Genomic DNA, 137,112 nt, shown 5'->3' with positions numbered 1-137,112 from the left:
AGCATCTGGAAGAGTCCAGGCTGAACATAGACAGGGCCATGAGAGGAAGGGGCGGGAGGATCAGGAGAGAAGCCAAGAACCAAGAGGCCAAGACAGTGAGTTTTCAGAATGGGTTTAGAGTGCATGGGGGGGGCGGGGGTGCTGAGAGGAGCCAGGACTCTGCAGGTACTTGCAACAGCTGAAAAATCCTGGCAGGTAGCATCGGCTTTGATCTGTTAATAGGCACCACAATTAGCCATTTGTCCTGAGTTTCTTTGGGACCTAACAACAAATCTTTGCATTTTTAGAGTAGACAATATTTCTTAGATGTGGCAACAAAAAGCATAAGCAACAACAGAAAAAAATAGATAAGTTGGATATAGAAATATTTTTGTGATGTACCATCAAAAAATGAAAAATGGGAAAATGTTTGTAATATTAGCTGATAAAGGGGTTGCATTTAGAATATATAAAATATTATAATTCAACAATGAAAAGAACCTGAAGACAGAAAAAAAATCTGAATGGATTTTCTCCAAGGAAAATAGGCAAATTCTCAATGGGCACATGAAAAGATTCTCATCTTTAACCAAGGGGGGAAAATAAATCATAAGGGTCTACTATTATTGCACGCCACTAGGAAGGTGCGTCAGTTCTTTTGTATCATTGTGGCAAAACAACTAACAGAAACAACTTTCCTTCCATTCATGGTTCCAGAGGAAGCATGGTTGAATAACTTATGTCATAGTGAACAGAAAAGAGGGTTTAAGAAGGGTCCCTGGGAAGACATAGCCCAAGGACACTTCCCTAAGTGATCTACTTCCTGCAACTAGGCCCCACCTCCTTCTGTAACTACCTCCCCCAAATGCCACCATATTCTGAAACTCTCCCTGGGTTAACTCAATGATTAGTTTAGTGCCCTCGTGATATAACGTCTCTGGAAATGCTCACCGATAAGATGGATTGCACTAATCCCTTAGGCTTGTCTTAATCCAATCAAGTGGACAATTGAAAGTAAACATCCCAGATGCCTGTGATAAGAGAAAGGACCAAAGAGTGTGCAGAATTCAAGCCACCACACTTTGCTGGGGTGTGTTAAAGAGTTTAGCACACTGTCTTGAAAAATACTCTTAATAGGTTAAACACAGAGTTACCATGTGACCCACAACTTCACACCGAGGGACACATTTAAAGGTACTGAAGACATGGGACCACAAAACACTAGTTCATTGATGTCCAAAGTAATGTTTTCCTAACAGCTACAAGGTAGACACAATCCAACATGTATCAGTTGATGAGCTGACTAACACAATGTTATACACCCAGACAGTGGACTATTTAGCAGTACAAATGGGTGATATTCCAGTGCCTCTTACAACACAGATAAACCATGAATAAATACAAAGTGACAGGAGCCAAACACAAAAGGCTGTAAATTCTATGATTCAATTTATTTGACATGTCTAGAATAGATCGATCTTTAGAGACAGAAAATAGCAACTTTCCTACAGCTAGGGAATTCAAGGAAAGATAATGAATGATTGCTAATGGACTCAGGTCTTGTTGGGTTGATAAAAATACTTTTAAAACTGATTGTGGTGATAGTTGCATAACTCTGTAAATGTACTAAAAAAGCATGTTTTATATACTTTAAATGAGGGAATCGTGTACTATGTGAATCACATCTCAATAAGACTGAAATATATGTTGTATATAGTTCTCTGTACATTTGTTTTTATATATTATATCACGATATATATTTATTGGTACATTTTTATGATGATATGCATATATGTGTATATCTTTCAGGACTGGGTCTTTTCCTCCTCTTCTCTTAGCTGATAAGTAACTATTGATTACTACTTGAAATTTGATAGTATATCTATTTTTTTCTCTCCATTCCTCCTCCTTCTCTTTCTTTGAGACAGGGTCTTGCCTGTATTATTTGCTAGCCTGGAACTCACTATATAGCCCAGGCTAGCCTTCAACTTTCCATAAGTCTCCTGACTAACTGCATATCACAGTGCTAGAATTAGAATCATGTCCTATCAAACCCAGCTATCTAATGGGTTTTATTTAGAAACACAAATTATTTAATGTGTCTTGAGAAATATGAACTATATAACTTCTCTCATTGATGAGAAGCATATAAAGATGGATGCAAAGAGATTTTACTTGGAGTTAGGAAGACTGGTGTTTAAAGAACTGGTACTGATCAATCCATACATTAAAACTATCATTTGGGTAAAAAATACACATACTACACATCACCTGCAGAATACAGAAGCTTTAGCAATACAATAGTCTGTGGTTGACCAGGGGCGCAGTGACTGCCCAGTGTCAAGAGCATCATACTGCCTATCACTTATCTAGGGCAAACTGTACTAAGAACTGGAAGCAGTTCCCACCTACCACACATCCCTTTGTTGTGGATAAAAAGACACTTCCTTCAGCATCCCAGTGGAGCATTCCTGCAGTAATAGTCTTGTGCTCTAGACAGAAGAATTTACACCTGGACACAAGTAGAGTGAGCAAGTAGTGAAGGTTTATTCCAAGTAGTCAAGTAAGCAAAAGCTAAGTCATCCACCGAGTAAAAAGGTCAGGTCAAGTCAAGACAGTGGCTTGGTCTGCCTCTAGTGTCTAGTCTTACAAGGCTTGCTCTACCATTTCTCTTCCTGTTGACTACCTTCAGGCCACTAGGGTGGTCTTCTTCCTGGAGTAGGCACAGGCTTTCTCAGAAAATGTCCTTACACTCAATTCAGTCTGTGACAACTAGATACATTAGACGCAAGAACATGTATACATGTGTAATCGTCCATAAAGTTGAGAAGTTTACTGGGGAAAGGGCAACTATACCTCAAAGGTGCTCTTGGGGGGGAGGGGCTTCATAGGAGTCGGCCAGAGCCTACCCAACCTGGTTTGTTATTTTTCCTAGAGCCTTGCCCCACCTCCTAACTGGTCACTGTGGCTATCTTCACAACCAGCTACTCGCCTTTTTATTTATCTTCTTTGACATTCCTGATGTTTTAATCCTGATTTTTTTTTTTTTTTAGCCTTAGCAACTTCTACAACACTGTAAAATTTTAAGCTAAATCATCATAAGTTGGGGGTGTCAAGAAGACATTAAATTTGACATGAGCTACATGGAGTGAGAAGCTTGTCAGAGAGCTATCTATAAAAGGATTCCCAAGTGAGAGTGATGGTTGAGCCTGGAGGCTATGATGTATGGAGTAACACATCTGTATCACAATGTGAGACGTTCTCAGTTTGACCCAAGAGCTTCATGTTGATACAATGATTCTGCAGGCCAGGAGGTACAATGTAAGAAGCAAGAAGAGGGCACTGCATTGTGGGGGACAACAAGATTGATTAAAATGGTAAGAGAGCTAAGAGAATCCCAGGGGAAGTGAAGGGTAGAAGAAAAGGAAGCAAGAGTTCCAAGCAGCAGATGTGAGGGAGTGAGGTGGGAGAGAAGGAAGCTGTGCCAGACGCTTGTAACAGAGCTGGACCTCATGATCAAAGCACTACACACCCCTAAATCTGCTTCGTTGGAGCTTCTAGACATTGAGGCAGCATTTAGGGTGTTTTGTTGTTTGTTTGTTTGTTTTTACTAAATCGATTATTCCCAGAAAAAGAAGCAGTATTTATTGCTACCTTTAAACAGTGGAGAAACTGGGTACAGTGACACACCCCTGCAATTCCACAACTAGGGAGGTAGAGGCAGGAGGATTGTGCATGGGGAGCCTGGGTCTGCATAGTGAAAGCCTGTCAAAGAAAACTAAACCTAGGATACAGGCAGAGAGCACAGACCTGCACTGCACACCCCACTTCTCAGGTATGCATCTGACTCTCAGTCACCTGAACTTACCCTAGTCAAATCCAGGCCTTTCTGTACTTCACTGTAGTATTTTATAATGAAATCAATGAATTCAGGTAAAAAACACTAAATGCTGAATTTCATAAACACAATGTCTTTTAAGTATGTCATATATTTTTACCATACTTACACCCCTAGATCTGCCCTTTCTCCCTCCCTCTTCTTCCCTCCCTCCTTGTACTTTATTGCTAGTCTGCTTGTAATTTATTGGCCAAAAACAAAACAAAACAAAAATTGAAAATTCCTGAAAGTTTATTAGAGACTTTAGATTAAGTATAACAGAAAAAAAAAGCACAAAAGGATTACATGTTTCTTTTCCAAGACAGGGTTTCTCTGTGTAGCCCTGGTTGTCCTAAAATTCACTCAGTAGACCAGGCTAGCCTCAAACTCAGAGCTCTGCCTGCTTCTACCTCCCAAGAGCTGGATCTAAAGATGTGAGCCACCATGCCTTGTTCACCTTTTGATTTTATAATATCATTTTTTAACATTATTTGCTTCACTCATAACTCTAACCTCTTACTTCTAAAGCCACACATAAGAATACATAGCAATTGGAAAGTAACATGTATTGTTTGTTGTATATGTTATATATGTTTTAGCTAGGGTTCCTGTTGCTGTGAAGAGACACCATGACCATGGCAACTCTTATAAAGGAAAATGTTTAACTGGGGCTGGCTTACAGTTTCAGAGGTTTAATCTGTTATACTCATGGTGAGAAGCAAGGCAGCATGCAGGCAGACATGGTGCTGAAGGAGTTGAGAGTTTTACATCTTGATATGCAGGCTACAGGAAGTAGTCTGTCTCACTGGATGTGGCTTAAGCATACATGAGACCTCAAATCCTGCCTCCACAGTGACATACTTCCTCCAACAAGGCCACATCTCCTAATAATGCCATTTCCTTTGGGGGCCATTTTCTTTCAAACTACCACACTTAACTAAGAAAATGAATTGTCTTACAAAGAAGGTTAAAATGATCACAAACAACAGTGACAATCCTAAGTAGGCAATAATTTCCTTAACTATGTTCAACACATGAGTTCTGAAGCATGACAGAAACAAGCAATTAATTTGAAGCATAGTTCTCACAATAAGACTTAGGTGAGTAACTCATAGAAACCACCAGAGAACTCTCTAGTGGGAGGAGTGACACTGGAGTAGATCCAGGTGAGAGAGTTCTTGGCCTCGTTTCCCATGAGTCTGCTTGGGTAGGTGTAGGATCAGGCTATAAAGATCATTTTCTTTCTGGGACACACTGATCTAAGGTGGTTTCAATGACCCTTGCCCACAGCAGCCATTAGATAGCCATAATTATTTCCTTTGTGGCCTTTGACTCTTAAGCCTGGGTACTAAGCTAGTTTATTATTTGCCTGGAATCTACCCTTGTATTTTGATAATCACAATAATATAGAGAAGCCCTGTGGTGAGTGTAGACTTCATTCTCATGCTTCATTTATTCCATGTGTCCTTGGAAGTGGTTTTTCTAACCTCTTATCATGTCCTGCCCAATTTTGCCTCCTAATCTCAGCTCCACTGTCCCCATCCCAGCATGGGCTACCATGTTCTTTCATTCTCTCAGCTGGGTGCTCCTAGAAAACCTAACCAGTCTTATGTCTTACTAATTGCACTGGTGCCTTCATACTATTAGTTTTCTACACAGTTGTGGGGAAGGGGATAAGAGGAACAGAGAGAAGGACAGCAGAGTGATAGGACAGACCTGCAAATGTGGCAACAGACACAGTTAGAATCTCAGCACTCTGAAACTGAACCCACATGATCGTTCGTTTGAGGCTAGCACTGGTTCCACAGCAAGATGTTGACTACTCTAGGATTTTGCTCAAAGCCTGCCTAAAGTTCCCTATCATGCTTGGAATAAAACCCTTGGTCTCTTGGCCTCCAGGGTGTGCCTTCTGCCTACCCCTCCAGGCTCTTCTTGTTCTCACAACTCTGGTCTTTCCTAGTGGGAGAAATGTACATTCTGTCTCCCTATACTTACTTAACTCAGCTTCATCCTTTGTGATCTGGCTTCATTCTACCCCAGTATATTAGATTCCTGATAGAGCTTCTTAGAACATACTACCCTTTCTCTTAAGGGCATTTATTCAATTTGTCATTACATAATTACTCATCAATAGTTTCATATCTAAACCAAGTGTCTTGGTTAGGATTTCTATTGCTGTGACAAAATGCCATGACCAAAAGAAACTTGGGGAGGAAAGAGTTTATTTCATCTATAGCTGATAGTCCAGGGAAGTCAGGGCAGGAATTCAAGGCAGGAACCTGGAGTGAGGGGTGTTGCTTATTTTCACTTGCTTCTCAGGGCTTGCTCAGCCTGCTCTTACAGCATTCAGGACTAACAGTCCAGGGGTGACACTGTCCACAGTCATCTGGGCCCTCCCAAAACAATCATCAATCAAGAACATTCACAAGTCAGTATGGTGGGGACATTTTCTCAGTGAGGTTTCCTCTTCTCAAATGACTCTAACTTGTGTCAAGTTGACATAAAAACTAGCCAGTACACCAGGCCATGAACTCTACATGACTTTTTTGTATGACACTATTTAGCAACACTTCCAGCTCATGTCAATTCAGTGGAAGAACCATGCATGATCTTGTTTATCATTGTGGATTTAAGTCCTAGAAGATGCCTAGTGTACAAGGGGATAAATAAACATCTATGGTGGTTCTACTTCAAATGCCATAGCCAGACTTGAGATTTTTGAAGACTTTCCTGATTCTAGTCTATTCATCTTCCAAACCATAATAGTCACTACTGCCATGACAGTCTTTCAGATATGAACACCTTCTCTGAACACAGCTGGCACTGTGTTCTAAATTCTGTCCCTTTGAATAATCAAGGCAGATTACTGAGAGTGTACTGAGCACCAGCACTTTGTGAATACTGCATATAAACAACAGTGCTCACTCCTTACTTGTTCCATGAGAGGAGACAAGGATTTAGTGAGATTAATAATGCACTAGGACTGTAGGGCTTGTAGGAGATAGGCCCAGGGTGCTTGTTAGCTTTTGATACTGAACCCAGGTAAATTAACTTACAGAGAGGAAAAGTTGGTTTCACTTTGCAGTTCTGCAGATCTCAGCCCACGGTTTTGTTACCATGGTGAAATCATGACGGAAGCTGAAGGTGGGAAAAGCTACTCAGTGAACACCCAAGATAGGACACTTTAGACAAGAAATGGAAAGAGCATGCCTGGTAATTCAAGGGCCTCCCAGTAGGCTGTATCACTTCCCCCATAATGCTACAGATTAGGGGCCTTTGGGGAATGTGTACTATAAACTATAGCAATATATAATGACATATTTTATTAGTTTGAATTATGTTTGCTTGTGCATGTCAGGAAAGCCCAAAATACAGCAATAATGATGTAAGTAAATGACATATCATTCATGGTCTCTCTCACTTTTAAGACCAGAAAACAGTGCCTGGAGTTAGGTACCTGGTCATTGGGGACAAAACATACATAATTTTCTTCCTTACTTTGTAACTTCCACCAGGTAGGTCCAAGATGCCTACCTGGACTCCAATAATTCTCACCGGGTCAGCCATGGCCATACCACTTTGTAAAACTCCCGTGTTGGCTAAACAATGACAATTCCTGAAACTAAAGCAACTTGTTTTTCTAGATTGTCGCCCTCCTGCCCTACTGATCCCCTGTAATAGCTGGCCACCTGAGATGTTTATCAGCCACCTGACATTCTCACCTATCACTTCCCTAACCACACTTAGCAATGGCCAAGCACAGGCTCAGAAGGGAAAATTTTAGTTGCTTTCCCACATCCACCTTTCTTCACTCAAACTGCACCAAACAGTAAGTGGTTCCAGAACTGGAATGTTCTTCTGCAGACCTTCCCCTGACTTAAGCCTGTGAGGCCATGAACAGTTTGTCCCTTTGTCCTACCTTCTCACTGACCTTACAGTTCCTGCTTCACTGACAGGAGGGAAAGGTGTAAGGAAAGGCATGTCTCCATGCTATAAAGCTACTTTAGAGAAGTCACAGCTGATCTGCTTATAGCTCACTGTCAGGGACACTGTCACATGATTCCACCTCACCTCCAAAGAGGGTGGGAAATGTAGTCTGTTTTGTTTTGTTTTAAATTTTTGTTGATGATTCCTTTTTATTTTTAATGTGCATTGGTATTTTGCTTGCATGTATGTATGTTTGAAGGTGTTGGATCCCCTGGAACTGGAGTTATAGACAGTTTGAGCTGCCATGTGGTTCCTGGGAATTGAACCTGGGTCCTCCAGAAGAGCAGCTAGTGTTCTTAGTCTCTGAGCCATCTCTCCAGCCTTAAGTCTGTGTTTTTGTCAGCTATGAGCCCAATGATTGATTCTTTCTTTCTTTCTTTCTTTCTTTCTTTCTTTCTTTCTTTCTTTCTTTCTTTCTCTTTCTTCCTATCTATCTATCTATCTATCTATCTATCTATCTACCTACCTACCTACCTACCTACCTACCTATCTATTTTTGAGACAGGGTTTCATAGCCCAAGGTTTTCGTTTTGTTTTGTTTTGTATGTTGGTGAAAATAATCAGTATTCGTTAACCCCTCATCAAACCTCTATTACTGTACATTGGACTTCTCTGCCAAGTGTAGAAACCTGACTTTCAAAACTATTTACAGCTCAGCTACATCCTACATAACCTCCCAGTTGCTCAGCCCTGGTTACATTTACCCTTTGCCACACTGGGGCCTTTATCTCTCTCTCTCTCTCTCTCTCTCTCTCTCTCTCTCTCTCTCTCTCTCTCTCTCAGAAAAATCAAGATCATCCCTTCTCCTCCACAGAGGCTCCTTTGACTGTTACAGTTAGCTTCTTCCTTGAAATCCAGCTGTAGGCCAGACCTGGTGAACACACCTTTAATCCAGCTGCAAACTCCAGACAGCCCCAGACAGGGACATTTCACTAACTCTCTGTTAGCTTTCTTCCCCACTGGAATGGAAGAAGTGAAATCTAGACACACAGCAAAAACCTACTAAGTGCTCACTGGCCACTGTGTAACGCAGACCTGCCTCTCCTACTGCTCGTCCATCTGTTTGTTCAGAAGACTCTGTCAACACAAGTTAGTTCACACTGTGGGGTCTCTCCACTCCCTCTCTTATGAAAATACATTCATCTAACAATATTTATGGAGTGCTTGTTACAAGCTCCACAAAGAGGCTTCCTCTAGGTTAGCTATCCACCTCCTACTTGGCTCCAGTTTGTGAACTGACAACCTTAGGCACACTAGGATCACTTGGGAATCTTATTAAACTGCAGGTTCTGGCCCAGTACAGCCAGAAGTTCTACATTTCCAAGCTCCCCAGGTGACTCCATGAAAGAAGACAAAAGTAGCAATGCCACAATCACCCAACTTCAGTCACAGGAAGTCATTTCTAGAAACCAAAGCTACCAGCCTGTCCTTGACCCTCAGAATCCGAACCTCTGGAATGAGGTACCAGAATTAGGGCTTAAACGGTGTTCCCAGATATCCACATAAATACAAAGTCCGAGTTTTGAAAGAACCACAGGTGATTCCTATAATATGATATGTCTAAGAACCAGACATGGGGTACTTGAATTTTGGGAGAACCTTGTAATAGAAGATAGAGAAACTGAAACTATCAACACTTGATACAGGAACCTAAACTATAATAATCTAACCAGAATGGTTCTAAGCTTTAAAAATTCTTTGCTTGGGGCTGCAAAAGGCTCAGGGGTTAAGAGTGTCCACTGCTCATTTGGTACTCAGCATCCACAATGGGTGACTCACAACCACATGCAATTCCAGCTCCAGGGAATCTTCTGGCCTCTGGGGGCATAACACACACACACACACACACACACACACACACACACACACACACACACAAACTTAAAAAATAAGTGCCTGGTGTGGTGATATATTCTAGCACCCAGGAAGCAGAGGCAAGTGAATCTCTGAGTTGAGGCCAGCCTGGTCTACATAGTGAGGTATTTTTCTCAACAAACAAACAAATAAATCTTTAAAAAAAAACAACCCTCATACTTGAACTTGATACTTTTAACATCTCTCTTTTACCCAGGTCTTTAATTCTTAGCATTTAAAATAGGCGCTAACCCAGGGCCCCCCAATTCTAATTGGTGGCTTCTCAAGCTTTTTGGGCTGCCAATGACCCATTTAAATTATTTAGATCTCTACTTTAGTTGGCGCTTTGAAGAGGAAGTTTAAGAGAAATAAAGTATTTGAAAGTATGTTTCCTAAACTATTTCCAGAATATATTTCAAGAGCAAACCATTTTATAGAATTATCTGTCTTTACCTTTCTTCTTTTCACAGTAAACACCTACCAATCTTGTAGCACGAATCTTAAAAGTTCTTATCAATAAAAACAAACCTGATGCCAGGTATTGGGGTGAATGCTGGAAGATCAGAGAAGCAGAACAAGCCACAGCCACCACACCTTGCCAGTTTCTCAGCTGATCCTATTTCCTCAGACTGGAAACTGAACTGTGCTGCTAAAAACCTAAAAGCTTAACCAGCTTCTAGTTCCTCGTCCTCATGCCTTAAATACCTTTCTGCTTTCTGACATCACTTTCTGGGATTAAAGTTTTGCCATGCCTGGTTGTTTCCAGTGTGGCTTTAAACTCACAGAGATCCAGATGGATATCTGCCTCTGGAATGCTAGGATTAAAGGCCTGTGTGCCACTATTTTCTGGCCTCTATAACTAGTGACTGTTCTGTTCTCTGACCCCTGATAAGTTTATTATGGCGCACAATATTTTGGGGAACACAATATCACCACACAATCTGGGGAGGTGCTATTAGCATCCAACACAATTGTATGTGTGCGAATGAGATTTGCTGTCTGCAAAGCTCTGGAGAAATGCAATGTGACTTGATGTTCATGGTAACAGCAGCTCAACAGGCACAGTCCCTAGCATGATAAACTCACAGAGTTAAACAGAGTTCAGGCCGGACAAGAAAGAGTTCTGCCTACTGATGAGAACCTCAGAAGAATCCATAGTACACTACAGAAGGCTTGGATAGGAGGGAAATGTAACCCAGACAGGGACAAGTAATAGCTCCAGAGGAGACATTCAACACTACTATCAGCCCCAAGTTGCTTGTTAGCAGTGGGTGTATCAGATCATCAGACAGCAGATGCAGTGTGGGTGAGGGGAGGAGTATAGAGAGAGGCTGGACCTCTATAACCTGGCTAAGGAACTGCACAAACACCCCAGGAGTCAGGTGGTCATGTGCTGGATAGTTTATGTCAACTTGACACAAGCTGGGGTTATCAGAGAAGAGGGAACCTAAACTAAGAAAATGCCTCCATAAGATCTGACTGTAAGGTATTTTCTTAATTAGCGATTGATGGGCCCAGCCCATTATGGATGGTGCCATCCTTGGGCCGGTTGTCCTGGGTTATATAAGAAAGCAGGCTGACAGAGGGATCAAGGACACCACAAGAAAACCTACAGAATCAAGTAACCTGGGCTCATAGGGGCTCACAGAGACTGAACGGACAACCAGGGAGCCTGCATGGGACTGACCTAGGCACTCTGCATATGTTACAGTTGTGTAGCTTGGTCTTCTTGTGGGACGCCTAACAGTGGGAACAGGGCCTCTCTCTGACTCTTTTACTGGCTTTTGGGACCCTACTCCTCAAACTGGGTCTCCTTGCCCAGCCTTAATACATGGGGAGGTGCTTAGTCTTCCTGTAATTTGATATGCCATGTTTTGTTGATAGTCATGGGAGACCTGCCCTTTCCTAAACAGAAATGGTGGAGGAATGGATTAGCGGGTGGGAACACAGTGGAGATGGGAGGACAGGGAATGGGAGGAAAGGAGGGAGGCGAAACTGCGGCCAGGATACAAATAAAATAGAAAGAAAGCAGACTGAGCAAGTCATGAGGGACAAATCAGAATGCAGCACCCTACCATCACTACCACCATGGCCTCTGTATCAGCTCCTGCCTCCAGGTTCCTTTGATGAATGAATTCCTGCCTCACTGCTTTTCATGATGAACTGTGAGCTTTTGATATGGAACTATGAATGAAATAAACCCTTTGCTCCCCAAGTTGCTTTTAGTCATGGTGTCTCATGCCAGCAATAGTCACCCTAACTAAGACAGGCCATATGAAGTCAACATTACCTGGATTTGGAACTTTCAATGCTAAAACTGTAAAAGGCAAGAGTAAAGTAGGATGTGTCGGTCACTTTAAGACCATATGGTCCAATTTTGATACATTCTGTGATCTAGTCCCTAGCTGCTCCACACCTGAATTCCCCATTCATAAGTGGAGTTATTATATAAACCAGGTATGGTAGCAGAGACTTTTCACCCTAGTAGTAGAGAGGCGGAGGCGGGAAGATCATGTGTTCCAGACCAGCTGGGCATAGTGGCAAATGCCTTTAATCCTAGCATTCAGTGGGCAGAGGTAGGTGTGTGAGTTCCAGGCCAGCACGGGTTACATAGGGAGACCCTGTACCCACCGCCAAACTGAAACTACTCCATGTGTGCCTTTAGTTTAGAATTTATTTCTGTCCTTAAATATTACCAAATCCCAACAACTGAATACCAGAATAAAAGTGGTCCAGGATATTTATTCATTCATTCATTCATTCATTCATTCATTTATTTATTTACTTTTGTGATAAACTTGGAGACATAGGATTAACTAAAAATAAAGGGCTCCAGAAGCTGGAGTTCGTCTATGCTAGGATTTGCTGCTGTGAGAGGAAACTTGAGATGTAACATTTTGGGGTCTTGGAGGGGGGGTTGAAGTAAGGGGAATAAGGAAGGCATAAATTAGTTCAAATCCAGTCAAGGAACTATTTATAGAAAGAAGTCTGCTTTGCAAACTTCTGTGGCCAGAGTTCAGGGACATTGCCAAGTTGGAATTTAGGTGACTCTGAGCAAACTCAAGAGAGCCCAGGAATTTGACAAGAGTCAGCTTTCCCAGGGACTAGAGAGACGGGACTAGAGGTGGCTTTAAGTAGGAAGACAGAGTAGGATAGAAGAGAGAATGACCAGATGGACCAAAGCACTGTAGATAGAGAGGCCAGATGTGGGAAAGAAAAGGCAAAAAAGTAACAGGACCATGAGCCAAGATGGAGACTATGTGGAGGAGGACGCACACCGGCAAAGGAGCTGGAGAGGAAGGAGAGAACTGAGCAGGGAGCAAACTGAGAAGAAGTATAAAATGGCACATATGTTTTAAAATGCCTTAAGAAACCCAGTGTTCTGTATGCCAACTTAAAGTTTTTAATGAAAAAAAGTGAATTTTCTGGCTAGGCCCAAAAGATGGCTCAGAGGGCAAGGGTGCATGCCTCCTTCAAACCCAACTGACTCCTCTAGATGTCCTCTGACCTACACATACACATAAGATAAATACATAAAAGATAAGTGGAGACCATATGAGGGAGCTGAGCCAGATGTGGTGGAATGTATTGGTGAAATGATTAAGGCCACTCCACATAGTTAAAAGGGAGGTTTATTTTGTGGGGTAACTTACAAATGAAGGGGTAGGTTGCAGGGTCTGGCAAAGGTATAGATAGCGCAGTCCGGCGGTGTTCTCTGGAGAACTCTGCTTGGTCTATCTCCAGTGTCCAGGGTCCCAGAACCAAGAGAGAGACCTCTTGATCCTCGGTCTTCCGCTCCCTCCTCTGCCCCGCCTTGTGGGTGTGACCAATACCGAAGCCTCAATGGGGGTTGGAACTTCCAGGCCAATGCTGGGATGGCTACCCACTACAGGAATGCACTTGTAACCCCCAGTACTGGGGAAGCAAAGGCAGAAAGACTGTCGCACGTTAGAGGCAGTCTGGGCTACACAGTGAATTCTCAGTCAGTTGAGCTTATATAGTAAAATCCTGCCTTACAAAATCCAAAACAAGGATGGGGAAACTGGAATCTGTAGTATGAGTGCAGAGCTGTGAAGCTATGTGTCCTGGTTGGCTTTTTGTCAACTTGAATAAGCTAGACTTACCTGGGAAGAGGATGCTCAGTTGAGAAAAACGCCTCCATCCAGATTGCCTATAGGCAAGTCTATGGGAGCATTTTCCTGATTATTGATTGATGGGAAGGCAGCCCACTGTGTGTGGTGCTACGCCTAGGCATGTGGTCCTGGGTGCTATAACAAAACAGCTGAGAAAGCCAGTAAGGATCATTCCTTCCTGGTCTCTGTTTCAGTTCCTGCCTCTAGGTTCCTGCCTTGGGTTCCTGCAATGACTTCCCTTCATGAAATCCATTCCTTCCCCAAGTTGTTTTTGGCCATTGTCTTAGGGTTTCTATTGCTCTGAAGAGTCACCGTGACCATGGCAACTCTTATAAAGGAAAACATTTCACTAGGGCTGGCTTACAGTTTCCGAGGTTTAGTCTGTTATCATCATGGCAAGAAGCATGGCGGAGTGCAGGCAGACATGATGCTGGAGAAGGACCTGAGAGTTCTGGATCTGCAGACAGCAGCAGGAGACTGAGACACACTAGGCCTAGCTTGAGCATATAAGACCTCAAAGCCTGCCTCCATAGTGACATACTTCCTCCAGCAAGGCCACGCCAACTCCAACAAGGCCACACCTCCTAACAGTGCCGCTCCCCATAGACCAATCATCCAAACACATGAGTCTATGGGGGCCATTCCTGTCCAAACCACCACAGCCATGGTGTTTTTCACAGCAACAGACACCCTAACTCAGACATTGTGCACTTGGAATGTAGGATTACAGGTGACAAGTTTATTGTAGCTGTAAGCTACAAGAAACCTGCAGAGGGAATGTGTGAAGAAGCGACGGACCAAGGGAAAACTATGCTACTTCATAACTGTAATTTTGCTACTGTTATGGATCATAATGTAAATATCTGATACGGGACCTCTGTGGGGGTCATGACCCACAGGCTGAGAACCACTGCCATACAAACTACTGAAGTATCTGGGAAAACAACAGCAAAAGGACAACAGTGAAAGAGGCAGGTGCTCTGGAATCCTCACAGAGGAGCTTAAGTGGTAAGCACCCACCCAGGCTTTTCCAATGTCCTCAGCAGAGTGAGAAAAGCTCAGACCCACAGGAGGAGGCAGTGAACTCTGAGGGAGGCAGCCTGTGGAGATGGTGCTGTGACTTCTTAGCTGGACCACGAGGGTCAGAGCCAGAGGCCAGCAGGAAAAAAGAATGAGAAGAGACAAGGCTGGGGCTAGAGAGATGAACAAGGGTAAAGTGTTCGCTGTGCAAACATAAGCGCTCACATAAACAGCTGGGTGTGGGGGGACACACAAGTTAGGGTGGAGACAGGTGTATCCCTGTGCTCATCTGCCAGCTAAAAGAAATACATCTTGCTATCACTCTCTGGTCTCCATAAGTGCCCATGCTGGTAAACATACTCATATACATTCATACTACATACACACAGACACACAGACACAGACGCGCGCGCACACACACACACACACACACACACACACACACACAAGTGTGAGTGAGAGAAAGAGAGGGTGTTCCTGCCAGCAGTCCCCAGAGAAGCACTGCAGCTTGTGGTCAGGAGCACAGCCATGGAGGCAGGGAACTGAGAGTTCCTCCACTTGCTAAGTGACCTAGGGTCCATTGCTTAATCTCCCCATTTGTAAAATGTGGGTAACAATAAACCTCACAAAGTTGTTATGAGGATCAGAAGAGTGGATGCAGGGTGTAGTGCTATACACTCACTACCTAGTGAACAGAAATAGATAACCAAGGAAACAAACAGTGAAAGAATGAGAGCCAGTGAAAAGGCTCAGTGGATACAGATGCTTACTAGGCAAGCCTGAGCTTAATCCCTGGAACCCTCAAGGTGGAAGGAAAGAACCAACTCCACAAAACTGTCCTCTGACCTCTACTATGCACTGTGGCCTCCAGGCCCTCACCCCATCATGTATACAACAGTAAATAAAATGTATGGAAAGAAGGAATACATACACAGCACTGAGATGTGACTAGGGACACGTGCTGAGTATGCTCAGTCAGTGCTGGGGTGATTAGGATTAGTAAACACATTGTTCTTTTGATTCTGGCCTCAGGAAGATACAATTTTAAATCTGCATTTGTCTTATTCACAGGAATACTATGTGATTTTTGTGGGTTCTGGAGGAGAAAGATCTTGCTGAAATTTTTTTTCTAGAGCATCTATCTTACCTGCTGTAGCCCCTAAGAAGCCACAGGAGAACGGGCTGCTGCTTTGGGATTGTAGGAGGCCTTTAAAAAATGTTAATGCTGTAGGAATAGGGAACACGTTCACAACCAGAAGCCATGTGTTGATATACCTCAGTAGGCAGGACAGAGAGGGTGTGGCTGGGAAAATGCAACCCTGGGCAGAAGATTCTAATTTAGGGTGCTGTCTTGGTGGGTCTGTTGTCTTACGTGGAGTCTCCAGGGCCCTCGAGATGGTTTAAGCCTGAGAAGAAGAGGGGAACCAGATGGACAGGAGAGGAGCCCAGAGAAGACAGCCTTGTTATGTCATATTGTTTAGAGACAACCCTGTGAAGACTAGGTGCTGAAATGTTGCAGCCAAGACTTGAGGGTCTGCCCCACCTTGTCTAGAGGACTTTAAAATGATGACCCAATAGGTTTTATGTAAAATGACTGTGGATAACTTTCCGTCCAGTCTGAGATTGAAGCTGACAGTAATCGGAATGTCAGATTCTCTGGGGCGGCCGACTTCTAGGTTGCCGCCGTTTCCTAGCAATGCAGGGCCTGTGCCAAGTCATTGCACAGGCACAAAACTGCTGGTGGGTTTCCCCCGAGAGGAAATAGTTCATTGGAGCCTCACTGCAGAAACCAGCACAGGTAGGTAAAATGTTTTTATAATTGCCACTAGGAAAAAGAGAGAGTCCAGGGGGACTCTTCTGCCCAAGGGACCCTCTCTAGTTATAACCTAATTTGTTGTGCGTATGTGGATCGTGTGGGTGGAGTTTATCCTGCTGAGGTAGTAGGTTAAATTGTTTTCAAACTGTGTGGAGACTCTAAGAGATGGAAGTTATTGCACTTTCCCACCATGCTCTGTGGTTCAAATGTGAGGTTTTGAGACAGAAACTGACACCTGTCACTGTATGGTGGGGTCTGTTTCCTCTTTTCCCTATTGGGGTTGTACATGAAGCCTCTGCAGTTCTGGAATTGAGGTTTGTGTTTTGATAAGGACAGATCTATGGTGGAAGTGGAAGCTAGTTGTCACTGAAGAAGCTTCTACAGCCATTCTGGTCTGTGATCATTCTGGAGTTTATGTTCATTTGCATGTGGTAGAGCAGTACAAATGAAAACCTCAGCAAGTTACCCATAGCGGTAAAAAGTGGCAAGGCAAGAGAGTTTTCTGGCAAGAAGAAGGTATTATATGCAAGGTGAAAAAGACGAATCCAATATGCATAACTAAAATGAACTTTGAAATACAAGAACTAGGTATAAACACCATTTGAAATGGTTTCCTGAAGGAGTCAAACCAAACGCTATTTTTCATACTTTATAGGGGTTTGTCTTAACTGAATGTGATTCTGTGGTCAGAAAGCTAAAAATAAGCCCCTTCCATACATCCTTGGCATATTTGTACCTGCAGCATGGTGTGTTGCATGGTTTGCTGAATTTCAAGAGACGTTTAAGGGCAGGCTAAGGGTATAGCTAGAACCGTAAAGTGCCTGCTTAGCTGGCTTGAGGCCCTGGGTTCAAACCCAGCAACTCCCCTCACTAAAAAACAAACAAACAAACAAACAAACAAACAAACAAATCATCCTGAGTTTGAAAGCTAGTTAACAGAAATGTCTGAAATGAGCAAGGAGATTGGGGGGCTTCTGGGTCCTTTGCATGAGGAGCTAGCAAAATGACAATTTCTGCAGTGTAAAGAATAGGATGACATCGCTCAACAAGCACCCAAAAAATGCATACCCTAAACTCAATTCCTGCTTCCTCAGAATGCAAATAGACCTAGGGCCTTTAAATAGACAACTGTTTTGAAATGCAGCCATTAGTGTGGGCAACAATCCAATCAGACTGGTTATCTCACAAGAAGTTTGGCTGGGTGTGGTGGTGCATGCCTCTAATCTCAGCATTTGGAAGGAGGGTAGTCTGGGCCAAATCATGAGTTGAAGGCTGGCCTGCTGGGTTACCTATGGAGACCTTGTCTCTTAACAGTGTCAAACAACAGTAACAGAAGAGATCTGGACAGAGCTAGAGAGAGGAAGTAGATCCATGCCCAGAGAGATGACTGTGTGAGACTGGGTAAGAGGGTGATATCTGTAAGGCAAGGAGGTAGGTCAGAAGAAGCTACACATGTCCACACACTATGATCTTTGGCTTTAGCCTCCAGGAGTTGATGAAAACTAGTGTCTGTTATTTAGGCAGCAGTCTGGCATTTTGTGCGGCCACCATTGTGGACTAATACAGACAGAACAGATGTCATCCAATAATGACCTGCAATTAAAAGGATCTAGAAAAGACTGTGATCATCTCAGGGTACTTCTAAGATTCAGGTTTCTTAAAGTCATTCTTAAACTATCAACTCAGAATCTCCTGTAATAGGTTTTTTGTTTGGTTGGTTAGTTGGTTTTTGAGGCAGGGTCTCTCTCTGTATCTACATAGCCTTGGCTGTCTTGGAACTCACTACATAGTCCAGGCCGGCCTCTAACTCACAGAGATCCACCTGCCTCTGCCTCTGCTTTCTAGGATTAGAGGTGTGCTCCACCATGCCCAACATTCCTATAATACTTTGGAAAATGTATTTTCCAAAATATTATAGGAATTCCCAGGATCTAGTGTTACAGTGTTCTATGTATCTGGGTTCTTATTGTGGTGAAATGTCCCAAATGATGCTTTTGAAAACCAAAGCTTGAGCTCCACTGCTTGGCTCTCAAGCACTAATTATCTCAAGTGCTAGAGTAGACAGTCTTCAGGCAGATGTTCTACCATCTAGGAAACAGATGTAAATCTTACTGTTAGTTATCCATGTCAGTGGGTACCACAGCATGTGGGAAAGCTGAATGGGGTGGAACAAATGGAATCCTTGAAGGAATTTACATTTGATTCTGGAAATATGATCCTCACCTATCTTCCTTAAGGATACAATGGCACAATTTGAACAGTCATCTTCAATACATGTGATTACACTTTTCTCTTTAGGTTTATATTTAAAGGTCCAATATCTTGGTGCCTAAATAGACAATGGGAGAACAGGAATTGAATCAGCATATCTAACTTTTCTATTGCTAGTCAGTTCTTTTTTTTCCTTGTTCCTCCTCCTCCTCCTCCTCCTCCTCTTCTTCCTTCTTCTTTTTTGTTATATTTCAAGACAGAGTTTCTCTGTGTAGCCCTGGTTGTTCTGGAACTCACTCTGTAGACCAGGCTGGCCTCTGCCTTTAAAGTGCTGGGATTAAAAGTGTGTGCCACCAACAACAGGCTGTTGTGCTTTAATCATACCCTGGGCCTTGAAAATGCAAGTGAGCTACATCCCTAGCATGCCTTGTACTATAAAATATATTTGTGAAATAGATAAATGAAAATAATAGCTATAAAGCTTAAACATACATGGAAAGGATAAATATTCCACATGGGTTCTGTGCAGAATATGAATTAAAAAAAATATTTCCTTGTGGCATAAGGCAACTTTTCTTACTTTTGTTTCTGGATCAAAGAGGGAGAGAGAAGAGAAGGAGGGTTGATGAAGCATGAACTTTTTTTTTTTTTTTTGGCTTTGTTTTTTTAGGACAAGGTCTGACTCTGTCACCCTGGCTGGCACAGGACTCCTGCTTCTGCTGTAGCCTCGATAGTACCAGGATTATAGATGTGTACCACACTGGGCTTGTACACTGTCAAAGTAGGCAAAGTAAGTGATACTCCTTCAACAATGGCAGTGCCTTAGAGACATTCAAAAACTGCCATTCTAGCTGGGCATTGTGGTTCAAACCTATACTCCCAACACTGGGGACACTGAGGCACGAAGACTGTTATGTGCTGTTGGAGGCCAGCCTGAGCTATGTTATGAGCTCCAGATCAGCCTGGACACAGGAAGTAATGTCTGGTCTTAGGAAGAAACAAACTGCTGCCCTATTCACAAGGCTTTATTTATTTATAGACAGGGCCTCACTCTGTAACTTATAGTATCCCAGAACTTGTGTAGGAACCCATTCTGTATCCCAGGCTAGCCTCCAGCTCACAGTAAACCTGCCTCTGCTCCTCAAGTGCTGAAATTACAGACATGAGCTGCCACACCCAACAGGAGACACAGGGTCTGTAAGAACTCTTGGTTTTGGTGGTTTGTTTTGTTTTAAAACAGAACTTTAGGCATGACATCTGTTTGTTTTCCTTATGGTGTCCAGCCTTTAAGCCCAACTCAGCTAATATCCTAGTAGTCACCAGGCCTGGTTAGGTGTTCCTATGGCCATTGTATTCAGTATCAGGCACATGGCTAATTGTTTTTTCTTCCTAGATTAACCCATTTTAGTGTCTCTGTGGGTTCTCACTGGGTCCTGTCCCCCAGAGAAAGTGTGTGTGTGTGTGTGTGTGTGTGTGTGTGTGTGTGTGTGTGTGTGTGTGTGTGTGTTTAGCGGGACTGAAAATCTTGTCATTCAGGTTCCAGGTGCTTTCCAGAAACAAGAATTCTGGCACTTAGAAGAATTGATTTAAAAACGCTAGACCGTAATACCTTGGGGAGGATCCGAAGAAAAGCCCTGAGCGCAAGCGGGCTTCTTTAGGAATGAAAAGGAGAAAGCGTGCCAGCCTGGGCAGCCAAGGAGCCTCAACAATGCAGCGAGGTCCTTTCGGCTGAAAGGGGTCCAAGCGGGCCCGGTGCGCGTGGAGGGCCGGCCTTCTCTCCAGACCGTTCCGTGCAGCGTTCAGCCCCCGACTCGGGGCTCTGCGAGGTCCGGGCCTAGGCCGGGCGGCCCGGGGGGTCCGTGGAGCGGGCGGCGCCGCGCCTTCGTTAGAGGGCGCTCAGGGGCGCCGCCGCTTCCTCCCGCCACCCCTCCCGCCAGCCGGGAGCCCTGGGGACCGAGTCTGCACGCCGCCCGGGACCCGGAGCGGGGAGGGCCGCGCCGCCGCCGCCTCCTTCCGCTGGCCATGCATTCTTCCGGCTCCCGCAGCCCGGGCCCGGCCCCGGCCTGCCCGAGGTAACCTGGGGCGCGGCGGGCCGGGCCCGGGAGGCGCTGGGGGCGGGGAAGGGTGCCGTTGGTCGCGTGGCCTGCGAAGGAGGCGGCGGCGTCCCCAGGGCCGAGGGCGCGGTAGGCCCCGGGGAGGAGGCGGGGGCGCCGGGGCATCGCCCGCCTCCCCGGGACCCGCCCCGGTGACAGGTCCGGCCTCTGAGTCCCCACCGCGCCTCTGTCCGCAGGCAGCCGCGAGGGGACTAGGGCGCCCGCGCGCCCGCTCGCGCCGCGCCTCGGGCCGCCTGGGCCGCCGCAGCCGCGTCCATGACCGCGACCCCCGGGCCGGGGACTCCCGCCGCCGCCGCCGCCGCCGCCGCCGGCCCTCGGCCCTGTCGCCGCTCGCCGCCCGCGCCCATTGAGGTGAGCTCGCTCGCTCGCTCGCTGGAGAGAATCGGCTGAGGGGAGCGGGCTGGGGGAGCGGGCTGGGGGGACCGGGCTGGGTAGACCTGGCTGAGGGGAGCCCGCTGCGGCGACCCCGAGGCCGCCCCCCTCCTCACCTGGGGAAACCGCTGCCTGCGCCTCGGCTGGGCGCCGCGGGCTCCGCGTCCCTCGCCCCTCGCTGGGCTTCCCCGTCTGGGTCCCGCTCCCCTCCCCCGCCCGCGGGCTTCCTCTCACCTTCATCCTCCGTCCTGGGCCCCTCTCCTTTCCTTTGCCCCTTCGAGCCCAGGGAAAGCAAACCCCCGCTGCTGCGGGCCAGCCCTTGGGGAGCCCGGGAAAGGCACGGCCGGGCGTGCGGGGCCGGCGGTGGCGGGACCCCGTGCTCCGTCCCGCAGCTCCGGGTCACCGAGACACCGAGGCTGTCTGGCGGAAGCCGGCGACCCACCGCAGAGGGACGCGGTGCTGCCGCCGGGTAGCGGGACAGCTTCATCGTTGGCTAAATATACTCGGCCGTGGCCCATGCCCCGCGGAACAGCTCCCTTGACCTTGTGCGGCTCCTCCCTCCTCTCCGTCCCGCTCGCTCTGTCCCCCCTCTGGAATTTGACCTCGAGATCGCCGAGTGTCGCACCGGGAGAGCTTAGACCCTCGCGTTTTCTCCTCTTTCTGTGCGGCTGACTGCTTTAAAGGTGTTGCATCCATTTTCCTTTTGAAATGATTTTTCCTTTCATCCCCAGAAAGACAGGACCGACGCCAATGTGAGAATGGCCGTGACCGTGGAAGAAGCTCCGTGGCTGGGCTGGATGGTAGCGAAAGCCCTGATGAGATTTGCCTTCATGGTCGCCAACAACCTGGTTGCTATCCCATCCTACATCTGCTATGTAATTATACTGCAGCCCCTCCGAGTGCTGGACAGTAAGCGCTTCTGGTATATCGAGGGACTCATGTACAAATGGCTTTTAGGAATGGTGGCTTCTTGGGGATGGTATGCAGGATACACAGGTAAGAGCACTTTAATGCATTTGAACCAATTTGCAATGCCTAAGTCAGGAGCCATGATTGAGTATATATTATGCTTTGGGTTGAGAATGCTTTGGCTATTGGGAAAAAAGTCTTTGTTGGATTTCTCATCAGAACCTCAGCCAAGAAGCCTGATGTTATCAGAAATATAATTTTATAATTAAATATTGTTGATAGATTCCTTAAATAATGTATTTTTAATGTGTTTGACATCGGCTTATTAAAAATGCTTTGCAAAAGCTATCATAGAGGAATAGGAATGCATTATGTAGGACTTTAAGTGCTTAGAAAGTGAACATGTAAGATAGGGTCCATAAACATTGAAATTTAGAAAAGCCATGGAGCCATTTTTCTGCTAAGACAGTTTAGTAAGTTTTTTTCATGCAACGTGATACTGCACTGTGTTAATGTTTTAAGCCAAGCCCCCTCATGTCTGTTAAGTATATTTCTTTTGTTTTCTAGAATTTATATTTTATCTCATAAATCTGACATTATTAAAAATTTTTAAATTGTTATGTGTCTTAATTTTCCCTGGGTGTCTTTAAATGAATTTCTATTTTTGCCTTTAAACTGCATTTGGGGAGAAGGAGTAATCCATGCTGAAGTGGAGTACTAATGAGAAGTGGTGTTCATTTTCTGCTGTGAACATTACCTATTTTGAGAGCTTCCATTTCTGCCTAAGTGCTGTCTCCTTTTCTCCCCTTTGATTGTTTCTTTCCTTGACTCTTGCTTCTTTAAGATTAAAATAATGCATAAAGAGGTGAGGCTCCTAGCACTTGTGACACGTGGAAACTTTTCCATAGAAATAGAAAACTGGTGGCCAGGTGCCTTGGCAGCTTGGCTGCATAGTTCATAGCTAAGAAGAGCAGAGGGTGCTGTAAGGGTCGAGAAGCGAGACAGTTCTCCATTTTAATTTCCCTCTTGCCTGCACAGCCTGTGTCTGCCGATTTTATCCATACACCAGAAAGACTGATGGCTCACAGGGGGCTGGCAGACTTCTGCTGTGTGAGAAAATGTTCTCTGTAGGCCCAGATGAAGGCTTTCCCCTTCCATCACTGATAATCCATTATTCTGTGAGCCCATGGGATAGTAATATGCACTGCTTCTTTGTAATGAGCTGTTGAGATGCCAGTGCTTTTTTGGGGTACAGTGGTGAGCACCTCATCCTTTTCAGTGCCTGGTAGCAATAGCAGTGGTAGAAAGAGGAGGCTCCTGCCTGTGATGCCGAATTTCATCTTCATTGCCTTGCTGTCTTAAGAATGGCTTGGCTTAATGTAGTTGACTTTCCCCAGTATGCTATGTAATAACTGGTGGATTTATTCTTTGCACAGCATATTTAAGTTTGCTTGTTTTAAATCAGCTTATAGGCTTTCAGAAACAGCTATTTTTATACTTAAAAACAATGAAATAACTGCAGTACTTGTATGTAATACATATTTATGGGTGTCAGCTTGATGAAGAAATTAGTCATTGACCTTGAGGTCATGAAAAACCTAGTAAGTACTGCTTCCTGAAGTTGATCACCTACGGTCGCAGCTTGGTAGTAGGGTCCTTTTTTTTGTTTTTCTTGAGACAAGATTTTTGTGTGTGTATCTGGGCCACCCCTAAACTCACACTGTAACCCAGACTGGCACTGAACTCAGATCAGAGCATTTCTCCTGCCTCAGCTTCCCAAATGCTGAGATTTCTGTGCCTGCCTCCGGGTGTTTTTAAGCAAAGATTCTTGGGGCATCTTCTTTACTGACTACAGATCTATGAGGGTTTTTGTGTCCAGCTCAATGGTCATGGTGTGAGCTCTGTATTTCAGTGTCTCTCAAACATTCGCTCTTCTTCAGGCTACTGAATGTTGGCAATTTGATTAGTTTTCATCAATTTTAGTTTGCATATTTTCATTGAATTTTTTTTTTTATGAGCAGAACACTTGATTATGCAAAGTCTGGTCACAGTCGGATCATAACAGAACAGTTAAGAAGTCAAACAGAGTAGGAATGACTTTTGTCGAAAGCCTGAGTAAAGTCACAAGAGGCTAACCTACATAGAAGTTCATGAGCTCCTTTCTTTGCATTATGTATCTCATTCCTTTCCTTTCTATCAAGAGGACAGTAGGCATTTTGTTTTCCTTTCTCTGTAAGTTTTACAGATGGAAAATTGAACAGTGAACAGTATCAAAGGAATTCTCAGAAGATCTGCTCAGTAGCTTGGTATTAGAATACTTGCACAAATTTCTGGTACCACAGACAGACAAACAAGGTTCCTTGTTAGTGTAAAGGAAGATTTATTGAAACTCCATGAAGAGGCAAACATCACAAAAATGGATCCTTCAAACATACGTGATTCTTGCCCCATAAGCCCATGAACCTTTCTTTGTTTTTTCCTTGGAGATCTTTGATAGTGCCCCTGCTCATCACTCCTGTGTCGGTTGACACCTGACTCGTCACAGCAGTCATTCCTACACTGTTTGCTGTCCTGGCTGTCCTGTTAGGATCATACCAGCAAGTCTAGTGTGCTTGTTTCAGAATAAAAACTGCCAACGTTTTGTTGAAAATCCACTTAAGAGGAATTTTTAAATATCAGTTAGAAAGGTGAAAAGTGAACACTGGTTTCGAATGACAAATTTTCAAATTGTGGTATTTCAGTGTAAGGCATGATGACTGCTCAGCTGAGGACTATGGTGATCCTTTAACCTACCCTGATCTATATGGTAGCAACTAGCTGCGTGTGAATTAGTTAAAACAACATAAAATTGAAATTCAGTTTGGTCACACCTACATGTCAGCACGCAGTACTAGGTGGCTTAGGGGCTCCTGAACTAACAAGTACAAACAGATTACAGAACAGTCTGTCATCATAGAAAATTCACTGGACAGAGCCAATAAATAGTCCTTATGGTTTCTTTCTTCTTCTTAGGAAAATTGTATTTTCATTTTTATCAGGAGAACATTTTTCTTTCTTTTTTTAAAATTTTTATTTTATAATTATTTAATTTTACATATCAGCCACAGATTCCCCTGTCCTCCCTCTTCCCACCTGAGAACATCTTTTTCTTGATCTAACAAATTTCTGGGCTGGGGATACAGCTTAGTGATAGAATATTTGCTGCATATGTAAATAAATGAACAGGTTCCTTTGGGATATACGGGAAGATTTATTAAAGTTCTGTGAAGAGGCGAACAAAATGAATCCTTCAAACACACCTTTGATTCTTGGATGAGGAATGGTAAGACCCATAAGCCCAGAACCATTTTTTTGTTATTGTTGATTGTTTTTTGAGACAGGGTGTCATTATGTTGATATGTAATCTTGGAACTCAATATAGCCAGGCTGTCCTTGAACTCATGGTGATCCTCCAGCTTCAACCTCTCACATGCAAGCTGGATTACAAGCATAAGCCACCATGCTTGGCTTCCCAGAATTTTGTGTTTAGTTTTTGTTTTCTCAAAGATGAAGAAGTATCTATAGACACAAAAGATAGAAAGGAGATTTTCTGGTCTGTCTTCCTTTTCTGACTTTGTCTTGTCAGATGAACACATTTCTTGAAAGGACCCCAAAGACCATGGGGTTTGTGCAGGCTCACTTGGTAATAGGGAGTGGTGAAATTGTAGCCACTAGCTCTTCAGAGGCAAATGATGGACAGACATTTCATACTGGGACAAGCTTTATACTGTTTGCCCTAATACTGTGAAGGCAGTCTGAAAACTACTAGTTTAGCCAGTGATCCACTTCTGTATGCATTACTTGGACCTGTAAGTCAGCCTGTCTCTCCTCCAATTTAAGTGAAGACTGGCAAATTTCAGAGAGAGCATATATATAAAACAAAATGTGCTTATTTAAGGTAGTTTTAACTTTCATTCACTTATTTTGGTAAACTCACCATTATTCAAACACATTTAATTAAAGTCTCAGTACACTAAACAGTTTAAAGATATTCATTGTAAGTGGAAGCTCCAGAATTTCTACAAAGGACTGAGAGTCTGGGCCAGAGTCTGGCTGGCAGGAGCTTGGGGGCTTGCTGCCGAGCTGGCTTTGCTTAGCAAATGCTGTTTTCCTTAGATAGATATTTACCTGTGTTGGCTTCAGGGAAAACTGATGCCGATTAGGCAGACTGTTTCCTCCTGAGCCCAGGCTTCAGTGGCTCTATATGTTCAACATTGTGGGTTATTTGACTATTTGGTAGTGTATGTCTGCTGAGCTGTGCTGAAGAATGTGTGGGATATTTTGTTGTTATTTAATTTACTTTTATTCTTTACTGTAAGTGAAGGTAGTATCTGAAAAGTATTATTTTGATGGTAATGCAGCTTGGAACTCTTGAGTCAGTGATAATGATCCATCTTACTTCACTAGTGAGTATGCTTGCCTGTGACCTACAAGATCTTCTTTATAATTCTAGAGCCTGATTGATTGCCTGATGTTTGTAGGGTGCTTGGTATGTGTGTTTATATGTATATTTGAGATAGAGTCTCATGTTCCAGGCTAGCCCGATTCACTGTGTAGGTGAGGCTGGCTTTAAACTTCTGATTATACTGTTTCTACCTTCCAACTGCTGGGATTATAGATTTATGCCACTCCATGATGTCTGGTTTGTTGTTGTTATTGTTGTTGTTTTTCAGGAGATGGAAGCTAGGGCCACATACATGCGGTTTGAAGCCCTGTACCCTAGAGTCCAGCTTTCTCTTTCTTCTTGAGTAACCTCTTTCCTTTTTTTTTTTCTTTAAGAAAAAAAATTTCATTCACTGATTGCCTTCCTGATATAAAGGTGGATGCAGGCTACAAAATATGAACTCCAAGCCAGATCATATGAAATTAGTATTTTTCATTTAATGAGTTTGTTTACTTTTAAAAAGTGTCTTGCTATGTAGCTTTGGCTGGCCTGGAACTCACCATGTAGATCTGCCTGACTCTGCTAACCAAGTGTTTGGCATTGAAGGTGTGTGAGCTTGTACCTGTGTGTGGGAACAGGTGCCCTGGAAGTATTTAGATGCATAAGACATAATTGGTGACTTTAAGGAACTCTCAGCAGCACCGGTAGGGAGACAGTGAGACAGTGTACCAAAGAGGACATGGACTGAATGGTGCTCTCTAGTGGAGATGTTCTGCTGCCTGATGAATGGCAGAGGTAGCAGGCGGTGAGAGGGACTGATTTCCTGGTTTGGGGGCTTTCCACTGGCCCATTAGGGAAATCTTTCTCTGTAAGGTTACCCTCTAATTCCGTCATTAGCACTTACAATAAATGTAAATATCTGAATAATCTGTGAGTTTGAAGTTTGTTATCTTTGTGAACCATAAGCTGAGTAGTTCTTTGCACTTCCGTTTACTGAGTGTGCCGTTTTATTTCATCACTTCACTGTTGACGTCATTTCATACTTAGAGCAGTTGTACTGGCCGATTATTACCCCTTGCCTTTTGTTACTGATGTTGAAATCGAAATAAAGGTTTTGCAGGTACTTCCCCTTAAGCGTTAACTGAATTGATGTTTGCCACAGTTTATTTTTGCATTCAAAGAGCCGAAGTTGATCTTCAGGTCCTGTTCCTGGAGGGTTTCTTGGATTACTCTCCTCTGTGCCCTTGGATTCAGAGGTGTGAGCCCTCGGACTGAAGTCTAACATCTGAAAGCAAAGTCACAACTGGATTTCTGTAAAAAGCAAAAATATTGCTACTTTATAATGTATTGGAAATTTATAAAATCACACTTCCTCTATGTTTTATGCTTTCATATATATATATATATATATACATATATATATATATATATGTATATATATATGTATATATATATATATATATATATATATGTATATGAGAAACTTGGGTCTTTAATTGTGTTGCCTGTTCTTTGATTTTTGTTGCTGTTCAGATATTTAAGAAGCTTTGTATTTTTATCTTGCTTCTTTATATCATATTCTTAGTTCTCTATTTAATAACCCTGATGAAGAAAGGTAAAATTCTTTTTAATCCTCCTTTCTTCCCTTTCCCCATCTCCCATCACTCGATTTCAGTCATTTCCCCCTAAATCTCATTTATATATATGTAAATATTTAAAAAAAACAAAAACAATAAACTGAACTCTTTTTTTTTTTTTTTTTTTTTGAGACAGGGTTTCTCTGTGTAGCTTTGTGCCTATCCTGGAACTCACTCTGTAGCCCAGGCTGGCCTCGAACTCACAAAGATCCGCCTGCCTCTGCCTCCCGAGTGCTGGGATTAAAGGCGTGTGCCACCACCTGGCTAAACTGAACTCTTAGCTTCTTCTGGCTGCAGGCATTTCCATTAGGTTGTGATAAACCTGTTATTTCTCAATGAGGGGTCATGGGAACAAAATGAGGATATTTTCTTATAACATTTCCAGAACTTCCTTTATGTTGCTTTACTCTTAAAGGACAGCTCTACCTGGTTGTAAAATTCCTGGCTTACAGTTTGACATGGTATCTTGTACAAATGTTATACAAATGCCTTCTGCCATTAAATGGTACTGCAGAGATGTTGGACACTAACTTGAATTTTCTCTCATTATTAGTGATGTGTTCTTTACAAGAATATATTGCTGTAGTTGCTGAACTCTGTTTTTCCTAATACAAGTGTGGTCTTTATAGATCCCCCCCCCCCCCCCCCCCCGAGACAGTGTCTCACTGTGTAGCTCTGGCTGGCCTCAAACTCACTCTGTAGACCAGACTGGCCTCAAACTCACTGAGATCCATCTGCCTCTGCCTCTCAAGTGCTGGGATTAAAGGCATGTGCCACTATATCCAGCTAGAGTAAAAATTTATTTCAAATTTATATCTTTAAATGTTTATTGCATTTCATTGTTTCGGTTTTCTGTAAGCTCTCTTTGTATGTCTTATATTAATTTTTTTCTATTCATTATCTTTAATTTTTTATTATATTTGTGTGTGCATACATGTGTGTACCCTAGTGTATGAGCAGAGGTCAGAAAACAGTCTGAAGGAGTTGGTTCTCTCCTTTACTACATGGGTCCTAGGGATCAAACTCAGACTGTCAGTCTTGGTAACAAGTGTCTTTACCCATTGTGCCATTTTCCAAGTCCTTTTCCTCTAATTCTTTTTCTTGTTGTTATTATTTGAGACAGAGTTTATGTGTATACTGTATATGGATCTGAGAATGACCTTGAACTCCTGATCCTCACAAGTGCTGAGATTATAGGTGTGTTCCACATCACAGTCAACTTTCCCCTTTGATTTGACTTCTTTTGTTTATTTCTATCTCTAATGTCTGCTTTCTGCAATGTCTTTTCTTTGTTCTCCTTTATATATTTCTTCATTTCTATGATTTAAAATTTTTTCTATGTCTTCCTTGAATTCTGCCAGCCCATATTTTCCTTATTCTTGTAATCTGGACATTCTCCCTTGTGTTCTTGGGGTGTTTTGTTTTGTTTTGTTTTGTTTTTTGTTGGATTGTTTTTCTGTAGTCCTATTCATAGTAGTAGTTTATTTAATTGATTTTTGCAAATTTATGCAAGAATATTTAGTTACAAGTTTTACTTTCTCCATTATAATTATCCTGATGAATGTTCTTTGATAGTTCTATTTTGTTGCTCATTTCTGTAGTATAACTCAGTGCTATGACAGGTACTTTTTTATTCCTTATAATGTAATTGCTTGGATTTTCTGGAGTTGCTATTGCAGAAGGTTTGGATGAGGCTGGATAGATTTCTAGATTTCTTCTTCATGTTGCACATACAGCACCTGGATGTGTTTGTCTGTACTGCCATACGGCTTATTTCTTTCTAAGTCAGATTGAGTCTGGGAAGCCTTACATGGCAAATTTTGGACTTCACACTCATTCCCTTGCAGCTGTGGCTGGATTGACACGGCCCTTGCAGAACAGAGTCAACCCCCTTCCTTGGAAAGTGTATTGCTGCTGTTGCTTTCTTTCATACATATTACATTCATTGGTGTTTTGCCTGCGTATATACTGGAGTTACAGATAGGTGTGAACTGCTATGTGGGTGTTGAGAATTGAACCCAGGTCTTCTGGAAAAGCAGCCAGTGCCCTTAACCACTGAACCATCTCTCCAGCTTGCTACTGTAGTAAGAGTTGTGATCAGTTTTCAAGCTATGTGTCATATCACCAGATGTCATATTCAATAGGTCTTTGAAGTGTTTGAAGATTAGCTATCTATATGAAATATATCTTTGTATACCTAGAAAACCTAAGTAACATGACTATAAGTTTGACTACATAGATGACTATTAATCTATATTCTTAATTAATTCATAATTAATCCATATATTTTTTTTTTTTGAGCTGAGGATTGAACCCAGGGCCTTGTGCTTGGTAGGCAAGCGCTCTACCACTGAGCTAAATCCCCAACCCTAATCTGTATTTCTTAATTATACATTACATTTTTAAATGAGCTATATAAGCACAATACCCCAAAGAAGAGTAGAAACATACATAGACCATAACAGAAATAACTTAAATTGTATTAATAAATTAAAATCCATACCAATGTAAAATATTTTGAGATTAATGGTTGTTTTTGGATTAAAGTTAGATTCAATAATCTACCCCCCCCCATTGTTTCTATATCAGCCTGTATTATCTGCAGGAGCCTTTCTGAAATACTGGGAGGTATCCCATGCCTGGTTCTGGGATTTTTGTTTAATAATGAGTGGTTTCTAGAAGCAGTATTATCTACCCATGCAGAATACCATTTTTATAAATTAGTTTATAAAGTAGTGGCTTTCCATACAGCTCTAAAAATACATTGTTAGTTCTTTCTCTTTCTGTTTGTTTGCTTGCTTGATTTTGTTTTTAAGCAGGGTCTCACTATGTATCTCTGGCTAGCCTGAAACATGCTATGTAGACCAGGCTTACCTCAAAGTCATGACGACCTTCCTGCCTCTGTCTCCCAGTTTAAAGTTCTGGGATTCAAGGTGTGTGCTGCCACGATGGGCCTCCTTGGTGTTTTTTGTTTAGTTTAGTTTTGTTATTGAGGTAGAGTCTTGCTTTATATATTCCTTGGTTGGCCTGTTACTTGGTATATAGCCCAGATAGCCTCAAACCTGAAGCAGTCCCCCTGCCTCAGATTCCTCAGTGCTAGGATCATAGGCTAGCATGTCTATTTCATACTTTAAAATATGAAGAACAAACAAGTCTGGTGATTTGCTTCTCATTTTAAATCATAATAATTAAAAATTATACTATGTCAGGAAGTGGTTGGAGAGATGGTTCAGTGTAAGAGCATGTAGTGTTCTTGCAAAGGACTGGAGTTGAGTTCCCAGCATCCTTTGCAGCTACAACTGTCTTAAACTCCAGTTGTCAGGAGGTCCAGCACTCTCTTCTGGCCTCTGTGGGCACAAGGAATGTATGCAGTGTGCATACATACATGAAGGTAAACACTTATATACCTGAAATAAAAATAATAAACATTTTTTAAAAAAATGGATTAGGGCTAGTCAGGTAGTTTGGTGGATAAAAGCAGTTCCATTCCAAACCTGATAACCTCAGTTTACTCCTTGGAACCCATGGTGGAGGGGCCTGACTCCTACAAGTTCTCTCTCATCCTGTGCATGTGCTGTAGCATGTGTGCACGCACACCTTTCCCAACAACGGCAGTTAAAAAAATTGATAACTACAAGGTTAGGTTATATTTCCCGTCAAGGTTTAGTAGATTTGATAAGGTTTTGTTATAAAATACTTTCCCAAACTTTAAAAACTTCATTAACCACTAAAAATCTGATGAAGGGGCCTGGGGAAATGATTCAGTGGGAAAAGTATTTCCCACACAAGCAAGGACATGGATGCAGAGGATCCCCTGAATGATCTAGTTAGTTAACCACATTAGCCAAAAGGTGAGCTTGGGCCTCAGTGAGAGATCCTGCCTCAATATATAAGGAAGAACATGGTCAAGGAAGCCTTGGGCTACACATGTGCATGTGTACCCACATACAGGTGTTCACACATGTGCAAACATACATATATCTCACACACATGCAAAAAAAAAAACTCTTTTGAATCATGCATGTATTAGCATGCTATTAGAAGTTTGCTATTGCTGTAAGTAGAAGCTTGTGTTATTTGATAGTTAGGGGACAAAATATTTGTAATTAAAATACATCAAGATGTTTCTAGAAGGGTAATATTCAGGAGGTGAAGACAGGAGAGTTATGAATTTGAGACAAGACTGGGCTATGTAGTGAGACCCTCTCACAAAACAAGGTATTTCTGACTCCAAAGACAAAATATACATCAAGTGTAGTGTTGGTGTTAAACATATATAAATATTGTAAATTAGAGTATAACTCACATGCCATAAAATTCACCATTTTAAGGGTACAATTCGGTGGTGTGGTGGTGTGAATGAGAACGGCCCCATCGGCCCATGTGTTTGAATGTTTGGTCCAGCTGGTGGACAGTTTAGGAAGGATGAGGGGGCGTGGCCTTGTTGGACAGGCCCAGTCTCATTCTCACTTGCCTCTGCCACCATCTCAGATCAGATTTGAGCTCTCAGCTACTGCAACAGCCTGCTACCATGTTCCCTGCCATGATGATAATGGACTCACCCTGAAACTGTGAGCAAGCCCCCCGTTAAATGCTTTGTTCTATGAGTTGCCTTGGTCATGGTGTTTCTTCACAGCAATAGGACAGTAACTAAGACAAGTGGCGTCAGTATAATCACATGGTTACTTATTCATAACCACTGTCTAACTCTAGCACATTTCATTACTCACGAAGAAAAATTCCAAACCCATTAGCTCTCACTCACCGTTCCTTCCTCCTTTTAGCAGCCGCTCATCTGTGTTGTGTCTCTGTGGATTATTCTGTTTGGAACACTTCGTAAACAGAATCATATGATATGTGATCATTTTCATCTAGCTTCTTATACTTAACGTAGTGTTCCCATGTCCACCCATATGATAACATGTGCCAGTCCTTACTCCTTTGTATAGCTGAGTGATAGTCTAGTATACAGATGGGCCAGATTCTGTTTATGTATTTACTAGGTGATAAATGTTTGACTTGCTGCTGTTGTTTAGTTATTCTGAGTAATGCTGCTGTGAACGTTCATGTGTGAGTTTTGTATTGACATATGCTTTCAATTCTCTTGGACCTAGGAATCAAATTTCTGGATCATATGATAATTCAATTTAACTTTTAAGGAACTGCCAAACTGTTTTTCAAAACAGCTCCGTTGTGTATTTTCATCAGCAATGTAGAGGTTCCAGCTTCTTTCCTCCTTGCTTATACTTATTTTCTGGAGTTTTCTTTGTTTTGGTTTTAATTCTCGCCATTCAGATGGAGATGACGTGAAGGTCTCTCTGTGGTTTAGAATTGCATTTCTTACTACCTAATGATATTTCCGTGTACTGGGGTGCCATTTGCCTTTCTTCTCTGGAGAAATCTCCCTTCCTATCGTCTGTCTGTTTTTTAAGTTAGATTGCTTATCTTTTGAAGGTAAAGTCATGCTATAGTTTGGGTGTTGGGCCCCAGAGTTGGTGTTGGAGGCAGTGTGGTGCAGCGTGGGAGCCAAGGGGGGCCCTGGGTAAGTCTGGGCAAGCTCTCGAAAGAAGTTGATATTTATTGTGAAACTGACCATTCTCTTAAACGGATTATTTTGAAAGCCTGAGGCTGGATCCACCCAGTGTCTCTCACATTCCTGTTTGCTGAGGTGATTGCTTGATCCTGCTATTGCAGTCTGCCATGAGGTAGCACAGGGAAGGTGGAAAGACTTGCCTGGACAATGCCATTTGGATCTTCAACCTCCAAAATGGTGAACATTTTCTTTATAAAGTTAGCCTGCCTCTGGCATTTTGTTATAGTAATACAAAACTGACTAATACAAGTTATAGGAATTCTTAGGCCAGGCATAGTGGCCACATCCCTTTAATTCTAGCACGTGGGAGGCAGAAGTATACAGATCTCTGTGAGCCAGCCTGGTCTACATATCAAGTTCCAGGCCAGAGCAACATAATGAGACCCTGTCTCAAAAAAGAAAAAACAAATATATATTTGGATACTTTATCTATTTTTACATTGCTTTATTGTGTTTTTAGTATTGTGAACCAATTCAAGGTCATGAAAAATTATACTAATTTTTTTCTGAAAATTTTAAAGAATTTATAGCTTTTACATTTAGTTTTGTGATCCATTTTGAGTTAATTTTTTTATATGCAATGAGGTAAGGGAACTTTTTAAAATGTCTGTCTTGACTATACATATGTGATATGAATGCATGGGTGTATGTGTGTTTGCATGTGGGGATGCTTATGCAGGTCAGAGGTTGACTTCAGGTATCTTTTTGGTTGTTTTTTACTTTATTTACTGAAGTAGAATCAGCTTTTGAACCTGGAATTCAATGATTCAATGAGTCTAGCTATCCAGCTTGTCCCCGGGATTCCCCTGTCTCTACCTCCCAAGAGTGCTAGAAATACAGGTGGGCCACCACACCTACCTACCTTTTATGTGGGTGCTGGGGTGCCTGAACTCCTGTCTTCATGCTTGCATGGCAACTCCCCAAACCTCATTATTTACCTGGTTGTCCTCGCAGTGTTTTCTGAAAAGACTGGGTCCCGCCGCCCCCAGAATGAATGATCTCGGTGTCTTGTGGAAAATGAGTTGGCCACAGGGCTATGATTTACTTTTGGATTCTCAGTTACATTCTGTGCTTCTACACTTCATGTGTGTCACTCTGCTGTGGTTGCTGTAGCTCTGTAGGTTAAGTTTGTTAAATAGGTTTTTTTTTTGGCTTTTTGTTGGTTTGGTTTGGTTTGGTTTGGTTTGATTTTTGAAACAAGGTCTTACTGTGGGGTATCCACCAAATATGACTACTTGGACAGGGGTTACAGCCAGTAGAAAGTCTTTGTTAGCTGGCTGGTGAGGACTGGGTGTTCGGGATGCCTGTGTAGTCTATGAGCCTTTCTCAGGATGAGCTTTTAAGCACAAAAACCATATTCTGGGTTAGCATACTTCAGTTAACGAGAACAGTTAGCCAAAAACAGAGTTGCAGAAGCTCTTGAATTTACACATTAGTGTGGGAGACATCAGCAGTTAAAATAACCAGTTAATCACAGCTATGAAAAGTACTCTAAAGAAAAGTAGAGTCTCTATGAGTGTGTCACAGAGGACACAGTCTGAGACTTAATGGTGTCAAAAGGAATGGCTGTCTTGTAACATTGACACCCTCGTCTGGATTGAGTCACAGCTCTATTAGTGGGAGAATTTGGGTGGAATAAGTAAGAGTAAGTAGATGCTGGTCCATTGAAGCCGGGAGGAAGAGCGTGTGCAAAGGCAGAGAGGTTTGTGTTGGAGTACACGGGAGGCCAGATTGGCTCCACTGTGGAGAAGGGAGTGTGAGAGGGGCAGCAGAGGCTGGAAAGCAGGAGAAGCCAAGTCCTCAGAGGCTTTGAAGTGCCTGGAAGTTTGGATGTTTCTCTAGAAGGATTTTAAGGAAATGATGAATTGGATTCTTACTTGTAATACTGTAGTATGTTTGCGTTGGAGGAATGGATTAGAGAAATGGGAGAGTGTGGGAGGATGCAGGGCTCTCCAAAAGATTTTTGCCATATCCAAATGAAAGTGGTATTTGCTTGGTGATGGCCATGGAGTTTTATAGGAAGGAAACTGTCAGAACACAGAGATTTGGACAGGGAGGATGAGGTAGAGGGATAGGTAACAGGGAGCCTGTGAGGTTTCTAGTGGGAGCAGCTATGTAGATGGGGAAGCCCAGAGAAGATTAAGAATGTAATCAGAGCATGGATGGAGCACATCTCGTGGAGCAGTGGGTAGATGTGGGTGTGCACTTTGGTACTCCAAAGGAAATCTGAGTCAGTTGGGGAAGTCTGGAGACTTATCCATGGTATTTAAAGTTGTGGAGCAGGGTCAAGGGACCTAGGGCAGTGGTTCCCAACCTTCCTAATGCTGTGACCCTTAGTACAGGTCCTCATGTTGTGGTGACCCCCAACCATGAAATCATTTTCCTAGCTACTTCATAACTGCAATTTTGCTACTGTTACAAATTGTAATGTAAATATCTAATTTGTGACCCCTGCAAAGGGGGTCGTGACCCACAGGTTGAGAACCACCAACCTAGGGAAATTTTAGTGCTAAGGGAGGAAGGGCCTGAGAGCATGTCTTAGGATGTGTTAGTGCCTAGAGCAGCAGTAGAGGGAATGAGAGTACAGGGCCACAGTCAGCAGTGCAGGGTTGGCGTGGGGAGAGCTGCTGATGCATCTGCAGTTTCTGCTTGTAAGATGAGTCCTAACATCTTTTATTGCATTTGGCAAGAACAGTTTCATTGAGGTGGTAGAGTTGGACTGTGTTGGAGATGAGTGAGGAATGGGAAGGGATGAAATGGAAACAAGAAGTTTGGCTGTGAAGGAGTCGGTGGTGATAGCTGCAGAAGGTGGAACTCAGGGCCAAAAGGAGGCTCCGTTAGCTGCTTTCTTTCTTCCCCCCCCAACTTTTAGAATAAAAAATTCTCTATTCCAACCCACTTTGGGTTATAGCTGATAGAACAAGGGTCATTTACTGATACAGCTATGTACTAAGACACTAACCTTGATGAAGGAAGGTTGACTGAGAGAATGCCTGTCAGTTCTCAGTACATGGAGACCAGAGACAGAGCTCTGTGGTTCTGCTCCAGACTGCAGGGTGGCAAAGCTCCTGTCCCACAGCACCCTGCACCCTGTATCCTCAGATACAGTCTCCCACTACCTACTGTCTTCTCTCGTTTCTCTGAAAATTTCTACTTGCCTCCAGCCATACCACAGTTTTTCCCCTTTTCCAGCTCCCACAATCACCTGCTTTCTGGACCTCTTGGGCATCTTCTCTGTACTGTGGTTCCTGTCAGGTTGTACCCACAGTAAGCATCCCCAATAGACAAAAGGGTAATGACTTTGTAAATGTGTGTTAATATTTCCTCGATATATGTAGTGCCTTTTTAAAGAAACCTTTTAGGGCTGGAAAGATGGCTCAGCGGTTAAGAGCACTTCCAGAGGACTAGGGTTCAATCCCCAGCACCCACTGTCTGTAACTCAGTTCCAGGGAATCTAACACCCTCTTCTAGGGTCTCAGGCACACATATAGGCAAAATGCCCATACACATAAAAAAAAAAAAAAAGAAATAAAAATTAAAAAATTTTATTTTTTTCATTTCCTTTTTTCGTTTTTCAAGACAGGGTTTCTCTATGTAGTCCTAGCTGTGCTGGAACTCAACTCTGTAGACCAGGCTGGCCTTGAACTCACAGAGATCCACCTGCCTCTGCCTCCTGAGTACTGGGATTAAAGACGTGCGCCACCCCCCACACACACCTTAAAAGATTATTTTAGAGCGTTATAGATTGAAGTTGGAATGTGTGTGTGTGTGTGTCTGTGTTTCTTTTCTGTACTGAGACTCTAACCTAGGGCATTCAGGGCACATATTCTACCATCAAGCTAGGTCCTAGCCCTCGTTATGTGCATTTTCATTTAGTGAGAGAAGAACTCCTGAATACAGGTTTGTGTATATATCTGTGGTGTGTGTGTGTGTGTGTGTGTGTTTCTGTGCATGTGCTCATATGTTTTCATGTGTGTAAGTGCCTATGCAGTGCGTGCACATGGAGGCCAGAGGCCTCCTCTGTATTTTCCTTGATTCCTCTTCACCTTATTTTTGAGACAGGGTCTCTCACTGAACTTGGAGTTTATCAATTCAGCTAGACTGTCCAATCAGTGAGTCCACAGATTTGTCTGCCTCTGCTCCCCTAAAGCTAAAGTTATATATGTAGGGCTTTGTTTTTATTGGGTGCTGGAAATCTAACTCAGGTCCTAATGCTTCTGCAGGAAGGCATTTTACCAACTGCCATCTCTAGACCTAATATTTTTGGCATTAGAAAGGATGTTCATGCTTGGCAATGTTAGGAGTAACTCTTGTACTATCTACGGGCTCTGCCTCTTACTCTGTCTCTTTAAGACTTGTCAGTTGCTTCAGGGCAGAGATTTGTGGTTCTTTCTTCTTCCTGAGAGCTGGGGTTGGAAGACTGTAGCCCGTGGTCTAAATCCAGCTCACTGTTTTTTAAGCCCCCTCCAGCTAAGAAATTTTACAGTTGAACATCTGTAATCAATCTGATAATTCAAAAACACTTTAAAGTATAATTAAGTACAATGTTCTTGCCCAAGAAAGAAGAATTCAATTCTTTTCATTAGTGGAATTAAATCACAAAGAGTTGGGTTCAGTTATATTTATATTTTAAGTTTTGCCAATAAAAGTTCTGCAGAAATATTTTTTAAAATGTTAGGTAAGTACCTGTGTAGTATCCTCAGGCTTGCCAGCTCTGCTTTATTAGTGGAAATTCACAGATATGCTTTGTATTAGTTACTTTTCTGTTGCTGTGACAAAACACCAAGACCAAGGCGACTTACAGGAGAAATCGTTTATGGGTTTACGGTCCCAGAGGCTTAGAGTCCAGGAGAGAGGAGAGGCATGGCAACAGAAGCAGCTGAGCACTCGCACCTTGTCTCACTAATTCATTAGTTTCATGTGTCTGCTCTAATCCATTGCTGCAGAACTATAAAACAGCAGACATTTAGTCTCTCGAAGTCGTGGAGAGCAGAAGTTCAAATAAAGGCTCAGCATGGCCAAACACTGCAAATGCTCCTCCACTTCGTACCCCAGATCTCTTGTCTCCTTCAGCTTCCAGCTGCATTCCTGGGCTATTCCTGCACCCACCCTCCTCTTTCAGTGCTCCATTGCCATCTCCTGTCTCCCTCCCTCCCTCCCTCCCTCCCTCCCTTCCCTCCCTCCCTCCCTCCCTCCCTTCCTTCCTTTCAATGCATGTGTGTGTAGGCTCACATATTGTGGGGGCATGTGTGTGTGTGGGGGGTATTGTTCTTTAGACAGTGTCCCCCACCCTGCTTCAGGGTCTCTTACTGGCTAGAGTTCATCATTTAGGATAGACAAACTGGCCAACAAGGCCCAGGAACCTTGTTTTCCCCACCTCCCCAGCATGGAGTTTACAAGCATGCATCAACCTACTGGTATTTTTATGTGGCTTCTAGGGATCAAATTCAGGTTTGTGCTGTGAGGCAAGCATTTTACTCACTAAAGTATCTCCCTAGGCCTCTACTCATCCTTCTTTCTTTCTCTTTTGTTAAAGGATATTTTTGTTTTGTTTTTGCTTTTTGAGACAGGGTCTCTCTACATGGACCTGGCTGGCCTAGAACTCATAGATCCACCTGCCTCTGGCTCCCAAGTGCTGGAATTTAAAGGTGTACGCCACCACACCCTGCTTTCTTATTTTTTTCTTTTCTTTCCTTTTTTTTTTTTCCCCCCTCGAGACAGGGTTTCTCTGTGTAACAGAGTCCTGGCTGTCTTGGAACTTGCTTTATAGACTAGGCTGACCTCAAACTCACAGAAATCCTCCTGCCTCTGCCTCCAAGTGCTGGTATTAAAGGCATGTGCTATCATGCCCAGCTTGATTTCTTATTTCTTAAAATGACAAGTGTAACTGGATTTAAGTCTATCTGGATAATCCAGAATAACCACCCCCTTTTTAATGATTTATTTACTTTTATTTTGTGTGCACTAGTGTTTTGCTTGTATGTATGTTTATGTGAAGGCATAGGGTCCTCAGAACTGAAATGACAGACAGGTGTGAGATGCCATGTAGGTTCTGAAAATTGAACCCACGACCTCTGGAAGAGCAGTCAGTGCTCTTAACCACTGAGCCATCTCTCCAGCCCCATAAACCCTTCTTTTATTTAATAAACTTTTTTTCATTTATTTTATATACCAACCACAGTTTCCCCTCCCTCCTCTCCTCTTGTGTCCCCCCATTTACCCTCCTCCCCATTTACTCCTCCTCTGTCTCCATTTAGAAAGGGGCAGGCCTCCCATGGGCTTGAACAAAGCATGATGGCACATCAAGTTGAGATAGGACTGAGCTCCTCACCCTGCATCAAGGCTGGGCAAAGTAATTCAGCATGGTGAACAGGTTCCCAAAAGCCAGCTAAGTGCCAGGGTCAGGTCCTGATCTCCCTGCTAGGAGCCTTACAAACAGACCAAGCTATACAACTGTCACACACATGCAGAAGGTCTAGGTTGGTCCCATGCAGACACCGTAATTGTTGGTCCCACAAGCTCAGGTCACCTGTCTCTGTGGGTTCCTCGCTCATAACCTTGATCCTTCTGGCTCATACAATACCTCCTCCCTTTTTTCAGGAGGACTTCTGGAGCTCGGCACAGTGCTTGACTGTGGATCTCTACATCTGCTTCTGTCAGTTACTGGATGAAGGTTCTGTGATGACAATAAGGATATTCACCAATCTGATTATAGGAGATGGCCAGTTCAGGCACCTTCTCCACTATTGCTAGGAATCTTAGCTGGGATCATCCTTGTGGTTTCCTGGGAGTTTCCCTGGCACTAGGTTTCTCCCTAACCCTGAAACCGCCCCCCATCAAGATGTCTCTTCTGTTATTCTCACCTTCTGGCTGCCCCCAACCTGCCTCCTGCATCTAGCCTGCCCAACCAACTTCTTTAAGTTCCCATCCCCCACCCCACCCCCAGTTTACCTAGGAAATCTCTTCTATTTCCCCTTCTCAGGGGAATCCATGCATCCCTCTTTGGGCCCTCTTTGTTATTTAGCCTCTCTGGGGCTGTGGGTTGTAGATTGGTTCAGGATAAGCCCTTCTTTAAGAACCTTGACTTAATCACATTTTAAGCCATGTAAGATAGCATCCGTAGATTTCAGGAATTAACCTGGACAGGAGAAAGAGGGGTAACTTCCTACAGAACCAGGTCATATACTCGTAGTTTACAGGGGCCGCACGTCTTGTCTTCGAGGTCCTCATACATATCCCACAGGCTCTAGGTTTCTTCAGTGGTATGTCTGGTAGTTTTAGTTATGTGATCTCCTTAGTCTCGCTTGTCTCTGTCCTGTTCCTACATCCTTCATCCTCTCAGAATGAGTCTTGAAGAGACACATTTCTTCAGTTTATCGTTTGCCCTCTGCATTACTGTCTCTAATATGTTAGGAACTGGTAGTCTTCTGTTCAACTTTTCTTGCACCTGCAGTTAGGTGAGTAACTTCAATGGGGAATGACTGGTAATAGTCCCAGTGAGAGAAGAAACCACTGTGATTGAATGCTTGGTGTGCCCAGCCTTTTAGCAAGTGGCTTCTTACTTACTGTTGAGAAGTTCTGAGAAGAAGTCACATTAACTCCATTGTAACCGAGCAATAAGGAGGTTAAGTAACATGCTCAGGGGGATGGTAGAGTTCACAGGGTTGGGGCTGGTTTTTGAATAAAGCCTGTTATACCCTAAGCACACAGCATACTTCAGCTTTAGTTAAATGGTTAGTAGTGTACATGAGCAACTTTTGCTTTGGTTTGAGAGGTTAATAGACCTGAGTTTCAGTCAGATTTGTGATGCTTATTTGTGCTATTAACTGTAGGAATATCGTGTCTGATCCTTAGGTGTAAATAAATATGTGACTTATATGTCTTTTAGGACTGTTTTAGATGTTGAGAGAATATGGGTGGAAGCCGTTCCAAATAGGAAAATTTTGCTAATATGTATTAGAACAGTTTTTCATTTAGTCCTGGCCTGGAGCTTGATATTCAGATTAGGGTGGCCTTGAACTCATAGAGCTCCATCTCTGCCTCCCAGGGCTGGATTTAAAGGCCTGCACCACAATGCTTTGTTCTTTATTTGGTCCTATTCTTTTTTTTTTTTTTTTTCCAGAGCTGAGGACCGAACCCAGGGCCTTGCACTTGCTAGGCAAGCGCTCTACCACTGAGCTAAATCCCCAACCCCATATTCTTACTATGTTCTTTTCCTTTCCTGTATTTCAAATTTTAGGAGTGTGGCCAAAGCCTCAAACCAGAAACTGCATTAACCCCAAATATGAATTTCTTAGGGTCTCTTGGGTATTTAGCTGTTGTGACTGCTCACATTTTGCTTTCTGATCCTTAGTTTTAATGGGCTTACCTAACTTGTCTGATTCAGAAATTCTATTCTCCCTTATAGCCACCACCTTCATTCATCTCCCCTATTGTTTCTTTTATTTGTGGCTTTCAGGAGTTGATAAACTAACATTGAGAATATTCATGCCTGCTCCCAAGCCCTGTCCTTGGTTTGGCTATCCTTCACTTTGTGCTGCTATAGTGTGGAATATCTCTTCTGTCAGAACCAGTTCCTTTGTCTGGACTCCATTCCTTCCTGTTTGCTTAGGAGCCTTTCTTTGTCATTAATCTCTTTTAATTTCTATAAAAATCTTAAATTTCTAACAATAATTATGGGTTGCTTTTTTTTTTTTTTTGAAGCTGAGGATCGAACCCAGGGCCTTGTGCTTGCTAGACAAGCGCGCTCTACCACTGAGCTAAATCCCCAACCTATGGGTTGCTTATTGATGGAAAAGTTTTTTGAAATTTTTAAAGATTTTATTGACATTCACGCCAGGCAGTGGTAGCGCATGCCTTTAATCCCAGCATTTGGGAGGCAGAGGCAGGAGGATCTCTGTGAGTTTGAGGCCAGCCTGGTCTACAGAGTGAGTTCCAGGAAAGGCTCCAAAGCTGTACAAAGAAACCCTGTCTCAACACCCCCCCCCCAAAATTATTGACATTCATGTGTTATTTATTAAGTTTTAAAAAACTCAAAAATAAACAACTATGTGCATTGGTGTTTTGCCTGTGTAAGGTGTTAGGTCCCCTGGAACTGTAGTTACAGACAACTGGAACAAGTTACAGTTATGAGCTGCCATGTGGATGCTGGGAATCGTAATGTAAAAATTTTTGGAGATAAAAGTTTACCAAAGGGGTTGTGACCCATAGGTTGAGAACCACTGATGTTCCATTTATATATATATATAAAACCCACAATTAGCTGAAATGTCATTATACAAAACAAAACAACTTTGTGCATGCTCATGTCTGCTTGCCTGTATATGCACCACATATGTGCAGGTGCCTGTGGAGGCCAAAAGAGAATGCCAGATTCCCTGAAACTGGAGTTACAAATGGTTGTGAGCTGCCTGGTGCGGGAGCTGGGGATTAAACTTAGGTCCTCTGCAAGAACAGCAAGTGCTCTTAACCACTCAGCCATCTCACCAGCCCCATAGTGTACTCTTAAAGAATTGGAGGCAGAACACCTGAACTGAGCTGCAGTCCAGATAGAAATTTCTGGGCATTTCCAGCCCTGTACCGGGTCCTCGTGACCAGGAATACAGCTGTGGACAGCACTAGGAGCTGGACAGACACTTCAAAACAGAGCCACACCCAAACCTTAAAGCCAGAAAAGTCCTGCCTGCCAGAGTTGACCTGAAGGAGGAGTACGTTGAAACCCCTGCACCATTCTTTCCCACACAACAGCCTGTCTTGTGTTTTCCGCAAGGCCCACCGCTGCCAGCCACAAACCTGGCTGTCTAGGTTCAATCCATCAATCCTTCAGAGCCCCCGACCAGCAGTGAGCACAATTGATGACTCTGCCGCCACCCAGCTGCTTGCCCCATGGGACCACTCCAACCTGTCGTCCCCTTGCCTTCCCCTGGCTGTACTGAACTCACCTAAATGTTGGAGACCTTCCAGAGACTCTGGGTCACTGATTTGATACCCCAGTACCAGTACAGATGGCATTGGATAGAAATGATGAGGCTGTGCTGACACCCCATGCAACCTAAGTCAGAAGCTCATTTTTTAGTAAAAGGGGGGGACCTGTAGGTCCCTGGCCCCCGTTTTGGGTAACTGTTGTCTTGCTTGCTGACCTTGACCTTGATATCCTCCCTATGCTAATTCTCTGTGAGATTCCACCCTCCTGAATGCTTAAGGGAAGCTCCTTGTCTGTGTATCCAGCATATTGTGCGTTAACAGCTTAGATACAAGATTGTAAAACATCAGAAGTGAACTTCTACCCCCTGGGGTTCTCCCGTTGTGCTGTAAGCCTGTATTTACGACCTCTTCCCTCCTCCAATAAACAGCATTTGGCATTATAAAAAAGGGGGGGGGAGAAATTGAAGACAGCGATGTTCTAAAAAAGGAAGTAGTGATGGTGTCATGGGTCTACGGGGATGCTGGACTCAAGTCTATCAAATTGTGCAAACAAGAAAATTGTATACTATGTGAACTATCTGTCAATGAAGATCTTATATATAAAAAAGAAAGGAAAAGAAATGATGTGGTGATGGCAAGTCAGGCTGAGAGTTTCTGAGAATGTCGCCTGGGACTCTGTAGACCCGACAGGGTAGCACCCCACAAGGGCCTAACTCACAGATTTCTGCCTCATGTCTAAGCAGATCCTTCTGTCCACTGGAGATAGTAATTATAACCCTGAGAGGTACCCAGGCTAGCCATTTACTCCGTATGTATAGAGGGTGATCCTCCTGAATCCACTTTCCAAGGGCTTGACTTCAGGTTTGTTTGTTTTAATAATTTAGTTAAATCTATTTTATGTGCATTGATGTGAGGGTGTCAGATCCCCTAGAACTGGAGTTACAGACAGTTGTGAGCTGCCATGTGGGTGCTGGGAGTTAAACCTGAGTCCTCTGGAAGAGCAGCCAGTGCTCTTAACCGCTGAGCCATTTCTCAAAACCATTTCCTCTTATACAGGGCCTCACTGTGTAGCCCAGGCTGGACTGGAACTTGGAGAGTCCATTCTTTCTCAGCCTCCCTGATGCTGAGATTGCCTGGCTTGCACTGCTAGATTTGTGACATTTCTTTATCATTCATTTTGTGCCTGTAGGTGTTTGTTTTGTTTGATTTGATTTTTTTGTTTTTCTGTCTGCTAGTGCTTTTCAAATTGTTTCTTAGGGACCTGTTTGGGGTTTTAGATCTCAGAGTAGCAGATATATAATAAAATTAAATTATTGGTAGATGCTAGAAAATTTTTTTTAAAAATTGGAGGCTATGGTAGTCTGGGTCTGCATTCCCAAGAAACTAGGAGCCTCTGAGTCCTCATCCAAATGGATTTCAGCTGTACTGCTGTTAAAAGCCTAAAAATAAATAAATACAAAAACACAACTCCAGTTCCTGGTCCTCAAACCTTATATACCTTTCTTCCTGTCATCACTTCCTGGGATTAAAATCACCGTGCCTGGCTGTTTCTAGTGTGGCTTTGAACTCACAGAGATCCAGATGGATCTCTACCTCCGGAATGCTAGGATTAAAGTTGTGTGTGCCACCATTTTCTGGTCTCTGTGTCTATCCAGTGACTGTTCTGTTCTCTGACCCTAGATAAGTTTACTAGGGTACACAGTATATTGGGGGGACACAATATCACCACAGACTAAGCATTCAAATATATACGCCTCTGGGGGCCATTCTTACTCACACCACCACGTGAATCTTTCTTTTAAAGAGTACCAAGCTGGGGAGATGGTTCAGTGATAGAGCACTTCCTGATCAAGCAGGAGAACTAGAGTTAAGATCGCTGGAATCCATGTAAAAAGCCAGACAGATAGATGTAATTACTCCTGTAATCCCAGAACTCAGCAAGCAAAGGAGTCCCTGGGACAAGATGGCTAGTTAGACTAGCTGGAATTAGAGAGCTCCAGATTCAGGGAGAGACCTTACCTCTGTAATTAAAGTAGGAAATGATCAAAGAAGACACCCAATGAATGTGTGCATGTATGTGCTTGCGCGCGCGCGCACACACACACACACACACACACACACACACACACACACACACACACACACACGTGCACTTAAGTGTACACATCCATACAGATAACATGCACCCATGTCTACTTCTCCCAGCAATGTATCAGCTATTGACTATGTATCAGTAAAGTGAATGTGTCACCTGGGTTGAGTTGGGAACTATAGTGCTACTGCAGTTTGCAAGAGGCTGGGCTCTCTGGGGTTCTGCCTCTCTTCCTAAGGAACAAATGACATCATCTCATGATGAAGCTTCTATAGAGCATTAATTTAAAATTTTTAAATAAAAACATTTAGTCATAGACACTAGGCTATTTTTATATATATAATAGCATCTGATGGGATAATTGTAACATCTTAATTCAGTGAGTACCACAGCTTGGTATGTTTACTCTTTTGGAAATTTCTTTAGCGTGGAGTTTTAGGTTTGCTAATATAAAAGGAAAGATGCCTTGTTTGACTGGTTTCAATAGGAGAAAACAATCCATAGCACCCTTTCCTCAAATGAACCCTATGAAGAAGCCCATCATACTATAAGAAGCTCTAGTGTACTGGGTTAACAGTAAGGGTGAGGAAAGAGAGGGAATGCCTCAGGCCTCTTCACCTTGTGTCATCCAGAGACTGTGACCCACTGCAGGGGTGAGGTCCTGGGATGAAGATAGGGTGAAAGTGAGCAGTCATTCCCTGGCAATTTACAGCAAGCATTGGAGGAGCATAGAAGCTTCTCTGTACAATCCTGATGCTTAAAAACTGCTGCTCAGTTGCATTTCTTTCTGTGAACCCACTCTTCCTTGGAATATACAAGTAGTTTTTGATGCAGTGGGTTTCCACCCAGATGTTTTAAACTAAATGAATTTGTTTTCTTCCTTAAAAATGAGATATATAGTTTTGAAAAACTCAGATGTTTCTGGCACGGTAAAAATGGAAGAGTCTAGGAATCATCCAGTGATAACTGGTGTTAGTAAGTCTGGAACTCAATGTGTGAAGTAACACGCAATTTATTCCTGAAACTCAAGGAACTGGAGGATGTAGCTTAGTGATGAAGTCCTCCCTTACATACAGAAAGCCTGGGGTCCATTTCCAGAGCCATAAAGCATCTCTAGCTTAGTTTTTCCTACTGTATTCTTTTAACACTAATCACCTTTAATGCCTGATGGGTGGGTTTTTTTCCTTTCATACACTAAGCAAGAAAGCAGTCTTTGATGGAAGCCAGCTAGGTGTTCCCTAATTCAAGTTCCAATGCCCTTTACTTGGAGATAGCGTCAAATCTTATGGATCAAGGGATCAGTTAATCCCCAAGATTGCCTAGCCCCATAGGCCCGTGTCACAGTTTGTTATTGTTTTTTTTGTTTGTTTGTTTGTTTTTTGTTTTTGGAGACAGGGTTTCTCTGTAGCTTTTTGGAGCCTGTCCTGGACTAGCTCTATAGACCAGGCTGGCCTCAAACTCACAGAGATCCACCTGCCTCTGCCTCCTGAGTGCTGGGATTACAGGCGTGCACCACCACCACCACCCAGCCACAGTTGTTTTTAACCCGTGTTTCTGACTGGTTTCTCTGAATTAGAGCCCCACAACTGTCTTCTTGGGGTCAGTTAATTTGCTCAAGAGACTCACAGAATTCAGGAAAACATATTTACCAGTTTATTATAGAGGATAAAGATGAACATTACAAAGGATAAAGATGAAAAGATGCACAGGGCAGAGTCTGGAGGAAAGAACATAGAGCCCTCTGAGAAATTCCCCATGTCCAGCCATCATAGCTGAGTCCTTTTGTGACTCCAAAGAGACTTTATTACATACCAGATGTTAACAATATGGGTAGTAAAACCTAGCGAGGTTTGTCTGTGCACATTCCTTCCCCTAGATATGTGCCAAGACTTCTGAAGTGCCTTATTGTCTACCAGACAAGGAAGGCCAGAGAAAAGTGGGGAAGATTAGTGTTTCCATGACCAGCCACAAGAATGACACGCCTTAGTTTCTGTCACCTGCCTTAGAGATGCAGGTTCTGAGTGAGAGACCTTATGAAGTAACTAAAATGGATACACCATAATAAAAGTTGGCAGTATGCTTAGGAGGATTTTTAAATAAAAATACTCTGAATCTTTTCCATGAATGTTTATCTTATCATAATTTCCTTTTCTACTTTCTTTCTTTTTCTTTTCTTTTCTTCCTGTCTTTCCTTTCCTTCCTTCCCTCCCTCCCTCCCTCCCTCCCTCCCTCCTCTCTCTCTCTCTCTCTCTCTCCCTTTCTTTCTTTCTTTCTTTCTTTCTTTCTTTCTTTCTTTCTTTCTTTCTTTCTTTCTTTCTTTCTTTCTTCAAGACAAGGTTTCTCTATGAAGCTATGGCTGTCCTGGATGGAAGCAAAGTGGCTTCCAACTCACAGAGATCTATACCTATAATTTTAACTATTTAGATAATGTAGGATAAATAAAAATATTATCATTTTATATCCTAATGGCTATTTTGGGACTCTAAAATGTTGTCAACATTGTGATTTTTATAGGAAATAAATCTAGTTCCAAACTTTCAAAAGACATCATTAATGTCTACCATTTTTCTTAATAAAAGGTTTCTAGTCACATGAAAATATTGAAAATGACACTTTGAAATGTTTTATTCTTACAGTGATGGAATGGGGGGAAGATATTAAAGCAGTCTCTAATGATGAAGCAGTGATGTTGGTGAACCACCAGGCAACTGGAGATGTGTGTACATTGATGATGTGCCTACAGGACAAAGGACCGGTAAGCATCTCTGGGACCTTAGGCAGATAGCCTGCAGGGATGAATTTAGAAGCATTGATTCAAGTGTCTCGTTGTTTAAAACAAAAAAATGTAGATTTAATATGAAAAAAATATAGTTTTCAGTCACCCCAGGAAGGGAATTTAAAGACTTTAAAAGATTTTAAAAAATAATTAGGATAAGTATCTAGTGTTGATTAAAACAGTCATATTACTTATATTAATAATTAAAAATAATAAGCAAATCAAGTACATTTAAAATATGTTTGGCCTTTATCATTAAAAGAATTATTACCTGAGATGATAAGAAGTTATGTTCCTAGAAAACTAAATTAATAGTGTATAAATTATTGGAGTTTGTATTTGACCCTAAAATAAGTAAGCCAAATAATGGATGTTTGTGATTGCTTAATAGTCATGATGAGTGACTATAAAAAGTAAAGACTCGACAGTTGTGGTGGTGCACGCCTTTAGTCCCCCAGCACTAGGGAGGCAGAAGCAGGTGGATCTCTGTGATGAGTTTGAGGCCAGCCTGGTCTACAAAGCGAGTTCCAGGGCAGCCAGGTCTATGTAGAGAGACACTGTCTCAAAAAACAAAACAAAACCACAAAGAAGTAAAGGCTCCATCTCTCTCTCTCTCTCTCTCTCTCTCTCTCTCTCTCTCTCTCTCTCTCTCTCTCTCTCTCTCGGAGGCAGCAGTCCATTCCCAGGTGAGAGATGAGATCATAGCAATGTGTAATTGCAGAATGAAAGCCTGTGTTTGAGGTTGAGCTCACCATGTGCCCGGTGGGCACAGGACACTGCAGAGAAGAAAGCACATATTCTTGGCCTTCAGGGTTAGGTAGAATTTAGTTAGGCCACCTCTAGTGAAATGGTTTTGGCAAAACCTCAGGTAAGGTAAGAATCAGCATAAAGTTCAAAGAGTTTTGAATCACCAGATAAAGTCAGAAAATGAGGTGAAATTAAAAGAAAGTATGTTTAGTTATTGAATAATCTGTTTTTCTTATCTGAAAAGCAGGGATGTAACCTTGCTAGAATGTGAAATAAATTTAATCTTTCCTTATAATCAGAATCTCAAATTGTTAAAGAAAAACTGCTTCTGAGTAGATGCCTTTATTCCTACAATAAAATGTATTGTTTTTCCCTTAAATTTATAATGTAAAATTGTGTGTGGGGGGGGGCCTATTTAAAGGCAAATATCCAATTAGCCAACATGTTTTAGTCTCACTGATGATAGTAATTACATTTTTAACAATTATTTTGAAAGCTTATAATGTGCTTAATTGGTCATAAGTCTCAAAGAATGACTCAATTGATCAGTATAAAATATGTCTGTGTTCTAATGCCAGTTTGTTGAGAATGATAACTGAATATTAACTTAATGTTAGGTAGTCATGTGGACCAAAGAAAGGTTGGTTTGTTTGCTTTTGTAAGATATGAATTAATTTGTTTAGATTTAATTGCCTGTCTTGATTAAGTTTTTACATTTGTTTTATTTGTACATTTATGTGTTTGTGTGAATGTATGTCACATGTGTATGGGTGTCTGTGGATGCCAGAAGAGGGTGTTTGATCCCCTGAAGCTAAAGTGACTGATAGCCATGAGGGTGCTGGGAATCCAATAGGGTCCTCTACAAGAGCGCCAAGTACTCTTAACCAGTGAGCCATCTCTCTAGCATGCCCTGAGTAATTTTGTATAATTCTCTGATATTATCAAATAATTTGAATTCTAGACACATTTTAAAACTAATTTCATAAGATATCATTTTTCTACTCTTATAGTTTTTAATGTATTTCCTTTTGGTTTATAAGCATGAGTAAATATTAGTTTATATTGTCAAGAAATATTTATTTGATTGATTACTTCATATTCATTCAAAAGTAGAAGGCTCTTGTCAAATTGTATGCCAGTTTAAAAATACCTCTTTGGGGCTGATGAGATGGTTCAGTGAGTAAAGACATTTGCTGCAGACCTAAAATCTTAGTAGGGTTCTATTGCTGTGAAGAGACACCATGGCCATGGCAAGTTTTATAAAGGAAAATATTTAATAGGGGCTGGCTTATAGTTTAGAGGTGGCATGCTGGTAGACATGGTGCTGGAGAAGGAGCTGAGAGCTCTATATTTTGATCTGCAGGCAGCAGAAGCAACTATATGTCACACTGAGTGTAGCTTAAGCATAGAAGACCTCAAAGCCCACCACCACAGTGACACACTTCCTCCAACAAGGCCACACCTCCTCTAAGGCCACACCTCCTAATAGTGCCACTCCGTCTAGGGGGCCATTTCCTTTCAGACCTCCACACCTGATGACCTGAGTTCAATCCCCAGAACCCACATGACAGAAGGAGAGAACTGACACCTAAAAATTGTCCTCTGACCTCCACACATGTGCAAGAGAGAGAGAGAGAGAGAGGGGAGAAGAGGTTGATATTAACTGTCTTCTTCATTTTACCCTCCACTTTACTTTGTGAGAAAGGGTCTCTCACTGAACCTGGCTGGAGTTCACAAATTTGACCAGCCCAGCCCCAGGGATCCTCTTATCGGCACAAACACCCTCCACACTTGACTTTTACATGAGTGCTTAAGAACCCAAAGTCTTCATGCTTGCATGGTGTCTTAGTCATGTTCTATTGCTGTAAAGAGACCCCACAACCAAGGCAACTCTTATAAGAGATAGCATTTAACTGGGGACTTGCTTATACTTTCAGAGCCTTGTCCATTATCATCATTGGGGTGGAGCATGGTGGCATGCAGGCAGGTGCTGTAGCTGTAGCTGAGAGTTGTATCCTGAACCATAAGCAGAGAGAGACTGGGCCTGGCATGGGTTTTTGAAACCTCAGAGCCCACTCCCAGTGACATACTCCCTCCAACAAGGCCACACCTCTTAATTCTTCTAATCCTTTCAAACAGTGCCACTTCCTGGTGACTAAGCATTCAGATCTTTGACCCTGTGGGGGCCGTTCTTATTCAGACCACCACACATGGCAGGTACTTTATGAATTGCACACACACACACACACACACACACACACACACACACATATACTATTTACTTTTTTAAGCAATTCAGTCTAGTAAAGGTGATAGTTATTTCACTGAAAACTTAAGGCAGGAGCTATAATGGGTTTTTTTGGACCTTTATATTGCCCTGTTTTGTTTTTTGAGACAGAGTTTTTCTGTGTAACAGCCCTGAACTCACAGAAATCCATCTGCCTCTGCCTCTCAAGTGCTGGGATTAAAGGCCACCGTCACCTAGCTTTAATTTCATTTTTTTTTTTTTTTTTAGCTGAGGATCGAACCCAGGGACTTGTGCTTGCTAGGCAAGTGCTCTACCACTGAGCTAAATCCCCAACCCTAATTTCATTTTTTATGTATACTTATGACTTAGTGTTCTAACACTAGAAATCAAGATCTATAATTTTTCATGTAAACTATTAGTAACTGCTGAATTTGTAGAAATAGCATTAGATTTAAAAATATTTGCAACAGTAAATGGACTCAGCGGGCTGGATTTATATATACATATGTATATATATGTAACAATAATTTAAAAAAGATCATGAACTTGAGAGGGAGTAGGGAAGAGTTAGAGGGTTAGAAAATGCAGACTTCACAAGAAATTGTCAAAAGAATAAAAAATAAAAATATATTTAATCATTAATTTAAAATATGCTTGGATGATTATATTAAAAATATGGAGACTTGGCTTGATTGTAGCAAATTTCTTTGTTGTGTTGTTTTGTTTTGTTTTTTCGAGACAGGGTTTCTCTATGTAGCTTTGCACCTTTCCTGGAATTCACTCTGTAGCCCAGGCTGGCCTTGAATTTACAGAGATCTGCCTGGCTCTGCCTCCCAGAGTGCAGGGATTAAAGGCATTGTACCACCCCCACACCCCCAGGCTGTAGCAAATTTCTTATCTCCAACACTGAATTAATCATGTCTTCCATTAAAATATTTCAGGTTGTTGCTCAGATGATGTGGCTAATGGATCATATTTTCAAGTATACAAACTTTGGAATTGTTTCTCTGATTCATGGGGACTTCTTTATAAGACAGGTGAGTGATGAACCTTGCTCTTTCAGTGTTCAGTCATTGGAACTGAGTGTCAGTTATGACAAAGCAACATGACAAATTGGTTGGGTTAAGTGGATCCTGTTCTCAGGTCCTGGGGGCTCTTCCTCTGAGTCTTCATTCTGTAAACATTGATTTCAGTTTCACTTTGGATATGCATGATCAAGCACCTGCCACCCACCCCCCTGTTCTTCAGATTATTAGCTAATTTTTCACATGAAAACAATAGACAGTCTCCCTCAGATAGCCATGGTTAAACATTAAAGCACTCACAGCAGAGCCTACTACTTCACCAGCATTCTCCATGGACAACTGTCATATCTGACTTCTACTGTTACTGTTATTGTGGTAGATGCCCTGCCTAGGCAGAGGTTTCTGTGTCTGGCCAGCAATTCCCAAATACCCTGCAGCCATTTCCCAAATAATTGACTCAGAGACTTAATATTAACTCAGGCTTATTACTGACTAGATCTCACACTTAAATTAACCCATAATTCTTATCTATGTTTGGCCATGTGTCTTGGTTCCTTTTCTCAGCCCGGCATTCTCATCCTGCTTCCTCTGCATCTGGCTGGCGACTCCTGACTCCGCCCTTCCTCTTCCCAGCAATCTCAGTTTGGTCTCATCACCTGTACTTCCTGCCTGGCAACTGGCCAGTCAGCATTTTATTAAACCAATTCGAGTGACAAATCTTTAGAGTGTACAAGAGCATTATTCCACAGGAACCCTGTTGTGTGGTACCTGAGATATCTGAACTATCAGTAGGGAGATTTTTTTTTTTCTTTTTTGGTTTTTCACTACTGGGTTTCTCTGTGTAACAGCTCTGGCTGTCCTGGAACTCATTCTGTAGACCAGACCTGCCTCTGCCTCCTGAGTGCTAGGTTTAAAGGCATGTGCCACCACCGCCTGGCTGGAGAGTATTAATAAGTAAATATAATGATAATAATAATAGTAGTAGAAGTAGGAAATGTTGAGGGAATTCATAGTAAGACAAGTGAGTCCATCGGATTTCTGTAAGTCCAAAAAATGTTTAGAGGAGAATATACTATTTGGTGTATGTATCGAATGAATGGAGGTGAAGTGGGAAGATTGTGAGCTCAAGGAACAGTTTGATGTAGGCCAGAGAGTTCTAACCTCGTTCCCCAGGCAGCATGCTGTGCATTGCAGTGTTCTCCTCATCCACACTAGCATCACACACTCTGAGGAACCAGAAATTAAGACATAAGCCAGAAGTAAGTAGAAAGCACAGAAGCAAGCAACAGAGAGCTCAGCAGCCTATGGAGGGTCCAGGGAAATCTAGCCAATCTCCTTACACTGTGAAGTCTGAGGAAGTGACTGACTAGAGAGTATGTAACAATTGATGTCAATGGTGAGCCTCAAATATCAAAGTCTGAGGTTGCAGTTTGCTCTGAGGGTATAAAAACAAATAAGTATGTCCTCCAAAATCTTTCCATTTAATGGCTAAGTTTTGAATCCATAAGGACTATTTCAGAGTAACTGAAAATTAATTTGTAAAAGAGCACCATTTTCCCCTAGGAGGTTAGTAGTAAAAGTCCTATAACATGGGAATGAACGGTATAGAAAAGGTGTTAGTGTAGTAAGGTGCGTTGGGGCATGCCTGTGATCCCAGCACTTAGAGATAGAGGTGGAAGGATAGGGGGTTCAAGGCCAGCCTGGGACACATGAAACCCTCCCTCAAAAGAAAGAACAAAGTTAATTTTCTTTTTAGCTTGGGACTTTGCTAGTAGGCCACTTTTAACACAACCTTGTAAGAATAGTAAATGCATAAATTTTTTTAGATATACACAGTATTGAAAATATAAAAGCTATTTTAATCATAATCTTAATTCAGTAAGCTAGTTTTAAGAGTCTTTGTTTTTGATTTGTGATACATTTACTCTGAAGTATTTACTTGTTACTGTAGGAGCTTTGTATCTGTACCTGCTGGGCGACACTGAGAAGGAGGAGCCTTCTGAAACTGGTTGGAGGTTGGAGCCTCCAGCAGATTTGTCTGACTTGGTTTTCAGCCTCCAGGCCATTCTTTCTCTTCTCTCATTGTCCTGCTTTCTGCTTCCAGGGATTGCCTGCCTCTATGTGTTCCTCTGAGTGCACTGTAGCCTAATGTGGTCAGGCTCTCTCTGTTGGCTATTGAATAGTTCCCCAATTTACCTCCAGTGGTCTTTTTTTTATCACACCACTTGGCTGCTGCATAAATAAGAGTTGGGCTTACTTGTAATATGATGACATTTGCTTGCTCAAAACTCCAATGATTCTGCATTTAAAGCTTATCACTGTGGTGGTTGGAGAGAAAGTTGAGCAAGTAAGAGAGAGACCTTACTGCTGTTGCAGAGGACCTGGATTGGTTCCCAGAACTCAAATCAAGCAGCTCACAACCACCTGTAATTCCAGTCGCTGGAGATCCAGTACCCTCCGCAAGTGGTGTACATAAGAGCCCTCTCTCTCTCTCTCTCTCTCTCTCTCTCTCTCTCTCTCTCTCACTCTCACACACACACACACACACACACACACACACACAAAGCAATAAAACCCACTAGCGTGCATGAGGCCTTTCTGTTTGGTCTCCTCTAATTCTGTCACCTACCACTGTGTTCTCCTCCACGTTGGCTAGGGCACTGCTCTTCCTTGTTTGCTTTTAAGGCATGGTCTCACTATGTAGTCCTGGTTTGAAACTCACTAGGTAAACCAGGGTAGTCTTGAACTCATAGAGATCCATCTGCCTCTGCCTGCCAGCGCTGGGATTAAAGATGTGTGCTCGCACACCAGGCCCCAGCATATCATCGTGTTCCCACGTGAGCCTCTGTCTTTTTCCGCTCTGTCACTTGGAGTATTCTGCCGTCCATCTTTGTGGCGTATTCCCTCTAGTTACCTGGTGGTTTCTTGTTTGCACCAGCTCCCTTTGCTTCTCCTGACCCTTTCTGCCCTTCTTACTCCTTCCTTCCTAAAACATTGCACTCCACACCCAGCACTTTTCCATGTGATCTCCTGTTTACTCCTATGTCTGGTGTTGGGACTGTAGTTGGCAAAGTAGACATTTACTATATGGCCTCCAAACTGGTGAGTTGCTTCTTCTCCAGAAAGAAGTTCTGTTTTATAAGTTTGAGTAGCCCTCCCCTTCATCACTACAATAAAAAAGAGAAATAACTGGGAGAAGCGACTGTTCTTTCCTATGGTTGGATTTCAGTTTTGAAGTAATTGTTTCTATTTAATCTTGAGGTGTTTTAATTTCAACTGTACCTGTCCTTATTATGTGTGTGTATCTTCTAGGGAAGATCCTATCGTGACCAACAGTTACTGGTTCTCAAGAAGCACCTAGAACATAATTATAGGAGCAGAGATCGAAAATGGATTGTTTTGTTTCCTGAAGGGGGCTTTCTCAGGAAGAGGAGAGAAACAAGCCAGGCATTTGCCAAGAAAAATAACTTGCCATTTCTTACACATGTCACTTTGCCAAGGTTTGGGGCAACAAATATTATACTGAACTCACTTGTAGCGCGGCAGGAAAATGGAAGCCCAGCAGGAGGAGACGCTAGAGGGTTAGGTAGGTATCTTAGTGTTAATTGCCTTGTTTAACTGAAGTGTTTTCTGGAGTTCCAACTATTTTTTTGTTTTTGTTTTGGGTTTTTGTTTGTTTGGTTGGTTTTTGAGACATGGCCTCTGGAGCTATCTTGAAACTATGTAAACAGGCTGGTCTCAAATATAGAGATTCACCTGCCTCTGCCTTTTGAGTGCTAGGATTAAAATCCTGCACCACCATGCCTGGACCAATTCTTTTAAAATAACTTTTGACAATTAGAATTAATAGTCTGGACAGGATGAAGTTATAATCTTTATATTTCTCTTTAAAGTAGTTGATGCTCATAATAAGGCACTAAAATAATTACAAGTATGTAGTCAAAGATGTCTTTCCTGCCTGCCTGTTGTTACACAGGATGATTTCTACCACTAATAATGCAAGTTACTTTTTAGTTACTAAATTTAGAAGGTTTTGTTTGCTTTTAATAGACAACAAAGTTAATGTAACTTGTCAGTATTTAAGACCCTGAAGGTATTAATAAATGATTCAGTCATCCTACTACATAATTAACAAAAGGAACAATCTAAGTCAGGCATGTTGGCTCATGCCAGTAGCTCCAGCACTGGTGAGTCTGAGGAGAAGGAGGAGGATCGCCTTGAGTTCAAGGCTAGTCTAAGCTACATAGTAAATTCTAGGTCAGCCTAGGCTACAAAATGAGACTTTGTGTCAAAAAGAAATAATTATGATCTGGATACAGGTAATGAAAACTTGTCACAGGTTTATTTATAATAAACCAACCAGAGAGAGAATGGGTAAGCAAACTCCCACGTGTCCATATAACACAGCCACACAAATGGTGCATATGGACAGTTTGGGTGCCTGGCAAAGCGCCTATTCTGTGTTGGGTGTGTGTGGGGGGGAGGGAGGGATAGCATACAAGTCTGGTGAAAATAATAAAGTGTCAGACAGCAGGAAATGAGTGACAGGATTGTCCCATGAACTCTAACAGTGTGCCTCATTCTCCAGAGTTTTAAAATAATGAACACATACTGTTTGAATAGCCAAGAAAGAGTAAGCAGCACTCAGTGATGCAGCTCCCCGGGAACAGGCCAGCCAGCTCTGAAATCTCACAGAAGCTGTTTTTGCAGTAAGCAAGGGCAGCTTCACCCAAGCCACTGTAGTACAAAAGCTTTGGATAAACAGTTCAAAGAGACTCCCAAGGCCAGTCTCTTCGGTAGCATTTTTTAATTCTTTTAATATTATTTAAATAAATGTTGAAATGATTGGCTCTCATTTCAGATTCTGTACACAGCAGATGTAGGGATAATGCCCATGAAATTGCACTACATTTCTCCTTTCCTTTTGTCAACCAGCTACTTGGCAGTCAGCTTCCTTAATCTTTCATCATCTATTACAAAGGCAAATTGAAAGAGTCTTTTAATAGAAAAGGCAAGTTCAGAGTAGCTTCGCTGCTGGAGAGACAGTGCAGCAATGTCAGGCAGGCCAAAAAAGCTGGAAGCAAAGGTCTTCCAAACAGGATTAGTCCAGTTGAAAAGACTGCTGTTTGCACAGTCCACAGGCAAGTGCACATTGGTGGTCTAGATCTCAAAGGAAGGACAATCATGCTAACAGTTGCCGAGTAATGAAAAAGGAGACTTTTCTTTCAGATAGCCACAATTTCTATTTACAAGAAAGGAGTTTATTCATCCTTAGTTAGTATATTTAAATTTTAAGTCATCAGAATACCTGTAAAGTACTTCACTATTTTCTTGTTTTGTTATTTTCCATGGTTTTCTTTGGTGTTCATATTCATTAGTGTTTTATCCTCTGCAAACATAAACCCTACCTTTATTTAATGTATCCACCAGGCACATGTCAGAATTCTTTTCTGCCTGATTTCCTTTAAGAGTGTCCAGCTCTTCTGCTGGTTTATTGTACGGAAACTCACCCTGCACTGAGCCCTGCTGGGCTTTTACGCTTCCTTTCATCATGAAGCTTTCTAAGCACTAAGTTCCAAGCCTTTATGTAACTGGCCATGAGCTGCCAGCTGTGCTCTGAAGTTTACCACATTTGCCCTGCCACATCTCCCTCTACCCTTCTCTCTGTCCATTTGCTCATTTTGTTTGGATTAGTTTTGGCTCTGCTTTGGTTTGATTTGGTTTTTGAGGCAAAGTTATGTAACCCAGCTAGCCTTGAATGGCTTACTCTCCTGTCCTGGCTCAGTCTCCTGTGCTGGGGTTACAGGCATGTGTCACCATGCTCAGAGAAAAATTGTTCCTTTTTACAAATGATCCCTCCTTGAGAACGTTGCTCTAAAATCTTAAGGATTTACAGCTGGTTTTAATTTCTAAGAAGAAAAAGTAGTATATTACTGACTCGTAATATGATCTAGGCTTAGGTTGGAAGATGCTCTAATACTTCACTCACAGAGCAGATAATTACACTTCAGAACCCTGAAAGCCAGTGCTCTCTGAGAACCCTTCTGTCTTGCTTAGCTTTGTATTCATTGATGAGAACAAACACAGTGTGTGAAGGACCAGATGAAACAGAACTTTCTCATCTCCCAACTGAGGCTCCTGACCATTCCTTCTGAAGGACCTAGTTTTTACGTAACTCTTGCTAAAATTGCTTTTTTTCCTCAAATAAGAAGAGTAACCAGTAATAATGTATGTCTAAAATGCTTGATTTCATTTCCATTTTTCTGTATTTGTTAATGTCCCCTAAGTATTGACGTTATAAATCATGACTTTTGTTTACATTTATTGATTTGGTTTTGAAGTCCGCTTTTTATTTTTATGATGGATGCTCTACCTTCTGGCCTTTTGTAGACTGTTTTGTGTAGAAATAATAATATATAAGACCTTGCTAGTGCATAATTTACTTAATAGTTGAATGAGGTATGTTTAATAAATAATAGTGTTCTATTATTTGTTTTGAAGTAATCTATGTATAGTAAGAGTACCTTAATTGTATGCTGAGTGCTCTTAGAACAGCAGAAACAAATCCACCTTTTCTCTCAAAGCGCAGGCACGTTAGGAAGCCCCAGCTGCTTGGAGAGTACTGTGCTGCAGGACTCCTCACCCAGCTAAAGTCACTGTTCTTTTCTTGTCAGAGTGCAGACCAAGAGGCCTCCAGTGGGTAATAGACACAACCATAGCTTATCCCAAAGCTGAGCCAATAGATATTCAGACCTGGATCCTTGGATACAGGAGACCAACAGTCACCCATGTTCATTACAGGTCGGTATTGTAACTCAGTGTGGTCTAACAGAACTACCTCAGGACACTTTGAGTGTTGTGATATTTACCTTAACCAGACAGTGGAAATATTGACATGGTTCCTGGTTTTTTTGTTTTGTTTTGTTTTTTTGTTGTTTTTTTTTGAGATAGGGTTTCTCTGTGTAGTTTTGGTGCCTGTCCTGGATCTGGCTATGTAGACCAGGCTGGCCTCGAACTCACAGAGATCCACCTGCCTCTGCCTCCCGTGTGCTGGGATTAAAGGTGTGTGCCACCACCGCCCAGCATGACATGGTTCATGTTTATAAGAAATAAAAAAAGAAATCATTCTTATGCTGAATTTTAAATGAATATGAAAATTGATTTAAAGTAGTTATTTTCACTGATGATAAAGGTTTCTAAAACCAATGTTCCATGGCACTGTGATTATTCAGTTGCCTGACATTCTAACAGAGTAACAGTGCTATGATAAGTATCAAGGATAAATGTACTCACAGGGGCTAAATAGACATAGATTAATAGAAACAAATTTTTCCAAAATCATTAATCTTTGTAGTGTTTCTTAATGTTTTTCTTAGATATATTGCACCTATAATTTTTTATTTCTTTTTAAATTTTTTGTGTTTGTTTTTCCCATGCCTAGCAAGTGTTGAATATTTTATTTAAGTAGTGTGTGCGTACTATATGCATAGGAAGAGGCTCTGTCAACCAGCCTGACTGCGCTTCATTGTAGGACAATCAGGTACCATTTGAGGGTAAAGAACAGCTGTTTTAGTTTATGTTTTTCATTCATTTTGTTATTTTTTAAAAATTTAAACAAGGGTGAGATATTTCCGATTAGAATCAAAGTTTCAAAATGCAACGTGTGTGTGTGTGTGTGTGTGTGTGTGTGTGTGTGTGTGTGTGTGTAATATAAACTGATGGAGTTAGACCTCTTTTCTCTTTTATAATGTGAAGAAATTACAAGGGAAACTAAGCCCCCAAAAGGGTAAGATGTCTAGAAGTTAGAAAGTCATATAGTTTTTGCCTCTGCCTCTGGAGTGCTGGTATTAAATGTATGTGCCACCACACCTGGTAACATTATTAAATTTTAATTGCTGAGTAGAATGTTCACAAGAATAAAAGCAAAAATAACCCCTGTACTTGATATAAATAAAGGTCTGCTTTATTCCAAAATGGTACAATGTGTTAGAGATGATGATCCTTTTGTTCAGAATTAGCTTACATTTTAATTGTTTAAATCTTGAGAGAAACTGAAACTTTAAACATAATGGCATGAGCGATAGTGAAGGCTGAGGTGTAGCACAAATCCTAATTGGTCTTCATAATAAACACCCCGAGTCAGATATCAGGGTGAAAGCTGAAAGATCAGAGAAGCAGAGCAGCAGTCACTAGAAAGACTTCTTACCTCTAGGAGTCCTCAGACTGAGAGGGAGCTGAGTTCCTGTCTCCTCCAGCTTTACATTCCTCTCTCCACCCAGCCATATCACTTCCTGTCTCCACCTCCCTAGTGCTGGGATTAAAGACGTGAGATCCCAAGGGCTGGGATCAAAGGTGTGTGCCACCACTGCCTGGTCTCTATGGCTAACTAGTGGCTTAGCTCTCCACTCTGACCAGCAGGTAAGCTTTATTTGTTAAATTACAAACAAAATATCACCACACTGAGGCATTGCTAGAGATGGAAGGCAGGCCCGAGGCACTCTCCACCAGGGTCCATTCCTAGCTCCAGTCATTGCTTTCATGTCTGGTTTAATTAGAGCATTGTCTTCTTTGGTAGCTTGGCCAAGAATTTAATTTTAGTGTTTGTTATTGCTGTTTTGAAGGGGAACTCATTTAGAAAGAAATACTTAATATATGCCGGCGGGGTATGGTGGCACATGCCTTTAATCCCACAATTTAGGAGGCAGGGGAAAATGGATCATCATAGCAATCTACACAGCCTCATCTACAGTCTACATTGCAAGTTCCAGATATTCAGGGTTTCATAGAGAGACCCTGTCTCAAAAAGCAAGAAAAAAAAAAAAAAAAGCTCCTGCTACTTAGCAAAAGCATATAGATGTTAGCATTTGACTTATTCACTTTAGGTCTTGTTTATCTAACAAAAAGAAATGATAGGCCAGTTCAAGTTAGTAAGGTTCCAAAACTCAGAAATGACAGCTTTGATCTTAAAACAGTGTATTGTATTTAGTAATTTTATTGCTAAATTACTTAATAATTAATGTATTATTTTGGTTTTCCCTTCTGTTTATCTCCCTAAAACAAACAAACAAACAAACAAAAAAGGCCCTGGATTCATTATCAGTGCTGCCCAAAACAGAACAAAATCCAAAAAGCAAAATTACAGTGTGAAAAAGAGTCCAGGGGAACTTGGTGACACACACTTGAGAGGTGGAGGTAGGAGAGTCAGACGTTCAAGGTCATTCTCAGTAATGTAATGATTTCTAGGCCAGCTTGAATAATTCGAGAATCCAGAGTCTGCTTTAAGGGCAAAGGAATTTATTAGGGAAGGAGAACTCACTAGACAGAAAGAGGAATTGTTGAGGATCCTGAAAGGGTAAGGTACGGTCCCACGCTGTTCTTCCGCCTGAGATTGTCCCAGCATCCAAGTCACGAGGGAGCAGCAGGTATGTACATCCCAGGTCTTAAGGATCCTGAGTGGCCACGCCCCAGGGGCAAGTACTTCAAGGTCATAGGCAGGTGTAACAGTTACCTGCTACCTCACTAGGGGTGGTGCTGCAAGGTCATAGCTAGAACAGCTACCCACTACACTTGAACTACATGAGACTCTGTCTCAAAAAGAAAGGGGGAAGAAAACAGAAAACTGCCACCATCATTGTTGTGTGGGTCAAAGTGTGATCAATGAAAAGATTAAGAAATCCACATCTGTACAGCTGAAGAAGAGCTGACAATCGGTGCACAAAGGATGGACTAAGGGCTTTGGAGCCTTAGTTTACAATATGGAGTGAATGTACCTGTAAGTTCACACCATACTATATACTAACATAAGTTTCAGACAGGTATTATCTCAGCATACCCATAATGAGACACTGAGCAATTTGAAGAAAATATAGAGGGCCCTAATGCTCTTAGAGTATCCATTCTTTAGAAGTATAAAACCATAAGTCATAAGTTACCAAGGAAAAAGATACATTTGACTTCATCAGAATTAAAAACTGGAATTTGCAAAAGATAAAGTTTAGTTTAAACAAAATTATTTGAGTTTTAGGTAACAAGAATTAATACTGAAGCCAGGCGTGGTAGCACATGCCTTTAATTCCAGCACACAGAGGCAGGCCGATCCCTATAAATTCCAGGCCAAACTGGAACACAGAGTGAGTTCCAGGCCAGCCAAATTAGTACATAGAGAGACCTTGTCTCAAAAAAACAAAACAAAACAAAACATTAATATTGAATATGTATGTAAGTAGTTTGTGTTGACTAATAATTATTTTTTAGCTTATTTGTTTTTCTTATTCAGTAATGGGTTTTTTTGAGCTCAGGAAAAGGGACTGAGAATGTGTTTAACTTGGTGGCAGTGCACATGCTGAGCATATGTTCAATATTCAACATTTCAAAAACAGTAAAAACTTTAAGAAATAATAGCTAGCTATAATGTCACATGCCTATGACCCCAGCATTTGGGAGACTGAGGCAAGAAGACTTAGAGTTGGAGGCCAGCTTGGACCACATAGCAAGACTCTTGCCTTACAAAACAAAACATAATTAAAAAAAAAAAAAAAGGTAAGATTTTCATTATTCATGAAATAAAACTAAATGAAAAGATCAGGAAAATGCAAAATAAGGTAACATTATGTTTTTTATTTACCAGTATCAGTATCAAATGTCAGTGAGGGTGGGCTGGAGAGATGCCTTAGTGGTTAAAAGCACTGACTGCTCTTCCAGAGGACTCCTGGTCAGCTCACAACACCTCCGTGGTGGCTCGCAATCCTCTGTGGTTTCAATCCCAGGACTCGGAACCACCTCTTCTAGCTTCTGCAGCCACCATTCATGCATGTGGTGTAAAGATACACATTCAGAAAAACACTCATACACAGAAAATAAATAACTATAACCAAAAGAGTTTTTAAAAATCAGTGAGGTTAGCCGGGCGGTGGTGGCGCATGCCTCTAATCCCAGCACTTGGGAGGCAGAGGCAGGTGGATCTCTGAGTTTGAGGCCAGCCTGAGCTATAGAGTGAGTTCTAGGAAAGGTGTAAAGCTGCACAGGGAAACCCTGTCTTGGAAAACCAAAAAAAAAAAAAAAAAAAAAAAAAAAAAAAAAAAAAAAATCAGTGAGGTTATAGGGAAAACACACAAGTCCTTGCATGCCATTTGAAGAGCAATGTGTCATTACTCTTAAAAGCTCTAAGATCCAACTGCTTTACTTGGGGTGGCAGATTCTAGACAAAGACGAGGTGTTAGTTTTGGATGGATTTGTATCTGATGGCGGTGTAGCTGCACTAGTACATCAACAGCCATCTCTACCACTGAAGTGTGGCCTTCTTCCCTAAATATCTATGTGTCATCCTTCCCTCCTGTTGTCAGGGCAGTGCCCACCCTTCCAGTTCCCAGGTAAGAAACCTCAGAGATGCTGGGGAAATGGCCAGTGATAGCCTTTGCCATTCAAGCATTTGGACTAGAGTTGAGACTCCCCAGCACGTGGGTAAAAGCCAGGTGTGGCAGCTCACATGTAATCCAAGGAAAGGGAGATGAGATCCGCAGTGCAAGATGGCTGCTGGCCTGATTTATGATATCATTGCACTCTGGGTTCTGGTGAAAGACCCTGCCTCACTGAACAAGTTGGAGAGTGATTGAGGAAGACCTCTGACATCAACTTCAGGCCTCCACATGCACACATGCACCCTTACACATATGTGTCCACATACATGCATACACACATACACATGAGGGCGGAACAAAAGAAGTCTTAGAGTCATCCTTGGCTCCTCTCTTCCACATCTCATATCCATTCAGCCAGGGAATCTTTTTGATTCTAAATTCAAATATGTATCTTGAGTCTGGCTATTTCTTTTCACTCTGGCACCAGCCACCATCACCTCTAGCCTTCTAGATAACTATTCTTAATGGCTCACTTGGTTTTCACCTTTGCCCTTGTGGTTTAAATGAGAATACCCCCACCCCCACCCCAGTAGGCTCGTATATTTACGTGCTTTGGTGGAGTAGGTAACTTTGGAGAAGGTGTGTCACTGGGGTACACTAGGCCCAGTGTCTCACTCTGCCTGTGGATCACAACATAAAGCTCTCAGCTCTAGCGCCATGTCTGCTCTTTGCTATGAACATGGACTAACTCTCTGAAACTGTGAGCAAGCCCCCAATTAAATGCTTTCTTTTATAAGAGTTGCCTTGGTCATGGTATCTCTTCACAGTAATAGAACACTGACTAAGACATTCCTCTAGCATGCATTTCCAATCTAATATCCAGAGTGATCTTTTTGAAATCTAGATCATATCAACTTGTAGCTGAGATCATGTGATGTCCCATCTAAAACATGGCAGTTATACAGTGTTTGACCTGCTTCTGCCCCTCTGACCTCTTCGCCTAATGCTTCCCCTCCCACTCCTTGGCTATTTGAGCTTCTTGCTGTTACTGTACATGCCAGACATGTTCGAATCTCAGGCCTTTGCAGGCTGCTTCCTCTTACAGAGTCTCCTAGAAATCTGCATGATGAATTTACTTCCTTCAAGTCTACCCCAAATGTAAAACTGTAGCTGCCCTGCAGCCAGTATGCATAACAGTGGATTTGGAATGATTCTCTAATTGTACTTCTTATATTTGAGAATTATAAATACCAAAATTAAATTCTGAAAACCATACAATAAGTGAAAAATTATATACCACATTTCATAAATTATGATGCATATTTTTTCATATTAACATCTCTAAAACTGAACAGCATCCTGAAAGCCCACATAACAAAACCTTGTCTATAGTTTGATTGGCAGGCAGCACAAGGAACACCACACAGCTGCCATTTACTTGCAATGGAATTACTAAGGTTCTTTTTACAATGTGCATATATCCTTTCATTTAAAACCACTAATTGAAAAAAGAATCTACCCACAAAATTAGAAATTTGGGTTTAATGATTATTTGATAATTGCAGCAAAAGTTCTTTTTTTTTTTTTTTTGGTTTTTCAAGACAGGGTTTCCCTGTGCAGCTTTGCAGCTTTGTGCCTTTCCTGGAACTCACTTGGTAGCCCAGGCTGGCCTCAAACTCTCAGAGATCTACCTGCTTCTGCCTCCCAAGTGCTAGGATTACAGGCATGCGCCACCACCGCCCAGCTAGTAAGTTCATTTTTGTATGATTATCATTTAGTAAATGCTAAATAGACCCTTTTGAATGAAGGATATTGACATCCTCAAATTATATAGTCTGTATTTTCATGTTAGGGTATTTTCCTCTGTAATTTAAAAGTGAGCTTACATTTTCTTTTTTTTTTTTTTTTTTTTCTTTTTTTTTTTGGTTTTTCGAGACAGGGTTTCTCTGTGTAGCTTTGCACCTTTTCCTGGAACTCACTTGGTAGCCCAGGCTGGCCTTAAACAGAGATCTGCCTGCCTCTGCCTCCCAAGTGCTGGGATTAAAGGCGTGTACCACCACCACCACCACCACCACCACCACCACCACCACCACCCCACCCCCGGCTAAGCTTACATTTTCATGACAACACTCTGAGATAAGTGTCTAACTAGAATTAACATGGTAAGAGTCAGCTATTCTACCCAGGTATGGTGGGGCACACTTTTAATCTCAGTAGTTGGGAGACAGAGGCAGGTGGATTTCTGAGTTCAAGGCCAGCCTGGTCTCCAAAGTGAGTTCCAGGAAAGCAAGGACTACAGAGAAACCCTGACTCAGGGGGAAGAAATTACGTGAAAGAAATATTATATGCTGTTGTATCATGTTAAGAGTTTTCTAGAAAGCCAGGCAGTGTTGACACATGTCTTTAATCCCAGCACTGGGGAGTCAGAATCAGCTGGATCTCTGAGTTCAAGGCCAGCCTGGTCTACAGAGTGAATTCCAGAACAACCAGGGCTACACAGAGAAACTTTGTCTCAAAAAAAAAAAAAAAAAACACCAAAACCAAACCTAAACAAAACAAAACAAAAAGTTCTCTAGAGAAACAGAACTCATAGAATACATAAAAGTATATAAAGAAATTGGCTCAATTGAATGCTAAGAAGGCCCAGAGTCTTGTGGGCTACAAGCTAGAGACCCAGAAAAGCCAGTAGAGTAGTTCTAGCCCAAATCCAAAGGCTGACCATAAGAGCCCTAATCCAAGCCTGAAAGCCTTACACTGTGGGCCAGATAGTGTAAGCAAGCCCTGGTGCCAATATGAAGGCATGAGAACCAGTTGTGTAGTCCTGATCTGAGTCTAAAGCTTGAAGAAACTCAGAAATTAACCACACATAGTAAAGAACCAAAGTTACAGCCAGTAAAGCTAATTCACTGCAGTATTAATATGCACGTCTAAACATCATATACTTTGCAGAAGATTATAGTCTGTTTAGTGACTAGGTGTAAACAGTGGAAATGTGCTGTGTCCTCCACTTGTATCTCTGGGGGTTTCCAGGTGTCTTCATTAGGTGTCTCTATGCCGTGAAGAGACATTATGACCACAGCAACTCTTAAAAAGAAAACATTTAATTGGAGTTCACTTACAGTTTCAGAGGTTCAGTCCATTACCATCATGGTGGGAGTATGGTGAGCAGGCAGACATGATGCTGGCTACATCTTGCAGGCAACAGGAAGTTGACTGAGACACTGGGCAGTATCCTGAGCATAGGAAACCTTAAAACCCACCCCCACAGTGACATGTTTCCTCTAACAAGGCCATACCCACTCCAACAAAGCCACACCTCCTAATAGTGCCACTCCCTATGAGCTTATGGGAACCAAATACATTCAAACTACCACTTCAGGTATTTTCCACATGAAGGAGGGGTGAGAAACAGGGTCTCACTATTTGGCCACGATTGGGCTAGAGCTTGCTTTGTAAACTGGCTGGCCTTGAACTCACAGATATCCAACTGTCTCTGCACCCTGAATGTAATTGGGATTAAAGGCTTGCACCACCATGCCAGGCTTAGTGTTATTGCTATTCAGTTTTTTTCTTTGTGCTTGTTATGTAACCCTGGCTAGACTGGAACTCACTTTGTAGACCAGGCTAGCCTCTAACTCACAAAGACCCACCTGCCTCTAGCTCCCTAGTGCTGTAATTAAAGATGTGCATCACCATACCTGGCAGTATTCAAAATTTTTGTTGTTAGCACCTATTTTATACATAATAATGGGTTTCGTTGTGACATTTTCATGTATATGTATCTTTTGATCATACTCCCCTTCTGATACCTTCTCTTGTTCTCTCACTCCCACTGATCCTCCTTCCTCTTCCCAACCATCACCTCTTCTGCTTTCATGTCTTTATTTTTATTTTCATTTCATTTTGTATGTGTTTGAGTTACAGGAGCATAGAGTAAAGGTGTGTATATAGGAGCATGGGCACCTTAATCTCATCAATCATTAACTGTGTAGAAATTCTCAAGGAAAGTGGGACCTTATGAGCTTAATTTAGTTTTATTGAAGATAGTATGCCTGAAATATAAAAAGTCTTAGGGCTTATGTTTTAGTTGATTATTGGTTGAGCATAGCTCTCATTGATAATCATTGTTTAATCTGAGCCAGCATGGACACAGGGCCTATAATCTCAGCACTTGGGAGATAGAGGCAGAAGGACCAGGAATTCAAGACTAGTCTGAGCTACATAGTCAGTTCCAGGCCAGCCTGTGCTACCAAGTGAGAGCTTGTCTTAATAAAACAAGTAAACAGTTGGGCGGCGGTGGTGGCGGCGGCGGCGGCGGCGGTGCACGCCTGTAATCCCAGCACTCGGGAGGCAGAGGCAGGTGGATCTCTGTGAGTTTGAGGCCAGCCTGGTCTACGGAGCTAGTCCAGGACAGGCTCCAAAACTACAGAGAAACCCTGTCTCGAAAAACAAACAAACAAAAAAGGAAAAACTAAAATCTATATCAGAAGAGATAGCTGTCTATATGTAGCACTCAAGGTTTTCATGATGTATTATTGTCATTTCAACTCAGCAGACCTATTTTTTTTTTTTTTTTGAGCTGAGGATCAAACCCAGGGCTTTGCGCTTGCTAGGCAAGCACTCTACCACTGAGCTAAATCCCCAACCCGCAACAGACCTATTTTTTGGACACTGCACTGTATTCTGTTACAGCACAGTTTGAAAAATGAAAAAGATATAAATAGGCTGCAAACCAATAAGTGTGATCATAGACTGTGTAGAGGAGAAGAGGAAATGGTCTAAGATGGCCAGGTCCTTTTTCTCAAGGGAAGCAGAGTGATCGAAATGACAGTTTTCACACACTCATAAATAATATCTAAATGAAAGCGAAAGGAACAGTTGGGAGGGACCGTGTCTGGAAGTGTGTCTGGGGAGGGAAGCGATGGTCGTTGTCTGCCCTACAATTGCTTTAACTTTTGAAAACTAAGCATGTGGTACTTAGAACTTTTTTAAAATTCTGAGTCTTATTCTTCTAGACAGTCCTCAAGTGGTAGCTCTTCCATGTCCTTTGCCATGAGCAAATGTTCATTCCTCATTTAAACTCAGCCAACATTCTTCAAAGTAAAATGCTTACATATTTGGCTGGCTTGCTTTTCTCATCCCTCTGCTAGATAATTAGCTTCATAAAGTTGGGAGGGACTGTTTATCTCAGAGCCTCTCTCCCTGATTAGTTTCTTCCATGTAGTTGGCATAACTGAATGAGGAGTGAATTATGTGGTTTGTGGGCTCATGTTTTATAGTCTTCATGGCTTAAAAATTCAAATATACTAATTCGGATGTAGAGAGTGCCATCTGTTAAGCAAAACATTGTTCTATGCCTTTATTTATTTATTTGTTTTTAATTGCAGAGTTTTCTTTATTTATTTTTATTTTATGTGCATTGGTATTTTGCCATGGGTGTCGGGTCTCCTGGAACTGGAGTTACAGACAGTTGTGAGCTGTCAGGTGGATGCTGGGAATTGAACACAGGTCCCCTGGAAGAGCAGTCAGTGCTCTTAACTACTGAGCCATCTCTCCAGCCTCGTCCTATGTCTGTTTTTAAAGTGTAATTTGTAAGTGCTCTAAGATAGAATTTTATGGATTAGGGGAAAATACTTTTTATTTAAAAGTACATTCTAGATTACTGATAATAAGAATTTTTATTGCTTAAAAAAACGAGGCACTTGTTTCTCATTTGGGTAGCAATTGGAACTGTAAAGGCTTCTATCTCATAAGTCTAAGAACTCCCCTTATTTGGCTCAAGAGAACTGGTACTCAGTGCATTTGATCCCTTGCCATATTAGAGGATTACTCATTTTAATATTTTAATCCTGTGGTAACCTAACAACCACAATAAAGAAGTAGACTGTTCTTGAGAGTGGGTATTTGGTCTGCCCTCCTGGCTGTGTTTTAGTCAAGTGACTGTCCAGGCAGCTCTGGGCAGAGGTGGGATCAAGTCTCAGTCCTCACACTACCCTCCATGTTGCTCCCCATTTGAAGTGCAGAGATAACCCAACAATCACACTATTCTGTCAGGAGTCATTTGTTAAACCCAAACTTTCGCCGTTTTTTCAGTTCAGTCTTGCAGACATCAAGACCACTTAAGATCTTCGATTTTATGACTCCTGCTAAATCACCCTTAAGTTAATTTGGCCTGGTTTTAAATGAACACAAATTAAATTAATCTGACATAATATAGTACATACTATAAATGTTAGCTAGTGTGAGTCAAGTTTTTTTTTTAATTTCTTTTCCAAAGAATATTTATTCTGTGATAATCACTGGATGTATGGCCTTCTTAGAACAGAAAACCCTTTGTAATTGATTTGTGCTGTCTTAAGGACAAAGGGTAGAATTAGATAGGAAGAGATGGGAAGAGTAGGTGATGGCGTCTTGTATAATAGTGATTGTGAGAGCAGCAGGATTGTGAAGTATCGCACACATAGCAAGCATTAAGTGATCCATAACAGAACACAAGTGGAAGTTGTAAGAAATAAAGTCAGGAAGTTGAAATGAGATATTGGTGTACCCAGAGCTGTCTGGACATTCTCATAACTAGAACACAGCCAGGAGAGCAGACCAAATGCCCACTCTCGAGCAGTCTACTTCTTTACTCTGGTTGTTAGGTTACCACGAGGTTAAACTACTAATTTCCTTTCTGTTGCTGTGATAAAACATTCTAGCCAAAAGCATTTTGAAGAGCAAAGGGTTTTTTGTTTTTGTTTTTGTTTGGTTTTTTTTTTTTTTTTTTTTTCAGCTTCCACTTCCAGGTCATGTTCTATCATTGAGGGAAATCGGGACAGGAACCCAAGGCAGGAACATGAGACAGGATTGCTTGCTATTCCATGCAACATTACCTCAAACCAGGGGATAAACTCATACCCAAGGAAGCTGCTTACTAGCTGGTTCACTCTCTGGATCACACTCTGCTGGCTTTCTTATAGATGCCAGGCCCAGCTGCCTTAGGAATGATGCTGCCCACAGTGGGCACCCTTCTCCCCACAGCATCAGTCATCAGTCAAGACAGTCCTTCATGGGCACACCACAGGCCAGTCTGATGGAGGCAGTTCCTCAGTTGAGGTCCCCTCTTCCCTGGAGACTCTGTGTTGTGTCAGGTTGACATAAAGACTAACCAGCACATGTACCTTAAATGTTAGGCCAAATATTTATGTCTCTAGGTAATGAAAAGCCTGGTTCAAACAGAATTCTCTTCTAATAATCGGGGAATCAGCTCACATAGCTGACATCCAAATAGATCAAGCTTTGTGATCCAGTTAACCTCACAGCTCAGGCTTCCTGTGCCAGTGCCGCCCTCCTTCATGTATTGGTCTCATCCTTACCCGCTGGCCCAGAGATCCAAGAGCTTGTACTTCTATGAAAGATGACAAGTGACAAAGTAGGTTAATTTTTCCAAGAAGCTCTCTGAAGCTTCTCTTCAGGCCTAACTATAGCTCCCATTACCATCTTCTTAGTCCTGCTCTGAGCCCACTGTGCCCGAGAGAGCAGCATGGAGGCAGCTCCTGGAGCTTCGTGACAGGTGCTAGGATGGGGTGGCTGGATGGCAGCACGTTTGCAGTCTTTGTTTTGAGTAGCTTTTTTTTTTTTTCCTAGAGAATCTGTTTCTATTATACAAAATTTTGAGGGCAAACAAGGTAGAAATAGTTTTTTTTTTTTTGTTTTTTTTTTTTTTTGGTTTTTCGAGGATAGGGTTTCTCTGTGTAGCTTTGCACCTTTTCTGGAGCTCACATGGTAGCCCAGGTTGGCCTCGAACTCACGGAGATCCGCCTGGCTCTGCCTCCCGAGTGCTGGGGAAATAGTATTTTTTAGAGATCAAAAAGTAATGTAAATATTTAAATGCTATTGCAAGATAGTACTAATGCTGCGGAATCATTTCAAGAATATTACATCATCTGAAAGCTAAACCTCAGAAATGTATAGCACCCTTCACTTAAAGGTAAAGCCTGATTTTTCAGTTTTAATTTTTGGTTTTAAGGCATGCCTTAGTTCCAAGATAAAGTAAATGGGCATTGTAAGGGCATTTAAATGGGAGAAAGGAGACAGAAACAAATAACTGAATTTCCTGTGCCCAGACCGGTGCTGGCAAGAATCACAGGCTTTGTTTTGCTGGGAGTCTGCTCCACTCACAGAGGTGTGGTGGGTTTGTATCCGAGCTGTGGCTCCCCTTCTGCCATTCTCCTTTAAGGACCCCTCACTGTGCTGCGGTTAACCGTGTCTTCTGGTTATTCGGCTAACAACACACTTCTGTGTAGGTTCTCATCCTCTGTATGATGTTAGCTGTAAAGGAAAAACATCCCATGCTCCTGGAGGGGAGCTCCTGCTTTTAGTTCCTCCTTAGTGCCATCTACTAACTACATTTTGTGCAGAATTGATCACCAGAAACCACTCTGCCTTTATAAAAAGTCAATATTAAAGCCACAGGGAAGTTCATGGCTAAGTCTTGAACTTAAGTATACTCTTCTCTGAAGTGTGCTCTGTTCCCTTCTCCAGCCTTTTACTTTTATGGTAGTAAAATGCTACTACAGTGACTGCAATGCAAAAACCAGAATCACAGCCTGACACTCAATTATGGTTGTCATTATTCTGAATATTATGCTCAGATGAATGTTAAATGAAAGCACAAGAATGCTAAACACTAAGATGACTCATGGATGGATCCCCAGGAACTACTGTGGCTAGTTGGGAGGCTACCACACTAAATGGTAGTCTTCTGGTTTGTTTATAGAGTCCCTGCAGTCTGCACTGATCTGGACCTCACTCTGTTACCCAGGCTGACTCAGTTTCTGGAGTGCTGGGATTACAGGCATGAGCCATCACGCTTAGCTAACTGAGAGCCTTCTGAGTTGCTATTTTCTACTTTAAAAATCTCTTTGGTCAGCCGGGCAGTGGTGGCGCACACCTTTAATCCCAGAACTCGGGAGGCACAGGCAGATGGATCTCTGTGAGTTCAAGGCCAGGCTGGTCTACAGAGCTAGTTCCAGGACAGCCAGGACTATACAGAGAAACCCTGTCTCCAAAGACTGAACAAACATACACAAATCTCTTTGATCAGGTCAAAGAGGATATAACTCAGAAGTAGAGTGATGACCTAGCACATTGAAGGCCTTGGGTTTGATCCCCAGTATCATAGAAAATGAGGCTGGAGAGATAGCTCATCAGTTAGGAACACTTGTTCTTGCAGAGAACCTAGATTAGATATGATACTCACATGCTAGCTTACAACTGTCCATAATTCCAATTCCAGGGGACCCAGGGCCCTCTGCTGACCTCCCCAGCCACCAGGCATTCACATGATACACAGACATGTGAACGAAACACTCATACACATAAAATAAAATAAATAACTCATTTTTAAAATTTATCTGTTTATAAAGCCAGTATTAGTGAAAAACCATCAATTTTGGCAGATTTTATCTGGTTCTCACTTTCTCATGAAGCAACGTTGCTAAGGTACATTCTTTGCCTAGCATTTAAATCTGTTTGTGTGTATGTGACTTATTAATAAAGCTATTAGGGTTCTGAGTGATTTTCATTCCTAGATTAAAGTAGTTCTTTTTATTTTTCTAAATCTTAATAGGATTTTTCCAATTAAAGATGTGCCCTTGGAGACTGATGACCTCACCAGTTGGCTCTATCAACGGTTTATTGAAAAGGAGGACCTCTTGTCACATTTTTACAAAACAGGTACACAGTATCCTCCTTATACACAGTTCTGAAGTTATCAAAGATGCTAAACGTGTTTTAGAGGACAAACATTTTCCAGTTATTTATTTTTGTCTTCAAAATATTTAATTTTATTATTTCTAATTATATGTAGGGATGTGTGTGTGTGTGTGTGTGTGTGTGTGTGTGTGTGTGTGCGCGCGTGCGCGCGCGCGCGCGCGTGCGTATGTGTATGTCTGCATGTGGTTATGTGCACACAAATACAGGTGCCAGAGGAGGCCAGAGGCTTCAGAATCCCTGGAGCTGGAGCTACAGATGATGTAAGCCACGTGATGTGGGTGCTAGGAACCAAACTCAAGTCCTCTGAGCAGCATCAGACGCTCTTCACTTCTGAGCTGTCTGTCCAGCTCCTTTTCAGTGTTTAGATTAGAGGTCAAAGTCATTCTCTGTGTAAGAATTTCAGCTTAGAATTTATGGAGAGAAAATTTGTGTTGATGTATTTAGATTCTTACTTCATCAGCCCAGGCACAGAATGGAGTAATGAGCATGTCACCCAGTGATTGACTCAAGGACACAGGAATGCAGACAACGTCAGGCGCACGTGTAGTTATTGGAGGTTACAAGGAGGCTAACTAACAGTGCTGTCTGACATTGTAGTCATTGGAGGTCATGTAAACTGTATTTCTACTTGCTTTTCCCTCCCTTCCATGCAGACATTCATCCTGCTGCATGGTTTTGGCTCACGGTCACTTGGCCTTGGTGCTTTGTGCCTGTGTCACAACAGGAAGTGGTTGAATCAAATGTCCTTCTCAACAGGAAGCAGAAGAGTACAGATTCCTTTTTTTTTTTTTTTTTTTTACAAGAAAGGGTATAGTTTACTATTTTCAGAGTTCGAAGTCCTTATTTCTCCTTGGGAGGGAAAGGCATCTGTTCTTACCTCTTTTCTATTAAGAACTACAGTGAAGCTGGTCCTGGTAGCACAGGCCTGGGAAATTGAGGCAGGAGTATCCCAAGTTCAAAGCCTTCCTCGTTAACTTTCTGAGATTTTGTCTCTGAATAAAAATTAAAACTCAGGCTGGAAGTGTGGCTCAGTAGTAGAGTACTTGCTTAGTATGTGTGAGGCTCTAAATTGAGTCCCAAGCACCAAAACACAAAACAAACAATATAAAGAGAAAAACACAAGAGAAGGAAGAAGAAAGGAAGTTAGAAAGAAAATTAACATTGGTTGGCACAACCAACATGCTTTCACAAGTTGCTGTGTTACAGGCTGAATAACAGGGCAGGCGGGGCAGGGTTAATTCAAGGCCTAGCAGGCATCTCAGGTGATCAGAGAATAGACCTTAACCCCCACCACTTAGTCTCTTGCCTTCCAATAGTGCCTAAGTTGTAGCAGCAATGGTGAGCCTCTTGAAAAAGGCCCCCTGCATACCAGACCTAGAGACTGGAAAATGCCCCTCTGAAATGCTTGTGAGCAGCAAATCCCCTTATGAGCCAGCTTACCCTGGGGATTATCAGCAAGGGCAAAGACTGGAATACAAGAGTGGTAGATGATCTCCAAACACTGAACTAAAGCCATCTAGCTTTCCTTTCCAGAAAAAAAAAAAAATTTAGACATGTTTTCTTTGTATTCTCTTTCTTGTTATGAAGATACATTTTGTAAACCTTACTGTATTTTGAGAATATCAGTGTTATGTAACCACTTTCATGGCCAAAAAAAATATGCTATTTCAGAAATTATTAGATGTCAGTTTCACAGATCCCATATCTGACCACTGGAGAAATGTAGCTGTCCAGTGGGGAGCAGGCAGCCTGAGTGCCTGTTCTCACAGATTGACTCCAGTGGAGATGGACAGTCGGCAAACCCAGAGAAGGAAAGCAGATAGACCATTGCAGACTGTAAGAGGGAACAGAGGCTAGAGGGTGGCATTGCTTCTGATCTGGGATGGATGCTGATGACTGAGTCATTCACCCACTAGGTAGAAGAGCGCTTGGCTAAGGCTAGGTAGCTTAAAAAGTGTCAGAGGAAATCTCTGCAAAGTAGGGCAATTCACAGAAAAACCTAACTGTGGATGAGCACTCAGCTTTATTTCAGGAGACTTGTTCTGCGAGGAAACACATCCCTTTCTGTCTTGTCTTCTAGGGGCCTTTCCTCCTCTCCAGGGCCAGACGGAAGCTGTTTCCAGGGAGATGACCCTCAGCAACCTGTGGATATTCCTCATTCAGTCCTTCGCATTTTTGTCAGGCTACGTGTGGTACCACATCATTCAGTATTTTTACCATTGCCTATTTTAGGAACTGACTTGGACTTGTCACATAGGAGTTCAGACTTCATACATGTGCATTATTTTACATGTGCAAATCTAAATATACAAATCAAAATATATAAAAAGCAAAGGAAATTCAAATGGATGGATTAATGTTACCCCCTTTGGGGTATTTTAAAACTCTGCAATGAGGATCAGTAATACAATGATGTGCTACTATATTTTAAGAACTTTTCGTGTTTTAAAGAGATACACTCTACCTTATGTTTATGCAAGCATCACACTGGGAGAAGAGGAAATCATAAAATCATCCTAGAAGACTCCAAAAGAAACTGTTGCCACCAGATGCCCTTGGTCATGCCCCTGTTCAGAAGCTGTGCTCCTCTTTAGTAGGGCAGAGCTTCACAACGTTAATGTGTCTACCCATCATGATGAGGTACTGGTAGCCTGGAGAGCTGGTGGGCAAGTCCTGAGGACTGGTCTCCTTATCTAGCAAGCTGCAGTCCTCAACCCTGGCTGAGGTACAGTGTTGGCATTCTGTGGGGAGCAGTGTCCACTGTGCACCTGATCACTGTGTCCCCAGAAAGGCTAGCTCAGCCCAGCACCGTGTTTACATGTGCTAGTGTTTCCCTTCTGTCGGGAGAAGGGAGCACCCACTTTCTCTTTTTGTATAGAAGGCACATCATAGAATGAATATTGTATTTTAGAAAATGCACTTTTTTCAGATGCAAATATAGCGAAGGATAGGAACACAGCCTGACAAAGGGAAGCCTCACCTGTGAGCAGGCTCCCAGGAGGCTTTCTTGTCTGTGTGCTTGCCCATGATACGCTCCAGCACCATCTTCATTGGTCACCTCCCAGACCCCATTCCCCTATTGGTAGCTGGATTCTCTCCACCCCCAATTTTGACATAGTAGCACCAAATGTATTTGGGGGCAGTTAAAGCAAATTAACGTAAAACATTTAAATGACCAGTTTAAAGGAAATAGACTAGCTTGTTAGGAAATAAAAGGTAGAACCAGACAGTGGCTTGCAGTGTTGACACGGCCTCCTGTGATCCCAGAGTCTGTGCAAACATCAGTGTGTTCCATCATTAGCGTTAAGCAGCTGCCCTCTCAGGGCGGCAGAACCAGGACACGGCAGCTCAGTGCACTTCCCAGTCTCTTCCAGCTGTCCTTGAGGAGGGCAGAGTCAAGACAAAGTTTTCAATTTGTCATTGTGTTCATGTGATTTACCTCATAGGAGAACTGAACTTTGCCAGAAGTGCAGGCACTGCGTCGTACTGAGACAGAGGGTTTGTTTAGGGTGATGAAGTTCCTAAGCCTGAAAGTCAGCAGTATTCTTCTGTGGCATGAACACTGTAGAGTCCCCCATTGTGACTAACAACACAAGTAACAATTCTGAGAAATAGGCTGTAAAACAAAAAAAAAAAAAAACTAATGTTTTCTGTTCTCAAATAAACCAAAAGGAAAAAAGGAAGAGAAGATGCGAATATTCCCCAGTTGTATGGGAAAGGCTGACCAACACCAAATAAAAGCCCATAGCAGCTTCATCTTTAGCAAACCCAGAGCATGTGTGAAGGAGAATGACGTGTTCCTGACATACCTCACTGGTACCTACCACACCACTACTGTTACAGTGCAGGAGACAGTGGGTTTGGTTGTTATAAGCATTTCACTCTGGTTTTCAGTGACAGTGAAGAGAAAGCAGCCCTAATCTGGAAATGATGGGCAGCCAGAGAGAAGCTACTCAACTCCTCTAGTTGAGGCCCAGGGATGACTGTTCATTTGCAGGATGAATTGAGTTGAGACATTAGTTGGCCATCTCGGGGAGAAGTTGTTCACTGTCAAGTATAGCATGCAGTTCTAGCTAGCAGACCAGTTCCTCATTGCAAAGCAAGCCACAGACTATGGTGGCCAGTTCCTATATGGGTCTGTATATTCATACGTGCAGACAGAAATGTGGCTCTGACCCCCTTCTACCACTACTATGCTCCAAAAGGAACGTGATCATTGAGTATAGTGTACATGTTAAACCCACTCCTCTAAGACGTGTTACTTTCCAATGCAGTTTCATTTCCACAGTCTCTAGAGTGACAAGTAACTAGATTTGTGAGCTAACTTTTGATAATAGACATGAGCTGTAAATAGATATGTATTTGATTTGTCCTACACCTCTTCGGTTCTTTCAACATGTCTTCTGTGTGCAAAACATGTTGAGAGTATTGATAGTGCTTCCTTATCAGTTACTGGAGTCCACCTGCTAGTACTGGGGAATTGAAGAGAGAATAGCTGTTCTTAGGGTAGTCTGGGGAAGCCACAATATGCCACTGAAGAGAACTGAATAAAATTCTCCATTTGTACTTAGTGTGTAAAGAAAGCAAACTACTGTCTTAAGTCAGGGGAAAGTGAGTAAAGGCACTCCAATTTACAGAGGCATCCTTCATGGTTGCAGCTCTTTGCCCTCAGCTGGACTTGCCTGGCTTCCTGCAGACAAGGCAAGACCAAGCAGCAGATCACCCCACCCAGTTCAGAAATACACATGACAGAGAAGCCTGTAAGCAGTGGGAGCAAAGAAAAAACAGAATGGAACGAAGCTTGAATGATAAACAAGTTAGATGAGAATTTCATAAAGTATGAAAATGGTTATCTGTGGTTTCAGATCTGTCATGTATTAGTTTTTGGTATTACAATTCATAAATTCCTACAGCAAAAAACTAGGGATGCTGATTAAGTAGTCATTTACAGGGTAGTTGATCCAGTATTAAGTCATAGGAAGCCAAAAATTAAATTCTATGTAGGAATTTCAGACAAGCAGCACAGACAAAGCACTGAAGCCAGCGTAGCCTGTGGGCTGGAAAGGCATCCCTGAACAAGACAGGGTTGGCACAGCTGAAATTGTTTCAGAGATGGAGTCTTAACTCACCCATGTGGCCCTCAGCATCCTAATGATGCTGTCTGGATCAGTGTTGGGAATGCCGCTTCATTCATGGCCACATGTGTGGCTCCCTTCTCATTAATTTGTCTTAGTGACATGTTTTGACAATCGGTAAAGACTAAAGACCCTTACCAACTTGGTCCTGGTTATAGTCACAGAAAGTAGTCTTTGATCATAGGTAGTCTTCTGTATCCCGTTGATGTTTTGTTTGCACTACTGAACAGGGGGAGTTAACTGATGTTTTTGTTTCATCCTTTTTCTTTGAAGTCACTGCACAATAGTGAACACAGGATTTCACTCCAGAGTTACCTTTACAAAAAATGTATTCAGCAATGGTCCACAAAGGACAGATGATAATGGTGTCTTCTGTGGGCTTTTGCCCTGCAAGTGCCGTGAGCCTTCTGTCTGCAGACAGGAGAGTCAAAGGCGCTCTGGGTCACAGGCGTGCTAGTTCACGTCATGATGGGTAGAGACTAATGTGTTTGGGACCAAAACCACCTGAGTTGGAAGTTTCTGGATCACAAAGGAGCCTGGCATACTGTGCAGCAGTCACTGGTTGGTGCTGTCTGGTGGTCATTTTGCACTAGCCCTCAGTAATTACAAAGTGGGCTTTGAGAATATGTTGCAGGTTCTTAACTGTTAGGGAGAATGGCCATAGTCCTGTGAAAGATACAATTTGGCGCTTTTTGCAGAAATTCCATCTGAGGATTTTTACATTTAATATTTTTTTTAAAACAGTCTAAAGAGCAAAAAAATTTATGTGTATTATAGTTACAAAGTATGTAAATGCTTTGAATGATTTTATTTTTATTGTGTAAAACTGTTGAACACGACTGTGGTGCGCAAATTCTTTACACGTAAGGAGTCTATGCATTTCACAGTCACATCTTATGATTGGGTAATGAGACAGTTATACATTAACTGCCATTGTCTTTATAAGTGCTTTCGTTTTCTTTACAATGTCACACGTTGTATTTATTTTCTACAGGTGGATTTTGTTCATGATGCTGTAGTGTTTACCTGAGCTTTTTGAGTTTTCTCTGTGGTCCGCACGTCGCAGTGTGTGTTTTAAGAATGACTGAAGGCCATGGCCACTGTACTTCACTTCTGTAAAGGGCTGGTCACATGTGGATCTGGTTTCTGAATGCATTGGGATGATTTTTACCAGGTCACCTTTTCAGAAATCTAGATATTGTGAATACCAAAAGAAGAAGCATTTTCTCAGCAGAAATTAATAGCTGGTTCTATTTTTTTTTAATGTAGAGAAAATAAAGTTGATTGTTTTCCCAAAACAATGTTTTTAATTCTTAATAGTGGGGGTGGGTGTCTGTGCTATCCTGGAGCTCCTCAACACTGACTGCTGCAGCATGTGCCTGGAGCTCAGCATTCAGTGGCCAGTGAGAAAACTACCCGGTCCCTTACGGGATTTAAAAGATTTGCCCTTCCCCCAGTCTGCTCATTTGATGTGTGCTGGTAAATGTTTATCAGTCCTCTCTCTTGGAAAAAATTATGTATGTAAGTGCACATACATGTGTAATAATTTTTCTGTCAACAGATATTTAATGCAGTTAGCCAATAATAAAATATAAATAATTGATTTTTACAATATAATTGTCATTGCTGACCTCTCAGAGCCAACCAGTGACTGAATATCAACCTTGATTTGGTTGATGGCATTATGTTCTAATGTACTAACCATCTCCACATAAACTGTCAGCCAATCTAGAGTACGACTTATTACCAGACTCTTACCAGTAACCTGTCAGCCAATCTAGTGTATGACTATTACCAGACTCTTACCTGTGAACAGAACCTCCTTTTAGCTTCAGCATTAATTAGGAGTTTAGATCATTTATTTTTAATTATATTAAAACCCTAAAATTGAATGATCAGAAGCCGGGCGGTGTTGGCTCATACCTTTAATGCCAGCACTCAGGAGGTAGAAGCAGGCGGATCTCTGAGTTCGAGGCCAGCCTGGTCTATAGCGTGAGTTCCCAGGATAGCCAGGGCTACACAGAGAAACCCTGTTTCAAAAAACCAAAACCAAAAACAAATGATCAGCTCTTGGAGGCAAGTCAGAACTACCTTCATCACACCACTTTCCTCTTGTGTTTTGATATGGTTTAATTATTAGCGTTGAATAAAGTTCTCAGAATTGACTTACTCACTAGTCCAAGAAAAATCCTGTCATTGACCCTTGCAGCTTTTAAAGTGTGGGAAAGCACTGAAATCAATATGACCAAGTAAGCTTTTGATTGTGAGCAGTCTGATTAGATAGCAAGCTTTTCAGGAAGCGGCCACAGTGACCAGCACACTTCATTTCTCAGAGCTGAGTAAATGCGGGACGCCTGTCACTAAGTTGTTTGTTTTTTTGTTTTGTTTTGTTTTTGTTTGTTTTTTAACATTAAAAACATTGATGGTTTAGTTACTTGTTTGTAAAATGTGTTTGACCCCATTGAAAACTTTTAATGTATTAAAATATCTCGGACAGTCCTACCAAATAAGTGAAATAGTTAGAGTTCAGTCTACCTCTTTTTTTTCTGGCTGGATTTAGGCTGCTGGTTGGTTGAGCTGCGGTTTTTTTTCCCCTCTGAAGCACTTGGTGTGGAAGACAGCAGAGTGGGGGCTGAGCCCTGAAAGCAAATGTGAGGCTCTGCGAGATGTGTTGCTGACCAGCCCTGTTCCCCATGAGCTGGGGGAAAGCCATTGTTTTTAATTCCCACTTAATATGAAAATGTTTGTTTTAAAAAATGTTTCTTGCTGGTGAAAAAATGTATTTTTAAAAGGAAAAACCAAAACCTCTTTTGGTCTGAGGAGTCAGCTGTATGAGCAGGTGTGACCGTATCATAACATGCTGATGTCATAGAAATCAATAAATTTTTACCTCTCAGGAGTCGGGTGACCTTATTCTTGACTCTTAAAGGCTGGAAAACAGATTAGAGATGCCCACAGTTCAGGATGCACAGAAGCAGACAGACACACAGAAGCAACACAGGGGTGGGGAGGGGCTGACCACCAGAGCTAAGATGGCCCCTTTCATAGTCAGAAGAATACTCCTCAATGGGTATGAGTAAGCCGGTGTCCAAAGAAGAAACTGAAACACTTGTTTTCTCTTGGTAACCAAGGAGCATCCTTGGTTCCCACACCCCGGAGATGCACTGCAGGGTAGAGATAGGCACTTGTGTGGCTGAAGCAGGGGAATTACTTTTTTTTTTTTCTATATGTATGGGTGTTTTTGGCCTGAGTGTATGACTGTGCCATGTTCGTGCTTGGTGGCCCCTGAAGCCAGAGGAGTCATTTGGTCCCCTGGGACTGGAGATACAGACAATTTTAAGTTGCCGTATGGGTGCTGGGAATTGAACCCCAGTCCTTTGGAAGAGAAGAAAGCACTCTTACCACTGAGCCATTTCTCCAGCCTTACTTGGTGTTAGTGAGAAAATGTGAAACTGAGTAAGAGACCCTAAAGATACCAGTTACTTATTTAATGTTTCTCTATTTCACTTTGGGCCCGAAAACTACCAAGGCTTATCTGCAATTTTCTATCAGTTGATACTGTATCGGGACCAGTTGGTGGTCGGTTGGGGGTAAATAAAATAGGTACTCAAAAGGGGGAGTGATCAGAAGAACTGGGGTGCCAAAAAGAGGACCCCAAGATATTGAGTGGTGCTGTGGTTTCATATCACCTGTGTCCTAAAGACTGCCTGCCATTCATGTATGCCTACCTCCCATTTCAGGTGACTCTCCCCTGAACAGGAGAAAGGCAAACCTAAGTCATTAGGAATCTGTTAGGAGGTCCAGCAAAGGAACAGTTCACAATGCTGATGACTCAAGCCCTTACTATCACCAAGGCACCTAAATCCACAATAAAGCTTTTTGTCTACCCTGGTAGTACATAGTCCAGTAAAGACAAAGGGTAGCACCAGTATTTGGGCCTGTCTTGGATATCTTGGATTCTGATGTGGGACAATGGGCTTCCAAAAATGCAAATAGAAGCCAATAAGACTTTGTACAAGGGCTGGAGGGATGGCTCAGAGGTTAAGAGCATTGGCTGCTCTTCCAGAGGTCCTCATTCATGGCCACGTGTGTGGCTCCCTTCTCATTAATTTGTCTTAGTGACATGTTTTGACAATCGGTAAAGACTAAAGACCCTTTTGTTGGGCAGCTTGCAACCACCTGTATCTTCCAGGCCAGGGGATTAGATACACTCTTCTGAACCCTGGATCACCTACACTCACTGATATTATTTTAATTAGTCTCTTTTATACAGAGTGCTGAGGATTAAGTATACATGTTGAAAGGCTGGTGGATTTCAAAGTTCTACAGTTTTCATTTCCCTCAATTTTGAAGTAAACATGAGAGCCCCAAGCTCTAAAGGATGATTTCTTAGAATGTCCCCCTGAGCTCTGGCAGAGACAACATTAACCACTAAAAAAAGTTTGAAGTCTATGGCTTTATCTGTTTCCATGTGGAGGTGATGTGTCTTGCTCTGTTCAGTGGGAGAGGGGGAGAACGCCTTCATTCCACACTGGAGGGGAGAGGGTCCGACCCCATACTGCTTCTGTTCTTTCTGAATTCTAGGTCTGAAACTGGCAAAGAACAACTAGTAGCACCTGATGCCATGTGCCCTTCCATCACAGCCAGGGCACAGAGGAGGACCAGGATCTGGAGTTTTTTCAACCTCACTACTTATGTATCAAATAGGAAACTGTCAAGGAGCGACTTTCAGTATTAATGAGACGTTGTACATGAGGTGCAGAGGATGTGCTTTGTATTGAAGGCTTGAGAGTGTTTTTCTGCCCCAGTTAGGCTCAGTGGAGGGTGTGAACTTTCTTTTTTTTCCCCCCCGAGACAGGGTTTCTCTGTGTAGCTTTGTACCTTTCCTGGAACTCGCTATGGAGACCAGGCTGGCCTCGAACTCACAGAGCTTCACCTGGCTCTGCCTCCCGAGTGCTGGGATTAAAGGCGTGCGCCACCGCCGCCCGGCTGGGTGTGAACTTTCTGTCCTGGATGTACCTTCACTCCAGACGTCCCATCTTGTGCACAAGACTGTATCATCGCCACAAAGGCTATCGATGCTCACCAGCATATTTTCCAGAGCCTCAGGTTCTTTGAGTTCTGACAGACAAATCCAATGAGCATGGCCATGCTGCTGACCCCACACAGACTATCCAATGCCCTTAGACAGCGGCAGGAAAGAGCTTTGAGGTTGGAGAAGCAATTAGGAAGGCAGGGAGACGGGAGCATAAAGAGGAAACCGGATCTGCTAGACTGAAGACATTACTCTTAATAGAGACCAATTTTTGCTTCTGAGACATGATGTCACCTGTGGTATGGACCTGAACTAATTATCATAAGGGAGAGAAATATAGTTTCTGGTGTCTGGAAGCTGTTCTCTAGCTGTGGTCCTCTCTGCGTGGGTCTTAGAATGGTAACCATGGCATTGACAGCCCTACAAACTTCAGGGAGGTCAGTGTAGTCCTGAAAACCTTTCTCCTGTCTAGTTCCCCAAGTCCCTGAGCTTGCCTTGAAATTTGACACTTTCCACTATTAAGTGTTGTGCTGGGTGCTCAGGTTAGGAACTGGGTACTACAGGATGTAAGCAGTGCAGGTGCAGCTCACTGATGCTTACTGGGGCCACAGTGTAGACTGCAAAAGGAACCGGAGGGTGGACTTGGGCAGCATAATGAAGAGCTGGTCTTTCTAGCTGCTCTCGCAAGTTGATTAGAGCTCATGCTTTGGTTGACCTGTTTCCTCCGGTGTAGGGCTGCGGTAAACACCACATGGTTCTTGAAGCTTCTGTGCCCTTCCTTACCTGCCATTCCTCATAGCCAGCTCGGCCCTCTTCCTCCCGTGACTGGCTGTTGGAAGCAGTTGTTGTTGCCTCTGCTTTGTGTGTAGTTTGCAATTATTTCCTTGGGCAACTGTGGAGGAGGCTCTGGGGTCCATCATGGTTCTTCCACCTTCAAGCAGATGTCTACCCCACATGAAAAATCCACTTTGGCTCCTACTATCTTAGGAGGTCTGATAAAAAGGCACTCTACTACCCACAGCTTGAGGGTGGGGAAGGAGAAGAGACTGTCTTGTGCCCAGTGAAGACCTCCAGACGAGGTGAGAAGGCCGGGCTGGCTACAGAGGGGAGAAGGCTGCTCTGGCAGGTTGGATGGTTCTCCGTGAGATGCCCACCATGCTGCATAGAGGAGGGAACACAGGGCGATCACTTGAATGGAGTCCACGGGAACAGGCACTCCCTGTCACTGGAAGATGTCACACAGGCCGGGCAAGTTAGTGCCAGGGTGAGCATGGGTGGGAGACTCTAGCCTGGGGGATGGGGTGGGAAGAGCTGGACCTATTCCCTGCCGCTCTCCCACCCCATCCCCCATGTACTCTTGTCACAGGAAGCCTGATCAAAGCCTCCACTGTGCTGGCTTTTCTGTTGCTCTCAGGGGAGGGAGGAGCAGTGAGCTCAGCCAACCCTTGCTCTCCTCACTGTAGAAGCCTCTCCCAGCTAAACCCACCAGGAACAACCATCATTGGCGTGACCCGTGCAAAGTGCAATTGCCGAGGTCCTGGTTCAGAGAATTAAGAATTGTGACAATGTTCAGGACACTAAAGCAAAGCGAGGTCACATTCTCAAAACGTCAGCCCTCGGGGTACCAGCATGGAGAGCTAAAGTGGACACAGGGTCCCACCCCAACCCAGAAGCTATGTGCAGCTGATGCCTTCTAGCAAAGAAGAAATCAGTTTTCTCCACACTCCAGGGCAGACCCCATCCATACCCAGTAGCTGGCCAACACAAAACAAACTCAACATTGTTAGGGTTTTTTTGGGGGGAGGGGAGCTTGTTTCATTTTGTCATTTTTTTTTTTTGTCCTGTTGGGGTGGGTTTTTGCTTTGATTTTCATTACTTAATTGTATTTATTTGAGAAAGAAAACATGAAGTTGGGTAGTAGGGAGATGAGAGGGTAATGGGGAGAACTCGGGGAGGGAAAACATGATCGAGATATATTGTATGAAAAAATAATTAAAAAGAATGCAGATATATAGATGCCGGCCCTGCCATAAGGACTGCCAAGGAGGAAATCTGGTCCCCAGATGAGGAGACAGACCCCTGAAGTGGGGAGCCCAGCCCCCAGGGAGGCAAGAGGAAGGTGTGGTGATCTGGTGAGGAGACTGCAGTGTTTGCTCTCTGATGCTCTTCCCGTGCAATGAGTAAGGTGCCCCTGGACTGTAGGGCAAGAACAAAGGGCTCCACCGCACAGGCCCCAGAACTGCCCCAAGACACAGGGCACCCAGCCAAGCTCTGACTGCCCTCTAGATGGGTACAAAAAATTCTCCCGGCAGAAGCTTCAAGGTCCAAAGCACATATGCCTGAGGTGGGAAGCTGCCCTGGGGACTTCACCTGAGAGCCCAGGGAATATGGCAACACCAAGATGCCTGTACCACAGCCTCTGGGTATCCTGGGTATAGCCTCCCAACAGAACGTGGCCAAAGATCACAAGATCCGTGGTTCCTCTCCCACCCCTGCGTTCCAGGGACCAAACAGAAGCAGAAGAGAGGATGGGACCAATGAGCTGCCTAGAATGTTTACTGAAAAGAGACCAAAAAAAAAAAAAAAAAAGACAGACTATGTCACCATTACAGCTGCTGAGGACAACACAGATGACCCAAGTCACTATCTAGAGATCTTGGTAGGGTTCGTTTTCTCTGCCAATTAAAGGATCAAAAGGCAGGAAAAACCTCATACATGGCAGGTAGCAACAAGCAACAAACTGTCACAGATGAAGAAGCATGCACTCGTGTGTGTGTGTGTGTGTGTGTGTGTGTGTGTGTGTGTGTGTGTGTGCGCGCGCACAGCAAAGCACACACATGGGAGCATCACACACACACACACACACACACACACACACACATCACAAAGTGCACAGAAACACTCCACCAAAATGGGGGGATGAGGTCTGTTTCCCCCTGGAAGGCTGGAGTGTTTGGGGTAGCTTGGGACTTCCCCTAATTTTGGTCAGTCAGCTTAAGCAAGGAAAGAGAAGAGAAGCTGATGTGTCCACAATTCCTTGTAAAAGTGTTTAGGGCTAGCCTTGAACATGTTGACTAGCCTGGATCAGTCAGCTGGAATGGGGGGGGGGGGGTGCACTGTTGGTGGGAGGAAAGCCTGCCAGGCCTTTGTCTCAGGTCAGGAGGAAGAGGAAGCCAGCAATACTCCATCTTTTTTCTTTGTCTGCTTGTTTGTTTGTTTTTCGAGACAAGGTTTCTCAGTGTAGCCCTGGCTGTCCTGGAACTCACTCTGTAGACCAGGCTGGCCACAAACATCAGAAGAGATCCCCTTGCCTCTTCCACCCAAGTGCTGGAATTAAAGGCTTGAAGCACCATCACCGCCCAGCACCACCTTTTTATCTCTGTCTCCCTGTCAGGAATTTATCTTGCTCCTAATCAAGGCCTCACTGGGACTTAGGGCTGGGGGAGGGGTCACCCTTAGAGGCTTCCTAAAGAGGAACTGCAGGGAAGGATTCAGTGCTTCAGGTTGGCAGAAGATCAATTCTAACCCATTCTTCCCCTCAGGCTCCTCGGTGCCTGGCCTGCACTCAGCAGCCTGCTTACACAGCAAGTGCCAAGCTCTCCCTCCTCGAGGCTCTCTCCCGGCCTCATTTCCTAGAAAACACTTCCTACACCCTGGTTGCTTCTGGCCTTGTTCTGAGGAACTGGTGGGCGAGTTGCCCAGCCCAGAGCTGAGCAGCCAGCAGAGGAGTGAGCCTGTGAGCATCATTATGTGTGAGGAAAGGACCAGAGCTAAGGAAACAGGCACTCTCGGCTACAACCCTGAGACAGCCAACTTCCACACTTACAGGTTCACTTCATGGACGAAGCGATATCTGAGAGAGGAGCATCCGCAATGAGATGAATTGGAAGTGCAGACCCTCACGACTTTGTCTCTTTACCAGGCTCTCCTCCCGGCACACCCACACTTTGTTTCTCGGAGCTTGTTAGATTGGCAAACTATCTGGAATCTGAACTGCTGGAACAAGCTGATTGTGAGTGGTGGGGACACTTGATCCCGAGTCACAGCCAGAAATTCTCCCTCCAGGTCCACATTGTAGGAGCTCCAAGTCCTGGGGAAGATGCTTGGGTTTCTCTGAACTTGTCACTTATCTGGCAGAAGGGATTATTATGCCTGCTATCTGCCTGCTGGGTTTTCAGGGGGTCATCTAGGTGAGAATGTGTATACACAAGGGTGAGTTCAGTGGTCACTAGTAGCATAAGATACTCATTAGAAAGGTAAGCTTTCTCTCTGTGGCACCATCTATCGGTTCACCAGGCCTAGTGTTGGCTTGGAGCTAAGATGAGGAGATCCTGAGATGTTTTCTAGGACAGCTGAGAGTCAGAGAATGCTTAGCCAGGTGACACAGTAGGGAAGACCCCACCACCACCACAACCAGTCTGCACACTGGGAAATCCATCCCAATTAACAATGTGGAGAGTGGGGCCTGTGATGGAGTCAGGAGGGTGCTGCCCTTGAAAGGGGTAAATGCTGGTCCCAGGGCTTAGTCACTGTGGGAACTGGTTCCTGAAAAAGTTGAGCCTCTTTCCTCTTGCTCTTGTGTGTGTATTTGTACGAAACACCTGGCTGTAGCAGAGGCTAGCCTAGAACTCCTTATGGACCCTAGGCTGGCCTTGAGCTGTGGAGGAGGAGCTCCACAGCCTTGTTCTAGGAATCTGGTGGGAGTCCAGCTTCTCCCAAGTAGTCTGCAACCTCCAAGACCAGACCTTGGCATTAATCACCCAAGCTTCAAGGCACCTGCTTCCTGTTCCCAACTATGTTATTTCTCCGATGTAAGATTTTTGCTTCCGAGGCTGTACATCTAGTGAGGAGTCCAAGGACCTGGCCTAGAGACGGTGGACTTTCAGAGCCTGTTGTGACAGGAGCAAGGACAGTAGGGTGACATCCCATTGCACTAGCAGTAGCCGTGCCCAGGAGGTCAGGACAGGGTGGTCAGTGCACTGACTGCGACCACTTGGTCTTTGACTCACATCTTTGAATGTGCTTGCTCTGAAAGTGCATAAGAGGAGCCAGCACAGGAGCTGGCACACAGAACACTCCGGGCATGCTTGGGACAATGGCCAACACAGAGACAAAGGCCCCATACGCAGTAGTTGCAGCAGGTATGGAGCTCTGGATGACTTCAGCGGAGTGTTCACTGAGGACCTCAGCTTCAGAGCACATGTGCACAGAGGAAGGTGACCGTTGGTCCAACTCTCACGTTGTGATTTTGCTGTTTCAGTGCCTCCCCACCGATCCCGTGTGGAGGGGTGAGCCTAACATTCCTAAGTTCAGAATATAATCAAGACAGATGGGTCCTGGCTCAAGGTCAGTTCCATGTCATTGCTGTGCTGCTTATAATGGCATCTTACCCAATATATCCATCGCCTGGGGCCACCATAATCAATTGATCCAAACAAGGCTGCTTCAAACAGAATGTATTAACACGAACTCGGATGCCAGAAGTCCTACATCATGGTGTTAGTGAGGCCAGCTCCTCTCCCTTTGCTTCCGGTGAGTCTGGGGGGGGGGGGGGAGGTGGGGAGGGGGGAGGGGACCGCATCCTGGTGTGCTGCTCTCTACTTCACCTTCCCGAGTCCCTCTGTACCCTCTCTTCTTAGGACACTGGTCACTGGACTAAGAGTCCTGAACACAGATGGCTTCATCTGAGGATCCTGGGAGAGTCTTATCTTCAGAGGCAACCAACCAACCATGGTGGCACAAGCCTGCCATCCCAGCCCTTGGGAGGTGGAGGCAGGAGGTCCAGACAGTCATAGTAACTCATAGTTAGCTACATAATGAGTTCAAGGACAGCTTGGGCTATATTGAGAAACTGGGGTTTTTTTGTTTTTGTTTTTAAAGAGTTTATCCTGGTTAGTTAGCCTTAACTGTCAACTTGACAAAACCTAGAATTATCTGGACAGAGAATTTCAGTCAAGAAATTGGACGTGTCTGAGGACAGATATTGACTAATGGAGGTAGAGGGGCCCAGCCTACTGTGGGTGGCACATTCCCCAGGCAGGTGGTCCTAAACTGTCTAAGAAAGGCAGCTGAGTGTAAGCCTGACTGCCAGCCAGCAGCCCCTCTGTGGTTCCTGTTGTCCCGTTGTCTATGAAGGGCTTTCATCATTCTGGTGAGATGTTGTGTGGTAGAGCAAACAGGCCTTTCTTCAGATTCCTCCCTTGAGTTCCTACCTTGACATCCCTCAGTGAGGGACTGTAACCTGGATGTGTAACTCACATAAACCTTTCCTTTCCCAAAGTTGCTTGGGTCACGCTTGTTTATCACAGCAACAGAAACGATGCTAGAGGAGAGTCTCATTGCCCCAGATCCCAGCTACTTTTGTTCTGCCTCCCATATCCCTTCTAAACCCAGCTCCAACCCAGCGCCTCCAGAAAACCTCCCCAACAACACTTCCTCCTTGCCCAGCTGATGTTTCATTGGTTCCTCATGTACCTGGGCACATCTTTGCTGTACCCTGTAGCAGCCATGCCAGAAACTATTGGTCTGTGTCCCTTAGGATGCAGAAGTGAGGATGCCTGCTCCCTTGCTCCCCTCGCTGGATTATGGCGCTCTTGGCCCAGAGAAGGTGTGCACCAGCTTTTGATGAGCAATGGGCTCACAGTTTGCCTCCCGTGGGGTGTTTTGGGTCCATATATCACCAGTTGAGGCCATGGACAGTGGGAGATGAGGAAGCTAGCTGTGCAGCTGGTGACTTTCCAGTGGCTTCTCCCAGGAGGGAAGGACAGAAGGATAGTGGTGATTGGAGGAGCAGAGGGACTTGCCTTAAGAATCCAAAGCCTGAGTGTGTTTTGAGAAAACAGAGTATGTGGAGAGAGAAGGGGTAAAAGGCAAGAGAACCCAGATTGTGGGACAAGGCAGGCAGGTGCCCATAGAAGAAAAAGCCACAGGAATTACCAACAGCGGCCCCTGTGTAGATAGGGCCAGAGACACAGTAGGGAAGGGTACCCGAGCTTCATTATCCAGCATCCCCTGAGCTGGTGGGTGGGCTACACAGGTCACTATAGCCACAGCTCCCAGCCCTCTGGTTTCTTCTGTTTGCTAATCCTCCACCTCTCCCCAGTGGAACTCATTGCGGGCTTATTCGGCCTTCCAGGTCATTGGCCTTCAGCTAGGTTGGCTCTCCCAGAGTGCTGGCCAGAGTCCAAGGCAACCCTTGAGATCGTTCTGATTGTTACTGATAAACGACCCAGGAGATAGGGTTACCTCAAGATAATGTTCACTGCGTTGTTCAGGGCCATGTGATACTGCAGCAGAAGGAGCAGGGATATGAATTATTGAGGAAATCTCAGGTTCTCACCAATTCACCAGTGATCCTGATACGCCCCGAAACCCGAGAGGACTTGACCCTTGGATGGTATGGCTGGGATTGAGACCCAGAGTCTAGAGGTTCATCGCAGCCCAGTGAGGAAAACCCTGTCCAGCGGTTCTCAAAAGATCTGCAGAGAAGAAGGAATGACCCATAGAAACCCAGCTGAGAATTACTCTAGCTCCAGCTCTAAAAGGACATTCAGTGTGCTGTGGGAGGCCTGATCCTGCCCTCAGGGAGCTCCTGGCCGGACAGAACAGAGAGAGAGAGAGAGACAGAGACAGAGACAGAGACAGAGAGACAGAGAGACAGAGAGAGACAGAGAGAGAGAGACAGAGAGAGAGAGAGAGAGAGAGAGAGAGAGAGAGAGAGAGAGAGAGAGAGAGAGATCCACACACAGTAATTGATAGTGACGATAACAAGGTCCTGGCAGGACAGAAACACTGAGCAGGAGGCTGCTACAGGGACCTGGCCTACAGCTAGTATCCAGGTTGCCCCACTCCCTGAGGCCTCCCTATACTCCAGTGCAGAGCTTTGCAAAGCATTCTAGGAACTAATTTGATGCCTGCTAAGTGTCCTCAGTGCATGCTGGGGTTGCTGTGAAAAGCAATGGCTACAAGGTCTTGCTTGCCTATGGCCTTAAGTCCTGGGCTACTGTCTGCGAGAGAGGAGGGAGGAGAGGTGAGCAGCAGCTCAGTGTCACTCTCCCAGGTTCCCTTGACTTTGCTTATCTAGAGGCAGCTCACATGTTTGCTCAGGCTTCCAGCCACCTGCCCTTTGACTCACAGTATTACAGACAGCTATGTTGCAAAAGTGTGTGTGTGTGTGTGTGTGTGTGTGTGTGTGTGTGTGTGTCTTTTCAAGTGTACCTACCAAGTCTGAGGTACAATTGTACAAGCCTGGTACTTGCTCATTTGTACATCAGCAGGGGGCATGGCCACCTTTGATAACTCCTGTGTTTGCCCAGGTCCCTGCACATATGGCGTGGAGTTGTGCTCATACTCTGGACTCTAGCAAACACACTGAAAGTTTACTCTCCAAGTTTAAAGTTCAGAGCTCGATAATATCAGCTTAGTATACAGGTCCTCTGACAGAGTGTAACCACCCCCTGGCTTTGTCCAGAGCTGATGAATATATCCTGCTGTCCAAATTCCCCTCTTTCCTCATTAGTAGGCCACGTATCACTAAAGAATTCTGTGTGTGTGTGTGTGTGTGTGTGTGTGTGTGTGTGTGTGTGTGATCTTTTCACATATAGGAATGCATGTTCATACATGTAGAGGCCAGTGGCCAGCCAAGAAATACCATCTACTTTTTGTTGTTGTTGTTGAGATACAGTCTCTCATTGGCCTGGAGTTTGCCCAGTAGGTTAGGCTGGCTGGCCAGAGAGCTGCAGGGATCCACTGTCTCCACATCGCCACGCTGGAGTTATATAAGTGCACACCACACCTGGCCTTCATCCCTTTCAACTTTTGCATGATGTGCCAAAGTCTTTCCCAGCAGGGCTGACAGTAGCTTCTCTTCTGCTTGTTCATCCTCAGACCAGCCAGGGGTCTCCCAAGTCACTGTGGGTTAAGAAACAGAGATGAGGGGACGTGGCTTCTGTCTTCATGAAATGCACACCTGCCATGGAGAAAGGCCTAGGCTCTGCTCAGCTGCTCAAGGCAGACTCTGATAAATCATAGGGCACAGCAAAAGAGGGCAGCATTCCCTCCAGGAACCTGCTCGGCCTTCTTTGATTTCATTCTTCTACCTCCAAAACTAGGAGAGAAACTAGGCCTGTTTCTCAGGCCACCAAGTGTGGAAATTTGTCCCAGTGGCTACAGAAGACCAATGTGACAAAGTACAACCCAGTGTTTACAAAAGTTCAAGTGCAATTCAGTACAGAAGGCTGAGGGGAAACAGGGAGAAGCAGCAGACACACGTCAGATAAATACACACTCGTCCACAGCTTTTGACATATACAAAACAAACGCAAATGGGTCAGAACCTAAACATAATCAGAGTAGTGGCGCACGCCTGTAACCCTGATGCTCAGGAGGCAGAGACGGGAGGATCGTGAATTCAAGGCCAGCTGTGGGCTACAAACAAACAAACAAATAAACACAAAACAAGGGGAAAATATTGAACACAAAGCCAAAGCTGTGGCTGGGCCTGGAGGTGGATACCTGTAACCCAGGCACTGAGGCAGTTAAAGCGGGAGGATTACAGAGTTCAAGACCAGCATGGGCTACAAAGTGAATACCATGTCAGCCATGGTGCAAACAAACAAGAAAAAAGCAAAACAAAATACTAAGTATAAAAACAAAGCCATGAACTGGGCAGTGGTAGCACACACCTTCAATCCCAAAGCTCAGGAGACAGAGGCAGGCAGACCTCTGTGAGTTTGAGGCCAGCTTGGTCTACAAAGCGAGTTCCAGACAGCCAAGCTACACAGAAAAACCCTGTCTCAAAAAACCGAAAACAAAACAAACAAACAAAGCCATGAAAAATCTTGCAGAGTTGCTGGTGGTCATGTCAGAGGAGCTGCAGGTGGCAACTGACTTCAGGGGATGGGCCCATTAGTCTGCCGGGCACTGATGGGTAAACCTCCTGATAGGCAAGCCTCGAGAACCTCAGCCCCAGAATGTCTCTTGCTACTGTTGTGCCTTTTCATGGCCACCGGCACAGAACCTTACAAGAAAACCCTGTTCCCTCCTGTTAAGCCAGGATTTCTTAGTTATGATGCCAAAGCATGAGCCACACAATTTATAACTTTAATAACCTGACTTCTTAAAATAAAAAGTTTTTATTTGGAGGAGGAAGGATTGTAGGAGCCAGAGGGGTCAAGGACACCACAAGGAAATCCACAGAATCAACTAGACTGGGCTCATAGGAACTCAGAGACTGAACTGACAACCAGGGAGCCTGCATGGACTGACCTAGGCCCTCTGCATATGCATGACAGTTGTGGAGCTTGGTCTTCTTGCGTGACTCCTAACAGTGGGAGCAGGGGCTGTCTCTGACTCTTTGACTGGTTTTGGGGAACCTAGTCCTCATACTGGGTTGCTTTGCCCAGCCCTAATACCACGGGAGGTGTTTAGTCGTACTGCAACTTGATACACCATGTTTTGTTCACATCCATGAGAACCCATCCCTTTTCTGAACGGAAATGGAAGAGTGGATGGGGGCGTAGAGGGGAAGTGTAGGGGAGGAACAGGAGAAGGGAAGGGAAACTGTAGTTGGGATGTAAAATAAATAAATTAATTTATTAATTTAATAATTTTTTAAAGTCTGTTTTTTATGAGTCACTGCTGAGAGAATGAAAATGCAATTTACAGATGAGAGGGAAGTGAAGTTATGTTCTGATTATATTTCAAAGGCCCCTCAGGCTCGGTAATAAATAATTAACTTTTTTTTTATTTTTGGTTGTTCGAGACAGGGTTTCTCTGTGTAGCTTTTTGCGCCTTTCCTGGAACTCACTTGGTAGCCCAGGCTGGCCTCGAACTCACAGAGATCCGCCTGGCCCTGTCTCCTGAGTGCTGGGATTAAAGGCGTGCGCCACCACCGCCCAGCTAAATAATTAACTTTTTAAAGTCAGCAAAAATATTTTATTTTATTTTTAAATGTGGTTATTGTTTATGTATTTATTTACTTGAGACAGGGGCTCACTATGTTGCCCTAGCTGACCTCAATTTCACAGAGATCCTCCTGTCTCCACCTCCCAAGTGATGAGATTAAAGGCAGGTACCACCTTGTCTAGTTATTTTTTTAATATGTACATATGTGTATGACGGGGAGTGCACACATAAGTACAGCATCCAAGGAAGCCAGAAGAAGGTGTCAGATCCCCTAGAGCTGGAGTTAATGGGGATTGTGAGCTGCTAGACATAGGTCCTGAGGACCAAACCTGGGTCCGGACTCTGCAAGAAAAACAAGAGCTTGTAACAGCTGAGCCATTGCTTTAGCCCCAGGCAAAATGATTTTAACAACCTCTTCACTAAATAAGACAAGCCACAGAAAGCTATACAGAAGCTCATGTTGTCAGGGAAATGCAAATCAAAACCACAGGGTGCTAATACACCCTGATTACAACATCCGTGTCAAAGCCAGCGATGCTGAGGCTGGGAGAGGCACAGAGCACCTACATCTCTTAAAGCCAGTGACTTCTGTCCTCGTTCCCCACCCTCTCTCCCACCCCACCCAAGAAAGCAATTCTTCACATACAGCACATGGGAAAAACAACTCCATCTCAAGAAAGAAATTTCTCTCACAGTGAGCACAGGAAACTTGCTTAAGAGACACTTTAACAGAGGAAGTTTAGACCCTCAGTCAGTCTACCCTGTGAATAGAGGTGTGGACACCCGTGCCACAGAGGAAATGCTGAGGATGTGGCCCAACACATTTGTAGATGACATCATTGTGCATTGTCAGGAGGCTGGACATCCTCACGAGAGGAATAAGACAAAGGATAAAGCCGTGTGGGGACCTGTGAGGACAGAAAAACTCCAAGGAAGACCAGATGAAGCCTGCGGCAGCTGTCTCAGGCATCGTGAGGGCTCATCTAGCTTGTCAGTTTGACTACATCTGGAGTCAACTAAAATCCAAGCTGCTGGTGAGGTCTTTTTGTTTGTTTGTTTGTTTGTTTGTTTTTGTTTTTGGAGACAGGGTTTCTCTGTGTAGCTTTGCACCTTTCCTGGAACTCACTTGGTAGCCCAGGCTGGCCTTGAATTTACAGAGATCCACCTGGCTCTGCCTCCCGAGTGCTGGGATTAAAGGCGTGCACCACCACCGCCCGGCTTGTGAGGTCTTTTTTTTTTTTTTTTTTAAATTAAGAAAAATTTTTATTCATTTTGCCAAAGAACCCCCTCTTTCCTTCTCCTACCCCTCCAGCCTCCCCCTCCCAACCCACCCCCCAGATGAGGTCTTTTCTTAATTAGATTATTTGAAACAGGAAGACCCACACCTTCTGGCACAGCCCAGATAAAAGGACATAGAAGACTTTGCTTTGAACCTGCTTCCCTCACTCTCGATGGCAAGTTCATCTGTCGTGTGCTGTGGCCAGTGATAAACCCAATTTCTTCAGGATTCCAGTGCAAACCAGCAGTCCTTCATGAATCCTTCAGGACTCCAGCTCAAGATACCCAGCCTTGTGGACTGAGCAGCTACCAGACTCTCAGGCTTTCTGTCATGCCACAGCCATTGCTGGGCTATCAGACTATATCCTCTGAGCCAGGCTTATAAATCCCATAGGTAAATTATATATATAAAATCTATGGATGCTCTTTGAGCTAGTAACCCCATCCCCAGGAATGGAAGAGATTTACACCTGCCTTGAGGCAGATATAGATAAGGGTAGAAAGTTCAGCTGGGGCTGGGCGGTGCTGGTGCACGCCTTTAATCCCAGCACTAGGGAGACAGAACCTCGTGGATCTCTGTGAGTTCGAGGCCAGCCTGGTCTACAGAGTGAGATCCTGGATAGGCTCCAAAACTACACAGAGAAACTCTGTCCTCAAAAAACAAACAAACAAACAAACAAAAAAACAAACTAACAAATCAGCTGGACTGTCTTCAATGTTTAAGGACCAAAATACCATACATACCAGATGGCTCACCTATTGCACACCAAGGGGTTGCCACAGGGAAATGAGCCCATGGCCATTCAAAGACACAAACACTCAGAGAGGTTTTACCCAGAATGGCACCAAACACAAACAGCCTGCATGTCCACCTTCAATGAATGGACAAGCTATGGCCTGCTAACACAGTGGGATAATATGCAGACAAACGTTGCTTGGATGAATCTCAGAATAATCATGCCAGCCAAAAAAAAAAAAAAAAAAAAAAGGAGGGGGGACTATCCCGTATCACTGCTTACATGCAGCATTCTATAGAATGAGTCTCTGGTATTGCAAGCGGTTCAGGTGCTTGAGGGTATGAGTCAGGACTGAGGGGTGGAAAGGGCCACAGAGAGGCCAGGGAGGGAGGTGCACAGCACAGATTCTGTAAAGTGCCAGCTTCAAGTGTTCAGAGATCAAGACTTCTCAAAGCGTGCATTTTAAAGACGTGCCGCTTATCTCACTCAGTCACACCTCAACGAAGTCACAAAAGAAGAAGTTAAAATGAAAGCTGATGACCTCAGTGTTCCCAGCATTCGTGGGGTGGCCCTGCACACTGGTAGAGATGGGTGGACCTGGGACCAATGTGCTTCTGGTCCTCAGCCCCAGTCAGCCCTCAAACCCCGACCTGCACCCACCCTGAGGCCTGGATGGACCCATCCCATCCCCACCTGTGGCTCTGCTTCTTCCTTGGGATTGTTGGCTGCATTCACGAGGGTGGATAGGGAAGAAGCAGGGAATAGAGTTCAGACAGCTGTGGGTATGGTGGAGACAGCCCTCTGGGAGACAGACTTCAGTGAATCAGCTTTGTTCTAGAGTATAGGAAATATATAGGACTGGGGAGCCAGGGGAAAACTCTAATTTGCATTAAGAGTCACGCTCCTATCATAAGGCTTCATAAGTGGCAGCAGGTCCTATAGCAAAGCTCCTAGTTTCAGTCTTAGTTGTCATATGTGCAGCAGAGGAGGCTTCCAGCAGGGAACTGTGCCAAGGGTCACCCTGGAGACAAATCAGGCATCCAGGCCTAGAGGCAGCTTTCAGATAAGGTCAGTCCTCAGCGCCCAGGGATATTCTCCAGATAAGGGCAGGTACAGAGCTGGAAGTTTTGCTGGGGAGTGGGGGTTGGAGGAGTCCTATGTTGTCAGTCTTTGGAAAAAGCTGCCAAGTCTTGATAGACTGCAACCTCGGACTAGCCAGCCAGGCCTCCCAACACCCACCTGCTCTCTGCCCCTTGGTGTGTAGGCTCCTCACCCTCTGGAGGAAGCTCTGGGCTTACCTTCTAGGCCTCTGTGAAGGGATTGTTGGGGACATAGCTGCAGAGTCTCCTGAGGAAAAAAAACAGATTCTCCACACAAATGGTAGAGAACATAAGGTCCAGGGGACCTATGACCCCCACCTCAAAGCAGTCTCCTTCTGTTTTAGGGTCTCTATTGCTGTGATAAAACACCACGAATAATGGCAATTTGGGGAGGAAAGGGTTCACATCAGCCTACAACTTTCAAGTCACATTCCATCACTGGGGAAAGTCAGGCAGGAACTGATATAAGAACTGAAGCAGAGGCCAGGGGGTGCTGCTCACTGGCTTGCTCTTGTGACTTGTTCAGTTTGCTTTCTTATACAACTCAGGACCACCTATCCAGGGGTGGCACCGCCCACATTGATCTGGGCCCTCCCACATCAATCATTAATCAAGGCAGTACCCCACAGACTTGCCTACAGGCCAGTCTCACAGAGACATTTCTCAAGAGTCCCTCTTCCTAGATGTCTAGGTTTGTGTCAAGTTCACAAAAATAAACCAGGAAATTTGATCCCTTGTCAACTTGACACACAAATACATACTTATTACACAATGACCCTTCTTTCTTGTTCATCCCCAAGATAGCATATTAATATTGATATCACAATTACAAAAGCATTCCAACTAAAGTCTCATAGTCTTTAAATTTTCAAACACTTTAAAAGTTCAGTATCTTTAAAACAGCTAAAGTCTCTCTAAAATTCCAAATTTAGGTGCCTTGAGATAAAAAATAAGTTACATGCATTCTTACTCCAAGAGGGAAGAACCAGGACCCAGTTACTTTCAAAGTAGAGAAAAACCAAAGCCCAACACTGTAAGGCTATGCATCAGACTAGGCTCCAAAGAGCTTGCCACAGCACTCACGGCACAGCTCTAGACTCAGGCCAGCTCTACTCCACAGATGTGGTAGTCCTTTGACAATCATCCCGTGGTATTTCCAAATTGCTGGGGTCTGCACTGCAATTGGGCTGTATCTTTACCAACAGCCACTCATGGGCTCTCTTCAGGGACTCCCACTTCCACACCACCTGGAAGACTCTTCTACATGAACAAATCCCAAAAGCCCATCACAATTGCACCCCTTTCTGATCTCCACATGAAACACATTAATGGCCCATTCTTGTGCGCCATCTGACCCATAGACTTCTCACCATGTTCCTGTGGGGAGACTTTAATGATTTCTGTTTTATAGATGAGAAGGAAAAAGAGGGTGTTATGAGAGTGGAGGCTCTTGGTCTCACACCTCACACACAAGGCAAATGCTCCACCATGCAGCTCACACACAAGGCAAGTGCTCCACCATGCAGCTACAGTCAGTCCTTTCAAAAAAAAAAAAAAAAAAAAAGCGTAATATCTAATTTGTTCTCCTAACAACTCTTGGTGTGGAGTGAACAGTGCCAAGTATCCACTCTATTGTGAGTCCAAAATGCAACCCTTTTTCATCTTCCAGTATGAAAACTACCAACAGTGGTCTCCATCCCTCACCTCTCTGCTCTGGCAATCACCTTTCTAGTCTATTTCCATGAATTTGACAAATCTAGATACCTCCTATGAGTGACAACCTATGTTTATCTTTTTTTTTTTTTTTTCCTTTTTTTTCCACTCAGGGTCTTACATATCCCAGTCTGGTCTTGAACTTGCTGTATAGCCAAGGATGACCTTGAACTCCTGCTCCTCCACTTTGTGAGTGTTGGGGTTATAGACTAGCACCACCATACTTGGTTTATGCGGTGCTGAGGGTTAAATCTAGGTTCTGTGCATGCTAGACAAACACTCTGAAAGGTTAGCTACATCCCTCATTTGCCTTTGGTGTCTGGCTTATTTTACATAATTCCTTGAGGTTCATGCTTATCTACTGAGGTGTATGTTAGCATTTCCCAGAGTTCCCTTTTTGCAAAACACCTACAGACAAGTGGCTCATACAGTGTCATGAATGTCCTTTGTGCCTCTAAAATGCACACCTGTAATCCTTGCTCTTAGAAGGGCTGAGGCAGGAGGATTGTGAATTCAAGGCCAGCCTGGGCTACATAGTTGTAACCTTTTCTCAAAAAACTCCCTACAAGATCTCCCAGAACCAGCCAAACACAAACATAGAAGAGATTTTCCCCCAAGCACCTGAAGTGAAGGCAGACTTCGGCCTATGAAGAGTCACGTGGGCTGATTAAGCATTGTTGTGGAATATTAGTTGAAGATGTGTTGCATTTGTTTACCTATGAAATTTTTGCTTAATGCTACAAAGATGTGTTGCATTCTTTTATGTTGCATTTGTTTAACTCTGCGAAGCTGTGTTACTGTGCCTGTCTAAAACGCCTGATTGGCTTTTTCCTCCTAGCACCGCCTGGCCTGCAGGTCTATGTGGAGCCGCGGCTGCGGGTTGCTGTTCATAGGATGGGGTTTGTGAAAGTTGTCAAGAATAAGGCCTACTTCAGGAGATACCAAGTGAAAGTTAGAAGGTGGTGAGAGGGTAAACTGACTACAAAGCTCGGAAACGACTGGTGATCCAAGGCAAAAATAAGTACAGCACACCCAAATACCGGAGGATAGTTCGTGTAACCAACAGAGATGTCATCTGCCAGATTGAGTATGCCCATATAGAAGGGGACATGATTGTGTGCACAGCATATGCACATGAGCTGCCAAAGTACGGTGTGAAAGTTGGCCTGACAAATTATGCTGCAGCCTATTGTACTAGACTGCTGCTGGCCTGCAGCCTTCTCAGCAGGTTTGGTATGGATGAGATCTATGAATTCAGGCCAAGTGGAGGTGACTGGAGATGAATACAATGTGGAAAGCATTGATGGCCAGCATGGTGCCTTCACTTGCTGTTTGGATGCAGGTCTTACCCGAACTACAACCGGCAATAAAGTTTTTGGGGTTCTGAAGTAACACAAACAATATTAGGTCCAGCCTATATTGTTTGCTCCCAGGGTCTGCAGAAGTGTCTATCAACCAGCTGAGGATTCTAATCTGAGGGATATTCAATGAATCTAAGCACACTGAGTTCTTTAGTCCATCACTTTATTCTTCTATGGAGATTCTAGCTGCACAGTTTCTTTTCTGCTCTCTTACTTCGCTCCTCTCGGTCCCTCCTGCTCTCGGTCCCTCCTGCTCTCGGGCCCTCCTGCTCCCGGGCCCTCCTGCTCTCGGTCCCTCCTGCTGTTCCCTCATCATTCTACCTGGTTCTTTCCATCTCTGTCCTCATCTCTGGTCTTCTCCATCAATCCTATCCTCCCCGTGCTCTCAGAGAACCAGTATATATACCCACACAGTAATTCTTTGATAAAGCAGTGTGAGGCTTGAAGTTTCCAGGGTCTCAGAGAGAGGTGATAAGAACCCACACATAAAGCAATGAATTGTCAGCTTCCAATTACAACCCAAAAGGAGAGTGACAAAAGGGGAGTTCTCTGGTAGGTCAACTAAAGGCTAAGGTCAATTAGGGAATTTACGTGCTCAAACTATAATCTAGAAATGGCTAGGGGTCAGTAAGTCACAAGAAAGTCAACTGTCTTTGGTGCCGCTCCCCCCCCCCCCCCCGCTGCAGCTGCTTTCTGATGGGAGGGGGACGTATGCTAGGTGGCTAAGCAACCTATGTCAGAGCATGTAGTATTTGGTTAGTAAAAGCACTTTTGCTCAGAGTAATTGCCGAGCAGAAAAATCTAGGAATAGCACCTGGCTGAGGAGTAATAAAAACTTAATTTGCACAAGAAAGAAGCTGGTACCTATTGTCATCTGGCCTTGTAGGCAGTCTCCTTGGGCCAGTGGGAAGTAACTGCCTTAACTCAGTATCTAGCAAATGGCTAGAACCTCACCCCAGGGATGTGAGCAGTAAATCTCTTAAATTAGGGTCTTATGTAAATAACCCAGGGTGAAGGTAAGGGGTTTAATTGTTAGTGGTTCTTTTCTCTATCTGTGAGTGAGATAAGCTAATGTTTATCTATGTGCAGGTTTGTCCTTGGAAAAAGGTATCTTTGCTGAAGGTATCTTTTTGTCTGGAGAATGGCCCTGGACAGATAATATGTTAATGAAAAGTAAACACAGCTGGGGACAGTTGTCCAATTACCCCCAAATGTATAGGGAAAGTTGTGCCCATAAGATTGAGATGTAATCGTGAGATTACATGTACACATAACATGGAAATGCACGGTTAATGAGGAGAATCATAGTTGTTATTGCATAAGAAGTTTGCAAGAGATAGCCAGTTCATTCAAAAGGCAGTAATTCCATAACACTTTGCATGATGGTTTCCTTTAACAGAACCTTGGTTCTGATAGGTTGACTTTCTGAACACTAGTTGTCACTGCTGTATACTCTCATGGACTTTTGCTACTAGCGGCTCTCAATACTGAAGGGAGCTGTGGATGAAGGCTTGTCTATTCCTCATAGTACCAAATGATTCCCTGGTTATGATTCTGAAAGCAAGGAGTTCAATGCAGAAGTACACTGTAAGCACATCATGGGTGAGAATGTTGCAGACTACATGCGCTACCTGATGGAGGAAGACGAAGATGCTTATAAGAAACAGTTCTCTCAGTACCTCAAGAACAACATGACTCCAGATATGATGGAGGAGATGTATAAGAAAGCTCATGCTGCTATCCGAGAGAATCCAGTCTATGAGAAGAAGCCCAAGAGAGAAGTGAAGAAGAGGTGGAACCAACCCAAAATGTCTCTTGCCCAGAAGAAAGATCAGGTTGCTCAAAAGAAGACAAGCTTCCTCAGAGCTCAGGAAAGGGCTGCTGAGAGCTAAAGCAATTTTCTATGAAGATTTTTTCATAAAGATAATACATTTATTGGCTAAGCAGATGATAGATAGATAGATAGATAGAGCACCTGATTGGTCTAATAAAGAGCTGAACGGCCAATAATGAGGCAGGAGAAAGGATGGGAGGGGCTGCCAGGCAGAGAGAATAAATAAGAAGAAGGAGGAGGAGGATTGAGAGAAGGAGAAAGAGAAGACAATACAAGGAGCCAGCCACACAGCCACACAGCCAACCACAGAGTAAGAAGGAAAGAAGGACATACAGAATAAAGAAAGGTAAAAAGTCCAGAGGCAAAACACAGTTAAAGAGAAACAAGATAATTTAAGTTAGAAAAGTTGGCTAGAAATAAGCCAAGCTAAAGCCAGGCATTCATAAGTAAGAATAAGTCTCTGTGTGTTTATTTGGGAACTGGGTGGCAGGCCCCCAAAGAGTTAAAACAACAAAACAAAACAAAACAAAAACAAAAACAAAAAATCCAAAGAACATTGCTCTGATGTGATGGGCTCTCCGTACCCAAAGATTCAGCCAACCCTACACAGAAACTCTTTTTAACGTGTTACACATTGATATGTTTACACCTGGACCAGCTTCTTTCTTATGATTGCTCCCTGGACATTAACAGAGATTTACACTGCACAGGCATTGTAAGTAGTCTAGAGAAGTTTAACATTTGCAGGAAGTGTGTAGGCAATGTGCAAATATGTGAGGGACTCAGGGCTTGGTGTGGCAGTCCTGGAACGGGTCCCCCTGAGGATAATAAGGAATTTACTCTGTGGCACAGCTGAGCAGAAGTTATGTAGCTGCAATTGTATTTGCAGTCCACACATGCCTGGCTTTCCATGGGAGAGAGAGACACATGCTGGGGGATGCTTGTGGGAAGGAGGGGAGGGAGAGGAAGCCACAGTGGGGTAGGGGAGGCTGGGTGCTTGAAACCTGGGGCAACTGAGGGGCAAGAGCTGGGGACCTACAGAAGGTGTCAGAAGCTGTGTGAGATGGAGCAACAAGGAGCCATGACCAAGAGGGGTTGGCTTCCTAAGATGAGGGCACTCCCATCCTTTCCCTCTGTGGCGCAGGGAGAAAGAGCTGTCCCCAGGTGGCATATGATTCTCTTCCAAACAGGTATAGCAGGTGTTTCTGGAGCTGCACAAATAGGCTGACATATCACCAACACCCTCAACTTCTCATGAGTCTTAGCTATGACTGGCCCATGGCACAGGAGTAACTTCCTCCACATGATCACAGTTCACACCCCACCTCTTCAAGATACAGGCCAGACTATCATTCAAGAAGTCTGCCTTCTTTATAGGAGCTTTAGGTGGCTTTCAAGAATACAGACAAGTGGAACAAGTCGGAATAACTAGGGAACATTTGTAGCTAACTGAAATTTCCACAGGAATGGACACATTCCTTCTCCTCTGCTTAGCACACCTCTTGTTGGGATGCTGGCTTCTTACTCATGTGGGGAGCCGTAGGCAGGAGGTCAGATGAGCATTCTAGGGAATATGCCAGAAGCCCTGCCGGTTATCTGTGCAGAGGTAGAGGAAGGATCCAGAGATCACTGCACAGTGGAACCTGTCTAAATCCAACCAGGAAAGTGTTCTGGGGATGCACTTAGGCCCAGGACCTAAGGAAGACCACTCTATCTCTTCCTGCCCAGGGCCTTGTCCTAGATTGCAGGGTCCACACTAGCCTGTGTCTCTCCCTGTGGGAAAGCTTGTCTCTAAACACCATGGGCCAGTGACTCAGCCACCTCTGTGCAGGGGGGTGGGGCAGGGATATATATTCTTGGAAGGAGGTGAGGAAACCCTGCTTGTATATCCTCTGTGAAGGTTGTGTAGGAAGAGACTGCATTTCCCCCCCTCCACCCCACCCTACCTCCGGAAGTCCTAATGACAGGGAGGTTCCCTCCAGTATCAACCCCCTGTAAAAAGGAGTTGATCAGGACACACAAGTTCTGGAAATGAGCTCATTGGGTCTGCAAGTCTCCCTTGGCCTGTCTGACCTGCTAGGGCAGTTGTTTCCAGCAGTGGGGAGCTGATTCAAGCTCATTGGCTTCATTACGGTTATAATATAAAAAGAAATATTTTATTTGGACAGATAAGGAGCTGGGAGGTTAAAAGGACCGCAGTAGGACAACAAGAAGCACTCAGATTACATTCACACTATTTATGCCTCTCTTCCACAGGCACCTGTTGTCACGTCACCCTTTAGAGTCCCTCTCCTCCCACCTTGTCCACCCATGCCCTTCCTTGTTCAGATCAGGCAGGAACAATGATGCTCTTGGCATCTGGTGGCTGATTGCCTATGCAACTTAACCCATAGGCTGCTGCTTCTAGACCAAGTTGAAGTCCCAATTCCTGACAACCTTTGTCCCATAAACCCTCACGCCCAGAAGGCTGGGAACCAGGAAGCATTTGGCCTCACAAATTCTGCTCCATGTGCAAAGCATCATTGACCCAGAAGACTTAAGCTCTGGAGTGCCTGATGTTGTAGATAGGCAAGGCAGTCGCTCATAAAAACAAACAAACAAGCAAACAAAAACTGTAACTAGCTCATGTCTGTGGTTCTTGCTCCAGGGTCACAGCACTTGACAAATGTCATCCCCACAATTTTTAGAAGTCATTACTGAGGTTTGGGACTATTTTCCCACTTTATTAAAGAGAACCAAGCCTCAGTAAACCAGAGGCTAATTCTCAAACATGTCTGCTTGTCCCCAACTGGTACTTCTGACTGCTAATGTTCTCGGCCTCCAGGGTCTTCCTCTTCCCTAGGAGAGAGTGCAGAAATTGAACACTGCACCAGGCCCCAGAGTTCCTGACTCAGGAGATCTGGGTGTGGTCAGAGCCTGCAACTCCTACAAGCTCCCTGGCACAGCAGCTGTGCCAGGGCACAACCCTAACTGCACTACCCATACAGTACATGGAACCCCAAACCTCCAGCAGACTGCCTGGGTCTCTCACTCTTCTGCTATGGTCATATCCTGGTCTTAACCCAGGAAATCAAGCCAGGACAGTCAGAGAGCCCTCCATAGGAGGCAGACGTTGATACCCACAGTCACATTCAATAAACTGCTTCCAGGACAACACGCTTAACAGCATGTAAAGTCACTCTAGGCTTAACTTGAGCCAAGCTGGCCTCACCGGGCAGAGTTTCCAAGCAACACTGGGGTCAGAGCTCAGCAGGAAATAAGACTGATGGTCTTGCACCTTTACCCAACATGGCAGATCTTATCACCACATGGTTTTTATTCTGGTTTCAGCTATGTTAATGACTAGATGGCCTCTGTTCCCACCCCTGAACCAGACTCTTTCTTATCTGTTTCTGTCCCCCACTGTGTGCCTAACACCTAGAACAGTGGCCAGCATGTGTGATGGAGACAGAAAAACCAATGGACGGAGGGAAGGACAGATAGAGAAGGATGAGCAGCTGGGCATGGTGGTGCTCACCTTTAATCCCAGCTCTTGGGAGGCAAAGGCAGGCAGATTTCTCTGAGTTCTAAGCCAGCCTGGTCTACAGAGTGAGTTCCAGGACAGCCTGTGACATACAGAGAAACCCTGTCTCGGGAAAAACAAAACAAAACAAAAAGGAGGAGGAAGAGGAGCTGACTAGGAAGAGATGAAGGAGACCGGTTCAAAGCTGAGATACCTGGTGGTAGGTCCCAGGACACCCTGAGGATGACTTGGGGGTGGTTCCTGGGAAACTCTGCCTCCCTTCCTTACATTCTAAAACCAGCCCCTCTGAGCAGGTGAAAGGTGTGACCTGGAGGTCCCAGCCTCAAGCTCATCTGGACATGGTGTGGGGGGTGGGGGGTGCTGCATTCAGCTGTTGCTAGGGTTACTCTAACAACATTGCAGATGTGGGTGGGGTGGGGAGGTTTATATGACAGAAGTGTGGCTTTAAAGTCAGAGGCTCAGGGCCTGCAAGGTTGACAAGGACAGCGAGGGAGAACTCTAGACTTCTGCTGGCCATCTCTGGAGTGGTGGCAAATATTGACTATCAACGTGACAGAATCTTGAATCACTCAGGAGACAAACCTCCCAGGCATGTCTGAGAAAGAGTTTCTAGACTGGCCTAATTGAGATGGGAAGACTGGGCCTGAATGTGGGCATTCTGTGGACAGAGGTCCTAGACTGAATAAAAGGTAAAAGCAAGCTGAGCGTTCATCTTTCTCTTCGGTGTCTGACTGCGGAGGCAAAGTGACAGTGCCCTGCTCTCCTGCTAACATGCCTTCCCCACCGTGAAGGGCTATCCTCTCAAACCCGGATCCAGACAAACCCTTCCACATTTAAGGTCAATTTTCTCCGGCATTTTTTGACAGCACAGAAATGATTCACACTTCTGGCCTGTGGCTACGTCATCCGCATCTCATCTTCTTCCTGTGTGTTCCTTCTCTGGGGGCTGTTTCTGAAAGTCAGTAGCCATTGGGTGAGAGCCCATCAAACTACTTTATCTGACTAAGTACACCTGCAGTCATCCTGTTCTAGTCAGGCCACGAGCTGAGGTCCTGGGGTCAGGACTCCAATGCGTCTTTTCCTATTGAGGAGGAAGATGTATTGGAAGCCAGTGAGAGGAGGTCCTGGGGAGATCTCCAGAGACTGTGGTCCCTCAGACTGAGGAAGAAAGAGGTCAGGTGTCCCTTCCTGGGATCCTTGAGGCTGGGAGAGAAAAGCTGAGGGCCAGGCTGGTGCCACCAGTGGGACGCCCAGTTCTCCCGGCGCGAGTGGGATGGGGGTGGGGGATGACAGGATGATGATGATGATGCAATGATGATGATGATGATGACAAAGATAATGATGATGACAATGATGATGATGACAATGATGATGACGACGATGATGATGACGATGGTGATGACGACAATGATGACGATGATGACGGTGACGATGATGACGATGATGACGACAATGATGATGATGATGACGATAATGATGATGATGACGACAATGATGATGATGATGACAACGATAATGATGATGACAATGACGATGATGATGATGACGATGACAATAATGATAATGACAATGACGACGACAATGATGATGACGACGATGATGATGACGACGATGATGATGACGATGATGACGACGACGACGATGACTGCATCCAAGGTCCCCGAATGCTGCACCCCTGGCAAGAGCAAAAGCTGCCAGGGAAAGAAGTCATGCTCAAACTTCAGACTTCCCCTTCTGGAACTTTCCATTGTGGGTAAGATTACAACACTCTTGCTACCTCCTTCTTACACAGGAAGTAAAGAAAGTCGTGCTGGGGAAGGTCTCCCTGAACGGGCAATCACTCCAGCCTCGGGTAAGTTCCTGGGCTTCATCTTCCTTCATCTTTAGTTCTTCCCTTTAACAAGAGGGTTTGCTTGTTTGTTTATTCTGTATGTGTGAGCATCCTACCCGAATGTAGGCATGTGTACCACGTGCCCGCAGAGACCAGAGAGGGTGCCAGACCCACGGAAACTGAAGTTACAGGTGGTTGTGAGCAGGCTTCTGTGTCTGGGACCTGAGCCTGGTCCTCTACGGGAGCAGCCAGCGCTATTCACTGTAGAGTCATTTCTCCAGCACTGGTTTCACTTTTTAAGGATGCTTGTGAGTCTTTATTTTGTTTTTGTTTTGAGACAAAGGTCTATGTAGCCCATCTGGCCTCCAATTCACTATGTGACCTTAAAGAGTTTATCTTCTACCTCTGCCTCCCAAATGTTAGAACTTCAGATCTGCCACCATGCCTTGTAGTGGATAGCCATCCCAGCCTTGGCCTGGAAGTTCCAATGCCCATTGAGGCTTCGGTAATGGTCATGCCCACAAGGCGGGGCTGAGGGAGGAGGCTGAAGACCCTGGATCCAGAGGAGAGGTCTCTCTTGGTTCTGGGACCCTGGACGCAGGAGGTAGACCGAGCAGAGTTCTCCAGAGAACACCGCCAGACTGCGTCATACCTTTGCCAGACCCTACAACCTATCCCTCCATTTGTAAGTTACCCCACAAAATAAACCTCCCTTTTAACTATGTGGAGTGGCCTAAATAATTTCACCAATATCTGGCACCCAATGTGGGGCAAATTCCAAAGGCCTGGGCGGCTCCCTCCCTCAGCCTCCTCCCCTGCTGGTGGGTACCTAAACCTGCCTGCAAAGTTCCATTTAATCGGGGAATGCCTACACGGTTCCATTTTCCAAGAAAGGGAGCAGCTAGTCTGGTCTCGGTTCCCTAGCTTAGCCCCCAGACCAGCGAAAACCTCTGTGAGTGAGGCGTTCCCACTTCTCCCTGAGTGCCGGCTCCCTGCCATCTTGGCTCCTTTCCTCAGCTGCCGCCAAGGTGCTTGGTTCTTCCAAGGAAGCTAAGGCCGCATTGGGGTGAGGTCCTCACTTCATCCAGCAACTAGCACCGTGCTGGCAGTCCCCAACATGGCCTCCATCTCCAAGCTCGCCTGCATCTACTCCACCCCCGTCTGTGTATATCTGCATACTCCGCCCCCCCCTCCCCGTCTGTATATACTCCACCCCTGCTGTGGATACGGCTCTGTGTAAATAAAATTCTGATTGGCCAATGGCCAGGCAGGAAGTATAGGCAGGACAAGAGAGAAGAGAATTCTGGAAGGTGAAAGGCTGGAGAGAGACACTGCCAGCCGCTGCCATGAGAAGCAACATGTAAAGACACTGGTAAGCCACAAGCCATGTGGCAAAGTATAGACTAACAGAAATGGGTTAATTTAAGATAGAAGAAGTAGATAACAAGAAGCCTGCCATGGCCATACAGTTTGTAAGCAATATAAGTTTCTGTGTGTTTACTTGGTTGGGTCTGAGCATCTATGGGCCTGGTGGGTGAGAGAGATTTGTCCTGACTGTGGGCCAGGCAGGAAAACTCTAACTAAAATGGCACCCAACGTGGGGCAAGAGTTTCCACCTAAAACCTAAGAAAAAAGATTCTAAAACGGAGCTAAAATCAGCTTCCTAGTTGTCTCTCTCAAGTTAGCGGCAGCCTGCCGTTTTGAGCTACTATGGTGGGTTCCTGGTGTGTGCATCTGACCTGCAATGTGGCGGGAATGAGGAGTCTACAAGCAGCACTTTACTCTGCTGCATGGTGGATTTAGCCTTTGCTAGTTTAAAAAAAAAAAAAAAAAAAAAAAAAAAGGTCTCTGGGATATGCGCTGCTTTGATAGAACTGCTTCTGATAGTTGATGGTACACATGGCTCCAGACCCAGAGCTGGTGGTAAACTGTACCACCGCCACTTTGGAAAGCTGAGGTGGGTGGAGCCAGCAGCCACAGCTGCGCTTCAGTCTTACAAAGATGGATATTACACAGAGAATCTGGTTTATGTTGTCTTTGGGAGTTTTAACTGCAGAAAAAGATTTGATCGTAAAAGCTGTTGAGTTAAACAAACATGTAAGTTTTAAAGGTACCCTGACTTCAAAATTTGGATATAAGGATATGTTGCTTTGGAAAAGAGTCTCTGTTTTTGTTTCCACAGAAAGCCAGAGGCTATGGCTTTGTTCCAGATTAAGATACATCAGGTTTGATCAGCCAAGACCACCTGAGAGGTCTCCGATGACACCATGGCCCAGATGATCCAACATCCAGAATGGTTTCAAGGCAACTAGCTCAGAGGTTCACCCTAATGGACTACTCCATAATCCTAAAATTTTCTTTGTGTCCCCATAAAATACAGCGCCCCCCTCCAGCAGGAAGTAGTAAGAGAAACTATGCCCACATTCCCAAAATTATCAAGCTGGCTTTGGAGATGGAATTGGCTCACTCCTTCTCTAAACCCAGACATGTTGCTAAAAGAAAAGATGTGGGACAGAAAAAACCAGTATTTTTATTTAAAACAGGTTGATTATAAGTGCGATCTCTTTCTAAAGAAAAAAAGGGCATATGATATAGATATAGGATGTAAGGGTAGATTAATGAACTTTTAAAGAACAACTTGTTTAAAATGTCTTACATTGGTATAGATTTTAGTCTATTGATACAAACTTAAAGTTAATTTTGTTATACTGTATATATATTTCTACACTCATTTGAGGTATTATGTTTATGCAACTCATTTAGATTGTAATGGATAAATTAGTCTTCTTTTTTTTTTTTTTTTTTTTTTAGCTGAGGATTGAACCCCGGGCCTTGCGCTTGTTAGGAAAGTGCTCTACCATTGAGCTAAATCCCCACCCCAATTAGTCTTCTATGATAGTCAAACTTATAGTCATGTTAAGTTTTCTAGGTATACACAGATATATTTCAGATAGACAGGTAATCTTCAAACATTTCTAAGACCTACAGAATATGGTATTTAAAATATTTTTAAAATTTAGACTTTCTGGACAGTGAGACATGTCTGCTCCTGGCAACACTGATTTACTTCAGAGAGGAGGATGGGCATTGAAGACACTTTTTTATTTTCACCTTGGCAAAAATAGCCATTTGGACAAGAAACTGTTCTTGCCTGGACTGCTTGATCAACTGGACATGCAGGACCCATAGAAAGGTGACCACTGAACTTTGCTTGACAAAATGGTCCTTCAGGTTCCTGCTTCTCAGAGGAAACTGCCAGACATTCTACAGGACACTGAAAAAAAGTGACCAAGAGACTCTAGCCCTGTTGGCTGAAGACAAATGCCCCAACTTTACAAAGGAACATTAGGTAATTGTCCAGGCTGCCAGCTGTCTCTGTCTACCTTGCAAGACTCCCGAAAGTTGCTTGCATCCTTCTCCTGGTTCTCAGGTAATATTATATCCTTCTGAAGTCTTTGATGTGGTTGAAGACTAGATAGTTATAATTTTCTCAGTTATGATAAAAGATAAATTAGATATAAAACCTTGGACTCACAAATATAGATAGGATATCTTCTTTAATATTGTAACTATAATTCTTGCTTGATAATTGTTTTATTATATGTAATTTTACTATGTAAAAGTTGAAACCTTCCTTAAAAAAAAAAAAAAAAGAAAGAAAAGGGGAAGTGCTGTGGATATCGCTCTGTGTAAATAAAATTCTGATTGGCCAGTGGCCAGGCAGGAAGTATAGGCGGGACAAGAGAGAAGAGAATTCTGGGAGGTGAAAGGCTGGAGAGAGACACTGCCAGCCGCTGCCATGAGAAGCAACATGTAAAGACACTGGTAAGCCACAAGCCATGTGGCAAAGTATAGACTAACAGAAATGGGTTAATTTAAGATAGAAGAAGTAGATAACAAGAAGCCTGCCATGGCCATACAGTTTGTAAGCAATATAAGTTTCTGTGTGTTTACTTGGTTGGTTCTGTGCATCTATGGGCCTGGTGGGTGAGAGAGATTTGTCCTGACTGTGGGCCAGGCAGGAAAACTCTAACTACAATTCCTGGTTTGTGTGATGCTGGAGATGAAACCCAGGGCTTTGTGCATGCCAGGCAAGCACTCTGCCAACAGCCAGGAACTTCTGTTTGAAGTTTTTTCTCAACACATCCTTCCTTCCAAGGCCATCTCTGGAGGAGGGTTGTCTCTAACCTCCATCTAGACCTTTCAGTCCTACACAGTGACCTCCAGGGATCAGAAAGCTCTGTAAATAGGAGGAAACACTTGAACCTGACACCTGCCTGCCTGAGCCCTCAGCCTGCCTCACGTTGGGGTCTTAACAGAGGAGTAGGGTGAAGTGTCCAGAGGGGACAGGTAGTTCTGGTCTGCCATCCCATCCTGTCCATGGCTCTCTTCCATCTACCTCAATGTGATCACACCCTTGAGAGTGTGCCAGAGAGCCTGGGTCAGTCCCCTGAGATCTGTGAACTGCCCTAGCAGCCCAGTTTTCACTGGTTGGTCAAGACACTACACCTGGACTTCTCACAGCATCCAAAGGGCACCTTGGATATAAGGCTGAGATTTGAAAAGTTTCCAAACCTTACACAGTCCCTGAACCCTGAGGTCACAAAACAGGCAACTGATTCATCTCCTACCTGCTTTTTATCAAAATAAAACAAACAAACAAACAAACAATTTTCACAGTCTAGTGAAGCCAGGCCTTCCCCACTTCCCAGCCTCCACTATAGAAACCGATTCCCAGACCCAGCATCCTCCTCCTCCTGTGCCCTCAGACAGACACTGAGTCACTGGGTTTGGGGAACTTGGCTCTCAGACCAATGAAGCCTGCTCTTGCCATTCTGAGACCAAACTGGGTCTATTCCTTTACTTTCCTCCCTGACTTGTTTCTTACACTCCTACTTGACCTTCCAAACCTGACTGGAGGCTCACCTCCCAGGATGCCTTCCCTGACTCCTGAGGCTGGTACGAGTTGCTGACTGCCCCCTCAGCACACATCCTTAACTCTATCCAAGCTCTTAAGATAGTAAGACAGGCTCTCACTCTGGAGCCCAGGCTGGCCTGGAATTCATGGCGATCCTCCTGCCTCAGCCTCACAAGTGTGCTGGGATTGCAGTTATGATCTACCATGCCTAGCTGAGATCTGTTAATTCTCAGTGGAAAATGATTGGTCTTTCCTGAGCTATGTGGTAGTGATGGGACTGATGTTGAAGCTAACTGACATGGAAGGAGACACACTGGGTGGAATGCGTTATCACTGCTGTCCTGCGTCGGTTCCAAATGAGAAGACCCACGTCCTTCTCATCTCCTGAACCAGCTGGTCCCCTGCCATGGTGACAAAAGCAGGAAGTCCTGGCCAAATGTGGCCCCTGGCCTTGTCCCCCCACTCTACAGAACTGTGAGCTAAAGGAACTCTGTGTTTGTACAGACTATGACATTCTGTTACAGCCTCAGAAAGTGGACTAAAGCAACCATTACTTAAATAGGAGATCTGGTAGACTTTATTAAATATTTGTGTGTAAATGGATGTGTGTTGGGGTCTTATTCCGCAGTGCATGTGTGGAGGTCGGAGGAGAACTAGTCTGTGTTCAGCTCTCTTTCTACCATGTGGATCCTGGGAACTGAACTCAGGTCAGCAGGCTTAGCCACAATGCCTTACTCACTGAACTGTCTCACAGGCATGGATCTGCTACATTTGATAATTAGGAATGACATGAAAATTTCTGCTAGAAAAGAAACAAACTAGCTGGGTTTCATTCTACTTCATAGGGTGAGACACATGTGCAAAGGTCCCCAATAGTGACAGTCAAGTAGGACCTGGTACGTGGTGGTCACATTCCCCAGAGACGGGCCCATTGCTTTTTGGGGGTACCTGGCTCCATCAAGAAGAGAAAGAGGCCTTCCCCAGCTTTGGCCTGACTCGGGATCCTGATAAGAGTGGCTTGTGTGGTTCCCTGTCAGGGCATGCGATGTGCAGTGAACTCAGACACACACTCCCAGAAAACTATAGCTTTGTGACACTGGGGAGTGTCTCAGAGGTCAGCTGGGCCAACTCACAGCACATGGAGAGAACTGAAGTCAGAGAAGGGCCGGGATGCTGGCCTGTGGAACACCTTGGTGAGGAGGTCCATGACTGTCCCCACTCTATCAGCTGGTGACCTCCCTGAGCTGTCTGCCTTCTTTAGGAGCACCTCCTTCCGTCTGAAGCGATGTGGGGTCACTGCTAGCCCCCCTCTAAGCTCTGGTAAAGCCCCTAAGGGCACATCGAGGAACGCTCTATCTGTAGTGTGTCTGAGGGGACCTTCAAGCATGGCCCATGGGCTCCAGCTTCGCCTTTATGGGGGGTGAGGGGAAGAAAAGAGGCCAGCACTCAGTACACACCCTCCAGCTTATCCAGCCTCCAGGTCCCAAAGCCCCTTCTGGGACATCCCTGTCCACAAACAGCAGCGTTTGCTGACTGTTAAGAAATGGGGTCAGCCTTTCTATATTCAGACCCTGAGTGGCCTCTGAGCCTCCTGAGGGCTTTTCCCTCTACAGGCTTTCATAATCCATAATCTCCCTCCTCATATCCCTACACAAGCATCTCTTACACACACACACACACACACACACACACACACACACACACACACACACACATGGTGTGTTAGTGCACTGAAAGATCCCTGAACCATGTCTGGTTTCCTCCTTCAGTGCCTAGAAGATAAGGCACCCCCACCCCGCCATGTGATGACACAGAAAGCCAGTTGGGCTGGCCAGGGTCACCAGGTCCTCTCCTCTACTAATGGACTTGTCCCTGGATATTCATCAGACCCACCTAAGGGTGTCTCCCCAAATTACAGAGGCCCAGACATCACCATTGGCCCCAAATGAGGGGGAGGCTGACATAGCCCAGGCTTCCCCGCCCCATCTAAGCTTCAGGGTATCACCAGAGTGGAGGTGAGCTGTTGAAAATAACTTCTTTTCAGGGGTTGGGGTTCAAGAGGGTCTCTGTGTAGCCCTAGCTGTCCTGGAACTCACTTTATAGGCCAAGTTGGCCTCAAACTACCTCTGCCTCCTGAGTTGCTGGGATTAAAGGCGTGTGCCACCCATGCCCGGCAAAAATAACGTCTTGATAATAATGCTGCAGCTGCAACACCTGCCAACTGTTTGTCTCTTTAGCTCAGGGCTCTGTGCAGGTGTAAGGTGTGTCTATTGTCCTTATCTGAGATCCAGTCCTGGTACTCTCATTGAGGAAGGACTGTGTGGCAGCATCGCTTGGTGCTACCCCCAGAGTCTCCCCACAACCAAGGCTGGCGTCTGCTCACAGCCGGGACAGCATCCAACTGGCCTTCCCAAACACCAAATGTTAAAGAGGGGTGAGTTTTAAAGAAAGGAGGTTTGTTTTGGCTCACAGTTTGGGGCCAAGCTGAAGGAGCTGCATCTGGTGGCAGCCTTCTCTCTGGCAGAGTCCCAAGGCAGGCAGGGCATTACAAGGCCAAGCTGAAGGAGAAGTAACTCCCTTAGAAGTGTGTCCCAAGAGAAGATGGTGTCCACATTGGGTACCTTGGCAGGAAGCCATGCCTCCAGAATGACTGCCCAGTAGGGGATTCCCCAGGACCATGCTGAGGGCCAGACTGGTGGAGGACGGCCAGGGTAGGCCTGAGCTGCATTTCTGACAGGGGCTCGGAAACATTGGCACTGCTGAAGGAGTGAGGCACCATCTGCCCTCAGACCTGCCAGCTTGAGATGTTGGCCACCTCAGGCTGAAGCTCTTGGACACTCCACTCACAGAAAGGCCTGGCTGGGCTGTTCCTTCTGCAAACAGGGAGCATTGACTATCCCTGTGGGAAGCTCACTGCTGGAGCCAGCCCGGGAGGTAGCTCCCCTCCCACCCAGTCCCACCCTACACTGAGCTCCCAGAACTTCTGCAGGAAGTGCTGCCCTAGCTTTGGACTCTGTCTGTTGTCCTGTTCCTTCTTCTTTAAGATTTATTTTTATTTCTGGGTATGTGTGTGCATGAATGCTTCCCACATGCGTGAGTGCCTGTACAGGTCGGATGGAGGAGGATGCCAGATCCCTTGGAACTGGAGTTATAGGCAGTTGTGAACTTCCTGATGTGAATGCTGGAAAGAGAACTGCAGTCCTCTGCAAGTGCAGTGTGTGTCCTTACACGCTGAACCATTTCTCCCACCCTTCACACCACGTTTTAACACAATCTGCCATCTGTGGTGGAACCAATAAAGCCTTCTGTTTGACCGTTTCTGGTTTTCACTCTGAAGGATCTCCATGCATTTAAAATGTATGTTTTATTTTATGTATATAAATGTTTTGTCTGCATCCAAACTGGAGTTATGGATAGCTGTAAGTCACCATGTGGGCGCTAAGAACCAAACCCAGGTTCTCTGCAAGAGCAATAAGTGCTCTTAACTGCTGAGCCATCTCTTTGGGCCCCCTTCACATGTATTTCTCCTGCTAATCTGTTTTGTGTCAGTTTGGGTCCTTGGCCCAGCTCAAGATCCTAAGAACAACAGAGCTGGTGTGGTGTGTACTCCAGTCATCTCAGTTACTCCAGGTTGAGTCGGGAGGAGCCTGAGTTCAAGGCCAGCCTGAACACTATAGCAAGACTCTATCTGGAAACCAAGAGACACATGGAGCACTGGGGGAGTCTTAAAGAAAAGGGTTAGTTTGGCTCCCAGTTCTGATATAAGGTTAAAGATCATCAGCCGGGGATTTCGCTTTGCTTCTAGAATTCCAAGGCAGGGCAGGGTATCATGTGGGGGAAAAAAGAGTGCGTGTGTGTGTGTGTGTGTGTGTGTGTGTGTGTGTGTGTGTGTGTGAATGCTCACGTGGAAGCCTGTACACGAACATGTGTCATCTAGTTGGTCTGTCCATCTTGATGTCCTCACTAAATCTTGGTCATCACCCAAATCATTGCTGCCCTCTGAGGATCAATTTTTGCCCTCTGAAAATACTTTGTACCTTGAGTTCAGTTAACTTTTCAGAGGAGACAAAGTATATTCAGGTCCCAGAAAGGGCAGAGGTGGGCAGGTGTGATTGTTAGCCTTCTCTGCCTGCTCTCCCAGGACTACATGGGAGGGCTGCCAGAGGTCACTGACCAGCATCGCTCCAAGGTGACAGGGTTGGGAGCTGTCACAGCAGAGCCTCTGTTTGCCTGGGCCTCAGGGGTTTCCTGGAATTCAAACTTCTGGTGTGGCAATATGGAACAGCCCCAGGGAAAGCAGAATGCTTGGTCACTGTGCATAGCCATGTCCCAGTGAGGTGACATCTTGAAAGCTTCAAGTGTTCAAGTTCTGTCTGGAGAAAGGGCTTTCAAAGCACCCAGAGTTCTGGGGACTAATTCATGGTTGACTAAAGTGGGGTTTCATCAGAGCACTGTCATCTGAATGGGAAGAAAGGGGATCAGAGAATGGTCTGAAGACAGGGCATAGGGAAGGCTTCCCACACGAGCAGGCTGGTATTCCACCAAGTTTTCAGACCGTTAGAATCATGCTCCAGTGTGTACAGTCTGCCCAAGTACTTCTATTGCACACTTACATCTATTTGTTGCAGGTTCCTTCTCCTTTTCCTCCTCCTCACTTTTTTTCTTCCCATGCTGGTAATGGAAGCCAGGACCTCACTCCGGCCAGGGAGGTGCTCACTTACCCCCCTCCCCCTTCGTGCTTCTATGTCACTTTATTTCCTTGACAATCGTTCTGGGCCAGCACTTAGGTTGCCCTAGCCTTCCTGCCCAGGTAGCCTGTACGGATGTTACACAGTGCCATCCATGGTCTAAGGGCCTCTCTTGGTGATCACTGCCCTGAGATGAGTTTGTCCTATCTCCATCCTCTGCATGCTGTGGGAACAAGTACAACAGGTCGGGCAAGCTTTCCAGCTACCCCATGAGGGCACATCACATCAGAAATGGCACACACTCCTTGGAGTACAGCCACACTCTAGCCCGCTCCGGTTTGATTCTGGGAACTTGGGAGTCATAGGCTTCCTGAGTAGGCAGGATTCCGAGATGCTCTAATAAATTGTATCCCTGGGGGTGGAGCCCAAGGAAGCTTTTGGCCTATAACCTGATGGAAATAAGTGTGCCTTCGTTTCTTTGGCAGAGATTTGAGCTTTCTGGTCTGGGAGAGCTGAGTGCCAACCCCGCTCTTCCATTTCTAGTACTCCTCTCTCCTGTTGGGTATCCTTGCTGCAGATGCTGAACCCAGCCCAGCCCAGGGGGCCCATCAGCTTTCCTTTCTAGCCTGCAGGAGAAGTCCTGCAGGCCATCCTTTATGGGAACTAGTTGTCACAACTCATTGCCAGCCATTGGAGGCTCCGGGGGGCAACTGCTACTTGAAAAGACTTGAAGAGAGAGCGATTTGGTCTTCAGCTCACAAAGTTTACACAGAGATTGTGGATGGTTCTCTCCACTTCCCCTGCCCCATTTATGGATTTGTCTGTTGTTTAAGTTGGGTGCTCAGCATTGAAGTCAGGGCCCCATGCATGCTAAGTTACCACTTAGCTGCACCCCCAGTCTCCCATGTTTCGTATAGTCTCTGTCTCTGTCTCTCTCTGCCTCTCTCTCTCTCTCCCTCCCTCCCTCCCTCCCTCCCTCCCTCCCTCCCTCCCTCCCTCTGTGTGTGTGTGTGTGTGTGTGTGTGTGTGATGCTGTGTAAAAGTGAGTGCATGCCACCATGCCTGTGTGGAAGCTACAGGATAATTCTTCGAAATTCAGTTCTCTTCCTCCACCTTTCCATGGGTTCCAGGGATCAAACTCAGGCTGCCAGGCTTTACCCACAGAGCCATCTGGCAAGCACCCTGCAAGCTTTGTTTTTGAGGACTTTTACATTTATCGGAAAGTTGTGAAGAGACCAGAAAGAGTTTCCCTTTCTCTAGGCGAGTCCTGCCTGGCTTCCTGCTGGGCGGGGCTTGCTACAGTCCCTCAGTTTGTTTTTGGTCTGGTTTCCCCTTTTCAGTGGTAAACCGTCAAGCCGAGAGCAGGCCAGGAGTCTTCACCTGCATCCCTTCCCATGTGCCCACTCACAGACCCATCTGCAGCCTCTGATGGAGCTCACCCACTGAGCAGGGCTTCCTCAGAGCCGAAGGAGCCAAGGGAAGACGTCACGTGTGTGCTTTCTCTGTTTCATTTGAGAGGTGGTATCGGCCTGAACCATGGGACTTAACCACTTCCAGCTTGGTTTTCTTTCTGGCAAATGGGGACAAGCAATCCTTCAGCCATGGCCTTGATAAGCGGTGAGCACTGTGAGCTAGCATCCTGTGCTGCTCTGTCCATCTAGTTCTGCAGGCCACACCACCACGTCCCAAGTGCCTGTGGACTCAGCTCTCTGGGCTCCTCAGCCCCCGGCTGCCCAGGGCACTGAAAAGAAACTCCTTGGTGCCACAGTCTAGAGAGGCCCGAATAGTTATGTTTGACAGTCACCGTCTCAAGTTTCTTTATACACTAAAATACTTCACAAAAACAAAGGTGCAAGTAGTTTTAAAACATTTCACATTCTGATTACTTCTTAAATTTTACTTTTATGTTTATGTGCATCTCTGTGTGTGACTGTGTGTATGCCATGTGCACATGGGTGACGCAGAGTTCAGAAGACATTAACAGATCCCTTGGAGTTGGAAGCCCCCCATGTAGGTTTTAGGAGCCAAATTTGGATTCCTGTGAAGAACAGCAAGCTCTCTTAATTCTCCAGCCCCTAAAAACACATTTTTAGCCTGCTGTGGTGTTACACATCTGTAATTGCTAAATTTGGAAGGCTGAAGCAGCAGGATCATAAGCAAGAGGCCAGCTTGGACTCCACAGTGAGTTCAAGGCCAGCCTGGGCTCCACAGTGAATTCAAGGCTAGCCTGGGCTCCACAGTGAGTTCAAGGCCAGCCTGGGCTCCACAGTGAGTTCAAGGCCAGCCTGGGCTCCACAGTGAGTTCAAGGCTAGCCTGGGCTCCACAGTGAGTTCAAGGCCAGCCTGGACTCCAAAGAAAGGCTGTGTCAAAGCTTTAAATGCGCTTTTCAAGAGTGACGCTGAGTGGATTGTGTCACAGACAGCCCTCTTTCCCATTACTCTGTGTGCTCCATTCTGCTTTCTCTGTGCTCTGAATTAGAGAGGAGGAGAGAGGGAGAAAGGGAGGGGGAATGGAGAGAGATCTAGAACCTTTTCTTATACTGGGCAGCAAACAGAGGTTTTTTTTTTTTTTTTTTGGGGGTCGGGGGAGCAGGATCCAAATTCACTGGAAGCTTTGAGGCAGATCTCCCAGCTCCTTCCTGGCAAAGAGAGGAAAGGGGAAGTCCTGTTTGCTTGAGGCCACTACTGAGTCCTGAGCACAGGGAAGGGAAGAACTAGGTCTTCAGGCCGGTAGAGAAGCCTCCTTGCTCTCTAGCATCCCTTCACAGCTTCTGACCTACACAAACAGCAGAGAGGCAGGTGCTGGGGAGGCAGAGAGGAGAGAGAAGAGGAAGTGAGAGGATGCTCACATGACATTGGCACTGAGCAGGTGACACCTGTTCCTCAGTGGGAAGCAGACCCATGCCTGTCCTCACTCTTCTGGTTTGTTGAGCTGAGGCTGACAGAAGAGCTATATGGTCCAGCACAGCCTCAGGAGCCCACCAAATTCAAGCCAAGCAGAAGCTAGATGACACGCCAGGCCAGCTGGGGATGTTTGTTCTAAGAGATGCCTGCCAGGGCAGCTGAGCCAGAACCTCGGTAGGCAGGGAAGGTCTCCAACCAGTACTGTGCTTACATCCATAAGAGCCACCAAGCCTGAGGAACAGCTGGGAGGCTGGCTTGGGTCTTGTCCAGCTGTGGAGCAGAGGTGAGCAGTAGCTTGAGGTCTGTGTGGCTGGGAGGAAAAGCTCAGAACCTTGCCCCCCCCCCCCAGCCCAACAAGGATGGTGAGGCCCTCTCAGAGTACACATGCCTGGCTTCTTGGCACAATTGAGAACAGCAACATTGGTTTGCTGCTGGATTTTGTTCAGATTTCCTCCACCCAAAAGTCCACAAGCCACATAAACCTGCTTTCTACCTCCTAGCCCTCAGCTAGCACAGTCTTCTCCTGCCACTCATCACCCTGTGCCACTGTTTAATACTTCCTGGGCCTCGGTTCACTCTGACTCCTTCTGTGACAAGGAGTGATATCCACCCAGTACCTGGCCTCAGGGTTGGGGAACCAGCCTGGGACTTAGAGCCATAGGCTGAACCTTCAGGGTTTTTCTCTTCTTGCCTTTGCCCTGGAAAGTTCTGTCTAAAGGCAACTGAGATTGTGCTGTGAGGCCACACTGAAACTGTCACCCTCTTCAGGCCCAGCTGAGAGATGGCTGGCTAGTTAAGAGTACTTCCAGAGGACCCAGGTTCAGTTAACAGCACCCACCTGGTGGCTCACAACCATCCATAACCCTAGTTCCAGGGGATCTGATGTGAACACCACACATGCACACATGCAGGCAAAGCATTCACAAATATCAAATAAAAATAAATCTTAAAAAAAAAAATGCTCCATCCTGGGCAGTGGATGTGTAGCTCCTGAAGGGCTCTACATGCAACTCACCTACACTGGAAGCTTTGGTTCAACATTTATGAGCCCTCTTCACACCCAGCAAAGCATGCTGTGCTTCCACGCCACCCCATACCCCACACCCCGCTGCCCTCTCCTCCTCACTCATTTGGTCCTGTCAGCAGTCACCAGAGATAGGGAGGTGTGCGCAGCCTCATGGGGCACACCTCCAAGTGTGTAACATGAAATTACTTGCGGGTTAATTCCATGGGAGGGTACCAATGAGGGCAGGAGGGAGTGCAAACAGGTGGCCGGGTAGGTCCCGCAGCTGCCCTTGGGTCTTCTGCACTGACTTTCCTGTCTCCTCCTGTCCAGAGTAGCCTCTGACCAGGCTCCCTTCCCACATCTGCTCACTCTGCCACTGGCCAGCTTTCCACATGCCTTAAGCCCAGCCTCGTCCTCCACATCTCCTCCTGTGACACCCCCATCTGTTCGATCACCCCTTCTCTTATCTGGCATCGTGTCCCTCGGGGCTTCTGGGCTGTGTGGCTACACTGCACACTTCTCTCCAGAACACACATCTGGTCACACTCACTTGCTCACAGGCCCCCTGGGCTCCACCCCTTCTCAAGGGCACCTCAGCCGAGGGCCTTCCTGCTCATTGTGCAAGGCCTCCTGGCTCACTGTGAAAGAAAGCCCTTACAGCCAACTGGCCGACACAACCACAGGCCCCTGCAGACCTCCGTGCTTCCCCACACAGTCCTTCTCGTTCTCATGCCTCTTTCAAAGCAGTCATGTCACCTCCCCAGGCACATCACATGCCATCTTGGTGGAGTTGGTCTCTGCTGTCCGGGCAGAGCCACTGTCACACTGCCTAGAGAAAGTGGCCCGGTCACACTGCATCTTCCCACTGGAGCCCCTTCTAGGTCAAGGGCTGCTTTCTCCCCTTCTCCAGCACCTGCCACTGACTGGTCGCCCCTAAGCACTGATGCTAACAGTCAAGAATGAAAAACAAAGGGGCTGCTCTTCCCGAGCGCGCACACACACACACACACACACACACACCACACACACATGTACACACACACACACACACCACACACACCACACACACATGTACACACACACACACCACACACACACCACACACACACACACACACATACACACACACACACACCACACACACACATACACACACACACACATACACACACACCACACACACACACACACCACACACACACATACACACACACACACACATACACACACACACCACACACACACACACACACACATACACACACACACCACACACACACATACACACACACACACACACACACACACACCACACACACACACACACCACACACACACATACACACACACACACACACACACCACCACCACCACCACCATAAAACAAATTAACAAAAATTGTTGTTTGTTTTTGAGACGGGGTCTCTCTATGCAGTCCTGGCTGTCCTGGAACTTGACATGTAGATCAGGCTGGCCTCAAACCTCACAGACCCAACAGCCTCTGCTGGGATTAAAGGTGTGTGCCACCACACCAGCTAGACAAAACTGGAAAAAACAAATCAATGAGAATGGAGGAACTACACTGAGTGGGGGAGCTACTGCAGGCCCAGCACAGTCGTCCTGTGCTCAGACTGGCAGCTGTGGAGGACTTCCATGTGTGAGCACAGAATCGCAGCATTTAAAGCTGGGTCATTTAAGGTCTTCCAGTTTAAAGCCTTCACTTTGCAGAGCCCAAAGACGGGTTGTCCGAGCCACATGGCTCCTGATTCCCAGGCCTGCAGTATCTGCTCACATGTTCACAATCCTGAACACTCACACATTCCTGCAAACACACTAGTTGTTACCTACAGTCTGGGCTGCTAAGACAAGATTCCTTGGACTAGGTGATTCGTAAGTAACAGGATTTCTTGCTTGCTGTTACAGAACTGAGAAATCCATGATGAAGGCAAGGGCTTGATGACTTTCATGAAGTTAAATTTAATGACGTTAAAATGTGATGAAGGCCAAGCCCTTTCTTCTCTTTTGTAAGGGTACTAACCCAACCACAAGGGCAGGTTCCCTGAGAACCCAATTCTCCCGAAGCACAGGCTCTTGGCCCCTTCACCTTGGGGCCAGGTTTCAGCACGAGAATCTGGGGTGGAGAAACCCAATATCAGCCTGTAACAGCCCAACTTACCATCCGTGGTTAGCTTTAATGTTCTTAACCAACTGAAAGGACTAATATTCTTAGAAACAGGCCCTGGAGAAGCAGCTCATCGGCTAAGAGTGTTTGCTGCTCTGGCAGAGGATTAGTTTGGTTCCTAACACCCAACCTGAGTGTCTCACAACTGCCTGCAAGTCTGGTTCCAGGGGACCTGACACCCTCTTCTGGCCTCCAAGGGCACTCACACATACATAAACAATTTTAAAGTATTTTTAAAGTTATATTATAAATAACAAACATGTATGATTTATGAAAGGCTAAGTTTATCTCTGTTAAACGCCTTGTCTTCTTGTGGGCAAGTCTGAAACTCTCCCTGTTAAACACTGTGAGGCTCTAACCCATGTGGGGCTCCCAGCCCGGTTCTTCTCTTCACGCTCTTCCATAGCTGCCTGTCGTTCTGTCCGGCTTCTGTGACAAGGATTCCGTCCTATCTGTAGCACCTGCCACCACTGTCACTGGCAGCTCACCCCCAGTACTCTCTCCTCAGGTTATTTACTGAGCAAATACTATGTTTTACAGTCTTAATTGTTTTGTTTTGTTTTTTTAGAGACAGGGTTTCTCTGTGTATCCCTTACTGTCATGGAAGTCACTCTGTGGACCAGGCTGGCCTTGAACTCACAGAGATCTGCCTGCCTCTGCCTTGAGTTCTGGGATTAAAGGTGTGCACCACCATTGGGCTTTCCTTCTTTACGCAGTCATTTTTAGGAGAGATTGATGCACAGGGGACGTCCTGGTCCTCTGGCTCCTACAACCTTCCTGCATCCTCTTCTTCAGTGTTCCCGAGCCCTAAGTGAAGGAGCTGTGATGTAGATGTATCCATGTGGCTGGCCTCCCCATGCTCTGCTGCTCTCTGCTTTTGTGTCTGGTTGTGGTTTTTTGTGCTGGTCTCCATTTGCTGTAGAGAGGCCTCTTTGAGGAGGGGCAGGCACTGCACTTATCTAGGACAGGTGGGCTGAGCACCTACTTTCCATTTTTGAGACAGTGTAGCATCGTGTTGTCCAGGCTAGTCTTGAACTTGGGATCCTCAACCTCTTGCACTACTACTACTACTCCTCTTGGCTCAACCATCTTTTTTTTTTCTTTAATCTTTTAGCTTCTGGTTGTTACATTCAAAGCAACTCTCCCCTTATTTTTCTTTGTAGAAATCTTTACTAATAACTTTAAAGCATTTCTACAGTCCTAAATTTCAAACTGCCCCAGCTACTCCCCAAGACAAGATTCACTCACAACATGTCTGACCTGACATCCTCTAATCTTGGAGTCTGCAGGTGGCTGGATGCTGCTCATCATGTGGTGGCATACTGCTCTCTAGTGGCCTTGTGTGTCAGTGCACTGAGGCTCCTGGAGGAGAGCCTGCTGTCTTAGGTTCTGGGGACCCTTCAGGGAGCTGAGCTAACAGATGCCACCTTTAGTTAAGATGAGGAGACAAGAAAGCAGAAAAACCAGGAGCTTGATTCTGGACACAGCACAGCTGAGTAGGCCAGGCCCCGGAACAGCCCTGTGGGCCCAGAGCACAGCGCAAAAGATCCCTCACTTGAGATGGTACCAAGTGTGAACGGAAACCAACAGCAGCAGCAGACTGGGCAGGGTAAGCATGAGCCCAAGCACTCCAGGGGCTGGAGGCTGCCCAGGGGAGGGACAGGCTGTCTCTCTGTGGCAGGGCTTTCTTTGGACTGCCAGCTCTGAATAAGGACACAGAGACTTCTTATTAAGTATGAAAGCTTGGCCTTAGCTTAGGCTTCTTCTCAACTCTTACAACTTAAATTAACCCTTTACATTCTGCCACATGGCTTTCACCTCTCAGTACTTTATGTCTAATTTCCTCTGCATCTGGCTGGCTGGTCTCTGCCTCTCTGATTCTTCCCGAGTTGCTCTCTGTCCCTGGAAGTCACACCTATCCTCTCCTGCCTAGCTACTGGCCATTCAGCTCTTTATTAAACCAACCAGCAGGTCCCTTCGGCAGATGAGGTAAAACAGACATATGTCTTCACACAGTGCAATCAAATATCCCCAAAACTTCTTTCTGTTCTCTGTTGATCTACCTTCTCCCTGCAGGCTGGGGCTGAACTCAGGGCCTTGTGCTTGCTAGGTAAACCCTCTACCACGGGAGAGGCACCCCCAACCCAAGACCCTCCCACAGTGAAGGGAGCAACCAGGATCTGTCATGCTAAAGCTACACCACCTTTTTATTACTGTTGTCGAACGCCTGTCTAGGGCCTCTCTCCATACTCCCAGGGGGCTCCCTCAACACAGGCAGGCTCAGCCTCAGAGCTGGGGGTGTTGGAGGGTTGAATTCTTCAGGGATCACTACAAATCTCCAGAGGTCTTAATAAGAAGCCTTCCTGGAGGCAGAGGCAGGAGGATCTCTGTGAGTTCAAGGCCAGCCTGGTCTACAGAGTGAGTTCCAGGACAGGCTCCAAAGCTATACAGGGAAACCCTGTCTTGAAAAACAAAACAACAAAAAAAGCCTTCCTGGGTCTTTGCTAACTTTTTTTTTTTTTTAATGCCTTCTCTATTCCAGGACTTGTACTAGCCACAGGTGGTTTGGGATTCAGCTAGGAAAAAAATCACAAATACCAAGTTAGAATAGATTTACATACACAGTGGTCTCTGAACATCTTTGATGAGGTCCCTCAGAGCAGAGATGACAACGTTGGAATTAAATCTTGTAGAAGTTGTGTCCTCTGGATAGACATAATGGAGGGGCATCCTGTTTCCTTGATAAAATACCTGGACAAAAGCAACTTAGGGAAAGATGGGTTTATTTGGCTCACAGTTCAAGTCCATCATGCTGGGAAAGCAGGAACCTGAGGCAGCTGGTTACTGCATCCACAGTCAAGAACCAGAAAGAGATGAATGGATGTGTTTAGCTAGCTTTCCCTTGTGTATGTACTCCGGGACTGTGGTGGTTTGAATGACAATGGTCCCCATAGGCTCACAGATTGGAATTCTTGGTCCCCATTTGGTAGAACTATTTGGGAAGGATTAGGAGGTGTGACCTTGTCGGAGAAGGCAAGTCACTGAGGGTGGGCTTGGGGGTCTCCCTCTCTCCCCACCTCCTCTCTGCCCAGTGGTTGTCATCTCAACATGTAAGCTCTCAGCTACTGCTCCAGTGCCGACCCTGCCCGCCTGCTACCATGCTCCCTGCCACGAGGGCAATGAACTCACCTTCTGAAACTGTGAGCAAGCCCCCAACTTAAATCCTTTCTTTTATAAGTTGTCTTGGTCATGGTGTCTTTTCTCAGCAATAGAACAGTGACTAAGCAAGGACTCAAGCCTACGGAATGTTGCTACCCACTTTTAGGGTGTGTCTTCTCAATTCAATTAATTTAACATAATCAAGATAAGGCATGCTCAGAGGCTAACCTAGTCTAAACCATCCCTTGCAGGTGTGCCCAAAGGCTTTTTCCTAGTCAAGTTGGCAATCAACAGTAACCATGATGGGGTAAGGCATGGAGGTGGGGATGCAAACAGAATTTCTGACAAATGGAATAGTAGATACCAAGTGGGTGTTGAGGAGCTGACAGTATGCTGGGTTTGGAGCAAAGAGTAAGAGCATCCTGTCCAGAAAGGTGATGGGCTGGGTGTGAAGCAGGCTAGCCAATGAGTTCAACACACACACACACACACACACACACACACACACACACACACCACAACACACACTATGTAAATGACCTCAGCCATTTGTAGCTCCTTATATAACTTCTGAAGATCTAAATTAATCCTACTCCTGTGAGGTGAGGCGATGTCCTTGAATGATAATTTAAAAGCTCTCCTGGCTGACAATTCCAATTAGCTTATACTAAATTCAGTGCATGAAATACATTCTTTATTTTTAACATAAGGAGGCTTCTAATTCTTATTAATAGGACACCAGGTTCTTTTCAATCACACCATGAACAGATATTTTAAGAACAATGACCTATTTATGCACCAGATCATTAGCTTTCTGGTAATGCACATTAACCTCTCGCTGCCCTGGGTGGAGACCTTAAGCTCTCCTCTCAGTTAAAAATGGGGCTGCCTCATTGGCTGGCTGAGCTGAAGCCAGTAAACTGCATTTCGTACCCACTTAGGCTATTTGGGAACACTTTTCATAACACTTTTTTTTTTTCCCCGATGTCTTAGAGGTAAAATTTTACTGTCTCTGTGTGGTGGTGACCAGTGTGTTTTGGATGCTCCTATACTCTATCCCTAGGTTTTGGATAATCTTATATGTTGCACAGGTCTCTCAGGTTAATGTTCAGAGATATAATCTATGGTAACTGTGCTCAGAACTCACATGTCAACTCTGTTATTATGAATAATATTAGAATACTATGAATACCCATTAAATTTTTGTTGTTGTTGTTTTTTGTTTTTGTTTTTCGAGACAGGGTTTCTCTGTGTAGCTTTGAGCCTTTTTCTGGAACTCGCTTTGGAGACCAGGCTGGCCTCGAACTCACAGAGATCCGCCTGCTTCTGCCTCCCTAGTACTGGGAGGCCACCACCGCCCGGCCAAAAATTTTTTTGATCAGTTCTATTCTGCGTAGTTGGGCCCAGCAAATGAGTTACGCCGAGTTTCCATTTTCCTCATGAGAAAGATGGAAACACAGGTTCCTTCTCTTCCTCCCTTCCTCTCCCCTCCTCCCGTTTCTCTCTCGGGGCCCCGTGGGGGGGAGATAAGGCAGGGTCCCTTTACATGGCCCTGGATGTCCTGGAACTTACTACGCAGACCAGGCTGGCCTCGAACTCACAGATACCCGCCTGCGTGCGCCACCACTCCCGGCTGGATGCTCCTTGCTCCCTAGGTGTGTATGGAGGTATACAAAGCGCTTGGCTCACTCTTCACGTCCCTCAGGGTCATCGAGTCCTCAACACACACGGCTAGGTGCCGAACAGAGCGGAAAGGGTGAGGGTCAAAGTGGAAAGGTCGAAAGGCGGGAGCCTCTGGACCAGGAGCTCCCCGAACCTGCGTTACCCCAGCGACCGCGACGGAGGATGGCATCACCGAGTCCCAACAAGCTTTGCGAGCCCAGCTCCCCGGGGTTTCCTGCGCAGCGCCTGTTCCACCAAGCAACTAGACGCCCACACCAACGCCGGACGCGGTTGCCTAGCGACACGTAATTTTTCCCCAAGATGCTTAGCAGTGTTATGTTTCCTCAGCCAATCAGAGCTAAGAGGCATCTTCGCTGTCGACCAATAGATGGCGAGGCCGCGGCCCGCGACGGTTGACCAGGCGGCCGGTAGATCTCGGGCTCCGGAGGTTGGCGCGGTTCTCCGGGCGGCAGGGCTGCTCGGCGCGGTTGGCCTGCGGCGGGCTGAGCCTAGGCTTCTGGGGCGAGGCGGGGTGCTACGGTTATCCCGGTGCGCGGCCACCCGCCATGCCGTCCCGGGTGGAAGACTACGAGGTGCTGCACAGCATCGGCACCGGCTCCTACGGCCGCTGCCAGAAGATTCGGAGGAAGAGCGACGGCAAGGTGAGGCATCGCCGCGGCGCAGCCGGTCCTCGGTGGACCTACCCGCTTTGGGAAGAGCAAGCCTCGCCTACACCCGGAAGGGGCAGGGCAGGTCCTCACCTGAAGGACCTGACAAAAGCCACTTCAGAGGGAAGGGTTCGAGGGTGCGGGCCCCCGCGGCCGGAACGCATGGCGGCAGGAACTCGAGGCCACTAGACACTCTGTATCCGCAGGGAGCCTTGAGATGGGTGCTCAGCTGGCTTGCTGCTTCTTGGTACCACCCACATTTAGGGTGGGTCTTCCCACTTGAATGAACCCAGTCTGGACTCCCTCGCTGACCTACCCAGAGATCTGTCTCCTAGATGATTTTAGACCCTGCCAAGTTGACAGTATTAACCATCATAATGACCTTGAGTTGTAATATATATATTGACAGGTGAGGTGGGGGGTGCTGTTTTTCAAGTTTGGACCTTTCATTCGTTGTCTCTGAGGATAATGCATTCTTATGCCTTGGAAACTTTGTGTTTCAGATACTGGTGTGGAAAGAACTTGACTATGGCTCCATGACGGAGGTGGAGAAGCAGATGCTTGTGTCTGAGGTGAACTTGCTTCGGGAGCTGAAACATCCAAACATCGTCCGTTACTATGATCGTATTATCGACAGAACCAACACAACCTTGTACATCGTGATGGAATACTGTGAAGGAGGGGACCTGGCCAGTGTCATTACAAAGGGGACCAAGGAAAGGTGAGTGGTAACTTTTTTGACTGTAAGTTGTATAGCTTTGCTGTTGTTCAGCAGCTTGTGTTGGGAACAGGGACAGAGCCCTTAATAACATAGTACAAGGTTCTTGTATTTGTTTGGTGGGTGCATGGTACATTAGGAAATCCTTAATGAAACAACACCCATATTTCATATTTAATAATAAGTTACTTCCATGTTTGTGCACTTTGAAAGCTTAAATAGTTTATCCTGCATTCAGTTATTTTATTCAGGATCATAAAATGTGTGATTGCTTTTGCTCCAGACAATACTTAGAGGAAGAGTTTGTCCTTCGAGTGATGACTCAGTTGACCCTGGCCCTGAAAGAGTGTCACAGAAGGAGTGATGGTGGCCATACTGTGCTTCATCGGGATCTGAAGCCGGCCAACGTCTTCCTGGACAGCAAACACAATGTCAAGCTTGGGGACTTTGGACTAGCGAGAATATTAAACCATGACACGAGTTTTGCAAAAACATTTGTTGGCACACCCTATTACATGTCTCCTGTGAGTATCTCAAAATTAAGAGACTTTTTAGTGTCTTAGGCGAAGCGTTCAGATGCAAGGGAACGGAGGCTTGGATTGCTAATAAATGCAGTAGCCCAGAATTTACAATAAAGTTTCAAGTTTTTATTTTTTCCTTTTTTTCCCTCAGTAGTAGGTAGGAATTGAACGTAGACTGTCAGGTATTTGAGGCAAGTACTATACCACTGAGCTTCAAGAACCCAAGTTCTTTTACATATAATATATATTTTTAAAATCTTATTATTATGTATACATGTATGTGTCTTGTGAGTGTATGTCGTGTGTGAGTAACGGTAGAGACTGGAAGAGAGAATGGAGTCACTCACCTCACACACTCAAGCTGAGTTCCAGGCAGTTGTGAGCTACCTGACATGGATGCTGGGAATTGAACTCCATCCTCTGGAAGAGCATCAAGTGTTTACCCACTGGCCTCTCTTTAACCCTCTTAGATTTTTTTTTTCCCCAAAGGGACTGCTTGTTCATTTAATTTCTCAGTATTCAACTAGAGCTTTAAAAAAAAATTAAGGATTTATTTATGTGTATGAGTGTTTTGCCTATATGTGTATAAGTGTACCTTGTGCCCGAGGGAGTCAGAAGACAGCACTGGGTTCTTTGGAACCAGGGTTATAGATGGATGTGAGCTGTCATATTGAGACTGGAAATCAAACCCAAGTCTTAACCACTGAGCGATTTCTCCAGTGTGCCCCAGCACCTAGGGTTTCTCTGTGTAGCCCTGGCTGGCCTGGATCCCAAATGTAGACCACGCTGGCCTCGAGCTCACGGAGATCGGCCTGCCTCTGCTGAGATTAAAGGTGTGTGCCACCATGCCCAGCTTTTGTTTTGGTTTTTTTAAATGGCCACATGTGCTAAGTTCCAGGGCTACAACGGTGAAGTAGTGTTTAAAAGCAACCCTGTTTCACCGGGCGGTGGTGGCGCACGCCTTTAATCCCAGCACTCAGGAGGCAGAGCCAGGTGGATCTCTGTGAGTTTGAGACCAGCCTGGGCTACCAAGTGAGTTCCAGGAAAGGCAAAGCTACACAGAGAAACCCTGTCTCAAAAAAAAACAAACAAAAAAAAGCAACAAAGCAACAGTGTTTCCTAAGGTGACAATCCTGAACACATGGCCCCAGACTCCCTGGGAGTATTTTTTTTTTAAACATGTAGAGTCCTGGGCCAGTGCAGAAACTGGAGGCAGCTGGTCACACTGTATCAGCAGGAAGCAGAGAGATAAATGCATGTGCGCAGCTCACCTTCACAGTGACCTCATGTTTGAGGCTTGGGTCTTTCTCACGTGGGCATCTTGTTTTTACAGTTTTCATTTCTGTTCTTGCTGTTCCTTGCCTGCAATTATAGAGAGCTTCCAAAATGTCTCACCATCCCAAGGCACCCTTCTGTGCATATCCTTATATCCTTGTATGAGTTTATTAATTACTGTTCTTTTTTTTCAAGACAAGGTTTCTTTTTGTAGCCCTGGCTGTCCAGGAACTAGCTTTGTAGACCAGGTTGGCCTCAAACTCACAGAGATCCGCCTGGCTCTGCCTCTCCAATGCTGGGATTAAAGGTGTGCACCACCACTGCTCAGCTATTCCTCATTTCTTAGTATTGGATTATAGAACATGAGATGAAATTGTTGAGGCAAGGGCATGACAGTTTTTAGCTGTCATTAGATGTCAAGATCCTAGGGCATGCCTTTAATCCCAACCTGGTCTCCATAGGGAGTTCTAGGCCAGCTAAGACTACATAGTGAGACCCTGTCTCAAAAAACAAAAGCAAACAAACAACAAATAAATAAATGAACACCAGCCAACCTTGAGTCCATAAAAAACAACATTGTGTTTAAGTGTATAAGATCTTAGCAGAGATTTCTTTTGAAATCCACAGAGATGCCTAGGATCTTCTAGAGATATAATTATGCTAATAGAGCTGGTGACAGCATAAAACTCTGTGAGTTGTGACTCTGTTTTTGGAACAGGCCAGTTTTCCCATGGTGTCCAGTTCCACACAGAAAGCATGATTACAAAGGGAAATCAAGAAGATAACACCTGCGCCATTGTTTTGTGCCTCGTTTTCCCACCTGCCCTTGTGACTAGATGGATTCAATTTCCCTGAGGCATAAGTTGGGGGAAGTGTTGTCAGCCTAAGGAACTTATAACAGTGGCCTGGAAAAAAAAGTGTGTGTGTATTTGAATATAAAGGAATAGTTAAGTTAGATCTTTATACCTATATCTACTAAGATGTAAACTAAATTCATGTTTTGGTTACTCTAGCTTTTTCTATAATTAATTATTTTGATTTAGAAAATGGGGGGGGGTGTTGCCTGTGGAGCCCAGAAGAGGGCAGCAGTTCCCTGGAGCTGGAGTTATTAAGCCATTCTCTAGCCCCCTGTCTTGATTTGTTTATCTTTGAGACAGTCTCATGTAGCCCAGGCTGGCCTTGAACTTGCTATTTAATGGAGGATGACTTTGAACTCCTGATCCTCTGGCCTTTAACTCAGGTGATGGGTTAAAATGGAGTGTCTAGTTGGTGCCCACAGCTGTGTGTAGTCCCAGCTACCTGGAGGCTGAGGCAGGTGTCTGAACTTAGGAGTCTGAGACACTGTCTCTGAACAAAACAAAATAAAATGGTGTTTACCTCCTGTGAGGACAGCTCCCCGTGCTGGCCTTTGAGTTGTGTCAAGCCCACAATAAGCGTTTTATTTGTGAGAATGAGATGAGTGAATGAATCGCATGGGGTGAAGTTGCCAGGACCAGATCATTCCCCTGTTTCATTCTGCACTCGAGGGTAGAGTGGAAGCCGCCATCTTTATTGCTGTAGGCTAAGCTACATTAGCCCTTTGGATATGAAATTTTGAAAATTTTAGCTATAGACAGAAAATTTAACATTGTTTCTTCTTAAGTGAACATTTTCAAAGTAAACTTTGAGGTTCCGTTTCACTTTCAGTTTATTGATTTACTTATTGTGGGTTTTGTTTTGGTTGGTTTTTTTTTGCTTTTTTTTCTTTGGTTTTTTGAGACAAGGTTTCTCTGTGTAGCTTTGGAGCCTGTACTGGATCTCACTCTATAGACCAGGCTGGCCTCGAACTCACAGAGATCCGCCAGCCTCTGCCACCGAGTGCTGGGATTAAAGGTGTGCGACCACTGCCCAGCCCTGTTGGTTGTTGTTTTGACAGTAACTCACAACCTGGGTCACCCTAGAACTTGTTATGTAGCTGAAGATAACTTTGGATTATTTTAGGTTTTTATTTCATGTGTAGAAGTGCTTTGCGTGCATTCATGTACACCAGAAGTGTACAGTGCCTGGGGAGACCAAAGGGCGTTAGATCCCCTGGAACTAGAGTTACAGATTGTAGTGAACTATCATGTGGGTGCTGGGAATGAAATCTGGGTCCTCTGGAGGAGCAGCCAGTCCTAACTGCTGAGATATCTCTCCGGCCCCATCATTGAATTTCTGACCCTCTTGCCTCTACTTCCCAAGTGCTGAGATTAAGGTGTGGACTACCACACCTTGTTGATTTTGTGTTTGGGATCCAACCCAGGCATTGTGCTCGCTAGGCAAGCTGTCTGCTAACTAAGTTGCCTCCCCAGCTGTCAGGTTGAAAAATGTAAACTTTGAAATAAAACAAGCTCTCAGCTCCTTGGTACTTCCTTACCTTGTCTTCTAGGAGCAAATGAGTCGCTTGTCCTATAATGAGAAGTCGGACATCTGGTCGCTGGGTTGCCTGCTGTATGAACTGTGTGCGTTAATGTGAGTAGTGAGGACAACATCTGAGCCCAGACCAACTCTGTTGGTCACCTGTTGAAGCTACAGCACACCCTGACTTCTACAAATTAGGAATGGAACTCTGGGGCTGGGTCCTGCTTTGTTCAAGGATCCGTGTTTCCCAGTGAAACCGACAGGTTGCTCAGGGCAGAGTTCATAGGTCAGGGGGACAAAGCAGGAATGCCGCAGAGGTCCTGGGGAAGGCCTGGGGTCTGGAGAACAAGGTCTGCTCTTGACACTCTCCTCTTTCCCACCTAAGCTCTTCCCAGAACACAGTTCTCCAGGGGTGAAGAGAGTTTTGCTCCCCGCTGACACAGTTTGGCTGTGCTTCTGGAAATAGGAAGTAGAGGCAGGGTGCTGCAGAATATCCAGAACATATGGGACAGACCCCGGAATGTAGGAAGTACCAAGAACCTGCTAAGCACAGCACAGAAGAGTCCCTGACGGGGAAATAGGATGCCAAGCAGAGCCCAGCGCTTCATTCTCGTTATCTGCATTCATTTAACATTTTTTAACTTCCTTTTCTTCCCTTGCCTCCTCTTCTCTCCCTTCTCTTTTCTCTTTTATTTATTGATTTTTAAATTCCAGGCCTCCATTTACAGCTTTCAACCAGAAAGAGTTAGCTGGGAAAATCAGAGAAGGGAGGTTCAGGCGAATCCCCTACCGCTACTCTGACGGGTTAAATGACATCATCACTCGGATGCTGAACTTGAAGGTAATGGCGGCCAGGCTGTGTGTGCACTGTCTGTTTTCATCCACTGGGTAAACTTTGGAGTGCACACTCTGCTGTAGACGGATGAGGACTGAAGAGGCATCATCCTCTCTGACTAAATGTTGTGTTAGCACAGGTGAAAGCTCACAGGCGTGGAAACACACCCTGGACAACCTTCACACCTCACTTCCTGTTTCCCTTACCACCTTATGCCACACTAACTGACGGCTAGTCCATGGGAAGATTGAGAGAAGGGGAAGGGACCAGGTCGGGGGCCTTATTACTCTCCCTGTCCCTTGGGATTGGAGACCAGAACCAGGGAGAAGGGGACAGAGCAAAAGGAGGTGACTTGACAGGAGGTTTTCTGGCCCGTGGGATGAGAGGCGGATGTTCGTGTGCCTGCTTGTGTGTCTTAGGTTTGAAGGCTGGTGAGGATGTCTTTAACAGTATTTAGAGGGACAAAGGTCTCGCTCCTCCCAGCAGACCCCAGTGATGGCCAGTGTGTGTGCAGTGTGTGGCGTCCTGTAGGGCCTGAGCCTCCTTAGAAGGTTGGGGTGAGAACAGGTAAGTTAAAACCTGCGTCAGCTTGCAGACCCAGAACCTAGTGACCAGTGACCTTGTTTCTCCAGATGTTTCTAGACAGAGGAAGTGCCTCTTGTCTTGTTTATCCTCCATAAGGAACTGCTTTCCTTAAGATGACTGTTCTGTGGTCCACCTGCCACACTGTTTGTCCAGGATTACCACCGACCGTCAGTGGAAGAAATCCTGGAGAGCCCTTTGATAGCAGACTTGGTTGCAGAAGAGCAAAGGGGACATCTGGAGAGGAGGGGCCAGCGCTGGGCCGAGCCTCCAAAGCCGCAGGCCTCCAGCCCTGTGCTGAGTGAGCTCAAGCTGAAGGAGATGCAGCTGCAGGACCGAGAGCGTGCACTCAGAGCTCGAGAGGACAGTCTGGAGCGTGAGTCGTGCCCGGGGCCAAGGGAGCTAGTGGCCTGTGCCATGGGGGAGGTGTGGCTGGGGTTTGAACAGAGGAGCTTGTATGTATAGGCCCTCTTAGAACCTTTTGTTTCTTTCTAGTGGTGGGGAACTGGGGTTGAATCCAGGCCTTTGTAAATACCAGTGAGCTATATCTCAGGCCTTTTCTTTTGAGTATGGTTCTCAACCTGTGGGTCTTGACAGGCATTATCAGAAAACACTTATTTCTGGTGGTCTTAGGAATCTCCACCATCTGTCTCCAGGTGGATCCACCAACTTGCAGATACACCCACATACAAGTGCCTGGGCCAGTAACATCATTGTGCCAACCCCATCATAGACACCTGGAACAAATACAAGTGTATATAATAGGGTTGGTGTCATGATGTACTTTTGCAGACCGGTCACATATATGTAGAGAGTAGCAACTGTGTTGAAAACATCAGTATTGGAGATAAGACAATGCTTTACGAATTATAATTACTGGGTAAAAGTAAAATCATCAACTATTAGAAAAAAAAAAATCTGTACCATGGGTCCTTCCAGTGGATGCTGATCAGTCTTTTTATATCAGATGTGGTTGATGTGAATACTGCCCCCTAGTGATAGTAACTGGTATGTAAAAAACAACACAATGGTAAATCATAGGAAACTTCAGTGTACTGTATTGACTGAACTATGCCATGCATATCTTTTGAATTAGTAAAGCTATTGCTTATATTATTTTCATTAGAAAACCATCCCACAGTAATGGTTGTGTAGAGAGGATGTTAAGAAAGTATAAGGAGGATTTTTTACAGTATGGTTTTCCTTCAATAATAACAGCAGGCATTGAGAAATTGCACTGTGTCATCTGTTGTGAAGTTCTGTCAGCTGAAGCCAAGCAAACTAAAATGCCATTTTGATAGCAAAGCTAT

At 44.6% G+C, this 137,112-nt stretch overlaps 2 protein-coding genes and 1 pseudogene across 5 annotated transcripts in view; all 3 read left to right on the top strand.

Moving 5' to 3' along the window:
• The first annotated feature begins 20,783 nt into the window (after window positions 1-20,783).
• Lpgat1 (lysophosphatidylglycerol acyltransferase 1) lies at window positions 20,784-77,477 on the top strand. Of its 3 annotated transcripts, XM_036201876.1 has the most exons (9): window positions 20,883-20,949; window positions 21,168-21,342; window positions 22,095-22,359; window positions 48,578-48,696; window positions 52,654-52,749; window positions 56,050-56,323; window positions 59,412-59,538; window positions 73,708-73,814; window positions 75,934-77,477. In XM_036201876.1, exons 2-9 carry the CDS (start codon window positions 21,247-21,249, stop codon window positions 76,083-76,085), a joined length of 1,236 nt encoding a protein of 411 aa, XP_036057769.1. In that variant the 5' UTR covers window positions 20,883-20,949; window positions 21,168-21,246; the 3' UTR covers window positions 76,086-77,477. The 3 variants fall into 3 exon arrangements, with proteins under 3 accessions (XP_036057772.1, XP_036057769.1, XP_036057770.1); XM_036201879.1 differs by lacking the exon at window positions 21,168-21,342 and having other exon boundaries at window positions 20,784-20,949; XM_036201877.1 differs by lacking the exon at window positions 20,883-20,949 and having other exon boundaries at window positions 21,294-21,342; window positions 22,099-22,359.
• Window positions 77,478-100,650: 23,173 nt separating this feature from the next.
• Window positions 100,651-103,009, top strand: LOC118593402 (annotated as a pseudogene).
• A 26,195-nt stretch (window positions 103,010-129,204) lies between these two features.
• Window positions 129,205-137,112, top strand: part of Nek2 (NIMA related kinase 2) — a 17,338-nt gene continuing 9,430 nt past the window's right edge. Inside the window, exons 1-6 of one of the 2 annotated variants that reach the window (XM_036203099.1) lie at window positions 129,205-129,486; window positions 129,996-130,213; window positions 130,494-130,734; window positions 134,414-134,496; window positions 135,100-135,226; window positions 135,959-136,178. In XM_036203099.1, coding sequence (XP_036058992.1) covers window positions 129,391-129,486; window positions 129,996-130,213; window positions 130,494-130,734; window positions 134,414-134,496; window positions 135,100-135,226; window positions 135,959-136,178 — 985 coding nt within the window. In that variant the 5' untranslated portion in view covers window positions 129,205-129,390. Of the gene's footprint in view, window positions 129,487-129,767; window positions 129,902-129,995; window positions 130,214-130,493; window positions 130,735-134,413; window positions 134,497-135,099; window positions 135,227-135,958; window positions 136,179-137,112 lie in introns of those variants that run through there. The other variant, XM_036203100.1, reaches the window with a different exon arrangement.

Source organism: Onychomys torridus, chromosome 11 (genome assembly GCF_903995425.1).
Source record: "Onychomys torridus chromosome 11, mOncTor1.1, whole genome shotgun sequence".
Lineage (NCBI taxonomy): Eukaryota > Metazoa > Chordata > Mammalia > Rodentia > Cricetidae > Onychomys > Onychomys torridus.
This window is presented reverse-complemented; position numbering and strand designations above follow the sequence as displayed.

What these genes read in the sequence shown, in the direction of transcription:
- Lpgat1 (XM_036201876.1), top strand. Translation starts at nt 21,247, where the DNA reads ATGACCGCGACCCCCGGGCCGGGGACTCCCGCCGCCGCCGCCGCCGCC. An exon ending in GCCTACAGGACAAAGGACCG is followed by an intron (nt 48,697 to 52,653) that starts GTAAGCATCTCT and finishes AAAATATTTCAG; the next exon opens with GTTGTTGCTCAGATGATGTG. An exon ending in AGGAGACGCTAGAGGGTTAG is followed by an intron (nt 56,324 to 59,411) that starts GTAGGTATCTTA and finishes TTTTCTTGTCAG; the next exon opens with AGTGCAGACCAAGAGGCCTC.